At 40.3% G+C, this 144,179-nt stretch overlaps 7 protein-coding genes across 8 annotated transcripts in view; 4 read left to right on the top strand and 3 right to left on the bottom strand.

Annotated features, from left to right (window-relative positions):
* Positions 1-7,537, top strand: part of REXO5 (RNA exonuclease 5) — a gene marked incomplete at both ends in the record, with an annotated part of 15,688 nt that extends 8,151 nt beyond the window's left edge. The window contains 10 exons of the mRNA XM_082006655.1: positions 650-752; positions 1,338-1,474; positions 1,795-1,903; positions 2,248-2,358; positions 2,483-2,620; positions 3,119-3,211; positions 3,719-3,938; positions 4,449-4,642; positions 5,275-5,384; positions 7,468-7,537. Coding sequence (XP_081862781.1) covers positions 650-752; positions 1,338-1,474; positions 1,795-1,903; positions 2,248-2,358; positions 2,483-2,620; positions 3,119-3,211; positions 3,719-3,938; positions 4,449-4,642; positions 5,275-5,384; positions 7,468-7,537 — 1,285 coding nt within the window. The remainder of the gene's footprint in view (positions 1-649; positions 753-1,337; positions 1,475-1,794; positions 1,904-2,247; positions 2,359-2,482; positions 2,621-3,118; positions 3,212-3,718; positions 3,939-4,448; positions 4,643-5,274; positions 5,385-7,467) is intronic.
* Positions 7,538-16,128: 8,591 nt separating this feature from the next.
* DCUN1D3 (defective in cullin neddylation 1 domain containing 3) lies at positions 16,129-19,861 on the bottom strand (the record flags this gene model as incomplete). Its single annotated transcript, XM_082006479.1, has 2 exons — positions 16,129-17,439; positions 19,431-19,861. 2 exons carry the CDS (start codon positions 19,859-19,861, stop codon positions 16,956-16,958), a joined length of 915 nt encoding a protein of 304 aa, XP_081862605.1. The 3' UTR covers positions 16,129-16,955.
* Positions 19,862-42,843: 22,982 nt separating this feature from the next.
* Positions 42,844-45,871, top strand: LYRM1 (LYR motif containing 1; the record flags this gene model as incomplete). Of its 2 annotated transcripts, none has more annotated exons than XM_082006654.1 (3): positions 42,844-43,002; positions 44,030-44,122; positions 45,755-45,871. In XM_082006654.1, 3 exons carry the CDS (start codon positions 42,844-42,846, stop codon positions 45,869-45,871), a joined length of 369 nt encoding a protein of 122 aa, XP_081862780.1. The 2 variants fall into 2 exon arrangements, with proteins under 2 accessions (XP_081862780.1, XP_081862779.1); XM_082006653.1 differs by having other exon boundaries at positions 42,844-43,017.
* A 6,062-nt stretch (positions 45,872-51,933) lies between these two features.
* Positions 51,934-114,722, bottom strand: DNAH3 (dynein axonemal heavy chain 3; the record flags this gene model as incomplete). The annotated part of the gene is made up of 61 exons (XM_082006846.1): positions 51,934-53,169; positions 53,346-53,483; positions 54,154-54,358; positions 54,928-55,070; positions 56,512-56,679; positions 57,454-57,608; positions 58,670-58,786; positions 60,245-60,489; positions 60,820-61,045; positions 61,965-64,106; positions 65,018-65,216; positions 66,115-66,297; positions 67,254-67,470; positions 67,779-67,944; positions 68,075-68,741; positions 69,348-69,491; positions 70,454-70,610; positions 70,704-70,827; positions 71,840-72,019; positions 72,462-72,756; positions 73,837-73,940; positions 74,317-74,553; positions 75,049-75,178; positions 76,502-76,607; positions 76,686-76,786; positions 77,366-77,607; positions 78,160-78,271; positions 79,501-79,635; positions 80,444-80,663; positions 81,087-81,178; positions 81,902-82,078; positions 83,159-83,272; positions 83,542-83,650; positions 85,000-85,198; positions 85,602-85,716; positions 87,489-87,599; positions 87,900-87,992; positions 88,885-89,086; positions 89,791-89,927; positions 91,106-91,285; positions 92,558-92,674; positions 93,289-93,403; positions 93,837-93,928; positions 94,255-94,466; positions 94,748-94,892; positions 96,541-96,694; positions 97,274-97,397; positions 98,694-98,878; positions 100,206-100,384; positions 100,838-100,943; positions 101,096-101,232; positions 101,626-101,805; positions 103,089-103,284; positions 103,692-103,817; positions 104,871-105,066; positions 106,747-106,936; positions 107,481-107,670; positions 108,757-108,826; positions 110,328-110,553; positions 113,014-113,115; positions 114,690-114,722. 61 exons carry the CDS (start codon positions 114,720-114,722, stop codon positions 52,816-52,818), a joined length of 12,216 nt encoding a protein of 4,071 aa, XP_081862972.1. The 3' UTR covers positions 51,934-52,815.
* Positions 114,723-120,405: 5,683 nt separating this feature from the next.
* On the top strand, positions 120,406-123,358 carry LDAF1 (lipid droplet assembly factor 1; the record flags this gene model as incomplete). Its single annotated transcript, XM_082006478.1, has 4 exons — positions 120,406-120,477; positions 121,350-121,518; positions 121,905-122,043; positions 123,265-123,358. The coding sequence occupies 4 exons, from the start codon at positions 120,406-120,408 to the stop codon at positions 123,356-123,358; spliced, it is 474 nt and encodes a 157-aa protein (XP_081862604.1).
* Positions 123,359-126,353: 2,995 nt separating this feature from the next.
* LOC309410385 (melanin-concentrating hormone receptor 1-like) lies at positions 126,354-130,646 on the top strand (the record flags this gene model as incomplete). Its single annotated transcript, XM_082006767.1, is given in 4 exon segments — positions 126,354-126,370; positions 126,372-126,436; positions 126,995-127,968; positions 130,239-130,646. Coding segments are annotated over 4 exon segments (1,464 nt in total).
* A 7,206-nt stretch (positions 130,647-137,852) lies between these two features.
* On the bottom strand, positions 137,853-143,700 carry ZP2 (zona pellucida glycoprotein 2; the record flags this gene model as incomplete). The annotated part of the gene is made up of 18 exons (XM_082006652.1): positions 137,853-137,998; positions 138,087-138,173; positions 138,260-138,356; positions 138,441-138,576; positions 138,822-139,011; positions 139,289-139,413; positions 139,499-139,590; positions 139,665-139,846; positions 140,043-140,172; positions 140,572-140,753; positions 140,833-140,929; positions 141,301-141,465; positions 141,732-141,776; positions 142,126-142,281; positions 143,053-143,147; positions 143,240-143,323; positions 143,506-143,579; positions 143,654-143,700. 18 exons carry the CDS (start codon positions 143,698-143,700, stop codon positions 137,853-137,855), a joined length of 2,130 nt encoding a protein of 709 aa, XP_081862778.1.
* Positions 143,701-144,179: the final 479 nt, after the last annotated feature.

Raw genomic sequence — 144,179 nt, 5'->3', positions numbered from 1 at the left:
GCGTAATAAATTGGCTTGTCTTTGAGCAAGCAAGGACACTGTGACCCAACCAGATTTGAGTCCTCGCAAAATAGCTTTTCTTCAGGTCTGTAGCAGTAGCAGTGTATTGAATTGTAGAGCAACAAAGACACTCTGGCTCACACAAATGAGATCTGTTGCAGTTAGCAAGAAAGAAAGGCTAATACATAAAAGTGTGATTTACTGACTTAAATCATACTCCTCAGTGTACTAGCTATCACTGGATAGTATGTTTTAGTGATACAGTTCTGACCATTCCATAGCGAATATTAATACCCTGCAGCACCAAACTTCACTGAGTTGGAGGTTGCTTCCCTGTCTGTGTGCAAACTGTGAGTTGGGTCATTGGTCAAGGAAGAAGTAAAATTAAAAATAGTCATGCATCAGAGTACCAAGTATTAGCACTGCTTCTGTCAAACCTGGTAAACAGTGTTTTGTTCAACATTGCAAAAACATTTCTTGCAGTAACTTTTGGGAATATTTCACAAGAATGCTGCTGCACAGAACTGAAATCCTTTTTGGAGAGGGGAAAGCTGTTTGGCCTGAAAAGGACCCAGTTTAGAAAAGACAGGATGTTGGTCAGTGTGGAAAAACAGATAACCTGCCTCTACACCTAATTTTGATGCCCTAGGAAGGAGATTCAGTGTGAACAGAAGCTTGGGCATGATCCTACAGAAGATGCTAGAGCTGCACTGGAATTGGCTCAATTCTTTATTGAGCAAGGACCAGCAAAGGTAGCTATATCTAATTAAGATTTCTGTCCTTAATCACAGAATATACAAGTTGTGCTTATGAAGGAGAAAACCCACATTCCTGCCCATCCTCTTGTTGATGTAGAAGAGAAAATGGACCTGTGATAGAGGCCACAATTTTGACAACTTCTTACTTTCAGCATATATCCAGGTATTTTAATAACCTGGAGTATTACCAGTGTTTCAGTACTCAAACACTGATGTGAATCAGCATTGCTGCTGATCTTGAAGAAGGGGCATTGGTTAAAGAAGGATTCGGACACTTTCAGCCTACAGGACTGCCTGTCTTTTTTCCAGTTGTATGTTGTGGCAGTGATTCAGCTGGTCTTATGAGTCTTTTGCTTGTGTTGTTGATTTCTGAGAGAACTTTTTTGGAGATGATTGCTGGTTGATGCTGTGAGTGCTGCATGCTTGAAAATGACAACAGAAAATAGTAAGGCAAGAAATTAATGCTTGTGTTTCTTCACTACTGTGGAGTGTGTCTAGGGGACTCGGAGAAAGCATATGCTTTTTGGTTAGCTACAGTTAGCTGAGATGAAAATCAGCGATTCTTCTTCCTTCCCCAAGGTAGCAGAACTAAACTTGGAGATGCTTCTGACAACTGAAAAACTGGCTGAGGTCCCACAGAACAAAGCTGCGTTACGGCAACAAGGATTTAGGGTCCAGAAACAATTGAATGAGCCTCTACATTTTTCCAAACCATGGTAATAAGATTCTCAAATATGCATGTTTTTCCTTCAGTTGAATCCTCAGTAAAATCAAAGAAGTGAGTTACGTTTTTTGGAAGCCATCAGGATCTTCAGAGAGACACAAATAATTGCAGCATAGCACTGGAAAACTTTCAGAAGTTGCATCTTACATTTCACAAAGCATGTTCTAGGCTTCTTTTGATGTTGAAGACAAGAATATTCTTTCAAATGTCTTTAATGAACTGTATCATTTTTCTCTGACAAGCACTTCTTGAAAGCTTTTAATTCACCATATTGACAAGTACTGTAATTCATAGCTTGCTTCTCTCTGCTAGTTTTTTAGACTGCTTGCAGGTGACTGGCCAAAAACCACTCCTTTTGGGCAGACAGGAACTAGACTCTCCTGGCCTGTGTCAGAGTAACCTGAGCGCTTCAAACAAACAGGTGAGTGGACTTAGAGTGGGTTGGTCAAAGCAAGCATCAAAGTAGTTCAAAGTTCTTCTTGTTCTGGGGGTGGGTAGAGGAGTGCTATTTTAAAAAGCTGACTGACAGTACTCTTAGCAATAGTGTTAATACCAGGTTAGCTAAATCCATTTTAATATTTTGGAAATAAGCTTTGATCCTCAACATCCTCTCATGACTCACTAAAGAAGAATTTCTGCCTGAGGGCTTCCTTGGACAATAATGAAAATTAAAGTTAGGAATTAAGTTTGATAGCTTTGTTTCTGATCCTTTGCAGTACAATTGTCATGTACCTCTTTGAGCCTTTATGCTCTTTTTCCCTCCAGATTCTTCAGAGAGCCTTAGAAGATGTTCCCCTGTCCACATTCAGTATCGTTCAGTTCAGCTTAGGTCCAGAGTACATTGTGTCTCAACTTCTTGCTGGACTTTGTGAAAAGGTACTATTTTTTTTGAGAATAGTCTTCATTGCTGAGCTTGGAAAGAGACATTATTTATCTGGAGGCACCAAGTAGTTAGTTCCTTTGCTTTGTGAAGTTCCTTCTCTAATCTGTGTTCCTCCAGGTGAGAAGCAAGCTGACTGACATGCTGACAATTTACGCAGGTCCATTTGAAGAAAGCTTTTGCTTGAAGTCTGTGAAAAAAGAATTTGGGAGGTGTGGACCCATCCAATCTCTCACAGTGGTAACTGAAACATACCAGGTGAGGAGCACTCAAAGCATTAGGCTTGCTGACAGGCATGGAAGGCCCAAGTAATCTCGTGGAAAGACATGGCTTAGAACCACTGAAATACCAGTTACTCTGTTTGGGTTTTGTTCTGGTGGTTTAGTCATCAGCTACAACAATTCAGGGTCTCTGAAAGCTGCTCCACACAATGACAAGAAGAAACACGGCTCCTGTGGCATAACTGTGCTGTTCAAGCTAGAGGACTGTGAGCATTGGAGAAGCTGAGATGCTTTTTGTCCTTCTTGAGAACTGATATGCTAAGGCCTTTAATGGCAAAAAAAAAGTTGATATTAATTGATGAGCTAATTGAAGGTTGTTTTTAACAGCTATGGAGTGTTACATATATTACCCCCAAACCTATTTACATTCTGTTTTTGAAAGAAAACACAACTATTATTGAGACCTGACTATTAAAAAGGGAGGACTTATGTGTCGTATTGATGAGCGTGATGTATCTTATCATTCTTTTTTAAGCCCTATGTCTGTATCCAATACGAAGTGCTGGAAGCTGCCCAGCTTGCTGTGGAAAGCCTAAACGGAGCTGAGGTAGCAGGGTCCTGCATTAAGGTAAACAACGCAAATAGCTTAAGTTATGTTGAGCACAGGAACAGCATCCAATATGTGTCTTTTAGTGTCTGCTCACAGCATAGCGTCTGGGCAAATATTGGCCAGTTGCGCTATTACCATCTCCGTGTCCCTGGACAATTTAGGGCCGCTGGCAGAAAGGAAATGGTTATAGCCCTCCTTTTTCCTTTCTGCTTGTCAGCAGATGGGAATTAGAAAGCATTCTGACCTCCAACTGCAGCTTTAAAAGGAAGAGCCAAGTAAGAGGGTATTAAAATGCCATATACAAAGTATGGGGCTCTTAATTTTACAGTGTTTCTGCATTACAAACATGGTATCTTCCTTTTTCATGACTAATTAAGTTAGCCCTCATTAGTCATATTTTTTTCAAGGGAGGGAAAATAGCTTGTCAACTTTTGGTAACGGGAGGAAATAATTTACAATAGAGGCTGAGAACACAGAGCTGCTCAGGGTCACAGGCTGTGTTTGTTCCTGCTGAATCCACCCCAGGTCCAGAGACCTGTCACCGCAGCAATGCTGGACTGTGATGTTTTGATAAAGGAACTAGAACTGGATGTAGAAAACGAAGGTGTGATTTATGTGGCGGGTCTAAAGAAGTCATTAACAGAGATGGACTTGCAAGAAGAATTCAGCCAGTTGAAAGACCTCGAAACACTGTTCCTGCCAAAGGCACTCCAGCATGGAAAGCACAGGAGCTGCTGTTTCCTCAGTAAGTAGCTTCACATACAGCAGGCTTATTTCCTTCCAGTCAGCTCATTCAGCAGCCCTTGGGACTTTGCACAGATACAGCAAGAGCTACTGAAACTCATGTATACTCAAAGTGATGGTATTTAAAATACTCAGTGAAAGCATGTAGCGTTTGGAGGAGCAGTTTACAGCTAAGTATTTAAAAGGAAAAAAAACCTGCTTAAAAAAAAAATCATCTTTACTTAGAGTAGTTTCAAGATAGTTCATTGGCTCCAGTACTTCAACATGAGGGTTGGCTACTGTGCAGCTTCACACAGACAAGTAAGCTCCTCTAAATAGGTGAGGAGAACAACTGGATGAGTGCTGTTGCAGTTAACTGGCATTTCTGTAGTGTGATGTTTACCTGTAGCAAGATGAGGGTCTGTTTCTCATCTCCTTCCTGCTCCAGGCCTTTAGCCCTGCCCCACAGGTGCCAAGGAGCAGGGCAGCAACATCACTGCCAAGGCATGTTCCCCTTCTCTTTGTGTTTCAGAATTCCAGAAATCACAGAGTGCTGTGGATGCCCTTGAAGTTATAAATGGTTGGACCATGAGGGGCAGCAAACTAAGAAGTAGGAATGCTCTTGCTTCCGGTCACCTCTGGAGATGGATTTGGCAAATGAATCACAGCAATGGGAAGCAAGGAGGAAACATCTTGTATGAGAAAATGGAGCAGCTAACTGACTCTGTGAGTTTAAGTCTATGCTGATGTTCGTTGCAGTTAAGTTAGTTAGTGAGGAGGTACTGCCCTTGGAATCAGGAGAGGTAACTGAGCAGATGCAGGTGCAGGGCCGTGTGTAACAGAAGGGTTTCCTTGTGCTGGAGCAGAAAGGCTGCCAAGGATCAGTTCCCACAAGGCAGTCTGGAGAGGTAATACCACGAGATAGATAGTGATGTGTGCAGCGTACTGTATAACCTTAAAACCAGCATAGCTGCTCAGTGCAGTGAGTGATGCTACGCAGGAATGGAAGTCTCCCGGTGTAGGTGTACACGTGTAGCAAGTAAGTGGCATGGGAGTCAGCGGGAGAGGTGACTGACTGTGCAGCCATACAGGAAAACACAGCTCTCATTGCAGCGCTCATTTTTACCGGAGGAAGCTGCAGTGCCATTTGAGTAGGGCATGTGGTTGTCCCTGCCGCTGAGCCACTGCACTGTCAAATGCCAGCCAGTAACAGAATCACTGCTGTCTGCATCCTGACACTACTGCACAAGGGTCAGTCTTACTCCATGCACTTTTTTTAAGTGTGATTGCCACAGATCTGTGAATTGCTATAGCTGCAGGTAAATTGGGGATTTTAATGCTTATATTCTGTTTTGCAGGAGCAGGAGCTAAGGAAAAAGGTGAAGAAGTTAGACCACCATGTCAAAAAGCTTTATAGAAGTCTGCAGAATAACACCCTGTGTGTTGTTCTCTTTCCTGGAGTGAACAGGTAACTTGCCACCTGTTTTGCCAAGAGCCAAGGAAAATACATAGCCAAATATCTTTATCTTAATCTATTAAAAATTAAAACCCTGCACAAGGAAGTGAAAGCCTGAGAGAAGGCCTGAAGAAGGTGGTGTACTCGGTCTGACTTACTGTTCAGGTTTTATTGGCCTAACATGAAAGTTCTGCCCATAAGCCATGCCTGATCCAGAGCAAGCACAAGTGCTGAAACAACTTCTGTAGCTGATGGCCCAGATCAGCAAGGCTGAAGTAGACAGTGTTGATTAGTTACACAGGTCAGCTCAGTTCACCTAGCTTCCCTGGTGGATGTTTCATCCCTGTTGACAGCAAGTTTTCTGTCCCTGTGAGAGAATCGAGCAGCGTTCCCACAGCAGCAATTTTTTTTTTTTGGATGGTTTTGGTGGGGTTTTGTTTGTTTTTAAAACCACCTAATTGCTGCAGCCAAGGTACCATCAACCAGTTGTTGTCTTGTGGTACCCTGATGTACATGCTTCAGCCATAGCTGATGAAGGAGGTGGTTCATGCCCTCATTCCTACCTGAGGGACACAATGGGAAAACAAGAACACTTTCACCGAGTCCTTAAGCTTTCATAGGAAGGGGCAAGTCCTAGAGTCGAGGTGGGCTTCAGCGCCACTATGAGGGATGCTTCCCGGTGGGGTGGGCTTCCTGCATGTCAGACCCTGAGGCCTGAACTGCCACAGTCATCACTGCTTAATAATTAACCAGAAAGGTTAATTCTTTCCCAGGCAAGGCCCTAGTTACTGAGTACATAGTTCAGAAGTCATCTTTCTGTTCGTCTCACTGTGTCACTGTTCAGACACTCAAATAAAGGTCACATCTACCCTTGCTTTTCTTCAGTTTCCCTTCAACAGAAGGGGTACCATTCCTTGGGGAGACAGAAGACATGCCTTGAAATAGAAGCAGGGAGACAGAACTGCTTGGCAGCATGTCTTCTGCCGGGCTAGGCAGCCAGGCCAGGTTCTCCTCTCTTACTTGCAAAGCTTCCTGAGAAGAATCATGATGCTGTATTACCCTCTGCACCAAACAGCGTCCCTAGAAGGGAGATGCATCCTAAGCCAAGAGTATATTTAGGCTTAATGCCAGTGACAAACTGTTTTAGCAAGGTTGCATGCCAAGCGCTGCTCTTGGCATTATCTGCTCTAATTGTTCAGTTTCTAATTTTTTTAAAAAAGAATTATTTTTTAGATTTTTTTTTTTAATAACTTGTTGTCTTAAATAAAGATCATTAAGCTGCTTTCCCCCCACACCAAAGAAAAGACGAACAGCATACAAAATGAGACAGCAGCAATTCCTACCTTCTTAACAGAAGTGCTGATTGATTGCATGTAGCCATGTATAAATGGTTTCTTGCACAAGCTCAGTATCAAATACTGCCTAGGTTTAAGTCAGCCCTGGGGAAGGCCTGAACTGAGGCAATTTAGTAGTCATGTGGCCCTTTGACCATCTGTTGCCTTCTTCTGGGCTCTGAGTTTTTACCTTTCTGAGCAATCATTTGCCTCTTCACTACACCACTGTGTCACCTCAGTTATGCTGTGTACTAACCTGTCAGCCCCACTGGCAAGTTTGAGGGGAGGAGGGCTGTGCAGTTACAGTCCACACCATGTGTCTGCTGCAGCAGATGCCCTGGTCTCAGCAGGTCCAGATTTACTTTTCAAGGGCCATCTCAAACAAGCCTCACTTAGCACAAGCTTGCCTGTTATCTTGCACCACTGATGGGTATGAATCCCACTAGCAGAACGGGTGAATTCAGGAGTTTGCATCCACAAGGAGCGTACAGAAGCCCACGACGGGTTGGAAGGGAGCTCCATCCCAGGCTGGAACAGGTTTCTTGCCAAATGAGGTTCCTGTGCTAGTTTCCCAGAGGACTGACAGTCCAAGTTCTTGGTTAAAAAGAATGCCAAATAATTGTTGGGTGGAAAAAAAAGAAAATACAGTTTTTCAATCTACTGACCCTGAGGGTTGCAGGCTTCTCACTGCTAGACCAGCAAGCTTGTGTGTATCAAGGCTACCCTGAGCAGAAATAACATACCTCTTGTTTATGTTGCAGCATGTATGGATCACAATCTGGCCTTGGTCTGATGGGAATAAAAGATGACGGAGGGAGGAGTGCTTGTTAAACTGCCAAGTTTTTAAGCAAAGTCTTTTGTTAAGATATTTTTAATTGCTTTAAATATTGATGTCTTTGTAAAGATCTCTTACCATAGGAACAATAGGCTTTCACTCTGTATCTTTTACAAAGTCTAAAAATAAAAGCTATTCAAAACATCTTAAAGCACAAAACCTCTTCCATTAACCCTCCCTGCTGTGGCAGTTTTCCTTGGCCATGGGTGAGCCAGGGAAGAGCTGGGAGCAAACCGGGGGAGCGTTGCATAAAAGCCAGCCAGTATTGGCCTGTAAGGTGTCACTCAGCAAGTCGTTCATTGCCGGAGGCCGACGTACCAGCTGTGTTGTCTCCACCAAAACATTGCAGGCCGTAAACCAGCGAGCCAAGTTAATGCAGTACCTGCAGCAGCTGCGCAGCAGTTAAAAGCTGTTCTCGGGAATTGTGTGGATTTCTGGAAGTGCACTGTGCCAGCTCTGAAGCAGAGTCACTGCCTCCTTTCCGGAAAAGTACTGTACTTAGTACAGGGAAAGGAGGAATTGGTGATTCATACTTCTTGGACAACCTCCACTTTCTCCTCCCTCCCTGACCACCCCACACACAAAAAAGAAGAAAAAAAAGCCAAGAAAAAAACCGAGAAGTTACAGTGTGGCTGTGTGAGGTGCAAGGGCCATTTTAAGGAAAGCGCAGGTCTGTGTGAACTTCACACATCATCGCTTTCAGCAGGGAGCTGGAAGTGCCAGGCTGCAGTAAGACTCTGCACTACTAGCAGGAGGATAAGGCGACTTGCAACCCAACAGCTTCAGCCCTGTGCTCTGCAGCCATTGCCACCTAAAATAAAGGCTGCTTGAGCATCTCTTCTTAACACTGAATTCCCAAGCACAAGCATGCCTAGGAGGGCTTTCAGCATCAAAAAAAAAAAGGAAAAATTAAAAGGAACTATTTGTTACGAGGTTTGAACATGAGACGAAGGATATCTTGATACGAATTATAATAAGCTGAGATAAAGTTGAAATATATATATTATTCCAGAAATTGTGAAATACAGCTGATAGAATATTTACACCCTCCTACTTTCCAACCCCAAGTCCATTTCACTGTGCTCTTGAGCAAAGAGCAGCTCATGGCATTGGGAGTTACTGCGTGGAGGAACAGGCAAAAATAAAGGCAAGGGAGAGAAAGGCAAATGCAGCACTATCCATCTACTACTGAGTGGGTAGTAGATGCTCACACCAGTGTCATTCATATCTAAATTTAAAGCCTCCAAAATGCCTGAAATGAAATCTACTATTAAGCAGGATGGATGCAGACAATTTTTTCTTCTGAAACGGTATTTTAGCGACTCCAAGGGAGTCTGGCATCCTTTGGCCGTAGCTGTTGCAAACCAACGCCTGTGCTAGCACAAAATGTGAAAGGGAGTCGGTCCCTTTGCCCAGCACTGCCAGTCCCCACTGCTGACCCCAGCCCAGCGGGGACCACAGGGCCAGGCAGCTCAGTGGAAGGTCTGAGCTGGCCCTGGGGGTGAATGGCAGACTGACCTCAGCACTCGTCCCTCTAAGAATTCACTCCAGTTAAGACTGTTCACATCCAGCGTCTCCTTGTCGTAGACACTTGCACTGCAAAGCTGAAAAAAAACAGCTAGTTCTCATTCCACACACTTAAAAACAATGTGGTCACCTCCCTGCAAGGACCAGGCAGGATTTAGTAAGCATCCGGGATTCCTGCTTGAGAAGCTCTGGAGATGACAAATAAAACTAGCAAGAGTCCTATTTATAGGCATAAAAAAATAATTAATTTGTCCCCTTTTAATTGAAAATGTAAAAAGGACTTCAGCTTTAAATAAGACATTTTGTACAAAGCTTGAGCACAAAAAAGTGAACATCACCGTGTCATTATGTAAACACCACAAATGTTACTCATTTGTTCAGTAATGCACAGAACAGCGGGCAAGTTCCCCTTCCAGTGGATTAGATTTCTGTAGCTGTTCCCCTCCCGCCCCTCAGACCTTACTGGAATACAGGAAACCCAGCAGCTTTGGAACATTTACAAAGCTACAGAAGTCAGGATACATTGTGACTAAAGGGGTTTTTTTGTTTGTTTTTTGTTTGTTTTTTTAAAGGGATCAGTCATTTAAATATACAGAAGTACAATAATCTCACAGGTAAATGAATGGCAGCTTGGATTAGAAAAAGCACCAAAATATTTAATATACATCTGGCACAAATTCCACAAGAAGTCAGTAATGGACAAACCAATACTTTGCTTATAAGAGAAGAAAAATCGCAGACTGCACTTAATGCTGTTCTTCCAAAAAGGACACGACAAAAACATTGCACTCAGGATTGCTATCAAGTAAAGACAACCTTCTTACTACAACCCATTTGCATTGTGCCTTAGATTGCACATTCTGTAAGATGCTGTTTCCATTCTGTTCCAGACAACAACAGTGAGCAAAATTTGATATAAGAAAAGTAATTGCAAAACTACAAACCAAATGGGACTCAGAAGATGCATCATCTTGAACTTCTCCCACTTTTCCTCTCAATTGTCGTTTCAAATTTGGCCACATCCTTTTTAAAAAAGATCCTACATGAAACAGAATTTACTCCAGCCATTTTCAAGCATTACATTTACACAGCGCTTCTGATACTGCCGTCTGAAAGAGGAAGCACGGGTCTGCTCCACGACACGCAATACATTCATTGTTTCCCAGAGCGAGAAAATTGGATCATACGTGGTTATCTCTTGGGTGAGTCAGAAAAGGCAAAAACCACTCCCGATTCGAAGAACGGCAGATTTGATCCGACCCACCTTTGCTGGTTTACTGAGGAGTGAGACTGACCAGCTAGTTGTATTCGCATGCGACTTAGTGAAAGCGGCACGAAGGTGTGCTCTCGTTATTTATTTCCTTAAGTTCGAATTAGTTACTTCTCTGGGAGCAAACACACTATCAAAACGCATTCCTTCCATAAAGGGTGACTTGAGGCTAAATTTGGGCCGAGATCCACAAACAAGTCCAGCTGCACCAACTACCTCTCCCAGGCTGAGCCCGCTCCTCCATGCAGCCTGTAAGGACTTGTGGTTGCTTCACGCCCTCAAGACCAGCCAGTACAAAGCCCGGTAGCGCTGGGCCAGGACCTAATCCTGCCAAGTGCATCCATGTCTCTTGGATCTCGAGTTACTCGACAACTAACAGCACAAGGCCCTCCAACCACGCCTGCCAGCCCACCTCCTTTTTTAAAAGACTGTTTCACAGGTAAGAAAGCAAGCGTATTTTAAAGATAACTATATTTAGCATGACTTAAAAAGTCACAACTTCAAAATATTAAGTAGTATTCTGTGAAGTCCCCTAATATGTAATATGTATGGGAATACAAAACCAGCAGCCAGCCTTCAGCTCCGCTGATCCTTGGTGCAGGTTTGCCACCTCTGGTCACACCATCTCCCCTCTCCTGGGCCCAGAGAGAAGAGCACGAGTCAGCAGCTGTAACTGCATAAAATGGCAGCATTCAAGTAAACACACTGATTCAACAGCAGGCAACCTTTAGTCCAAATATAAGTTACAGGGGAAAAAAAACCCAACAACTTCACAGCAGAACATTGGAGACTGATGTTTTTTTTCTGTCTGTGTGTGAAATGACACGTTATCCAAAAAGGGTTTATCTAAAGAGTGCAATTATGCAAAGATAGAAGCTTTTTAAAAATAAAAAAAAAGTTGTATAACCTCCAGAACCTGTTGGATTTCAAAACCTAACTAACTACAGAAAGACTGAGGTTTGCAATAGCAGCGAGGAACCGCTGTAACATCAGTGATTTAAGGCAAGCTGTTAGCAGGACTAGTACGTTCACGTTCCTTTTACCTGTCGTCTCACACGCCCCCCCTTCTCTTGAAATATGTGCCCTTACAGATAGTGCAAGAGGTCACACCCCAAAAGCAGCCCTCAAACTGGAAGAAGACTCTTGTAGCAACAGTTGCTACAGCATAGCATCTATTTGGTATTTGCAATGACAGTAATTCCGTTGTAGTTTTCTTTGGGGTGGAAAGCAAGGGACACAGACGTGTTGCATGAAAAAGAGACACCACCTAAATGCATTAATGACCACAACAGAGCACTGAAGCCACTGTGGCATCTCCAGTGCACCTGAGAATGCTCCAGCTTTGCTCAAGCATAAGGGTTTTATCCTGAGCAAGATTCTGACCTCAGGGAGGAAAAGGATGGGTGTAGTCTTTACACTTTTGCAGCCCCCATCTTTGCTGGGTGTTACAGGTCCAGTCCAACATGGAACAAAACACAGTATTTTTCATCAAGAAAAAAAATACACTCATGGCACTGCACCAGGTGGGTTCCTAAATTTTTTCAAGGGCAAATGAAAAAGCTGATGGCTCCCCCTCAGGGAGCAGCTGCTCCATTTTCAATTTATTGTCAGTACAGGTAGCCCAACCAGGGAGGAGGATGTGCGATGACAAAAGCCCCTGAGCCACATGCAGCGTCGCTCCAGTCAGTCACTCTATTGCACTCCAAAACTAGCACCTGGGAGGACTGACACTTTCCTTTGCAGCCTGACTTGGTCCCCTTCAAAGGGTCGACTGCATGCAAATTAAAACCAGCACACCAAAAAGTATGGCAACTAGATAATACTTAACTTGGGTCAATTAAAAAAAAAAAAAATATATATATATATCGGTTACTCATCCAGGCATAAAATCCTGGGAGAAAAGGATGGTGACCTTAAACTATTCAAGTCTAAGAACAAGAGGTAGAGATACCTATGTACTTCATGGTGAAGGAGTTACAGCCTTCTGCCTTACAATCTCATGTATTTCACTTCAATTGACAACATAAACCCAAAGATTCAATCTTCAATAGCCCAGAGAGAAGATTTTAACACTGGTGGTTTTGTTTGCACACAACAAAGTGTTTAAGCAGACACTTAGCTTTCAATACTTGTTTGAAAAAATATTTATGCTTTGCTGTATATTGAAACATTACCCTGAAGAATTTTGAGTTTCAGGTTGAGCATCTTCCTTCTTAATACGAAAGGCTAAATTCACATTTACACATTTTGAGCAGAGTGAGCTCAGGGGAAGAACCGGGTGCCCAATTTACTGAGGAACTTCTAAAAAAGGATCGCACTGCAGAACACAAGGTTGCAAGACTCAGAAACTCAAAATGACTATTATTTTCCGATGAATGGGAATGACGTAACCTCAGCCAACAAATTACATCATGACTAGGTGGCTATTAACTATGTGGTGTTTCTTTAACTTTGCTGGGGTGTTTTTTGGAAACAAACTTAAAACTGTAAGGAAGATATTTATGTTGACAGCGTCATGAAAATACCAAGGTCACTAGTCAGTGCATAGCCACATCTGGGAACCACAGGTGACAGGTTAGTACCTGTCCTGGGTCCATGGGTTCTTCAGGCTCTGACAGACAGGCAAGGAGTGAAACAAAAGTCACAGAGGCAAAGCTGCTGCTGCCCGCAGCACTCTGAACCTCGCACCCGACAGCCACGCTGCCCTCAGGAAGAGGGGCCGCATCTATTTGTGACCAACTCCGAGTCACTCACTCATCAGCAGAGCAGGGTGGACTCGTTTCATGCTCTTAAATGTGCTCAGCTGAAAAGCTACAGTGGTTCAGAGGCTGATTCATGAGCAGATCTGCCGTGCCGGCCTGGGGAAGCCGGCGCTCATCCCGGGACAGACTGAGCTGCCACAGGCTTCAGCTGTCTGATTTCATGCCACCTGCCACACCTTCATTTATTTTTCCTGTGGTTCTTTCATTATGATTGCACAGTATTAAAAAGCTATAATTCTCCATATAGAATAGCACCAGCAGCAAATAAACTCACAATTCAGCATTCAATTGCTATTAATTTCCTCAGCCATGTTTTATGGCCAGCTATGGGCGGAATCTTTCAAATCCTTACCTGAATCAATAAATAGTCTTTGACCTCAAAAACGCACCCACACAAGTAAGAATAAGCACAGCTGATGAGCCTCCAGTTGATCTGGGAGCCAAATTTTAAAGGTATTGCAAACTATAATATGGTGCAGGTAATCAGTGTTTTATCACTCAGGAGTAAACTTTACAGGAGTTGTACTTCTTTGTGTATAAGGGAAGGCAATAAAATGCCACAGAGTGTGGATGTCAGACCAGTTTCCAGTATATTACTAAAACTATCTATATAGCTTCCTATAGTTATTCATCCCAAGTTGCAGCAGATTCACTACATGCATCAAGTTTTCTAATGCATATGCTAATTAAAAAAAAAATAATAAATAGTTGCAATGGTTTCAAGGATTTCATCAGCATCACTGCCTACTACAGTCCTGTGCCCTACACAGTAAAGATTAAAATTATGTAAAAATGAAGAGTGAACGTATTTGGCCTGTTCCACAGGTATTCACAGTTTAACCATTAAACAAGCATATTTTTCAGAGGCTCCAATATTGTTAAGACTTCTCAGAAGCATGTACAAAACCCCACTCCCACACGGGTACACCAGCAGTACAGAGTACGGTCTAGTCTCGTTTAGGATCATAAAATCACCGGGCAATCCAGGGGAAGGTCTGACGCGCTCTCTCACTTTCAGCACCGCCAAAGAGTTGCACCTTCAGCTCCTGGTTCAGGAGTTTAAAACTGATACAGGTCTGGGCTTGCATTCTGTAAATGGTAATTAAAAACTGAAGTTAGGCTAAAAATAAATGATACTTTGCTAGATAGATCATTTGGCTATTTTTGCAAGTATTCTACCCAACGGGTGGAGTTGCTCCTGCTAGGCTGAAAGCAGCAGAACAAGAGCAAGGCTGTCCTCTCATACTGAAGGCACGGGACTTCAGCCACTGAGAATTGTATGTCCTTTCCCTAACAGGAAATAAGATTTTCCCTTCCTGTATATTCACCACCACCATCTTTAAAAAGAAGCTGCATTACATTTGATACACTAAAACGGCGAAGCCTCGATGTGCTACAGATTGATTTCCTCACTGTAATCCGCGTTCAGACCACAAGATAACCACCTTCCTTAAAGAGCTCTCTCCCTCATCCTTCAGAGCTGCTGCAGTTCAGCATATAAATCAGGAGCAGCCACTGCCATGACTTTGTGTGCACATGCATGCACTGGCTATCCATTTCAATAGTTTTCACACTCTGGACATTTTAAATTTCCTTTAGGGAAAAAAAATTAAGTGAAGAACAAAGCATTTAATAGCTGAATGAATGAGTAGTCTCAAACTTATAAATACAGTCTTCATTTACTCTCAAATCAGTCTCCATTTGGAACTTTTGCTAACAAAGCAGTCTCTGTTGGGGAATTTTTTTTTTTTTTTTTCTTTTTAAATACTAGCACCAGCAAAAGTCTCGCCATAAGTTCAATTACACAAGCACAAGTGCTTTGGCCTGCTTTGCTCACCAAATCAGAATACGGTTTTGCTGCCAAACAGTGCTTGTACCATGGTATCTTAGAAGGTTGTAGTAGCAAGGACAAAGCTTTGGGCATATTTATCTATAATACAGCAAGTTCGGGGCTCCTCTCCTGCAAAGGGACAGACTCCGCTGCATCTAGAACAACTGCGTTTGTTTTCCACAGTTTAACACGTCTCACAGCAAGAGCTCGCAAAAGCAGCACAGACCAAACTCTCCTTTTATTAGATGAAAAGAGATGCTATCTGTGGCTTATGGGTTTGTTTCTAAACAGTTTTCAATACCCACATTTTGTTAGTGATTTGTGATCTCAGACCCAAGCTATTGCATAGGCTGCACACCAGCAAAGCCAGTGACAGAATTCAGGCGGATCCTCCTCCTCCCTCTGCTAACCCCTCTGGGGCACAGCAGATGTGCAAAGCATGCCATCCTGGATCCAGTGACAGGCTCGCCACCGAAAATCTGTTTCCCTTTACCTTTAAACCCTTGTATCACAAAAGGCATTAGATGCTATGGATGACTGTCCGGGTTTCTTTTTGTTTGGGTTTGTTTAATTGAAGCTGGTTTATGATCTCAAAATGCAGCTCTGAAAAGAAAAGGTATGTAATGGAAGTGTATCAAATTCATTAAGCCAGTACTTAGCTCTATAGAAAGCCTTGGCAATCATCCCTTTTACCAAAAGGTGTAAAAAAGTTGACATACTAAAATTAAAAAAGGTAGCATCAATAACCAAAAAAGTTTCAATCAGTGTTAATAAAACTCCCTTTAAGTCACAACAGTTTCAACAGGCAAATAGTCCCAATACAGGCATTGTAAAATAATAAATTGACTCCTATCCAAATATTATCAAATCAGTCTAAAAATGACTCATCTACACTGTTGTCATTAAGAACACATTAAGAATTCACTTTGTCATCAGATGCCAATATTGTTGCTCCAGGAAGTGTGGAGTATTAACTGCGATTTAACAATTAAACACAGGATTTTAAAAAATTGTTCCGTCAATATTAATGCAAAAGAAGTCCTCACATAGAAGTACTGTGCTTGCCAGACAAGTAAGATAATACTTCAGGTATAAATCAAACAAATTAAAGCAGAATTATACCACAGTTTTCCTTGAAGACTTAGGGTTTGTGTGTTGCTTCTGTCAATGTTTTAGCAAACTTAAGAAGCAGAAGCTTTGGTTCTTTTAGTCAAGTAAAAATATTCTCATGTAACCACAAAAATACAACTTCCAGAGAAAATGGAAGTCCATCGAGAAGTCCACTTTCAATAAAACTGAGGTAGTACTGCTCTTTTATTACATGATGTGTAAGAGATTTAGATACAAATCATCATCTACCACTCAGTTGACTGACAGGTACAGTAATTTTATAAAACAATCCCAACATTCAGTTTGAAACTCAAAAAAAAAGGAATGATCCGGACTCATTCACTAAGAGTTAGCTTAAAATGGGAATTAGCCATATCACAAAAAGCTGTTGCTTATGTTGGTTTCTTAGAGCCTTATTACCAGGGGATTAATGCATTTATAGTTAACACTGCAGTTCATCTTGGTATAAAACCTTAAAATTATTACAGCCTAAAATTTCAACAATGTAAACAGCACTACACACAGTACAGATCTGCCCTGACAGATGTAGTATGAAAAACTTAATCTGGCACTGTATAATTTAGCAATGTTAATTTAACCTAACTAAAAAGATCTACATTGTGCAAGAAATATCAGACTTACTTATACTAATCTGAAGTCTTAAAAAAAAAAACCAAAAAACCAAATGCTTAACTTGTAGCCAGGGTCAAATATTTCAGGGCAAGAGTAAAAGGAATAACCAAAATTAAGAAAGTGCCTAAAACAGGATACAGCATTTTAGAGCCCTTTCAAAGACAAGGCAGAAAAAGGTGTAAAGTAGAAAAATCTGGATCCTCGGTAATTTCCAGAAACATCCAGAGTTTACATTTCATGAAGGGCAACAGGTTGCTTTCGTCACTGCTGCGTCAACGCCGCTAAGTCTGTTCCTCCGCACACAGGCCCTCTGTGTCCGAAGACGTAATACATTTGGTTCCCTCTTCCTTTTTCCTTCGCTCCATTTCCCACTCCACAAAGGTATCGAAGAGACTCGGCCAGGCCTCGTCCTCGCTGTAGTTGCTAAGGTCCGGTCCAATCACCTGAGTAAAATTTAGAAACATGTTCCACGTGTCCCGGGAGATTCCCTTGATTCCTGAGGGGTTCTCAGTTAGGAAGTGTAACCACTGGTCCAAAATGGGGGGCTTGTTTTGGGTGAAGACTAATTTCCAAAGGGCAATGGCTATTTCCCGATGTAGCGACCTCTGGCCTTCTTCAGAGTCCAGGCCGAACTGGAAGGTGAAACGATAGAGATCCTTGAATTTATCTTCCTGCTTGGCTTCATTTAAGAGGCTGGGGAACCTTGCACAAATGCCGTCAATGCTGTCTGCATTTATTGCTTTGCAGCCTTCAAAAAACTCCTTCCTATTAAGCAAGAGAAGAGAAATTAGTGCGAGCTCTTCCTACCGACCTCGGGTGCTGAACGCTTCCCATCTCCATTCAGCTAAGCCAAATCGGAAGAGGGTTATCTGGACAAGACAAGGTGTGCTCTCAGCCCAGGTGGCACAAAAACCGTGGCAAGGGGAGCTATTGGAAGAGGAGATGTTTCCAAGAAATTTCTCATTGCTTGGGGAACCACAGACACCACTTGAATCTGCTGGCATTTGAAAAAGATTTTGCTGTTTGGCTTTCTGACTACTCGATAATACCACATCCAGTGCCTTTCACAATAAAAAGTGAATAAAATTTACTACAGAAGAAATGCCAAATGTTTTCAAACACCACATTTATGCACTGAAGCACCATACATAAACCAGCTTGATTCAATAATGCTCATGCTCTGGGCGAGCTGTTCTCAAGGGACAGAGCAGTTCACTGGTGGCTTTCCTGTGGTTTTCAGTTGCTCTTCCAGCCGGCAAAATAAAAAGGGTGCCAACGGCAACGGTCAGCAAGGCACCTGCTGAGAGAGTGGAAGAGAGCATGGCATCACACAACACAGGCTACAACGCAACATATAAACACTGCTCAAAGCACCAGCCCTATACTAATTAGCCTACTAATAATCTGGCCAGGTGGGTAGATGGTTAGCTCTGATTTCTCTAATGCTCACGAGCAAGTGTTATAACCAGCCAACATGAACCAAACCCAGGGGAGACTGACACGGGATGGGCTGGAGGGAAGACGGAAGACGGGGCAGCGCTCAGGAAAACAGAAGACCACGCTGCTTTCCTTGATGGAAGAAGTTGATCAGCACCCATATCATGGAGCGTGCCGTTAAACAAAGGTAACCTCTCACCACTAGATTTGCCCTCTCTCCAAGAAAATCAAAACAATATTAGTAAAACCCACGGTGGTTGTGCAGAATCACAGACACTACTTGCAATTCCTTTACCATGTTAGCAAATAACTGCGCCATCAGCCTCTAGTAAATCCGCATTAGCATTCCTGAGTAACTCATCCATTTGACACACACCCACATCCACAAAGACTCTGAAGGTGCTGGAAAAGCTGTGTTCAGGGCACAGCAGAGGCTTGGTTCAAGGCTTGGAACACCAAAGTAAATTTGAAAGTTACAAGCTTTGAGTAAAAACAGGTAGCATCACTTAAACCAGTCTAGATAGACCAAAAAATAAAAAATTCATTCCCTCTCAGCAGGCCCCTGTAGGCAGCCTTTACTTGCTCTTACCTGCACACTGATAATCAAGTTGGTGGGTGGGGGGTGTTATAGTTTTGGGTTTGGTTTGGGGGTTTTTTTTCTGGTTTTAGCCATTCTGTCATTTCCTGTAGTATCACACATGCTATAAGCCTGCTGACTGACGCCCTTGTCCAGAAGGACAGACAGCACTTTAAACACCAATCACGGGTCAGACAGTATGAAACAGCTACTGGTGTCAAAAACCTTGCGTTTCCTTCCCTCTCTACGCTTTAATAGGATTACTCTTGGAAAAAGACATTAAGTGTAACACTGGTTGGGCAGAAACAATTCTTCAGGAGCAGTCTGTCATTCTTTCACAGAATGGTAACAGAGTTGGTAACAACTACTAAGGAATCTCACATTACTTTAACGCAAAAATTAGTTTCAGTGTCCAATCTCATCACCAAGATAATGCTGGATACAGTAGAACTGCTTTTGGTAAATCGAGAATAAATGAATGTCTACAGAATCTCACTACACTGTTCATCATTAGCAGCATAATGTCCAAAACCACATTTTTGGTTCTGAAACCCACTGTGAGGGGAAGGGGAAAAGAGGACAATACAAAGCTTACCTTCTGCAGTGGTAGGAATTAATTTGATCAAAACGCAAGTGTTAGAAGAAATAAGTAAGTGAAGCTAATGAGGCTGTCTCTCCAACATACAGATGACAGGATATACTTTAACATATGAAAATAATTACAAGTTCTACAAGAACTAACCTTGTAAATTTGCACATGGTAGCAGCCTGGAATTTCCAAGCCAAAACTAGCACTTTAAATTCAGTGGGATCAACACAGAGGTCATTGCAAAATCGTTCCATTCCTTCTTCTAGTATGGCATCTTCCCGTTCATCCTTATACCTCCTAAATAACTCCCCGATCCTTTGGAGCGAAGATTCTTCTGTGCTGGAAACAGAGTCTTTCTTTGTATCTCCAGAAAACATTGGAGGCTGACTAGACTCTACAGCAGCATCCGTTTTCTTGGTCCCATTCACAAGTATATCTCCTGAAGACTTCCCGCAAGCTGAACCATGGTCATCTTTGTGGACTGCACTTCTCTTACTATGCGACTTGCTGCTGGACTCCCTTTCCCCATTTTTGCTGCCAAGGGTAGAAGAAGGATTCTTGCACTTCGTGACACACTGGCCCATGATGTTGCAAGCCCAGCTTCTAGAGCCTTGCCGTCGGACACCCTCGCAGCTGCTCTTCAACGCATCTCACCATGCCATTAGAGGCAGTCAACTAACCTGAAAAACAGTTTCAGAGTCAAATTGCTGTTTCTCCACAGAATATTAGAATATTGTAAGTATTAAATGCAGGATAACATTTGCCAGCAAGAGACCGACTTCAGCATATTTAAGTTTTGTATACTGAAAAGGAGTAGTGTACAGAAGGTTGGCATATGCCATAAATTTCAGGCAACTTCAGGCTGTTTTACCTAGAAATCAATGCAGCTTACTCAGTAGCTGCAGTATACTACCGGGTCCTAATAAAGGAAATTCCTAAAATTCTTACTGTAACATAGGTTACAAAGAGGTTGATTCATGTACAAGCTTCATCAGGACAGACTACTCTAACCCAGAAATATTTTAAAGGAAATGTTTTTTAAAAGTATACCCACGTTTTATATATAGAATATAAAACACTGAAACAAAGCCGGGTGGGGAGGCGGACACACACTGATGGGACAACCTGGCAGAGACCTCAGCATTAGATTTAGACTGTACCTTCAGCAAAAAGGCAGAAAGGGTTTTGGGGGGTTTGTTTTGGGGTTTTGGTTTTGGGGAGTTTTTTGTTTGGGGTTTGTTTTGTTTTGTCGGGGCAGTTGTGGGTTTGCTGTTGGTTGTTTTTTTTTTTTTAAACAGAGTTTGGAATCTAGATTTTTGTCCTTAAAACATACACAGAGCATGTTTGCAGAAAGGAGGCAACACTCACTTTTCAAGCAAGATAGCATTTAGGAATTATTCATTGTTTCAAGTGGGCTCCTCCCTCCAGGTAACCAGACAGACAGGGGGAGGGGGCCTTTTTAATGAAACTTTTTCAGACACACATGCAGATAAGAAGTAGTAATTCCAGTTCAGTTTTTTTAAAAATTAAAATGCCCAAATGATTTCATCATACTCTGTTTTTATAAATCACAATGTTAAAGCCTTGCATATTTGGAAAAGGTATTTTACCCACAGAAGAGGTTTCTCAAGTTTTCCCTATCAAAACCAAACTAACACTCTGACTGTATCCTATCAGCACGCAGCCATGCCGTGGACAGTCCATTTCTCAGAAATATCAACTCCAAGAAAGCAATTGCTTATCATATTCCTCCTTTACCCACTTATTTGCATTTCATCTCCGCTGTCAGTTAGGCCAAAGCCTCAAACATAAAAATTTGGTTTGTCTTGTCTTTGTTTACTGCTTCCAGGTTACAGAATTAGAATGAGAAAGAGATAAAAATTAAAAATTAATAAAATAAAATACATTGTCATGTCAGTTTTTCTGTATTCTTTCTTGGGTAAAGCTCTTCTGAGACCAAAACCCTGTTTTAAGCTGTAAACCAACTTGAAACAGCAGCACCAAGTGCAGATGAATTCTGCAGATATTAGGATTACAAACACAAATCTGGCCTCGGCCATTATACAGCAAAACAGCACGTATGCAGTTTCAGGAGCAAAAAAAAAAAAAAAAAAAAATATTTTTGCCAGTACAACTATGACAGCCAAGATGCTGGTTTCAACTACCTGGCTTCCCCTCCCCTCCTCAATCTCTTTTCTTCAGCCCATAACCCACAAACAAAACTAACAAAAATCTATTTTTAAGCAGCAGAGGGAACAAACATGTGGTACCCCCTTTCATCAAATGGCTTTAAAGATTAAACTCTGTAGCATTGTTTTTATAAGAAAGTAAAGTTCATTTTAATGTCTTCAAGAATAATTTCTTATTCATTTGTATTTTAAAGGAGTCATTAAAATAGGCATTTCCACATAAACAACCCCAAAGACAATTTCACCAGTCCTTTCGTACTTCAGGTCTCCCTGGGAGTTGCAAAGCACAGCCTGGCGCTGGATCCTGCGCTGCCGTGCGCCTGGGCAACGTCGCCTTCTCTAGTCTACACCAGTCATTTTTTCATTACACCACAACAAACAGGATATTATTAGGCAGTGTAAGTTACTGCTTAGTGATTAACTCCCAGATAGCAGCCTTCCCCCCCGCCTTAGATTCATCAGAACTCAAATGCTCAGTCTACGCTAATCTTGTTCTTCCATCAGTTTCCCAAAGGCAGCTAGCTCTACTTTGGCAAAGTTTTTTCTTTAGAGAGAAGCATACAAGTAAAGGAACAGAATAAACAAATCCCAAGTAAAAACCTAGTGTTAGAGTTTAAAGTAGAGTTTAGCTAGTTTATAAAACTTTCTGCTCAAACACATAACAGCAATTATTAGCGGTTGGGGATTCGGAACAGCTTTTCCCTATGGGCAGGTTAAAGAATAGCTGCCTATTAGTGAATGGTACTTTCCTCTGAAGTAGCTGGTAGTAGTCAAATCACACACAGCATAATGGACAGAGATGGATCCAATCTACGTCAGGAAGCCCAATTTAAATTTTTTGGGGAAAAAAAAAAGACCGCTTGCAAGACTAACTTACTCTGTCCATAAATTTTCCTAACGGAAGTGATTCATGCTGTCATGCTTCCTAAGCAATGGCTTGTATTAATGACGATAACAATCTAATATTCAAGTCTACAAAGTGACATCACCAGTATGATGAAACAGACGGGGTTTACTGTCACTTGCTTCAAGAAAAGACAGCATTACAGTACATAGAGGGAAGGTCAGCCAGCATTAGTAAACACCTGAATGTGAGGAAGTGCCCCGAAAACCACTGGAGAGCGCAGTAACATTAACCCATGGAGTGCACGTTAACACGTTAGAGGAGTCCCCTCCTCTAACACACACATTTTCTGTACTCCAGCCTACCTGCCTTACAAGGAGCTGGCTGCTCTCCCCAACAGCCACTGCCTGGGCTCTGCTAGCACTGCTCTTCCCTGCAGTAACGGAGCCCTTCCTTCCCCCTCCCCGCCGAGGGGGGGGGTCAGAGCACAATCCTACCCGTTCACGAACAAAAACTAGAAGATATTGGAGTACAGTTGCTGCAATTCTTCACTTTTCTACTGCATGAAACTTGATGCCACGTGCCAGATACTTTGAAGCATTCTACCCCAAAAATAGCAAAACCAGCCGGGGCCGGGGGGGGAAGTCAGACTGCATCCGCTGGCAGTTTGTGCACGTATCTGGTTTTGTAAGAGAAAAGTCTTCTGGCGCTCCATCACTTACCCTTTTATAAAATGCCTTCACTGAGCTGGATCCACTTCACTTACTAGTCACCTCCGCTTCCTACATGACTCAGGTTTCAAGTCATGAAAGGAACAGGAGCCTCGGAAGGAGATAGAAACAAGTGGGAGAGCTCGGCCCATTTGTTAAGGAAGGTTGGAGAGAGGATCCGATTGCAGCACCAGGAGCTGCACTGAGCTCGGTGTTCAACAGGTATGAGAAAGCCCTCCCAGGAAAGCGAAGAGAGCTATTCATTTAACCGCAGAGCAAAGCAAGTGCCACGTCTAGGTCATGCCGACTACAGTAAAGCGAGCACAAGGTCATGCAGCGATGTTTCTCCCAGCTGGATTGGGAACTACAAGTATACAGTTCTCATGTACCCAAAGCTTACACTGGACTGGTGGCAAAGCACCAATTCCCAAAACGTTCAGTTCCCAAGAGCACAATTACTGTAACCAGCTTGTACAACCTAACAGTGAGACACAAAAGGCAGCACTGACCACTAGTTTTGCCATTCTACTAAAAAAGATCAAAATTCAGGGCTAAGGTTGGAACATATTCAGTGCTACAGGATGCAGTACTCCCAAAGAAGTTTGATTACTCAGATAAGTATTGAGCAATAAACTACAGTAAATATGAATCACCAAGATGCCCACGAGGCCATCTTCCACATGAACTGCAAAGTAGAGATCGACAATGACGTTCTCTGCTCCTTTCTAGAAGGGAGTAAGCAACTGGAAACACAGGAAGACTAGCGCTGATGGATACAGCTGGTTAAAAGAAGGCCGGCCACCCTCTAAGAACAAAGGATGTGTAGAACCACATTGCCCAATACATTACACAGAAAATCTAGGGAAGATTGGAAAGACCTTGCTAATGCTTGGTGGGGCTTTTTGGTTTGGGTTTTTTTAGGGGGGTTTTGTGGGTTTGGTTTTTTGGGGTTTTGTTTTTTTCTTTTCAAGAGCTGTAAGGAAATTAGTTTTTCTCCATTTTCAAGTGACGAGATCGCACATAACCCAACATCTGAAGGGAGCAAAACAACAAAGTGACTCAGTTATAATTCTCTGTCATACAAGCACACCATGGCACAATTGAAAATGGCAGCACTGAAGTGGGGGAGAGCTGGCAGGAGCAGAGAAGATGCAAAAGAGATATTTAAGTAACTCTGCATTTTACTTTAATGACCGACATTATTGTAGCAATAGAAATTACTGGATACATCCAGATAATAACAAAACACAGCCACGCATTATGCCATTTAATAAAGTGTTGCGTCAGAAGGTATTTACGACGAGTTTCAAAATGCAGAAAGTATCAAAAGAGAAGAGGAAAAAACCCTCCATACATTCAAGAACACCTCAAAGACAAATTCAGGAAATCTCATAACAAAAGGGGACACAGCTCAGCCAACCATTAAATCCCTTCCCAAGTAGCACTTCACTAGCTAAGGCAAAGACAACATTGCTAGAGCTTAACTAAGCCTCAACCCAGCCTCAACTTTTCACAAACACTTGAGCATAGTCTGTAAAAACTTTACAGAATTTCACTATGCATTATCTACCTTTTTGTGGACAGGGATACATGACTTCTAAAATAGCTGAGAGTAGGGAACTGTATCACGGGTGCCCTGTCTTTTTCCAGCTCTGTACAGATACACAGGGCCTTCCATTGGGGAAGCACAAGAGGATCATTGCAGCTGCTGAACCAAGAGCAGCAATCACTGCTCTAACAGTCAATGCTGGGCAAGTGATCTTGTAAGCAAACATCTAATACTTACATAGTTTCAGCTACTCAGGGAATCATTCCACTAGCTTCACAGCCTCCTTCAGGCTCCCTGGATTCCACATGGGACACTGTAAAGACAAAAGATAACACAAATCTTGACATTTCGAAGAGGCTATGAAAACCATAAAATGCACCAAATCTCTCAGAAGCAACTATGCATTTAATAAAACCCTTCATAGCCAAAATCCATTCGTTGAAAGAGTAATTTTATAAAACTACTTCACTTTTTGACTTATAAAGCAGTACTAACGCCATTAACTCTGCATTGTCATATAAAGCACAGATCAGCTACTGACAAGTTCAAATGTTTGTTAGGAGTAAATACACACTTCCGGATACTTTTATGGCTTTTAGCATGGGAGAGTTAATTCCCCATTTCATGCACTCAAAGCAAAACAGAGAACATGTTATCATTGTCAATGCATGTTAGCTAAGCGTCTGTTTAATCTGTGAATGCCAGACAGCTGCTACTTAGCAAAGCGTAATTTGGGTCTAGAAAGTAATTCTCTTTTTTCATTCTCTAGCACATTCTTTTCCATGTTTGTTTTCCCATGTTCTATTGAGCTGGTTCAACTTCACTTCTCTTAAATTCCCAGCTCTGCTATATAACTACGAAGCTCTGAAGATAAGATGACAGACAAAGGTATGTCTGGTTTGAGCAGCAAGAGCTACAACTGCAGCACCCAGTCAACACCTCTGTATCTGATCTAGAAGAAAAAAAAATAAACCAAGAAAGCTCTGGCAAAGCTCCTCTGCTCTACCATACCAAAAGAAACACTAAAAAGTTTTGGTTTTACAGCTCTTAGTACATCTACGAAGCAGACGGGTGATCAAAAGCTGCCTTTCTGCATACCTATTTTTTACAAGAGACCTACTTCTTAGGAAACAAGTGGGAACATTAGCTTGTTCAGTGCTTTCTTCAGTAGAAAGTAGGGAATGGATGTAGAAAGACAACCACGAAACTGAGTTCTTATCGCACATGCCAATCTCCACGTAAGTTGATTTTTCCCCAAACTTGAGTCCTTATATGTGGATTAAGACAAATTTGACTGGCAAATAAAACCTAGTTCAGATCAAAGCTTTTTAAAAAAGCTTTTAAAAGCCCAGAGAAACGGGCATCCAAAACGTTTCAAAAACCCCTACAAACTGTGAAGTGGTACTTTCGCCAATAATACACACACACACAGAGCAAAACCGTAGCTCTGCTGAACCATTTTTAGGCATTTATTTTTGAGAAGGATAGTCCAAAAAGCCTACTTCACTCTGGATTTACGTCCTTCGCTTCCAAACCTCATCTTCCATACAACCAAGCACCCTTCTGCCCTTCCCCGACAGCCTCACAGCTCTTTTAGCATGCAGTCCTGCTGAAAGGGCTGCCCTGTGCGGGCGCACAGCCACCAGCCAGCTTAAACGTGTACGGGACCAGAGGAGTTTCTGTCCCTCTCACGGTGGAAGTGCTAGCTTGGATTTCTTTCTATTTGACCATAGCATCCCGTGAATTTCAAGAATTTAAGAAAATGTAACATCTGGCACTTCTATGTTAATTTCTTTTGAGCTCATGCAACTAAATAATTCATTTTATAAAGTCATCGGGGAGGACACAGGGCGCTGTGCAGCCTCATTTCCCCAGGAGCCTGCTTAAATGGAGGAGAGGCAACATCTCACACTTCAAGTTTTAAAAAACATCATCATGGCAACTTTATGCAACAAACTAACTACTGCTCAAACAGATTTGTGTTTCTTTGGAAGAAATCTATGATAGACCAAATCCACATTATCAGTTGACTAGAGCACATACTGGAAGCAAACACTTATTTCAAGTTCAAAAGAAGCTGAATCTGACGGAGTTCAGCCCCACGCAAAGCCAAACTTTTTCAGATTGTCTGAAGTAGTTTCCATGTTGGCTGACACGTACACACACGCTGTCTCGAGCCAGAAATTTTAACATGTTAGAACTGCCAGCGACAATTCTTTCCCCATTCTTGCTATTTTTATTCGACCAAGTTGCCTATTTTACCTTCTTTTAATTTTTAATGCAGTAGCAAGTGTAAGCTTCCATGACAACACAATTATGGAATGTGGAATAAAAAGTTAGTATGAGCTAGCAGTTAAAAAAACAAGCTCTTCGAGTCTGTCTTTAAAGGCTATCATAGCACAGCAATGCGCTGTGGCTGACTTCATCCTAAATCACACAAGGTGACTGCGGCGGGGCTGGAAAGAAGCATCAACACTTTTGTGGCACAGGTTTTAACTCAGTCCTTGGGTCAGGGCTGCAAAGGTGTAGCCCTGTGCCACGACTGCCAAGCATTCCCCCTTGCTGGCACGGGAGGAGCATCACACTACAGGAACTCAGACAACAGCCCGCATCGTTCGTTAGCAATCCCACTCCGTGGTCCACTGGGAAAACAAGTAAATGGTGTGCACCCTCAGGATTAGAGACCTTAGTTTTGCTCACCTGCCTTCTTGCACCTGTGTCTGACTCCCCCATGACTTCGGCTCTTGCGAGCACTGGTGCACGGAGGATCACGCTGCAGAGCGCGGCAGCACCAGCGCTGCTATCGCCCTCAACACTTGTCCTCAGCAGCTTTTGGAGGGGTAAGAGCTGATAGCGTTCTCACAAAAGGCAACTTTTTTTGCTTCTCTGTGAGGAATCAGTGAAGAATTAGTGATACCACTTCCCTCTAAGGAAGGCAGAAACTGAGAAGATCAACTCTGCATGTGGAAGATTTTACCATGCAGTTAAGAGTTTTATACAACAGCACCAAAGCACTTGGCACGTAAGTGTTAAAGCATAAATGAAGATTCGGTCAGCAAAGCCATCATGTTTATGGAAATTGCTTATTTCAAGTCATAACCTGCAATGAAACTTTTTCAGCCAAAGCACTCTGACACCAGCACAATGGGCACATTATAGGCTTTCCTTAGCCCAGGAGACGCCTCACGACACCCCTAACCAAGCACTGTGCTAGCACCAGCCTGTCACACAGACCTGCTCCGTGCCTCTGCTGCAGAAATACATTTATGCGAAGTTACTTAAGAGGAAGTCTAAAACAGGGAAGTCCTACTGCAATTAGTCAAAATTAATTATTAGTTTGTCAGGCTTCCTGCAGTTCAAGCACCTTTCAATGAACGACAGCCAAGTTATGATTTATGGGAACTTTGTCAATCTGTTCCAAATCTGGATAACAAACTACTTCTGTTTAACCTCACTTTGAGCTTTGGAAACAAGCCGGATTTAGAAATCTGATCAAACTGGGTTAAGTTTGCCTCTACAGAACACACCTGTATCAGAGTAGAAGCTAGTTATACAGATGCATGAAAAGGGACCATGCAGTTTGGCCTGCCACTTGGCAGAAGGCTAAATGGCAGTCAATGGGAAAACCAAGCCAGACACCACGTATGTTGGAAGCCTGAATACTTTCTCAAATGAGTTGTGGACTTCTTTGAGAAAGACCATACTGGAGAGGCTTAACTAGTTTGGAAGGGAAGAGAGGGGCAGGTACAAAAATATCTAAAAAACAATTCAAGTAACACTAGATTCAGAAACTGCTTCACCAAGTCTACAGTCCATAATGCTGGGCCAGCTCTCCTAAGAAGCAGAGCTATCACTCAACCTCTTTCTAGAAGAAGCCCCACAGTTGCCAGGAAGCAGGCAAAAAATCTCTTAACAAACAACTGCACCTCGACATCGTGTGCTGTCACTTCAAGTCCAGGGCTGGGATGTCAAGGGAGATTTTTCCATTCAAGACTCTGGGCAGAACAAACCTGCTTTCTGCCCTCTTGAAGAGCACCCTACTAAGACACTGGGCATGACACCACATTTCATGTTAGAACTCCAACAAGCAGTCTTAAGAAAAAGTGCAATAGAGGTTTTGGGTCTGTAGTTCACTGTGTGCAGCTAATTATACAAGGTTAGCTTAAGAACAAAATGAATAATAATGTGAAAAATTATAGCAAAAGAGAGAGTAAAGGCACCTTACTACTTTTTCTCATGGAAGACACATTCCTTAAGCAGCTTTTTCAGCAGACACAGATGCATCATCCTCGAATCCCTTCCTTTCTTTTATACTCTCTAATCACACAATACCTTACTTAGCGATTACTTCTCATTGGTTTTCCACTTGGCCCCATTAAAAGTTTTAAATCCTTTCCTGTTATGGGCTTCATCCGACTTTATTAGGTGGGTGGAATGATTTGTTAGGATTATTGTATTTTCACAAAGCAAACCCAAGTCCAGTTAGCTAAATAGCATATAATCTTAGAAGGGTGCCTTCAGGTGCTTCTGTAATGTAAATAAATTAATGAACTAATTCACACAGCAGCACTACTTGTTTTAAGAAGTCTATTTAGGCTATGAGCAAGCCAACAGGCAGAGATGAAATCAAGACAGCCAAACGACATGATTGTTCAAGATCGTGCCATTCAGTAAAGCTGAAACCAGAACTCCAACCAGATTCCATCCAATTCCCTACTTTGAACATACTTAGACATGAACAAACTCATTTATGTCACTGCACATAACTCAAACCCTGGATGAGTTTGAATCTACCACCTTCACAAAACAAAGATTTGGTCACTGAGCAATTCATCTCCATCTATTTAAAAACTATCAATCTTCCTCCTCTCCCCTGAGATCCTTGTCAAAGGCCATACAACTCTCAAAGTCCAGCACTTAGAAAAAAAGCAAATCATCATCTAATGAGGGTTTGGGGGGGCTTTTCCCTTTAACGTGCAAAGGGTTGTAAAAGAATAACCCTTCAGTATTTTTCCAGGGTACACTGTAACTTTTGCACAGCATGATAGACCTTTAGCATCTTGGTGTGTACTATGAATAATTAAAGCAGCCCACGTCAGGGAAAGAGCTACTCTGTGCTCAGGCACAAACAGTTCACATCTCTATGGCAAAACTGCAGATTATGGGACCAAAAGAAACCATTACCCTCAGATATTTGACACAGATGCATCCTGCTGTAAGCATCTGAAAGTAGCTGTGCTACAAATATTTACCTTATTCTGTGTCAGTCAATTCCATAAATTAATCTAAGGAAAACTGCAACTATCCCGTAGCCAAACTAGAATAACTTTGAAAAACCACCTCGGTCTACAATCTGCTCTGCAATGGAAGAAAAAAAAACCAACCACATTTACTTTTAAACTGAGTAAGTGTGCACAGATTTTCTTTGGCACTGAGTTCAGCTAGCCCACTTCACCTTGAAGGGACAGAGGCATCTTCATCCATTACATTCAGCTGAATATAATTCAGGTAGATATCAAGTGATTCCTGTAATAGTAAGATATGCTTTAAACTAATTGTAATAAGTGAATAACTTTGTATTTCTTACTGCTCTCAACAATGAAGAAATCACACAAAAAAAGGAAGTCCTTCCAGCAGTTCTGGTTAACAGTGTCCCACCTCCAGCAGAAAGCCACTGTGAGAACTATGACCCATACAGCCACCTAACAGGGCAGCGAAGGGACAAGTCTAAAGACAAGAGCCAGACCACCTCATAAGATCACTTCTGGCAGCAGATGCTCCTAAGGAGTTTACAGAAGGCCCGCTAGCCATCTCAGTAAGTGTGAAATAATTTACAGGCTGCCAGCCAAGAGAATCACTCCTTTCATGCAGTTGTATAGGAACTTCATTATCAGCTGACCATGTAAATACTGGAATCACATTTAAGTTATGTACAAAGAATTGTTCTAAGTGAAAGGACTGACATCTGAAAGTGCTTTAAGAGCATATTCTGAGATTTTTAAACTGACTGCAGTTTCTAAAGCAGAAAATACACAAAGCCACCTGCAGAGACCCCAGTTCTCTCTCCTGATTTGAGTCCTGACTTCCCTATTACAGTGAACGACACTAACACTTCACACTGTAGAAAGGATGCTGCAGCATTTAGATGTAAACTGTACTACCAGTTTCAAAGGAGATCCTTTGAGTACTTGAACTTAAGTCATCAGTTGTAACAAAGGCTCTCAGCTCTCCTTGAAAAACCTGGTGGCAGCTTCAACCAACACACACATTTTGATCATAAGTTTTCACATATCCTTGATTTCACTTGATGTCCTGTGTCTCGCAAGAGATGTAAGGTGTGTAGGCATCTACCCTGTGCTTCACGAGACATAACCACTAACTCCAGTTAACAGTTTGGAGCTGTCACACATCAAACCTTTGGCGCTTTCAGACCACCCGTTTATGTGTGGATCCAGAGTACTCGAGGCTTTCTGTACAGACTTCAATATTTGAAAATATTGAACAGTCAGCATATGACCAAAACCAAGTTCTAGGACATTTGTGTCCTAGACATCTTAACATCATAGGTGTTAAGATTATTTTTCTCACTTCCTTTCAATTTTAAAACAAAAGGATAAGACTGGCTGCATTAGATGTTACAACTTTTCCTTCTGCAACTTTGAATTACACTAAAAAATTTCAGAGTAACAACTAAAAACTGTCACTGTCTGCTACTACATGGATGTAAAAATAAGACTGTATTTTTGGTCTTCTTATTCTTAAAAATAAGGCTGGTATTATTCAGGAGCACATAATCCTTTTGGTTTAAAAAAATACTTATGTTCACTAAATAGGAAAAGTGAGACAAGTAACTATGACTGTCATACTGTCTATGGCAGTCTGACTTTCTGGGAATAACAAACTGTCACAAGAGGTCGGTAACAGCATTCTCACATTTTTGTCTTTCACAAAACAGATGTCACAGACGGAACAGCATTTAAACTATTCTTTCTGAGACACCAGACGATTATACTAGCTCACTCTCTTTACTGGAATCTGGTCTCACCACCTATGCTTTTGTTGGTTTCTCTACAGCATTCCTACTTCTGTGAAAGAGTTCTTTAATACTTACAGCTAAGTACTCCCCTAACTGTCACTCTTCTAGCAGCAAAACATTGCAATTAAATAACCTTTACCTAAAAATCCAGATCTTCTTCTTCCTTCAAGATGCAGATCATTGAAGTGGAGAGCCGCCCCCAAGACACATGGATAAAATGAAGACATAACAAGTTTAAATTGGTTAGTCCTCAGAGCATCTTTTAGGTAAGATGCTTCGATCCACTTTCTCTTCCCCTATTTGCTCTGTGCTGGTTAGCACTGAGATCAGAATATAAAAACATCACCAAACTGTCACACCAAAGCCACATGTAACAAGGAGAACCTCCTTATGTCACCATAAAGAATACTGGCATTTGTGCAAGGGAAAGCAGAGCTCCCCTTCGGTTTGCCAACCACCATCGCCCCTGGGGCTCTCAGACTTGCTGACAGACAGCCAGTCACCAACACCTGAGCAGTTCCACAAAACCTCCTCATGAAAGGGTGAAGTCAAGGTACAAGTGAACGATGGGAGCATGTCTGCAACCCTTGGCTTTCTGATCACTCCCTGGGAAGGCTTTGACCCAGATCTGCAACTACCTGACTCAAACTAGAGTCAAAAGAAGGGGAGGGGAGGAGAAGAGAGATAGCTGATGGTTTCAAAAGACACACTTGAGACAACTCACTGTATAGAAGGCAACGAAAACACTAGCACAGTTTACTGGTGTCATATGTTTACAGGGGGTAAATTGCAGGTGGCTCTTTACCAGAAGGCAACATTTGCCTTGAACATTTGCCATGAAATTACCATTGTTTCAAGTCAAGTTACTATGTCATTACTGCTGAATAACATAGAGCCAAGTATACAATTAATCCATGTCACCAATGCAGATAAATCTGCAAAACATTACAGGCATTTAATCTAGTATTTTTAAAAGGAGGAAGGGGGCAGAGACAAAAGCAATTATTAGACTTCCAGTAACCAGAAGACAAAGCCTATTAGTCAGAAGCAAATAAAGGAAAGGAAGCCAGCGAGATAAGATGCAGACCCCTCGGGAGACATAGCCAGAGAGAAGGAGCCCAGTCAGGGAATTCTGATGAAGGCTGTTAAGGGGCTTCCCTCTTATCTTCTTGTGACCACCTAGTCCCCCAAGTGTTTACAGATTGTTCTTCCAGTCTCCAAGAATTCTGGCTCCCAATCTCCAGCTACTTTATTTTTAAGAATGAGGATGAAAGAAAAGACTGTTTTTCTAACATCCCATGCCTTTATTTTTACAGTCTCTTCTTACTCGGAGCAGAGTTTTCCGGTTACATTCACTACTACACAACCATGTGCCTAATGGAAAAATAACACTGTTCCTACACTTCACAAGTTCTTACAAACTGACAAAATCCCACTACGACGGATTTTATAGTGTTCCAAGGCTCTAAATTAAATTAACATCTAAATTAAATTTACATCTTTTTCTGCCATGAGGAAACACAAGTTTAGAAGAGTCATGTCTATCCCCCATTCTTCCGCCGCCTTTCCATCTACTTTATATTGCCCTGCCCCAATACACATACACACAACATACAGGACTTTCTTCCTGTTCCTTGAGCTGAACCTTAAGCAGAATTTCGAAGATCAACAAATTATAAGAACTACTGACACAAATTAGTTAGAATTTGCTATGAACACAACAATATTCAATTCCAAAATAAAGTAAGAAACTGTGCAGAGAAGGCACCTAACCCAGCCTTAAAGATCCAGGAGCTGATTACAGATCATATTGCAGGCTATCACTCCCAAGATGAAAGCAATTTCAAAAGCATCACACTGAGCAGACAAGTAGTATCAAAGCTGTAAGCTTCCCTATTAATAGTTTTGTGAAATTTTTTAAGGATTATAGTCATTCATGCCTACATATAATTTACTATTAGGAAATAATCAGAATTTTAGAAATCATTACAAGAGCTGATATTTGCAGTAAGTTTGTACAGCCAGTTGTACTTTGCAAATCTGAACTAATTCAACACAGATTACAAGCTCTCCTTTTTCTGCTGATGTGCAGAAAAATCTTTGCTTTAGACTGCCTTTCATGTAAAGGGCTATGAAGGTTTTCCACAAACCACTAACACACACCTGCATGGGGAAGATTTTAAAGACAAACTACAGTACTGACAAGAACATGAAGTCAGATCTCTTTACTTTAACATGCAATCCTAACCAAGGAACTGTTTCCTTTTCTGCGGATTATCTTTTACCAGGGAAACACGCAGCAGCGTTCAGATGCACTCGAGAAGCACCAGTACTCTGACATTCTCTCTTCCCATTGCTTGCCCAAATAAAACACTAATACCATAGTTACACACTAACCGTTTAACAGAGAGGCACTTAAACAGATAATAAGAGTGTGCTTAGAAGAGATGTCTTTTGATCAACTGCTCTCCCAAAAAAAGACAGACCGTGCAGCCCAACAGCAACTGCCAGTGAGGCCTGTCTGTAATTTTCAGGAAGGTACGGCAGTTCTGCACTTTTTGTTTGCACGGCTATACACCTTTATTCGGAGCACTTAACCTATTACCCCTTTAAATTATGCGGCAGACATTACCATTTAAAAAAAAGTTACCAGCTGTGGATCAATGCTGTATTCCGATACTTGGCATCAGACTGTTCAGTTATCAATGTAACATTTTGAAGGACAGCACATCAGCAGTGTTAACTATTTAAAAGATAATCAATGATTCTTTCCAGCAACCACAGCACTAATAGGAAAGGCATATTCTTTCAACCAATATTTGCTTGAAACACTGATTATGCAAGTTACAATTTAGGTTGTTACAAGTGGTTTATTAGTACCACCAGAGAGTTAGAGTGATTAACACGGACTGCAGCTTTCACAGGAAGGGTAAACATACTCAGGAGAGGGAGTGAAAGTTAAAATAAGAAAAGTGCCTGTGCGAGGGTGGAATGTTCAGATTACAAGAACTATCCTGGAAGTAAATCGCTCTGCATTTTACCTCTGTCCTTCTCCTGAAAGCACTATGAATGTACACCTTCCAGCGCTGCACGTGTACAGGCTGGGCACGAAGTGTTTGAACAAAGCAGCTGATCCCCTCAGCCCTGGGGGGATGCGGTGCTGCACGCAGAGAGGTGGTTTGTCACGAAACGTTTTAGGACCCTGCAGATGGCACACACCGAAATATCAAAATAAGGGGGAAAAAAAAAAAAACAAACCACGAAATAAGCCGCCAACACTTCGGGCACACGAGTTAGCGACGGGCAGGCTCGGCTCGGCCTCTTTCGAGCCGCTGCACCGGCCTGCACGGAGCGAAACCGAATAAACACCAACCGGAGAAGCACCCGGCCGGGACCGCCCCGCGGCACCGGGGGAGGCTCTGGCTCCCGGCCGAGCACGCCGGTACCGGCGGGCCGTCCCGGCGGCTGCCAGCCCCAGGGGCCGGGCGGGCTACGGCTCCTGGGGCCCGGCCGTGAGGGGGCGGCGGCGGCGCGGGGCCCCCAGCGCCCAACCGGGGCTGAGGAACTGAGCGGCGGCCCCCGCCACCACTGAAGCTGCCGGCCGAGCCCCGCAGCCCACGCCGCCGGCCAAGCCGAGCCGAGCCCCGTGCCACTCCCGCTGCCGCCGTCCCCCTCCCCGCGCCTGCGGCGCCCGCAGCCCGGCGCAGCAGCCCGACGCGGACGGGAAGAGACATGGTCCAATTCACTCACCTCCGCGGCTCCCTGCGAGACTGCCTCCCCCTCCCTGCATCACTTCCGGGGGTGAGCAGTCAGCTGGCGGCCGCGCAGCGCCGCGCCGCGCCGTGACGTAAGGCGGCGTACCCGACGCCGCACGCATACCGAGGGCACAGAGGGTAACGGGCCGCCACCTCCCTCGCCCACCGAAGTGAGGGGACGGGGCTCAGTGGGGCGGAACCGCCGCACGAAGGCGGGGAGTGGGGCCCCGACGCGCTTCTTCCCGAAGGTAAAGCGAGTGATAGAGGGTGAACAAGCCGACACGCGGGGAAGACGGAGGGGAGGGGAGGGGAGAGGCTGGAGGTTTAGGGGGTTGGCCAACCCCCTCCTCTTCACGCGTTGGTTCCGCCGGGCTGCAGGGGCAGTGCCGTACCAGCCGCCAGGGGGCAGAAGGGCACCCGCGCCTGCAGCGCCCCCCGGCGGCCGGGCAGTTCCGGGCAATGGCGGAGGGGAGGCAGGCGCCATCTTAGCACAGGCACCAGCCCTGCGTGGCGCGCAGGATGCGGAGGAGTGCAGAGCCCCACAACCACCCAGCTCTCACCCACAGTACCACTGCATGCCCAGTGCTGTGTGGCCATGGCCTTCGCTAGGTCAGGCTCGACCCTCAGAGCGAGGAACGTGATGGCCTTGCTGCCCAGTCCCCATGCCTGCCTGATTGCTGTGGGATGGCCCAGCTCCCAGGTGGTGTGGAGAAGGCCTGGTGTGTGATCAGTCCTGAGCCTTTCACCTGGGCCTGCAGTTGCTGCTGACCTGGAGCTCATGTCAGGGGGGTGTCCTCCCATCCCATCACCACCAGGCCTGAGGGTCCTCTCCCCACAGAAACTGAGAGAAGACTCTGGGACAGACAGAGTGGCACTTCCCCCGGCCCTGTGTTCCTCTGCCCTTGTGCTGTCTGTGAGGCAGGAGACCCCAAAACCCGATCCTTACGCCATTCAGGAGAGTCTAGTGCAAATACTATGATGCTTTGTTCCAAAACTCCCAAATTTGAACAGGTTTCACGCATTTGATTTCCAAAAAAACTAGTATTTTTTTAATATATGTCCTGCTATAGTTCTCAAATAGGATATTGATAGATAAAATTTTTATGCACTGGGATGGAAGCATTTGGAAACTGAAGCAGAGGGTTCATGAAAGGAGTTCTATTAAATGACCCACAGAACGAACTAAGAAAGGGGTAAGGAGGATTTTTTCTCTTTTAGCATTAATATTTATATCTGGTTTTGAGTTTGGGAGTGTTTCCAATGCTGGGAAATATTCCTATTCATGCATTCAGTTGCATTTGGCTCAGAGCCAAGGTATGAATAAGGTGCATAAATCCATACTGGGTTTTGTGTCCATGTTGTTATATTTCTGTATGCTTCTATATTATATAAGTAAGGCCATCTAAGGATAGCTGAGACTTGCTTTTCTCTGCTATATTTCTTGCACTGCATAAAAACCTCTTTCTCTGCTTGTAACTATTGGATAACTAAACACAAAGGAGGAGAAAATGATTCTGAATGTACAAAAGCATAAGCAACAGGCTTGTAAAAGAGTAGAGACAAGTTCATATTGCTTTATAGTTTACCTGGACACTGCATGCTTTTCATGAGAAACCTAAGAAATATACAAAGCAATTTTTTTTGTTTCCTCTCCACAGTCTAAGTCAGCATTTCTGTTCTTGCTGAGGCTACTATGGCACAGGAGGCACTCTCAGAGCAAGAGTCTGTATGTCCTACTAAAACAAAATAATGCCTCGACCACCTCACGCTAAGAAAATTAAAACTGTGATCTCAAGGGACTAGCTAAGGGTTTCCACTTTCATTTATTCAAATGAAGAGAATGTTGTAGAATCCTAATTTTCTGCACTTACTTGAAATTACACAGGAAAACCAGTGATAAAATCCAAGTCCTTGCTTTTACTATTTAATTATATTCTCTTTGCATGCAGTTTCCTTTTTCTGATCAAAAGACCACTCCGTATGTAAGAGAAAGCTTAAAAGAGATCCAAGTTCAGTCAGAAATCCAAGGCACGAATAGAATAGCAGAGTTCTTATTGCAGCTGATGAACAGTGTAAGTACAAAGACTTAGGCTGGTTTAGAGGTGTCAATGGGTGTTTCAGATAAGGGTTTCAGATCGCTTCAATTTGCCAGCAGAGAGATACTGGCAGGACAAAATCTAAAACCATGTGACAGTCACTTTGCTTTCAGATATTGTTACTGAATAACTTAGTTCAGTAACTTGGTTCTTCTTCACCAAATCTGCATAGATGTAGGATTGCAGCTTGTAGATGGAAACAGTGAGAATACCTGGAGTCAAATTAATCCTTGATGGAAATGTCCTTAAATGTACAGGCTTGCGTCACTGGTAGAAATGAGGATGCAACACCATCATGGAAGAATATGATCTTTCATTTTAGTTCGTTTTTCACCATGTGGAGATGGAATATTTTAGCTGTGATTGAAGTTTTGCTATGATTTCATTTTGGCTGAATCTTTAAAAAAAAAAAAGGTATGAATGTTCAATCAAGAATGAAAATCAAATGCAGTTTTCATGTTGCTAGGTACATACTGCAGCCACATGTGGTCAATGTTTGCAGGGTACTAGCTGTCACAGGCCACTAAGTCATTGATTTGAGTAAAAGAAGATAAAATGACTTTTGTGGAAACTGGATTTTGAAATTTAAATCACTGAAAGGTATGTGACCTGCCCAGCTATCACAGGAATCTGTGACGCCTTCTCCCTGTGCCACAGTAACTCAATGCTCAATGTTTCAGTTGTTGTCCCTCAAGGAAATGATAGGCCGAATTCATGGCTGCCTTTAAGAACCACAGACTCATTTTGGCAGACTTGCACTAAAGATGAATATGGATTACTGACCTCTAGTTGCTGTGGATAGCTGTGAAAGGAATGATTGATTATCTGTTGCATTAGCAGCAGGAGAGAGACTGCAGGTCACTATCTAAATGGTATAATTTACCTCTTAAAAAAAAAAAAAAGCCAGATACATGCAGATTTTTGCATCTCTTTAAATAAGCGTTAGCAAAAGAGTGCATTTGAAAATATGAGAGATAGATTGTCATACAGGCTGAAGCTGATGATGTTCCATACTATAATGCTGATATGCTATGCTTTTGAATTATGTTATTTATTTCCATAACAGAAATGTGATCTTAGCTTGATTTCGAAGGCAATCAGCCCAGCAGTTTGCTATTGTGTCTTTAGGGCTCCTTGCCAGTAGCACACTAGCTGTCAAATAGTTGTGTTGCTCCTAAGTAAAACATTTTAGATCTGAGAAGTTCAAAGCCGCTTTTTCAAATTATTTCACACAGGGTTCTGTTCCCCACCATCTCCTCCCCTGAGCAAATATGGTTTCAGCATCAGCACTAAGTGTGTGTTCCTAATGCGTGCCCTAGTTAGCCGGGATGTAAAAGAAGAGATCTATTGTTTTAAAATACCCTTTTTTCCCCATGGGCTATTATTTTAACCCTTGTTTCCTAAAGTCTTCTATGTACCTGCTACTGGCAGATTTTATGTTTAAAGCAAGTAGCTAAGGCTTGCCTTGAAAAGAAAGGATGAAATAAAATAGAACATCAGCACAGGAGCTGTGCAGATAGCAGTGCTGGACACGCATTCTTAGACAAGCACCCCTGCTTCCCTGCTGGGAAGCAGCTGTAATTCAGTTTCCATGTAGCTTGCCCTCTGTCCTAACTTTGCTTTGACAGTGCACTACTGGGGTTACTTTACAGTGCACTTGACAGATTCCTTTCCTTATTTTTTATATAAACTTTAAATTCTAAACAAACCTGCAAATAGCAAAAGACGACTGGTGGTTCATTGATTATTCATGTTATTGAACTTTTGTGTCAACCATCTAAAAGTCCAAAGGAATGTGTATTTGTTTCCCAAAAGAAAAACTTATTATTACATTTTATAGTCTAAAGGATTATTTGTTTTAATTAACAATGATAAAAGTTTGCATCTTCATCATGCAGTCACTCATTAACTGCTCAAGCGAGCCTCCTTTGCAAGTTTGGATACAATGGGTATTTCATGTGCTTGATCTGCATGTTGATAACAGGGGTTTGCATGTAGATCAAAAGAATGATACAACCCTGCATTGTCGGAACTCTGCCACAGCATCCAGCAAATGCTTATTTGGAAGGCAACGCTTGGCTTCCCTCCAAAGGCTTAATTCTAACAATCGACTCTAAACCGAGCCTGCAACCTACCACTTTTCCCATTGATACGTTAGTGCACACAGACCTACCTTTGACCTCTCCCAGTTTGTTCTGTTGCAGTAAACACATGAAATTTGCTCAGCTAATACAATAGCCCTGTACTTTTTGACAAACACGCCTGTGGTTAACCTCTGTGGGCTGCATTCTGCAATGAAATGAAGGGTGGTAGAAGTTAAACAATGGGTGTGACTACCACAAGATGAGTGTTAGTGGGAAAGTGGTGTAACATCCACTTAGCATTCCAGAGATGTGAAATATAATTATGATTTAAATGCCAAAGATGTAAATTGCAAGATGAGTAACTACAAGGACATGAAAGCCTCCCTTATCTTCCTTTCTGTCCCACTCAGAAACATTTTGCACACCCACAAAACTAATAGAAGTAGTGTCACTTGACAAAATTACACCTGATACATGACTTGTACTGTCACTTAAATTTCTGTCATTGTGGGCTCTGTTTATACCAAAGAAAAAAACCTCCAATTTCATTTACAACATCTTAAGTTGGAAGTAATTTTGCTCTTGGTGGAATTATTCCCTATTTATACTCCCACTCAGATCAGAATCTGACCCAGGCTTTGAATTTTGCCTATTTGTTGTCATCCTTTCCTGTGATGGGGAGAGGCCTCTGTCTGTGAAGGGCTTCTCTCACCTTCATTTATGTATCTTTGCAGAAATGGTTTATGAGCAGGTCTGTAATGTTAGAAACTGTTGACTAAAATGAGCCACGGGAGCAGCTGGTTGCTGAATATACATGAAAAGATGCTTAATGCCTTTTTACATCATCTAGCGTATGTGGGCAGGAGAGAAATAATGCACAAGTGCAGCCCATAGATGAGGGGCCACACAGTTCTATATTGGTTCAAACACTGAGAAATTAAAGAAAGAAAAAGTAAGTTCTGGGGAGGGGAGGTAGAGCAACTAGTGGGGAAAAAACCCTGTTGGTTCTAAACTTTTAAACAAAATCTTTATAAACATATTCTTGGTATGTTTAAAATTCAAAAGCAACAGGTGTGATTACAGCTGTGAGCAAAGGGCATGCACTGTCCCAGGTTGTGGCCTTGGAAATTGTCCAATGCATAGATCATGATTTAAACACGTATTTTTTCCCCCAACATTATTCCTTTTATTTTCTTTACAGATTACATGAAAACATAAGCTGAAATTTCTAGTCCAGTCAGCAGGGAACAAAGAGTATTACCAAGCTCCACCAGAGGTGACACCTTCAAATAATAAGAGAGGGGTGAGGCCAGGAGAGGCTCTAGGTGAGGACATGATTTGGGACTCAGCTACTGCTAGGTCAGCCCTTGTAATTGAACTGTTTATTTTCTGTACAAAATATGCACTTGGCAGAGGGAAGCAACGGTACATGCGTAGCTTTGTGTATAAGTAATTTTATTCCCTGAAATGGAGCTGTAGAGTGGATAAAGCAAAGCATTTATTCCAAACTGTTTGACAAGCTGGGACTACCTAGCTGTCTTATTGTGGATACTTTTTTCCTAGAAATACCATAAACATTTACTAGAAATACTTGCTGCTGGGTAGGAAGAATAATTTTTATATCTGTGGGAAAAATATATGATTAGTTAAACATTTTGAAATACAAATAGCAAAATAAAAATGTTCTCTCTTAAGAATCAGAGGAAAACAGTTTTATGTCTGTACTTCTCAAGATCCCTAACTGAGTTTGTGAAACAGGAAAAAGTCTTTTGATCGTAGCAACGGCTAAGACAAAAAAGGTTTTGGATTTTTTAGCAAAAAGAACTACGGGCCAAATCCTGTCTGCAAGTTAGTGTCCGTACTCTGACTTTGGTGAGGAAAACGCAGTGTGATTGTCTGAAGCCACAGGAGGACCGTACTGAAATATTAGTGGAGGTCAGCTGCTGTGCTGGAGGCAGCCGCTTGAGAACTGTATGGCCTGAGCAGACTTTGGTCCAAAATCCTCTCTGCTCTCCAGAATAACAAGAATTGCCACAGACTGCAAGGAGACGAGTGATAGCCACATCGCCAGACATTCTGCAGTCGTTTGGGTGCATGCACTAGGAAGCAGCTTTTCCTGCATCACCGAGGGAGAGAGTGCTCCCTCCAGAGGGCAGTTCAGGCTGTCTGAATTATCCTGCTCCAAACCGTCCTCTGGAGGAGCTATTTACAGGTCTGATTTCAAGGTAGATTTAGCCACAGTAACTAGAGCTCCAGGCTGGCAAATGGATCCTGAGACAGTCGGATAACGTACTGTCCCTGTCACTTGTTCCTCACTGCATCCATGTACTTACTTTGCAGTGCTGCTGCATCTTCCTTTTGAACAGTAACGTACCTTTGACAGTTGAGGCATCCCTAAAGCAGAAGTCATTGTCTCTGCAAACCTAATCCGTGCCTGAAGTGTTTATTATTCCAGCAGTGGATTAATTGTCTGAGGGATATTTGTGGTGTGGGATGAAATAGTGTCAGCAGTTACATGATAAAATACTCATTTACATAGAGTAAGAATAGGATTTCATTCTTGATTTCTGACAAAGATTCTTATCACACCTGGAGGCTGAGTCAGTGGGCTCAGCAGGTACACAGCGCTCTGAAAATCAAGACATTCAGGACTTTCCTAAATCTACAGTTAGTCTGCCTCTCCTGCAGTGCTTAGATAAAATAGCTTTCATCACCTTTTCATCACATCAAACTCCAGCTGAATCCTTACTACATACTGTAGTGGTATCACAAATAAGCTTCTCAGCCTTTGAAACCTATACCGGTTTTCAGCAAGATCATGGTGGTTTTGTCATGTATTTTATACACAGATTTCAAGATGCTTTGCAAAGATAGGGTCAGAATTGGTACAGCTCTTTCACAGGAAGGGGGATGCTCTGAGTTTCGGGGACTTGCCCAATGTCTGTTGCAAAATAGCAGTGAAACACAACACAGTCATTCTTGTACCAGGCCTGTGATTCAGCAGAGCACTAAAGCAAGTGCTTAACTTCAAGCAAGAGCTCAACTTCAAGCAAGAGCTCAAGCTGTTTGAATGGAGACATATTTAAGTACCATTTTAAATACTTTGCTGGACTGGGTGTTCAGCTTTCAACAGCTAATTACTGTTTCCAGCTATTTCAGTTTTTTTCATATAGCTCAGCATATCTTTAGATCGTGTAAATATTTTTAAAGTAATTAAATTGTGTGAAAAAGTGTACTGCATGCTGGCCTTTTAGCAACTCAAATGTTCACGCATATGCTTGGGGTTTTGTGTTGGTTTTTTAGATGACACCAGTTACTCGACAAGAAGTTCTTGGCCTTTACCGTAAGATATTCCGAATAGCCAAAAAATGGCAATCAGCATCAGGACAGATAGAAGAAACTATTAAAGAGAAAGAGTACATTAAAAATGAAGCCAAAACATTATTCCGAAAAAACAAATGCGTGAGTGTTCTTACAGTTTTGAATTTCTGCATGATTCTCATCTTGCTTTTTGCACTGTGTCAGTGATTGGATTCTAATATATGAATATAACACTTGATTTCCCAAAATTTCATTCACCTTAAATGCTGTTGTATTTGGGTAATAGTTTAAATTTCACCCCTGAAATAGTAATAAGAAAACTCAAACCATTTCAGCTCTTCATTAACTACCGCAGAAGTCTGAAAGGTCTAGAGCTTTCACCAAGAACATGCCAAGAAAAAATTAAATTCCAAAGATACCACCTAGGTAACTGAAGCAGCTTTTGATCTTTTAGAACGCTAGCTAAGTGTATCATTACCCATGCAATGGCAAACAGAGCTCAGTAGCTTCTCATACTTCTTTTTTTCTTTTCAAAGCAACAATTATTGGCACTTCTTTTAAAAGCAGCACTTCAGGTTTTTTTCTTAAGGAAGAAATTTCAAACCCTTTTTCAAAGGGGCAATACAGACTCCATGGTAATCAAAGGTCCTTCTTGTAATTCAAGATCACAATACTTACTTATATTCCATTTTTGTCTGGGACTAAATTGAGGTAATGCAAAATCAAAAAATGAATTTAAGTCACAATTTACACCGCACTTCTGACTTGAAAGGGAGTTTCTGGATAGGGTGATAACAGAATGTAGACCAAGGAGTCTCTTCCCTTTCTCCTGTAGCTACCTTGCAGAGTGATGAATGGATGAGGGTGCTTTTTTTCATGGATGTATTAGTTTACATGTATATTGTCTTTTTATAGAGAAAATACCATGTTTGGGTAAAAACCTCCTTCTATAGCCTCAGTTGTGACAGCCTCTGGGCCTTAATATCCAGTGCCATCAAGCCCAGAACTGTTGAGTCAAGGCAATACTAACGTTACCTTTTATGGGTGTGAAAAATACAATCACTGTGTCCTTGGGATTGCCAAATCATGTGGCTGTGCATCATTTACGCTTGAGCTTCCAATTGCTAATTGCTGTACTTGTTCAAAACATTTGTTTGTATGGTCTTAGGTAACAGATCCAAAGTTGATTAAGCAGTGTATAGAAGAATGTGAGGCAAGAATAGAAATTGGACTTCACTATAACATCCCCTACCCGAGACCTGTGAGTATAAGTCCAGTCACAAAATCTTCGGCTATGCCACTTAGCTCTCACTGGACAATAAAACCCTAAGTTCACATCACTGTTATCGCACTGTATTTTTAGATAAACCAGTACTTAAATGCTATGCTAAACCAGAGCCAAGTAAGCCAAATGTATATTGAAATGTTCTCCATCTACCTTATTCCACTGTAAATTGGCTAACATCATCTCAAAATAAGGAGTCAAAGCCTGAGTAGAGTTGCATGAGCTAAACTCCCAAGGCCTGTGAATATTTAGACAGTCTTGACCGACCAATGAGTCATACTATGTAGAGAAAGATGGTAATGGAATCAAATCTGTTAATCTTTCCACATTATAAAAGAGAATGAGAGAGTAAAAATACTTAGTTACAACTGCCACAGAGACAACAATTTTCATAGCCTACATTACTGGTAACTGTTCCCCCAATCATAAATTAGGTCTTATAAAACATCTGCCTATATTGCTGCTTCTTTTCCCCTGTTCCTAGAGAAAAACATGTCCAAGATTACTGTAAGCTGGAAGTTGCAGCAATGTCTTCTATTGCATCATTCAATACAGTTTCCTCACTGCCCAGTCACTTCTGTCTGTGGTACTTTATGCTGCTTCCCATAGAGGCTTCCTCTCTACTCCTGTTCATTAGTTTACATTTTCACATCTATAGTTTCCTTATCAAGGCAGTCATGGTCAAATCTTCATCAGATGCTTGCCTAGAATATGGTCACTGCTAGCATCTGTTTCACAAATAACTTTTTCTCCAGCATACAGAATAACAATGCACATGTGGCAAACAATGTTCCTAGAAATGGGCTTAAAATGTATGCTCTGCAGTGGCTTCGAATCCCAAGGGTAAGGCCTAGATCAGTGCTGTCAGACAAACTGGATGATCGTTATTTTTCAGATTCTAGAAATCTCTATTGCTGCTTTTACTACTATTTGCACCTAAACAGCTATCTTACAGGATGACAGCCTCAGCAACAATAACATCTGACTGCTAACACCTACATTTTTCAGTCAATTAGGGGGGATATAGCTGCGTGACTCCCACTAACAGTCTTATGAAATATAAAGACTTTGTCAATCAAAGGAAGAGCCTGTCACCTATTGCTCCTTCTGCTTGTGGAGTCAATGACATTGATTGTGCATTTTAATATGGTATATATAATCACGACAAGAAGTTGTCAGTCTTTCAATACATACAGTTTGGGGTTATTTTGTGACTTGTTTGGTAGGTATGAATAAACACACAGTGCTTTAAGACATCTATCCAGGATTTTTAGGGGTTTCTAGGTCTTTCTGTTCTGGAAGAAGTCCTATTTCAACACGTATTTTATCATTACAGTCTGATACCAAGCTACAAAACAAGGTTACTAAAGCCTAAAACATACAGGATTTTCATAAACACAACATTTAGGGCCTGAAAATTACACCACTAATTACTCCTCAGAGAGCACTCCTTCTAGAAAGCTAATAACCTCGTTTGAGATGGTACAGTTGCCCACTCCAAAATGTGAAGAAATTATTTAAAACTTAGTGAAACCTAGTCTGTATATATGCCTTCTTTTTCTTGTAGCTTCTCCATTTGCACCTAACTGGTGGGATTTTCTTTTGCAGATCCATCTGCCTCCTATGGGTCTTGCCCATAAACAAGGCCGTACGTTGCGACACCAGGAAAAGCTAAGGAAGATTTCTAAGCCAATATACCTGAAATCCCATGATGAACTTTCATAACCCATCATTTAAGCTGTGATGTGTAATCACGTCATTTAAGCTGTGGACTGTAATCCAGGTGACTTGTGTGCAGAACTGTGAATGAAGCTGTTTTGGTCACTTGCTCACACATCTCCTGAGGCCAAAAAGCTAATTGATACATTGCATATGACGGATCAGGTTGGTCTAGTATTTATTACATTTCAACCACTGACTCATCAATAAAAGTAACACTTTTCAAGGAGTGAGATGTGATACGAAGATTAATTTGATATCAGGACAAATTACAGCAGGTTTTCAAACTGTTAATCTATAGCAGGGTTCTTTGGTGGTTTGAAGATTATATATACTTACTGGTGATTCAAGGCAGTGCCTTGTGTAAGGGTCAGCAAAAATCAAGAAAGTCTGGGAGAATCAAGCAGACACAGTGCCTCCAGAGCTTTCGCGCGCAAGTGGGAATACAGTGATTGCATCATGCAGATGCACTCCCTCCTCTCCTGTCCCTGGTCTGCCTGTTGTCCCTGGAGAAACATTCCGGTTTCATAGTATCCTTACGGTGAAGTATTGTTTGTAAACGGACAGTAGCAAAGAGACAGCAGAAATACCACCAATCCTCCTTTTTCCTTTTTGCAAACTGCAGAGAGTGGCCTACAGCCTCTCTGTCAGCTTTTTTCCCTCCTTCCTTTGTAGAGGGTGTGAATGTGAAATGCTGAGTTTGGAATGCCATTACACAACTCGGAGTAAAACTTTCCAGTGTTGGGTTCCTCAGGTTCCCATGTATGGACTGACTGAAAACTTTCCCTTCAGAGTAGCACTATGGGAGCAAGCCTAAAATGCTTTGGGTGTCTTCACTGAGCTTTTTTATACGGTTGGCTTTTCAACATAATCAGCGGACTGGCTTTCTCAACAATTATTTTAGTGTTAGGTTTTAACTCTTACATTATGGACCAAACCCCAACTTTATTAAAAGAAAGTATCTACAACAGTGTCTTAAGTTCAAGGGGTATTTGTGTTTCACAGGCACCTCACAAATGGAAGTGAGCTGAAATGAATTAATTTCTCCCTCACTGGCCACCTATTGTTTTGCCTCCTTTTGAGTCCTCTGTCTTTACCAGGCTGTTCACAAATTCTCTTCAGGAAAGTTAGTGGAGCCTTTTGTCCTTCAGGCTAGAAGTACCAATGAGACCACGGTGTGGAAGAGAGCCACACTCTACTGGGAGACTACATAAGCACAGCCCACAGCTGCCTTAAGGACAGGGTATAAGCAGCGACCTATTCCAGCCAGAAGTTAATGGTGGCAAAAAAGCCTATTTGAAAAATGCAGTCTATATTATACCTATTAAAGAGGGCAAAACCAATGAAATCTCATTTTCTGAGCTCTCCAAGCCCTAATAGACAATGGCAAAGAAATACTGTTGTCTACCTTAAAAATAAGTTAAAACTGGTCATGTGCAGAACAGAATGACAGTTCCTCCCCCAAGAATGTACTTGTAAGAGTGAAAAAATACAAGCGGATGAGAAAGTACAAGGAAACAATGAGAAAAGCGAGTCAGCCTGACAGGTACTGGCTAGCCCAATTTCTCACTACCCTTTATGGCTCCAATCCACAAAGGTATCTATTCCCATATAATTATTTCCTGGGAATGCCTCATGTGGGAAGTAACATGTAAAATGCCATTGTTCTGCCTGTCAGTGGGAGCTTTGCAAATTTACTGCTGCCAGGAAGACACAAAAAACCTTCTTTTAGCCTAGGAAAAGGAGGATGGAATAAAGAGAGTAAAAAATAACATGATTATACACACTGCTTAATCCTTCATTGAAAGAAGTCCAAATACAGTCTTTTTCTTTCCTCATTCTAATACACCAGTGTAGAGATGTGTCAACTGAACCGAACCAAAATGTGCAGAGACAAGGGTTTTGAATGGAAGCTTAGGCTCATTCTTTGTCATTAAACTATCATTTGAATCTTTTTAATTGTTAAAATTCATGTGGCTAATGACGGTACTGATGCTATGAGTCATGAGGTGAATAAACAGCTATGTAAATGAGCAGTCCAAATTTACTGTCTGTATTATAGTCACAGCTCTTTCCTGAGCCCACATCGTAAGATGTGGATTATTTCAAAATAACATCCCTGAAATTCCAGAAGATTCACACTAAATTGAAATAACAATATGAGTTTGAGTTTATTTCTGAAGGGAAATATAAATATGCAATATTAAAAAGGCTCAAAAGTAGCCTTAAGTAATTCAAATGAGTATCCACTTGCTTAACTGAAAAGCCAGTAAGTTGAACTGCAGTAACAGCATCACATTATTTGAGATACCTTCAATGCCTGTTATTTTTTTCAAAATAAGTGTTTGAGGAATTATTGACTAGATCCTTATTACCTTCCAGCACCAGAAGGCAAAGACTGAAATTTGTTAAAGCCTCAGGCTGTTCAGCTAAAGGAAGAATTAGATCAGCTCTTTTGTCAAGTCTGAAGAGCAAAACCCTTCTTTCACAGTTTAAGTTAAACTCTGTATGGAAAAGAGAATCTGCCTTAGAGTCCTGTGTTTTTGGAGGTCAAACTGGCAAACCACCATTTTGAGGGAGTTTCATAAAAAAAATTTCAGCTGCAACTCAGTCCAGTGGGTAGGCAGACATCTCAACTGGTACTCACTGTATGAAATTCCAAGGACTGCATAACTTCTGTCAAGAAGTGTCCCAACGATGGTGCACTATGTCATTCCTACACATTAATTGTACTTGCAAAAAGATGTTGTCCAAAAATGCCTCTCAGTTCTCGAGAGTTTGTAATGCACTGGATTCAATCAGTGTACACTCCGTCCTGTACCTCCTTGCCTTCCCCTTACTCCCCCTTCCAGTAAATACTGTCTTTTGCCAGTTTACCACACTAGTCAGGAGATGCTTTAGAATAATTTATTATAAAAAGATGACATGGCATTTTATATTCTTTAGAAACAAAAATCCTGAGTCAGTTGCATGAACTCTCCTGCAAGCTAACCAGTAGGCAATGCAGTAGTAATTTGTTGACATGATAGCTAGCTTTGAATATCTAAATAACACCTCTTCTCTCTAGAAATTCTGTCCCTAACTCCATCATTAGTAAGGTTGTAATTTCTGAAGCCATGTGCTTATGAAACCAAATTTAGCACTAACTTTAGCAAGCACACAATCATTTAAGAAGATGGACTTGGCACCCGCTTACTGAATGTACCCCCTCAGTGTTGTCTAGGGATGTGGAAACACTCATTAAGTTGCAGCAGTTGACCCAATCTATTCCAGGGGAAGTATCGCAGAACTGAAATAGGTTAAGACAGGTTAGGTTAATCTTCCTACTAATGCTAGTTTGTTCTTGTAATACCTTTTAGATCTGGAGAATGTAAGGCAACCTGGACCTCACTTTCTTGGGGCCCTACTATGTATCCATCAGAAAAGATATCAGTAGCATCCATCTTTTATCCACAGACAGAAAGGGCACTTATTTGATCATACCTATAAATGCATTTTCAAGAATGCTAATTACAGGAGACACCTGCACCTTTCACTAATTTTTCTAATCCTGTTAGGTAAAACATTCTAGCTTATAGGAACTCATAAGTAGAAGAATTCAGGGCCTTTGTATTATCTTTTGCTTTTTCGTTGTGTAATTTTCCCTTTAACAGCCCAACAGCATTAAAATCAGAGAGAGTACTTTCTGTTTCTGAAATTGATTTTTGTACAGATGAGATAAGAGAAAGGTTTCCATCTCCTAAGAAAATGTACTAAGGCTATCTGTCTTACAGCATCCCAGCTGAAAATTTCTCTGCTATTTCTAAGCAAAAAATATCTCTTGCTCCATAATGTCTGTATAACTGCATTTTTTTTCCTGATCTGCTTTCAGTTACTAGCAAGATGAATCTACGATCTGCAGTAATTACAGGTGGTTTTTGTGGTTTGTTTAATGAGAGCTTCTAATTAAGAAATGGAAATACTAAACCTGTAAAGTCAAGAATTCTAATACTACTATTACAAGGTACTTCATTTGGCCAAAACTTTTTCACATTTTTTATCATGTCCAACTAACAGCTGAGTTGCCTTTTTTCTTTTTTTTAATGCATCTCAGCCAAGAAACGTTGTGAATTCTAATGTTTAGCCAGCTTATCATTCTTCAGGAAGGTCTAGACAATGCTCAGGAAATAAGGTCAGGAAGCTTATTTCAAAGAATCACTGAAAAGTATCTCTAAGACAGATATCCCTCAACAGTATATTCCATTACTTTTTCTCTAAAAGCCCAGGAAATCATGTACTTCAGTAATCACCAACTAAAGCAACTCAGCCATACCTGATCCCTGGCACAGGGGGACATAGCAACTGGCAGATGCGAGACTTCTCTTTTATAACAACTATATATATTTTTGGTCACATCTATGAAAGCTTGAAATACATTATAATTACATTCTAAGAGATGCCTTCATCTCAAATCTAAGCTAACACAGAAGAAACATCTAGAAAATCAATACAGTAACAAGGACATTGCACACAACGTAGTAGCAAAGGCACTATATATTCACGAGAACCACAACTGTGTCATTTAATAAACTATCCGTAAGTGTGTGTCCACAAAAAGGCACAAGTAACTCACATGGCAAGCTAGCCCACAGTATTTTCCAACATTTTAAAAGTAATATATCTCCATAAAATGTACTTTAGCATATACTAGTGCATCTGGCCTTCAATTTAAAATGGCTTAGAGGACTGTGTTTGCAAGACTAGCATTATGTGAAGAAGGATGGAGAAACTCTCCTCAAATTTCAACTTCTCTTCATTTTAATGTTTTAAAAATGATTACTGCATTGTTGCCCCAGCTTCCCTTTCAGGAGTGACAGGTAAGGTGTCACCAGTCACTTACACACATAAGCTCTAAAGAGAGTCTAAATAGAAAGATCCCTTTGAGAGCAGCGACTGAACTGATCAATCCATAGGGAAGGCTCGAACAGCCAGCTCCAGCCTCTGTGGCCTGCATGCAGAGCATCTGTAAGAGGAGGCTCGTGACTGGTTGGTTATCTCTGATGCCACAGTGACCTAATTAGTGATCTGAATTGTTGATGTGATAGCCACAACAATTAGATGCAGCCATTCAAAAATATGGTAATTACCACAGTGGTTTTTTTAATATGTACTAAATTTCAGTTAATTTTAATGATATGAAAAGTAGAAAGTATCTGTCTTGCTCTTATGAAGCCCAAGAAAATATTATGTTTTTAAAGGACCAATTTTAATTATCTTAATTTATTTCTAGATCTTCTGAAACATGATTCTCTTATCAAAAATTGTTGTCAATTTGGGCAAGTGTGCTGTAACATTCATAGACATATTTTATTTTTGCTATAGGTGCCAAATATCATTTAGTCTAAATTGTTACGAGTAGTTTCTTCCTATCAGTAAGTTGAAACACCTGTACACCTCTATCCCCTTTATTAAAAGAAATATCCATTAAGTGTCCTGGTCTGACTTCTTTGCCCTAGTCACACACCAAATGCCTGCATATTGTACTGTTTATGAGGCATCAAATATTGTACATGAAGATACTGTACTAATTACCTATGTACATCTTTGAGCAAAGCAGCACTGTACAACATATACAGGTAAACAAGAAGTGTTACAGGTGTTACCATTCTCAAAAATTACTATTTTATGAATATCTATATAAAATGAACTAGTGGTTAATAAAACAATAATGAACACTTTTCACCTATAACAGCTAAGCACAACACAACAGATAAACGCCTATGACAAGAACCATATGTTCTAATGAGTTGTAGCAGCATCGCTTAAAGATTGTAGCACAATACTGGGAATTGCAAAATTATAGCTGCATCTCTGACTTTGTGAGGCCTCAAGCAAGTCATTTAAATGCTGCAATTTGGACAATGAAAAAACATACAAGACCCCAAATTAGTAGATGTTTATGCAGTGGGGTTTTTAAAAATGTTTGCCTTGATCTTTTGTGCTTCTCTTGTACTGTGTACACAACAAGTCTAATGATCCATCGTTAGTACCTTCTTGGCATGCTATGGGGATTAGTTAATGACTGCACAGCTCTTTGAAGATTTCAGGCTATTTTATTTTTAATTAATGTTTGCAAGCTACTTTGAGCTTCTCTGATGAAAGGGCTTAAACAAGTACAAAATTTTGGGTGGTTATTAATCCAACATGGAGCAAAGCAAGATGAGGAAGTAAAATGAGACTAAGGGAGAAAGGAAACAGCTCTGTTTATCAGGCACCTGGAATATGTAATACTGAAATAAAAGAAGTTTAAAAATTATGAGACAAGAATACTTGCTTTGAGAAATGGCAGGCTCCCAATGCATGTGCTGTCTAGACGTTTTCCACGGAAATTCTGAGGCACATCTTCAAGGAGTGTCAGTTACTATAATTTTATAATACACCTCTGGTAGTTCATTCTAGCTGAGGATTGGTTTTACATGTTGACAACAGACTATTCTTACATCCTCCCTCCTCATACTCCTGGGACACAGAAGTGGTAAGCAAACCCACAGAGTCCTATTTGCAAGAGTTGTGGATTAGACTCCCATTAAGATCAGCAGCAAAACTCTTTGGGCCCAATTTCATTTAAAAAAGAATAAAAAAAAAAAAAGACCTATGATAGCAGCTAGGTGGTAATACTAGGATTTCACAAGATTTCTAATGATGTGGGTGGCACACAGTTTGACAGGAGTTCTATTCATTCCGATCTATTGCAAGACAAAGCCCAGGCTTTTGAAGTAGGTTTCTGTTCGTAGCGTTCTATTTTCACTCACTCTTGCTCAGTGGCTGATAATGGCTAAAAACCATAGGAAACTGGGAGCTGCTTTGAAGTCAGCAGGAAAACCCAATATAAAAAAAAATAAAATTGCAGCCATTGGGGAATAAAATACATCTTTTAATAACAAAACGCGAGTGTTTTGACTTGCATACTCTTAGTCATCTAACTGGCATAGTGCAGCCACGCCTCGATTTATCCAGTGTTTCTGGGGCTTGTCTGAAGGGAGTTCAATTGAGAGAATGTAGTTGGTTGAGTGGCCAGTAGTGGATAAGACACCTCTTCTTGCACTTGTCTTGTATACGGGGCATGAATAGATGTTCATATGAAGAAATCTGGAACTTTCTCCAGGTTTCAGCCAAATTATGGGCAAAGAATCATAAAGGATTTTTGGAAGTGATTCTCCAATTACCAAGGATTCTCTATCCCATCGTGCACCTTCCAAAAAAAGGCCTCTCACATAAGCCCCATCTTCTGGCGTTTTCTCCATCATGTGCTCCTGTTTCATTACCTAGAATGATTAAACCATTGCTTGATTTTATCTGGACTATATTAAATCCCATAAGTGATAGTCTGAAATTACTCCTTTAAATAAAATTTCTTTTCACTTGAAAACTCTATTCCTTGCTGCTCCAGAATGTGTTTCAAGCTGTTCAAGAAAAACAAAATTCCTCTGCATTTTCTTACCTCAAATTCAAATCCAATATGGTCAATTGGGATGGTGTATTTTCTGGCATAGTTTTGTAAAACACCGGTCAAAAAAGACTGAGTGAAGAAGAATCCTGAGAGCCAAAAGACTGTGGGTGGCCCATTGACGACCCAATCCTGAATATGGAGAGAAAAAACAAATGTAAGAAAAGAAAAAAAATACATTCTGTGGCTTCACTGTGCCAATTCACCACAAAACGGATGTCTTTCAGATACACAATGAGATCTAAACCTTGATAGGACCCTTGGATACTACCATTAGTTCTATATTTCTCAGAGCCAAGTGACAGAAGTCAGTTATTGATAAAAACAAAAATAATCACTCATTCTGAAACAACCAGAACTTAGTGCTACTAAGAAAGAAACTTCAGAAAGTAGCATAAGCATATTTAGGTAAAGTCTAGATACTAGCCAGGGGAAAAAAAAAAAAAAAAAAAGAAAAAAAGAATTTGGACATTTTGAGCAGGGAAGTCATTAAGGTATCAATGCAAAGTAAAATGCATCTTCTAGAAATAGAAAAATGGAAACTACCAAATGCAGCACTGGATTAGCACCAAAGGATTATACTCCCACCAAAGGATTATACTCCCAACTCACCCTGCTGAGCAATTGCCCAGCTGATTCCAATGCTGTTAATACATTATATATTTGGTCATGAGTATGTGCAAGTAGTTCACAATCTGGAGCTATAAGGGTACTGCTGAGTGTGGAGGGTGCTGATACACATTTTGCCCACTCGGCTTTCAACTATCGAGTCCTTAGACCTATCAGTCTCAGTTTAGCATACCTGGAAGAAGGCCAAACGACAGAGGAGATCGGACACGTAACTTCCAAGTGGCTTCAGTGATGGATAGGATTTGGCAGCCCACATTGATGGTACTTTTCCCATTAGCATGCTGTTGAAAACATCTTCAAGTTCAGATGACATCAACACTTGGCCTTTAATGGCTTTACCTAAATTAACAAGGCTGCTCCGAACAACTTCAGTGAGCCTTAAAATAAAAAAAGAAATTGCCATCTCAGTATTTACTTCTTACTATCTCGCTAAAGACCTCTGAGTCCAACTTGAATGAAGTTCAAGTTGGTAAATGTCCTGTCAGAAATTCCTTATCTCACCTGTAGTTATCAAAACTCTTATTAAACTTCAGAAAAGCAAACAAAGAAAAAACACACAGAGAAATGAAAGATAGTGAAAATTCCCATTCTAGACAAAGGAAATCAAGTGACAAGAGCTTTAAAGATTGTAACACTAATTAACATATTGTGCTGTGAATATTTGGGCCTGAGTATGACTTAGAATAAAGTAGGCTGCCCTACCTCAGCACAACAAACTCAAATCTGATTTAAGTTCATACTCCAAGAATACAGGTACTATTTCTATATTCAGGTAGTCAGCTGCAGCTTTCAAGTCTTTTTAAAAGGTTCATCCAAAGCAGAATCTATCATGTTAAGAACAATGTATTGCAAAAGACTTATAACTGTTTAAGGCTTGTGAGTGGCCGGCACGGATGAACACAAGCGTATTTCAGTATTGGTCGTGTGACACAACGCTGAGCCATACCTGTTAAATCGAATTAGTTCTTGCCTAAGAACTGTATTCATGGACTCTTCATAAAGTACTGGGTATATCTTCATAACCTCTTCAACATCAAAACCACTTGGTAATTTGGATAGGATGTCCTGTGCCAAATCTTCAACAGTTTCCTGAAATCACATGTTTGCAGTGAATGAGGAATTTACCTTTTTTTCACCTATTCTTTTTTCAGGAATTTCCACAAAACACTATAGATTTTATATTTTTTCTGTATAACCACATAGGTATTTTAGTCCATTTTCCTAAAGAAATAAAGCTTGCATGTTCTCACTCTTTGTGCATCATCATGTCTGTCTCTGCATATGCCTGCTTGCTCCTTTTCCTTTCTCAATAATTTTAAATTTGTTAGTAATTTCGGTTTAATTTGCAAAAAAGTTTTAGGGAACTTCTAAGGAAACAGCAGAGCAAACAAGCATAATCCTGCTATTGCCATAATGAAGGAAAAGACAAAGTATGCAGCATGGGGAAAATGATGGGAAGACTATATGAATATGCCAGTCACAAGAGAAGCTTTACGTACAGCATATTAGACATCAGAGAATACGATCACTAGACAACCCCCCAGGAAATGAGGCTCCATTGATTCCACTTTTCAAGAATCCACTTGTGTATAAAATATAGGATGTCAAATCTGAGGGGCTTGAAAGGTCATTTATCTATGTCTCAAAGGGGCGTGGATTTGGTCCGAGTAACCTGAGCTGCCAGGACAGAATGAAGGAAAGAAATTCCCAGCATCTTCACAACCAGGTCCCATGGAGGGGTACATGGCAATGAGGTCTGTATCCAAGTGATTCCATTCTGCCAAACTGCCCCCTTTCTCTGTGCCACACAAGTCACAAACACAGTTACGTGTTTGGGACTGTAGAAACTGAAGCAGCCAAGGGGAAGCAAAAAAACGTATCTCAAAAAACAAGGTTTCAATGAGTAATAACATAGACTGGAAGTGCCATTATAGCACAGACTTCACCAGGAAGATGACTTTTGCTTCTAATGGACTTCTATTGCTTGCTTGATGGTTGAATGACTTGGTATCATTTCCTGGCACTCTGGAGTCTGTCCGCTAGTGAGAATGGCAGGGATGGTCATACAACTACTGCTGGATGAAGTTAGGCCAGTGCATGAACCTCCATTATTGGAATTTGTAAACTGGAATTAAATGTCATGCTTTAAAATTGCCTACACATGGATGTGATTTGAGGTGATTTACCAGCTATGATTGTTAACTGTGCTCTTAACTCATGACCAAAGTGAAGCACTTCACTGTTATTTTAAAGTATGAAATATGAAAGAAACGCTCCTATTCAAACTGCATGTTCTACTCAACCAGGTGGGGTTGTGTGGTATTAACCTATTTGAATTCAAAGTCATTAGAGTATCTTACATCTTTAAAGGTTCTTCTATGCCAAATCTGTCTGCTTCTCTACAGGGACATTCACATCTACTTCCAGTGCCACAGTCATGTGATGAGAGGTGTTGGATTGCTCTGAGACCTAGGGCATGACAGGAAAGGGCACCTTTCTAGAATGCAAGTTGATCTTTCTTCCCAGTTACCTGAGGGGACTTGCCACCTCCCCCTGCTTCTCTAGGCAAAGTCAGGAGCACTCCACTGAAAAGCTGGTTAGTCTCCTGGTTATCCTTGGTGATGTCTGCATTTTCATGAAGTCCAAACACTTCAGGGTGTGTTGTAATTGGTAAACTTCGTAGGTATTCGATGTAGGACTGTAGAAGAAACATTTACATACCGGAAATCATGCAATGATACATTCATAAATCATCAGTAAACCCAGCTTGGACAGAATCTTCCCATCTACAAACACATAAGTTCCCAATTAAATGCATCCTGGAATTGACTTACTCAGTCCACAGAGATAAATATAAAAGTTTTGAAGATTCAAAGACTCACTTGAGGAGTTGTTCTTACCACCCTCATGTAAGTAGCAAGAGAAAGCAAGAGAAAGGAATGTACATTCCTACAATGTAGAAATATAAAAGGAGTCACAGAAGAGGGTAGGATGCCATATGTATCACCCCTATAACTGCAGGCTACACGAATAGTTGGGATTTGAGCACATTCATCATCTCTATGCAGCTAGTAGAAGGGAAAAAGGGGATGAAAACTAAGTATATACCTGCCATTCCACCTTCTCATCCTGATCACTGCTTTCAAGGAAAAAGTGGTTGCAAGAGGGTTCAGAAGTACCCTGTAAATTCCTAAAGCCTGACCCCTGTTGGCTTTTTAGAACTGTACTGGAAACCTGCACAGGATGGTTTGCATCAACAAACATCAGAATACTGAATGATTACTACACCTCTGTTGGGGTGTGTTACACATTAAGTACCAGATTGATATTTCATACATAAGATATACGGTGGCATAGCTTTGTGATCTTATGTTTTTTATTTTCTATTTGTTACATTCAGCATACCAAAGTACAATGTAGATAAGGTTTTTCCCAGTAACTCAGACAGAAATTACATCTGTTATCTTCTCACCTCATAGGGACCATGTGGTGGTATGTAGTAGTCATCTCCAGGTGCAAGCATATACTTGTCCTGCTCTATATCCTTGCTATAGACTATGGAAATAAGGGACAGGAGGAGACGCCTGTCTTTATCATCTGTTACTCTACCTCCATAGTTACATTCCCCTGGGAAAGGACAAAGAAAACCAGACTGAAAAATTAGAAGTTAATGAACAAATAAAAATTGTTTTGCAGTAATGTATAGCTCTAGTAAGTTGAAGTTCCGAAGCTCCAGATCTCCAAAAGCTTTTTGGCCCTATACTTCAATTAATTCCATGGAAATTAGGAACTTCAACACCTTTGGAACTATGAGCCAAATTTGTGTGTCTTGATGATGAAAGGTTTAAGGAACACTATGAGTTGGTCTGAGAGACTGCTACTCATGCCACAGTAAATAATCTCATGTTTTAAATGACAGCCCTTTGGCTTGAAATTCTCATTAGTAAGAATTTTTAGAACTGCCAAAATCTGAACAGTGCTATATAGCCGACTGTTGTCTTGTTCCTTTCATGCGAACTTAACCTGATTACATATGTATACAGTAGAAAACAAGTATTTGCAATATGCAATACCCCTGTTGCAGAAGGGGTTGGAGAGATTTAAGTAATGGGCAAGCTATGAGGGGAGGTTTACACTGATATAAAATACAGAAAACAGCTAAAAGCTCACAGTTGTTACTTTAGTCCTGACTCCTGAAATTCTTTGTCATAATGCTAATCATAATGTTAGCAAAAATCAGGAATTATCTTTAGAAGGTTGACAAAGGAGGTGCCAAAAAGCAGCTATCTGAGAAGAAGTGAATAGCCACAGCAACTAGGTTATTTACACAGGTCAACACCTCCTGCTTTAAACTGGAGTATTATCACATCTTGGTACAACTGCCAATGCTTACTGTGGCAGGATCATATTGATCAGCTAAGGTGGAACAGAAGCCATTGACATTTTTATTTGACATATATTAAACAAAGACCGGGAGGTTTGCTGGACCATTCAGTTCTTCTAGCTATATATGAGCCAAGACAGAAATGACATCTGAGGGTTTGGGATCCAACTTGTCTCTATGTGGAAGTCCAAGAAAGTAAACCTGAATGGAATCCACTCAATTTGTCAAGAACTCATCAGTTTATCATTGTACCAGCTGAAAGTGCCTACCAAAGTCAACACATTAGAGAGTGCAATGCCTGTACCTGTTAGGTATGTCAGAGCTTCAAATGGGATTTCTTCATATTCATTCAGAAACATCTGGATCTGTCGCATACTGATTCTGAGGTCAGATTCATTGAACTCATACGGAATATTCCAACCTGTTCAATTCAGAAAAAAATATAGAGCATAATGGTGCACCATACTGATAGCCATGCTCAGGATATGATGGTACTGGTACTATACTGCTACTACAGAGCTGAAGATAACAGCTGCCAGGCAGTATCTAGAAGCAGCCCTGGCATTTACCAGGCCGTTTATTGCATGGGGAGAATATGACTCCATAAAAATATTATATCCTAAGGTATTATTAGCATCATTCTGTAGAACAAAAACATAAGCACAGGCATTTTGGCATCACACACTCCTGAAAAATTATATTTTACCTGAAGTAGAACACAGACCTGCTCGGTGCTTTCAGCTAATCTGTTGCTATCTGGAGACTATGAGAACAGGGGTTTTAATTCATAGATTGATTTTAATTTTTAATCAGTTTGCCCATCTATTAATGCTGTTTGTATATGACATTCAGAGTGAGAGTACAATTAAAAAAAAAAACCACATAGGAGCATAGTCCAGATAAGAGAATCCTTCAGAAAACCTATATCCCTAGCACAAACCATAAAAAAAGGGCTATTGCTGCAACTATCCTTCTCCTAGACAGCTGGTCACATTAAGCAGTAGATGTTGCTTTTAAAAATGATCTCTTTGTCACTTACAAAAATTGTATCTTTACCTTAAAGCAATAAATAAGTATCTTCATACTGGCAGTCTAGTGTTTATTTAAACAGCTGCCTATTAAAATAAGGACAGTGGCTTTCAGTCAAAATACAGTATTTCATAACAGTAACCTGTTATGATGAAGACAGACTCAGTTGGAATGGAAGGCTGAGAACTTTATGTACACCAGTGGAGAGTGTAAGCATTATATAGTTATAAAAATATAATCTGTAATTCCATACATTTTAATTCCAATTTTCTACATTTTATGTAGAAATTCTATACAGTTTTCTAAATATTTCAGGATTATAGAAAAAGCTGATGCACAAATCTTACTAATACATATGTCTTTTCATTGCTGTGTTATGAACAACACACTGCAGCTACATAAATGTGTTTTACACCAAGTAAACATATGCACTAGCTTTGATAAAACAAAGTATATATATAAATAACAAAAGCAGAATTGAAGAAGATACATTTTCAATTATGAAAATTTAAAACGGAACTGGATTTGATGGTTAGTTAGTAAGAACTACAGTAATAAATTAATAATTTAGTAAGCTATAATTTAACTACTGTATAATATGTTTACTTGAAAAACTGGTACTTTCTAGTCCTCCCCCACAGTAATACTTTTAGTAGCTTCAAGAGTAGCTTTACCTGAATACGAATCCCTGCAAACAACAGCTTTTAAACTTCATTATGTTCTGTGCAATACAGGTTGCACTCTTGTAATATTTCTTACAAAAATACTGCCTTTTTACAGAGAGGCTCCAATAATGCATTTCAAAACTACTAACCTTTTTGAAACAACCCGCAAGATATCTAAAACTTACCCAGTGGGCCGAAGTTTCTCCTCTCCTGCACAACAGCATGAAAAAAGCAAAGGCCAAACAGCAGTTTTTGCCACATTTCTGGCTTTTGGCAACTGCTAAAGAACACAGGGTCAGAGATGGGGTCATTAAGGTATGATCGAAGAAGGTTCGCTCTAACTCCTTTTGGAGGCTCATTCGTCATTTTGATGCTATTCTGGAGGATACTAACAGGAAACTTTTCTGATGGATAACTAGTTAACCACAACCTGAAAAGAATTTTAAAAAGCACATTATCAGAAAAATCATCAATATTGACAAATCTTCAATACTGATCTGCAGAAGACTAAGTTTTATTACTTGTTTAACTATCATGATAACACCTAAATTTGTTCTAAAATGTAGACATAAAGTAAATTATATTGGACAGGTGGAAAAGATGACATCCTAATTAAGTATCTTTATTTTATCACTGCACATAAACGGTATGAATGTTACGCTTAGCTGTTCACACAAAAGAGGTTTCATTTCTTTTTACTAGTCTCTTCAGCAAACAAGAAATACTCCCATTAAAAAGAGCAAAATATTAAAACTCCTACCTGAACTTATCATTGGTATTCTCAGGCACCATAACTTCCTCGCAGATTTTTTCCAAAGCAGGCATCCAGCTAGTTGCAAGATGGCAGTTTTGTAACACTACCCACGTTCCATCAGTAATAGCCTGATAAATCATTTTTGCTGCTATTGGGCCCTGTCCCTGTCCAAGCGAAATAGTTTGAATGCTTGTGCCTCCCATGCCAACATCATCAGCAAATTTTAGCAAACCTACGATGGCAAGTTTCACACATGCAAACAAAGACAAAGTCTCTTAGAAAGTAGATCTATATTATAGTCATCATTATAATAATGTAAACAGTAATTAAAGGGGCAAAAGTCAACAAATATTTTACTCAATTGAAAAAACCACATCTCAACAACCCAGAAGTAGTATCGAGTGCTGTATCAGTCACTCTGTTTGAAGCATGTGCTAAAATTTAGGTATATAAAGTTAATACTAAAAAACCTAAAATACTAGCCAGGTTAAATGCCTGTCCTTTAGCCCTGAGTGCTCAGTTCCAGCCTGCACTACAGCTCTCTACTCTCTCTGTTGCATGGGTACAATTGTTTATGGGGTTTGAGCTGTAAATTGGATCTTTAGATCTGGTTAAAAATAACTCTCCAGCTTTGCCATCAAAACCAGTACCTCCTGGAAATACATCCTTACGGTATGGCTCCATATTACAATTCTTTTGTCAGAAAAGCAGGTTTAAAAATACTCTGGGTAGTTATTTTTTAAAGGACATTTAACAGATGTGTTTTTAAGTGTGGTCACACACACGATTTAATTAGTAACTGAGAGGGAGGAAACTTTCTGGAGGAGGGGTTGTAACAAAGACTCGGGTAAGTCCCAAACATACACTGAAAGAATTATAACACAAGTACGAATTATAAACTGGTCTGGATGTTACAAGCTGTTAGAGTCCTAAATTGCTGCTCAGAGACCTCGACATTTCATCACTACTACATTCATTCCACCCTCTAGTAATTTTACTATCATTGTATAAATATGGGCAGATGCAAATGTTTGATATTCCATCACTGCATTCTTTAAAAGATCAAATGAATGGGCCTACACTATTAACAGTTTAGTCACCCTCAGTGCCATTTAACCAGATAAAAAAAAGATTTTTAATACCAATCTCACCTGTCATAGGATCAGCACCTGGTGATAATACAAAAATCAAAGGAGCACAACAATTTGAATCATTGTAACTTCTTCCAAGATCAAAAGTAGGTGATTCAATAAATGTTTTTCCCATATTTTCCACAATGAACTCCTGTACTGCCGGAATAATTTTGTCAGGTCTCAAACATCTGAGAATAACCATGCGATCTAACCCCATCAGTGAGCTCCATGCATCTGGGAAGGCTTCTTCATGGGGTCTTACAGAGTCATATATTAGTTTCCACTTTGAAAAATTCTCTCTTACATGTTCCATTAGTCCGTGGAGGTTTTTCAGACTAGATGCACGTACGAGCTCAGCCCATGACTTGTCAGATAGCCAATCTGGAGCTGGATTGGGGTAAGGATTATCAAGAGCAACACCTCCTGTCAGTAGGAAACGCCAAACCTCATCATCTATTTGGTCTTTTCCCTTCATAATGCCTACTGTCAGAAGGAAGGAGAATAACAGCTTATCCTTTTCAAACAGTGAACAACAGACATTATTATAGATGCTTACTGTGAAATGCTCAGTTATATTTTTAATCCTCTTTTCTAGATCTTCACTCTTTTTGCTTCTAGCAATAGATTGAATGTACAAGTTAATAAACCAATTCAATGAATACTGGTACATAGGTTCAATGTTTGCCAGATCAGAGATGCAGAAGAAGACAACAGATGAATGAATAGCAACTGGCTTATACCCCATTCGAGTAGAATCTATTTGCATTTCTGTTACAGAGGCAATTTTTTGCTTTTCAGAGATTTCTTCAGATAACTCTTTGGATGAAGACAAAATATTAATTGCTGTTTCATCTTCTAAGATGTTTCCTTCTGAATTGGAAAGGATCTCCAGGATTTTATCTTCTATTTCCTTTAGTTGTTTCTTGTTGGCTGCGCTTTCTATAATCAGTTTATTTTTGTTTTCTTCTAGCTCAGGCTTTTCCTCTGCAGCTACAATTCCAAGAAGTTGGTCCTGAAGACCCAAAGGTGTAATCATGAAGTTGAGTAGACAAACTTTCACAGCCACTTCAGGAAGATAATGAGGATTTCTTAAGCGGGTTGTTATGTAAAACCTGAAATCTCTTGAATATTCAATTATATTTTCCCCTAATTTCATGTATTCTACTCCTTGTTGTTTGAATGTTAGCTTTAATAAAATGGGCTCTATGAAAGCATCGAGTTCTTCACCAATATTTTCTAGCAAGACTGGTGTTCCGAGCTGAATAGCATTTTCTAATATCCTCACATAATGTGTGTCAGATAATTTGATAACTGACAGCCTGTTAGCTTTCTCCATATTTTTTACCCACTTGTTAGCTTGCCTTTGAGGATCTATCATTAAAGCCCATCTTCTTGAGTTAGAAACAATTATGCCATTGTCAATGGAAAAAGAATCAACTGGCAATCCAGCAATGTGCCATGCACGGATTTTGACTGGATCCCCTAATGTATTGCTTAAGCTAAAATCACTGGAGCACGGTATGTTCTTTTCATTGCACAGGACCTGCCATTGCTTTTGACATTTTAGACGGTAATCTACAGTAAAGGCTCCCAAATAAGCCACAGTTCCTGATGATAACAGTACATCTCCTATAAGGTCTATATACCGTATTCCTAATAAACGTGCAGCTTCTGTCCACCTATCTTTCTCTCCACCAAGACCACTAATTAGCTGTTCAGCTCTCACAAGCTTTTGTGAACAGAGTTCAATATTGTTTTCCAGTTCTCTCTTCCGGTCATTCATATTGTCAAACTCATCGTTCAAAGCTTGGAGGCGATCAACTACCTCCTTAAGTTCTGCTTGTTTTACTTTTAGCTTCTGCATTTGAATGTCCAGTAATCCTTCTGCAGCTCTCAAACGTTCACGCTTTGGGGCAACCACCTTTGCAACACGGTCATACACTTCCATGGCTCGCACCCACTTGCATAGTCCTTCACAGGCAGATGAGACATTTTTTATGACAGCTGGCTGAAAATCTGGATGATCAATAAACTTCTCTCTAATTCTCTTCATTATAGCAGGAGGAATGTTATCCTTGTCATACGTCTTTAAGCTCTCAAGGAATTTCAGATCTCCAAGAATTTTTCTAGATGGCCCCCAGTAGTCTTCTAGCATTTTACCTATATTGCAAATACCAAAAGCAGGCTTAAAACATGCATGTTCAAACTGAAAAAATACTTGAAACATAATATGAAGAATTAATCTCTTGATTTTGCAACAGAATTTTACTATGCAACCACTGTTAACTAGTTTGGAAAAGTCATTACCTAAAGAAATTCAGACAGGAACTTCAGCATCACTAACCTATGTCATATTTAGAAATTACATGTTAGTTCTAAATCAACCAAGCAAAACAAGGGAAACAAATTACTATACAGTCTTTCTTAGTATAGTTTATTAGATAAATGAGTAACTATGTGAAAGTATTTCTTCCTAATCTAGGTAAAACAGTTTCGGATGAAAGACATTTATAGGATTCTTATTTTCAGTTACAAAGGGTTGAACGGTGGGGGCATAAGGTAGAAAAGTGGAAGAAAAAGGTCTCTTTCCTTTCCTGCCTCTCAAATCCTGTGCAATCCCACAATAACAACATACTCACACCAAAAGAGCTTGCTAGAGTAAGCAGCTATGGCAGGGGTATAGCTAGAATTCTGTCTCCCAGTATACCTGATAGAGTTGGTAGCAGGGATTAAAAGGGGAAATACAGGTGAACGGTGCACAAGCACATCTCTAGCTCCCAGAGTTCCTCAAGCCAATGCAAATCTCAAGATTGGGTCAAATCAAGTTGAAGAAATGACTTTGTGCTAGTAACTGGGATAATATTTACACAGCTTGTACAACAGTGTCCAGCAAGTGCAGTATGTTACAATGGCAAAAGCAGCTCTTAGCTATTCAGTGTAGTTCTAAGTCATTGCTAGCAAAATTACTTTTAGTGCACACGGCTGCATTCACGCCAGAAGCACTTCACTAGTACAACACAGCAGTACCCCAAGCATTCCTAGGGCGGGGATAACAAATACCGCATCATTACCACTGCCACTTGGATCAGGCTTTCTCTCTGGTTTAGTTCCCTTCATGACACAGATACTCTCCATGACAAGCTTAACAGGACCAGGTGGATTCTGCATGGATTTCACAAGAGAGATGTCCGAAGGATTCAGGGTATCAAGAGCTGCAAGTGATGCCTCCAAAGCTGGCACGGCCTCAGCAAGGTCTCCTTCACATTCATCCTGTTAAGACATTGGGCAGAAGCCTGTAAACCTTCATACAACACCAGGTCTGCAACCTGATTACCCTACTTCAGCACAGCCTCAGAGAAACTTCACTGCTTGTAAATACCTAATAAAAAGACTCTTCACAACATTGTGTTTCTTGGAGAGAAAACTACTTTCACAATTTGGCTGTGTAGTTTAAGGAGGAAAGTTTTATAGAGAAATTAGTAACTTCCATAAGCTGAACTACTAGCTGAAAAAGCCAGACAAGCTTTCAAGATCAAAGTCTTTCTGGTCTGACAAGGAGAGTTAAAATACAGGTTAGATATGGTTGTTCTTAAGTTAAATCTTACAGTGCTGATCAGGTAAAAATACATCCTGTGTAGCTTAAATTCTTTATCATGTACTCAGATCTCAGTAATTATCTATCTTATCTATCACTGACATTTCTAACTAGTTACAAAAACAATATTGAGGAATCCTGCAGCTTCCCACGGGAAATTATGTGCTGCAGATGTCTGGCTATGGCAATCTCTCTTAGGTTATGCCTAATAGGGCTCCATGCAGCGCTATGCCAAATTGCCTCAGCTAACTCTAAACAGTCTTTGGGCCTGGAAACAGTATAACCTCATTACTCAATCTGTTGAGAAAGATAATATATTAGTACAGAAAAAAAAAGCTATACAGCTTCTGGGATGTGAACTAGAAAGGGAAGCTATGCAGTACTGTGAGGTACAGTCATACTCCAAACAGCCAAAATTTACCTTGTTTATATTAGGAATATCTCATTCATCATTCCTTGCAGCTTTGTTACTTCAAGAGCTTGGATCATACCATTAACACATCATCACAACTCCCATTTACTTGGAAAGACTTGGAGCCCATCATGCTACAGGCTCAAGCCCTTGTACGCTACCTTAATAGCTTTAGCAACAGCTGCTGCTTCATTAGCCTCTTTTTCATCTGCTGACACTAGTTCCTTCTTTGCATCTACTTCAGTTGTTTCCTTTTCAATCTGGATCATCATTTTGTCTGTTTCTGCAGAAGTTTGGATCAGTTCAGGCTGAAGGGCAGTAAGTTCTTTCTGCATCTCTGCAACCTGATGAACATAACAGGAAATAAAAGAAAAATTTGCGTAAACATTGCATGCATTTCACATCTTGATGTCTTCGGAAGAAAGATCAGAAGACACTATATTAATACAATCTAAAAAGGGACACTTGATTCAAGTTAATTATTAAAACAGTTCTCTAGCCTATTTTTACTAAGAGCTGTTGTATTTCATTAAACAGATTTTTTAAAAGGATTTTTTTTAATCATCCATGCAGTATGTTTCCTTGTTTATGATCTACTTAATTTCAATAATGAGAAATAAATTGATTAATTGTATTTTTTCCTCACAGTCAGTTTCAGTTTTTGGAACCTCCAATAATGCTCTATTGCACAGGTAGAAAACAAAATCCAAAAGAAACTTGGAAGGAAATGCAGAATTAGTGACAACAACAGCTGCAAACTGGATGTTTTTCATCCAGCAAGTACCTGCAAGACCCTTCACTTTGCATCTTGGAAAGATCAATCCCTGGATCACATGGCTTGAAAAAGTGGGTTATTTACCTAGAACCTCATCAATTTCCTACAGGGAATCTACTCAGGAATTAATGTTTATTATTGTCTTACAACATTCTTCAACTTCTCCCCTATTTTGGAAAGGGTAATAGGTATTAGGATGCTGAGGCGTGGATTCTCCATATAAGGTTTTGACAATGTAATGAAATCTGTAAGGTTTATTTCTTCAACATTTAATGAGAACCATCAATTTCATTTAGCCTTCTATTAAATGCTATAATCCGAATTAACATACCAGAATTTTTTAAAATGACTATGCAGTAATCTAACTTTTCCTGATGGCTTTCTGTAGAAAATTATCAATAGCATCATGAATATAGTGAAGAGAGAATTTAATAAGTTTTATTTTGTAAGTTTTAATCAGCTTATACAGACCCCATACTAAAGTATGCATATGGCACATATTCAGTGTTTTCATCTGAAACTTACTTGTGAAGATGCAAAGTCAAGTTTTTTAAGTCCCATAAGATAACGAGTTCTCATAATGTCAACTTCTTGCCTTTTGCTATTCAGCAGAGTCTTAAAGGTAAGAATCAATTCTAGGTATGAAGTTGGTGTCACATAGTTGTGTCTTCGCAGTGTAGTGTAATAGCTGATGGAGAGCTCTCTCACGCTTTCTTGGAAATATCTGCACATTGACACTACCCTAAAGAAAATTTTCCACATTACTATGAAAATACAATCTGTCTTTATGTTAATTATGAGGAAATTACCCTAAGCTTATGAAATTATATTAGTGTTAGTGAATTTTTTTTTCCTCATTATAAGAAATATTTTAGACTCCTTTCAAAGAGTGGCCTGATTTTCAGAAACATCAGATACACCTATCTAGGTATCTTTGACTTGCACTGAAATCCCAGAGTTGACTTAGCTTTGTCCATTTATAAGAACAGTTTCCTGATCAAGTATGTTGAGGGCATGAGAGGGAGGGGAACAAACATTTGCAAGTCATACTCTTTTCTAATGTCATCTTCAAGTTCAACATCCTCTAAAAACTTGTTAGCAACCATTTCCAAAGCGTCTGTAGGCCATGTTTGGAACCAATCAATGGTGCAGCAGTTTATCAGTGAAGGGAACATCCGTAATCGATTCCGAAATGCATCTCCAATCGGACTCATGGCTAGAAAAAAAATGAAATAAATTAAAAAAAAAAAAATCACGATTGTTACCTAAGTTTGTTTGGCGTCAGGAAGCAGAAAAAACTAAGCCTAAGAAAAAACATTCTAAGAAATAAGACATTGTATACAGACCTAAGACAATATGCAAATTTTTCTTCACCCTTTCAATAAAGAAATTGTACATAGCAAGTGATGAAGCTTCAATTTTCCGGTTCTCCATCCTTGCTGCAGCTTGCATTTTCTCAACAATTTCAGCTTTCCCATCTGTTGCAAAGATATTAGGCACATCACCGGTATTTAAAAGCATGTTGATATCTTCTACAAATGCTTCATCTTTTATTTGATTATCAGAGAACAAAAAGGACACATTCTTGTTACCAACACCTGCTTTCAGCATGACTCGTTTAACATCTTCTTTCCATTCATTGATTCCATAGGACTTTGTAATTTCAACTTGAAAGAGTTCGAAGGTATTCATGTAGGTGGCTAGCTTGGTAGCACTTTGTCGGCCACTCCCGCCAACTCCCACCAACAACAGATGTCCATTATCTTGTTTCAATACTCTGCATATCCTTGAGATATGCTCAATAGCAAACTTGAACATGACTAAAGACATTGGTGCTTTGCTGGTATTGTTGTATTCCTCAAGGTAGTATTCCATCACAGTTGTCAGTTGCTTTAAGTCTGTGATTTCATCGTACACTTTTACATTACTGTCCGGATTCAAATAGTCTCCAAAGAACAGGCTACGAATACTATCATCAGAGATTTTTCCAGTAGGTGAAAGATGACTCAGTACCTAGAGAAAAGACAAAAATCAACAGATAATTCAAACTATTAGAGAATTATTTTCCCTAAAGTCATAATCATTCTTATCTACATAGTAATAATACTGTGGGAAGCACTATTTTCCAGCTATTCTAGTTATTACCTTAGTCTGGAGAAAAAAAAAAAAAACACACAAAAATCCCCACCTAAATGGGGAATATACTGTAGGTTGACATGCAAGTTTCCACATATGCATACTTCACAGAGAGATTCTGCTGTCAAATACAGCACAAGTTCCCAAAAGGCTTCTCAGAAAAGTACCCACTACTCCCATTGGCTCATCCAAATACTAACTTAAGCAAAAGCACAGATGAATATTGTGTAAGACATTTATTCCAGATAGTGCTCTGTACCAACACAGAGTCCTTTTGAAGTTATGAATCATTATGATATGAAATAATTTGTACGAAAGTGACTAAGAATATGTATAATACTCAATACTGAATAGAAGACCATCCATACTTTTCAAATGCACTGATCAAAATAATTCAAAATTTGTCCAATACTAATGCAATCTCAATGCCCAAGTATTTATGAAAAGTCTCATTCTTGGTCCCAGGTCATTACCCAAAAATACCTTATTAAAGCTCTGCTTGAAGCTATTTGATGTTGTCTCCTGTACCATCTGAAAGAATACCTTCCTGTCCTCCTCATCAACTAAGCGATCATAGAAAACTCGGTAAACCTCATGAATCCAAAGTCTGATCAGTTTATCTCCATCCTGAAAACATAAATACAAGAAAATGGGTAAACATAGCTCAGGCAGGATTTGTTTAAAAACAAAAGGATGGACATGTCCATCTGGACTCTGCTATATCTTGTACTGAACTCAGTAGGAATCTTTCAATTCCAAGCCATTCAGCACATGGCTCAGCATCTGCTAATTTAACTGGCTTCCTCACCTAGTTACCCATAGAATCATAGAATAGTTTGGGTTGGAAGGGACCTTTATAGGTCATCTAGTCCAACTCCCCTGCCAATACAAACTGGGACTCTTATATCAAAGCATTTTTCTCTACTGTGTCAAATCTCCCCACCCTTCCAACATAAAGTAAAGAATAAATCTTTCAAAGATACGACTCAAAGGCTCTAACCCAAGCCCTGCCCAAAACTGTTGCTGGCTAAGATTTCCCCTGAATAGCTTCTAGCTGTTTTGTTCTGTTTCTGCACCAGAAACATTACCCCAACAGAAATAAAAGTTTTAATACTCCTTTAACCTGTCATTTTACTGAAAATGGATGGAAAAAAGTAGAAGGATGAAAATCATACACATCTATCAGTATTCATTTGTAGTTTGTGACACCAGGCAAACTCGGGGCTAAATTATTCAGTCTTGTTCACTGAGGAGCTTGCCATTTGTAAAAGAGAGATACTGGGGCTTTTCCCACATTTGTTTCTTTTGCATATTTAGTTTGCAAGTTCAAGAGAGGAATTGTTTGACTTGATGTACAGCCTTAACAGACAGGCCTTGGACTGCAATATATGTAAAGAACATTAACAAAAATGACTGTTGTCTCCTTCAGAAACAGACAGAAAATATATAGCAAGGTATTCGGGAACTATCCTGATTTTAAACCTTGCAAATATATTGAAATCACAGTTCATGTATTTACTAATATTATAAAAATAATATTCTTTTTGCATTGCTCTTTCTTACAGCAACATAATAAAACCACAACTTACTTGCAAATGAGTGTGTGGACAGAGCAGTACTCCTTTTATAACCCTGGAAAAATCCCGTAGATTAAAGACATAGTGGGATTTTGAAGGAGTTGGGAGAAAATTATCAACCGCCATTTTATAAATCACCATTGTCGCTTGGACCATCATCTTACCCAGCCTTAAGATGGAAAAGAGACACAACTTTAGCTTCTGCAGATAAATTGCAGGAGAAAAAATGACAAAGGTGTTACAAGAAGTATATTCACATTACCTTAGAAACACAGGCTCAAAGCCTTTGTTGAAATGCCAATCAGAAATGGCAGTAAAAATCTTGGTTAATATGTCATCATCAAAAGAACAGATAGATACAATATTCAAGTGCCGTGTGAACCGTCCTGTAATACACACAAAAAGATGCAGGAAGATTTAGGAATGTCCAAACATTTTTCTGCCTTTCAGCTAACATCATCTAGGATTGACTGTCACTCAACCAACCACATTTGAATCTAGCTCCAGCTCCATGATTTTGTTTCTGGTAAATTTCTGCCCCAGCAGTGATACAAGAGAAATATACTGGTTTATATTTTATATCAGTCTTTCACTTAGAATAACTGTTTTTAATATGAAAAACATGAATCTCCATTACAACAAGGCCACTATTACCCAAATTTACATTTCAGCTCACATTAGCCCTGTTGATTGTGATACGACACAGTTAAAACTTTACAAAGTCAAGTATCTTGTTTTCATGTAAAAAAATTCAGTCTATACGCTAGTAAATTTTACAAATTTAGCTGTATCAGAATAGTTATTTTAATAAAGCCTCCTCAGAGAACATACAGTTATACCTGTATTAGAAGGTCTATATGAAGCAAAGTAGCATAAAGTGCCTTATAATGGTGTAGCTGTATATACATTAGGGCTTCTACTGACATAACTTTTTCATTAGAAAATACAACCTCCCTTATGGTGAAATGAGAGGAATCATGGACTTGCAGGCAACATGCTTGTATGTAAATGCAGGCAGCTCTTAGCAGCAGGAGATACAATTTCACAAAAGAACTGCCAGAAAAACTTGGCAAGAAGATGTATTTCCTCCCTTTTCCAAAGAATAGGAAATGGAAAAAGTGTCCAATTCTCTAATTTTAGAATTATTTTCATAATTCATAGTTTAATCAACATTAAAAACATTGTTTTTTGTTGATAAGGTTGATTAGACTCCCCCTGGAAAAGGTACAGATTTGACCTTGAGCATACAGACTTCTATTTGGAAAGAGCCTGCCAGTGAATGTACTTGTAGGTTTACAAGCAATAGGTAAACGTAGAACTTGGCATCAGCAAAACCAAACCCGCCTCTTAACTTCAGTCAGTTAGATAACCTACTTGCCACAGTAACATATTTCCTACCTGTAATATCATTCCTGCCTCCCCCAGGTGGACCCATAGCTGAAACAAGCAGCACATCTATGATACCAATCTTGGATGTATCTTTCTTGTCATACCAGTAACCATGATCAATCCATTGTCTGAGAAGCTCAATAGGTGGCTGTGCTCCATACACTTCCTTTGCAGGCATGTTTAGGTCATCTATGGAGAACACAGACATTGAATAAAAAAGCCTCAGTGTTTAGGAATTATGCTTTTCTTTCAAAGCTAAGAAGAAAAAATAACTGAAGTAGAGGCTGAAAAAGGTTGTCTTGTTATTCTTGCTTCCTTAGTTTAACTAACCAGAATCCAATGACACTATACTTCACAGGCATAATTAGAGGTGATGGTTTAACTTAGTGTGGTTGGTGATTTTGTTTTATTTTACTTCGTGTCACACTGCAACACTATGAACTATTCTGAAGACAACCACCACTTAAACAGTTAGAAATCTTTCAGCAGGGGGCAGTGCTAATCCTTCTGTGGGTGGCTGAAAAAGATGAAGCACGCTGAAGCAACTCAAAATTACTAGTCTCAGTGGATCACTTCCTTTGCCTAAAGCCAGAATTAAAATTATATAAAAACCCTGAAAAAACTGTCTTACCCACAAATATTATAGCTTTTTTCCCTGAAGGAGGTCCAAATAATCCTTTTCTTCTTCTGTCCAGCTTGGACATAATAATATCCTGGGTTTGGTTAGCAGAGGTTCTTGCAGAGAAGTTGATGAAGCTTGGGATGTATCTTTGCTTTGGAAGTTGTAGTAGAAAATTATTTGTTATAGCTGATTTTCCAGTGCCAGTGGGACCCACAAAAAGCAAAGGGACATTATGCTCCACATATGTTTTAAGAAAAAACATTTGTCTGGCAGTTTCCATTGTTGGAATGATCAGCTCAGATACCTATTACACAAGAAAGTAAAATAGCACATAAAAATCAAATATCTAATACCCTAATCAACACGAAAATTTGCAGGCAACTACAGGAAGCCTGTAGCACAAATGTATTTTTAAAAAATTATTTTCTCTGAAAACCTAGGCTATAACAAGGTTCTGATAGATAGTATGGCCCCACTTCTTGTTCAGTGTTCATACAGTAAATAGCACAACTAGTATTATCTAGATTATCTATCAATCTATATTATGGTTCATAGACACTATATAAAGCCTGGAAGAAGAACTGAAGGGTTAACTATGGCTTAATTCTGTTCCCCTACTGTGCAAAGGGAAAGGAACTTTCCCTTTGGAAATGTTTTCCTCTTCTTCATTTTCCACTCATCATTAGCAGCTGTGCACTAGACATCAAGAAAAGATTTTAGACAGCAGAATGAAATGTAACCTTACATCTCTTATATACTTAATAGACATGACAGTTGCAACTACAATGGAATGAAAAGCTGAACAAACATCACTTAAGCTGTCTTGAAATTTCTTCTTCAGAATAGGTACTTTTTGCTGATCTCTGCTGTGCTACACTTCTCTTGAGTTCACAGCTGCCATTCAAAAATGTGAGTGCCCCTATCTGGAGATGGAGGGGATCCAGGACACTCAGTACTGCTCTCCATACCCCAAAGAAGTAGTGAGTCTCTTTGCTTGCTTTCTCTCATTAATTCATACTATAATATCATGATATCAACCACAGAAAACAAAAGTGAAGGAACAGAAATTCAGGCTTTGGCTTTTTCTTACCATGATTTCCCCAACATCAGATGCTATTACAGAGACAAAAGCAGAATCAAAAATTTTAACCACCAGCCAACCTCAGGGCTCCATGTTCACCTGCAATGCAGTACTTTCAATATTGATCGTACCACAATTAAGACATAAGCATGAAAAGGAGCCTACAGAGATCAATGAAACGTTGCAGATCAAACATTAAACAGCCTAATATAGTAGAATCAAGGCTAGCTAAGGTAGTTGATTTATACCTCGAAATCATTAGTCAAATAATTATTTTCTGTAAGAAAAGATGTCAGTGCAAACCTTAGCCCCTGGGGAGATAACTTGCTCTCCTTTTGTGATGTACTCTGTCCACAAGTTCCACTGCCCACTGCCACGCTTGCAAAAATAGAAGTCATAAACACTCCCTGTTAATTGAAAAACACAATATAGGAAAACCCACTGATTAAACAATAAAACCAATAATCATTTTAGTGTGACATGTCCAAAACTGTGACATAATGAAGGCTTTCTTAGCACATGAGATACCCTCCCCCACCCCAGTCACCATCACCACCAATTTTAAGGTCAGATTCAGCTACATCGTTTGAGTACAACATGAGGCATATGCTACTCCTGGTTAAAAGAGCCAGGAAAGAGCTCCCAACTGTGCAGCCCAAGGCTTGGCAGATGGTGGCTCTGCTGCAGACTTAACATCTGCCAGGCACTCTAATTCTCCCTTAAAGTGCCAAGTTTTCTTATTGCTTTATAAAAAGCCAGGCAAGTACAGTTATGAAGAAGCACCTTTTTCTGGGAAGATATTGTTTCTGGTAAGCTTCACACTTTTAGGGCGTGGGTTTTCATCATTCATTCCCATTAGCAAGTTACGGTAAAACAAATCAAATTTCTTTCTGCTGTCTGCATCGATGATCCCACCAACTGTCCAAACCAAAGCAAAAAGGAAAAGCCCCTGCAGCCACAAGATGATCTGCTGACTAGGCATGCTTTCCTTCTCCTCTTCCTCAGATTGCTTTATTTCATCTAAAACACATATTTTGAATTTTAGTTAAATGCCAGTAATAACCATAAATCCCGATTCAAAATGCATTTTTGCAGAAGTATTCTGAGACAAACTTGGAGCATTGTCTTCAGTAGAACAAAGGCAATCTACAGAGTCAAGATCTTTGTGTAAAATACTGTCTACAAACAAAAATAAATTAAAAGAAAAAATATTCACAAAGGGTCCTAATTCTTTTCTTCAGATGATAGCAAACAGCAAGCAAAATACACGGAACACACACACAAGTTCATGTTCAGTTTTGTAATGACACCAGCATCCAAATGTGAAAGCTCTGTATGCTAGTCAAAGAACTATTATTAATACTGATCAGTGAGAAAGGACTTTTGTTTTATGATCTCAACAGTAAGGAATTCCTTTGGTATTTCCTTGCATCTGATAACCTGCATCTTGTCATGGGACACAGCAGGAAAAAAAAGAAAAATTGAAATAAAAAGAATAAGGCTTAGGGTACTTACCAAGCAGACAAGTATAGAGTTTCATCAAGCTGTAACTCAGATGAATAGAGGATGTTTGTACAATAGCTTTGCAATGAAGGTGAATAAACTCTAAACAGGGCTGGACTAGCCACATAAACATGTCATTGACCTACCAGGAGAAAAGGAAATGGCTTTAAAACAATGCAGGAGTTGCCACATTTCCCACTGTCCCACAATTCTCTCTCAATAAAACATAAGGCATTAGAAATTCTCCAGGTTGGCAGACGGAAGATCAGGAAGGGACCTGTGTGAGGCAGTACTTAAGCAGTCACAAAATCACACCATCATTATCTGACAGTGAAAACAAGTTCCTTCTGCCACAGAGAAGTTTTCAGCAGGAATTTTGTTACCCAGTTACTAATCCAGACAGCAGATCAGTAGCTCAGCTGATGGAGACTGCTGCTTTCCTTAGGCAACAACAAAATTATTCCAACAGAAACTAAGATAAGGGATCCCTTAAAAAGGATGGGCCCTTACTGAGGGCCCAGAATAGATACTGTGCCACAGAAGACATTCCAGAAAGCTGGAACTGACTGGTACCTGCAGGATTATCACAGCATGCAGGTAGATAATGACCATGACTGGTGGTATCTCCTGCATGAACTCAAGCAGGAAAACAGGAAAGGAATCATGACGTGACCTTTTCACAGGGACTAGCACTCAAGCAGATGCGCTAAAGGGTCGAGTTATCTGCTGGTTAAGAAATAATTATTTTGCTTTGATGAACTAAGAAAACTGACAATAAAGAGCTCTTCTAGTCGTGGTACTTCTCTTGAATTTGGTCCCAAATTCCTGCAAAAACTCAAAGGGGATTTTGTCAGATCAAGGAAATAAAAGTTTTCTCCAGCTCCAATCCTATTATGGACAGATCTTATTCTGATTCTTTCACTAGATTTTAATGCTCAATAAAAGGGAATTTTGATAAAACTAAAAGCTGATTTCCACCAACACCTACTTTTATTTGCATGCACACTGAAGATCTATGACAATACACAACACAAAGAGCTCTCATTCATGAAAGCAATCCAGTACACAAAAGACTATTTAGAAAGGATTCATGAGGTGACTAAGGCTTTGAAGATCAAGCTGTTAATGATAATAATATTACTGTAAGCATTTCTCAAGCTAAACTGCAGATGTCTTAGACAGAAGAAGGACAAGTTCAAGACATTTTGAGTCTTTCAGTTTTTCCCACACTGCATTTCTAATACTCATGGGATTTCCAGTTCTCAGGCTCTTTTCTTGCAATGACATTTGACATTCGTTGCTACAAAATAATTTACAATCTCTAGGAGATCTGGGACCCTCTAAACCATTAAAGCACTTCAAAAAGTTTTGATTCTGCATGCCTGCCTTCAAGTGGGCAAACTGTGAATATCACCTTAAAGTTAATCTTATAAATTAGACCTATGTAAAACATTAAGTCTCGCACCAGCTCTAGGTGTTCTTCCTGCAGGTTTGGAGGCAGTGTTTTCATGTAGGAATCCTTCAGTGGCTTCCAACCTAACTGTTGCGGGTCCATATAGATCATACCACACCTGGGAAGAACAAAAAGCTACGGTACAGGAATAGATGTGCAAGGTGGGGCAGTTCAAGTTTGAATGCTTTCTCATTACCTGCTGACAGTTGCTGGAGATGCCTCCTCTAAGTCTGCTGGCTCAAAGATTAAACTCATTTTTGAATTCATCTGAATTATTTCACCACTCATTAAGCATAGCTAGAAGAAGAGCATCACATAAACATGATCAAGTCATGTCAGTGCTGATCGTCCAGTCAAAGAAATGCCTGTCATAAAATCACTGAACATTCCCTCATTCATATTCTCACAACACATGATATTTTGTGACCTTGTCTCAACTTTTCCACATGTTACTGTAATGGCTTGCAAAACCACAGAGAACAATGCTCTATCTTTAAATAACTCTGCAAGGAAAAGCAGTTACGATCTGCAGCTTTTTTTTAGTTAATTTATTCACTAAGTAATTTAAGCTAGTTCAGTTTTCAGTTACAGAACCGAGTTTATATATTTTGGCTTCCTAAAAGGGTCAATAAGAAAGCCTCAGTGAGCAATCTCATTTCACTAAAGTAGGAGCAAGACAAGGCTTCTAGGGAGAAGTAACAGCTTAATATTATCTACTAAACCCACTCACATAATTGGGGAAAAAAGCAATGCTTTTAAGCACATTAGCCTTTCCTGGGTCTCAGACCTCCCTTGACTAACATGGTAACAACATTGCTACTACTAAAACAAAGTATATATATTCAAGAATGAGGTTACTGGAAAAAATTAGGCTACCTTTTTATTATCATCCAGGACAGTATTCATGTTCTCTATCCAAACTGCATCCACTGGGCCATCAAAAATAATCCACTTCCGATCATCTGTAGTAGAAGATGCTTGCTCCCTGAAGGCATTTGCAAGAACTCCATCTGTCCACTCATGGCTTGAAGGATCAAAACTGCCATACAACTGTCCCATAGTAATTGCTTTGGGATTAATAACTTTGTATTCAACAGCAAATTCATCCATGGATTTTGCTGTGTAAAAAGACAAATAGATAACCTTGAGAATTTCATAGGTTAGTTTCATTCAACAACTTAAGTACAGAACAAGAAGATTCCTGAGGATCCTACTTTAGCTGCCCAAGGCAAAAAACCCCAGACATTTGGCAGCTAGGTGGTATTAAATAAGAAATTCCCTTACTTATACCAGGAAAGTACAAAGTCCTATGTGCAAAAGCACATGAGAACAAGAAAAAGCAGAGCAGAATACTTTCTATATGTTTATGGGAGTTACTTACAATGTCCCTATCAGAGCTAGTTTTTTCAAGAGTATTATGCACAAATACCATGCTTAACAAAATTCATAAAAGCATAAACATATTAATATTTTTTACTATTCCAGTAAATGCAGACAAAAATGCTTCCAGACAAATACATCAGACAAAAATAGCTCAATGAATAGACACTTCCCAGTCAAGAAAGCAGAATATAGGACAATTAACAACCTGGGCATATCTCTGCAAAGGAAAAACATTAGTCATAGAATTAACTTCCTTTAATGAGAAGTTTGTGGCTGAACAACGTTACCTGCGCACAAATCGCCAAGGGCTCCAGCTAGCACTTTGTATGCACAGGTCTTCCCACTCAAAGGGTCTCCAACAATCATGAAACCATGGCGCACCAGCATCATTTCATATATCTGCATCAGTGACAAGATACCGATTCTTCAACATAGCACAAAAACAAGCATCATGTGTATGAAACTAGAGGTATCTCTCCTACACTCAAATGTGACAGGACAAAATATCAGCCAAATATCTGCAGTCTATATTAAGGCTGACCAAAGTGTTAACCCGAATCAGAAGGCAGTCATATTATTATGGCAATTCTCACTGGTATCATTTAAGTCATTGCCCCCAGACATCCTCCCTTTCTCCTTGCTAAATGTCATCCCTCATGACAGCATCATTGTATAGGGTGTGAGTGCACTAACCAGACACTGCAGATCACGGCCCAGTGTAAAAGCCTAAACTGAAATCAATGGTTACCAATGACGTCAACACAAACAGATCGAAATTACAGTTCTGAGGATCTGTCACATGACTTGTCCCACAGAAGCTGACTTTGGGCTGCAGGAGTGGTAACTTCTTCAGTCATCCCACAAGATCTTGCCAGAACTCAAGTCAAAGCCTTTAAACAGAACACCTTCAAATACACCTGTAAGAAGAAGCCCTAAGAAGATTTTTTTTTTTTAATCTCAGGTTAAGGCTGATCTTTTCTGGTTTAGCTTAAACCCCTATTTAAATGAAAGATAATGCATGGTTTGCAAAGCAGCATAAGCCAAGTCTGAGAATAAGCCATGAAGTCTGAACTGCTGTTTGGAGGGGCCTTCATGATCCTGCCCCTCACCATTACTCTGCCACTAGGCTGCACTACTCACAAGAAAAAAAAAAGTTTAGCATTCTTTAAAAGGTCACCAATACTGGTAAATGGGAGACAATGGGAACACAGAGCTGGAGGTGAAGCATAAGCAAGAGCGAGAAAGTCACCTATTTCAAGACTTTTCAAGAAGACTGTGAGCAAAAATGGGAACAAGGCCTGACTCCCAGTCCACCGTTCTGTTCACTAAGCTACAGCTAGCAACAGATTCAGTTTAATTTTCTGTCCTGAACCATAAAACCTACAATGTGGCTGCACATGTTAGCATCTTCACAGGTTGGCTGAATTAAAAAAAAAAAAAAAAAAAAAAAAAAAATCACTATGAGCGAAGCGTGCTTTTACTCCATGATTTTTACTCCATGAAAATACACTGTAATATTCTGCTAATTGGTCATGGAAACTATTAGCTATTCTTTCATGACACAGACAGTGAATGAAGATTGTTTCTGCTCTCACACTTTTCTCCCCCAGAAGTATGTGAAAATAAACCTGAATAATTTTTCCAATGAACCATGTTACTGGTTGAAGATTCATTTTTTTAATATTTTCAGTTAGTGCCTTGACGAACAGGTCATAGTCTGGTGTAGGAAGAACCACTCCAGGAAATAGGTCAGATATGATGCCCTGTTAAGGAAACACAGAATAGAACACTATTCAAACACAGATTACAAAAAGGGAAAATTCCCAAAGCATAAAAATCTACAGTTAAAACAATATTTATACAGGTAACAGGAGCTTAAGAGGAAGTGTCCTCAGCTGGCCAAAACTAACTTCTAGGCAAACCGTAGCCATGAAAGTATTCTGTATGCATGAGACAGAAACAAGTGTCCGGAATTTTCATACACACAGTGGTATTGTAAAAGGAACCTTAACCTTCTGCAAATTTGCCCCAAAGAGTATTACAGGAAAGGATGTTGAAAGAGGCTGAAAGAATTTCAGTGATTAAATAGAAGGGTATGTGTTCTGAAATTTCAGAGCAATGACTCTGTGTGTCTATTGATTCCTTTATAGCTTAACATAGTCTTTATTTTCTATTAAAAAGCAGCATGCAAACAGAAATGTAATCATTTTCATTCTGACTTCAAATTTCTAATTGACAGTAATTTAGTTGTCCACATCTCTTTCACAGCACAAAGCCAGAAAGCAAACTTCAAAGAACGGTTTCCATGAATGAAACAGCACAAAGTTACTTTTAGCAAGATATCTTTTATAAAACACTTTATGGAATAACTTAAAAGACATTACTGGAAGTTTGTTTTTCAAAATAGTACAAACAGAATCAAAGAGTACATCCAGACCAGTGGACTGAAATAACTCTACACTATTATGGCAGCACCTAGATCAAACTGTTCTAAATTAAGATAATGACCTGTTTCTGTAGGTTCTCACAATGGACCTCATTATCACAAAACTCACTGGCCTGATAGCTTACCTGAAACAATGGCACATCCTGTGCCAAGAATTTGGCCAAGTTAACATCCAGCAAAGCCCGAAGTAACAATACGCTTTCATTTTCAGTTGGATACTTCAGTTTTAAGTTTCCTGCTGCTGCCAGGACAGACTTAACAGCACGCATTCCATAATCATAGTGATGCTGAGAGGACAGCTGCTCAGAGCACAAACGGTAAGTGGCAACGATTTTCTGGGCAAGACTGTGGATATTAAAATATCACATGTAGAATGAAAATATCTCACCATGCAAGGAAAATAATTTAAATACCTACATACACAAAGTAACTGCAGTGATTATCAAACACATCAGCTGACAAGATGGCCCAAGACACCTCAGAAACAGAGCTGTGGATTATACCATGCCAGAGCACGTGTGTGTCATTTAGGAATTCTGTTTGATATTATGATACATTTTCCAAATGATCCTGTGTAGAGGTGCATATCCATCAACACGAGGAGGTAAATGAGAATTGATGATAAAGCAAGAGATTAAAAAGTACTTTCTGGAGAAATAGAGCATAGGCAGCCTTCCAGAATTATATGCCTCAAACACATGTAATACACCTTATAGAGGAATGAGGTATATTAGACTCAATTGACGTGGAAAATTAAGCATGTCTTACCTCCGAGAGTCCAGAAATCCCATTGCATAAAGTGAAATTTCTCCAATCAAAGCATAATCTGGAACCATCATGGCAACTGTTCGGAACAGTGCCTGTAAGAAAAAAAGTAAGCTATAAGCTTAGACTACGGAATGTGGTAATAACTTGTGCCTGTTTTGTAAGAATAGTATCTCTCCAGAAATTAATTAACTTCTATACTCTGTATCCCATTTTCATGGCTTTAGGAATCATCTGAAATCTATGAGATTGCATTAGAATTCTATTCCATTCTGATCTTATCAAGAGGTTCAAGAGGTCTGGCCTAAACACTGTAGGAACGAATATTTAGAAAGAGTCACTATCCTAAAAAACTATTAATAGAGGAAAAGGGAGGTGTTATTCATCTCACTTTCATAACACACAAACTAGCACATGGTATGGTTAATGTCATGTAAAAAGTCATGCAAAAAATTGTGGCAAAGCTAGGAAAAGAACTAGGACCATATCAGTCTCTCTGCAGTGTCTCAGCAACTTGCAAAGTTATAATAAATTTAAATTGGGATTTGGATCACCAAGACATTGCAAACCAGGAAAATTTCCACTTAGAGCACCATTAAAGCTGTGAACTGGTGTCAGTATGATTAGACTGAGATCCTTCATCTGTGCATTTTGTACAATCCTAAACGCTTATTAAAGCTTATCAAAAAGCACAGCAGAATATACTTGAATGGGTTATCAGTGTATTATTTGATTGCTGCCTTCCTTTTCTTATTACAATAGATCAGAAGTTATAAATTCTGTTTAATTTCTACAAGAAATCAGGATTCCAGATTTACCTTCAGATTATCAGGCAACTCTGCCCGTCCAGCATACCCAGGGTTCATCGTGATAAACACAGCACACGTAGGATTAAGAGAGATCTCTGTCCCTTCAAAGATGAATGTTTTGAGTTTGCGAATAATAGCTTGCTGGATGCTAAGTATTTGTTGGGCAACTACAGATAATACTTCAACCTAATAAAGACAAAACAGTTTGGAAAACATAAAACACTTTGAGAGAACATAAAATTTTTTTGTTTGTATATTTTGATGGCTTTATTTGCATTCCTCCAGGTGAAAGTCACCCCATGTCTGTTAACTGAGCCTAAATGTTAGATGTCTATTGAAGCTATCTTCTGAAAGTTAGTGCCACCATTCCATACTCAACCAATGTAGACAGTTCAACAGAGGCTTCTAAAAGTCTCCAAAAAGAAGGATCATCTGCCTGAATGTAGACATCTAAGTTAAGTGGACAGGAACTCCCTCTGGAGGCCTCCAAAAGCACTCTCCTTTCACCTCAGATAAAGATTTTAGGCTCTTCAGAAAGACTGATTCACTCAATACCCCAAATTGAGGGTGAAGGTAAAGAATGAGTAAGGCAGCCTAGGGCCAATCCTCAGTGCTTTGAAGTATCAAGGTAACAAAATACTGGTAAATGAGAATGCTAACACTTGAATTCATTAAAAAATAAGTTACAAATGGAGAAATTAATGTGTTAAGGATACTAAAACATACAAAACAGATCTTCATGGAATTTCCACATTTACTAGTATTTACTTAAATCTAACTCCACCAAAATTACAATAAAACTTACCCAAAGTCAGTGACCAAATTAAAAAACAAAACAATAAAATCAGAGCAAGACCAAGTTGGGGATTAGATGTGTCTGGTTACACAGCTAGTTAACCAGGTCACTCAGCTAGTCATTACAGGAATCCTCCATGGGGATTTGTCTACCTTATGCTGAACAAAGATAAACACAGCCGCACAGCTGTAGCTTGATTTCTCAAGGAGAAGAGAAGGACAGTTCTCTCCCTACGAATGAATGTCACATACAAAAGAGGAAATTGCACAGGCATAATTTTTCCAGCTAAAATAGCCCAGAACACAAGAATTCTGCAACACAGCACACATGGGCATGTGCTCCTGCAGCAGGCAGCCTATACCACAAATAAAAGTAGGAAATCTGCAATAATGCTGTCATATCTAAATCTAAAAGCTCTTGTGTCTTAAATTAAAGCTTTATCATTTTATTTGGCTGAGTTAAAACATTACCTCAATCCTGTTGAACTCATCAAAGCAGGACCATGCACCAGATTGTGCCAGCCCCTTAAAGAACTTGCCCATTGCCTTGTAATCGAGACCATCAGAGCAATTAAAAACCACACACTACAACAAAAACACACAGAGAACATCTCTCAATATTAACACAAAGTCCACTATAAAATTCTTAGCATCTAAAATGGGAGGGGATTATTATTGCTGTATTGTATTACAATTCTAGGATGCCATATAAATGCAGTCCTAAATGAGTGCTTCTTATCAATTATTTCCATGAATAAAGAAGAGGTACAGAACAAGCAGTATTTGCTTAAGAATGGCGTTTCAAGGAATATCTACCAAAACAAACAATAGAAATAAAAAAGTTTTTTTGGTACCTGCTTAGCTAGTGCTTTTGCTAGATCTTTTGTTGTTTCTGTTTTGCCAGTCCCAGCGGGTCCTTCTGGAGCACCACCAAGATTTAATTTCAAGGCACCCATTAATGTCCTACATAAACAAGAACAGAGGCATTAGAAATAGTAATCTTTAATGGCAGATTGTTTCTGAAGGGATGGATTTATTTGTTCCCTGCTGACTTTGCAGCTTGCCCTAAAAGAACCAGTATTGTCTCATAACTGATTCCCAATTGTGGAAGCTCACATTCACCCACTTGGCCTACAAGGAATGTTAAGGCTTTTTATTACATGCATCCAACCCTGTATATCCCCAATTACACAAGCAAATGCACAGTGCCATAAGCAAAATGGCAGAGTTTGCAAAAACACACATTTTCATCAAGTGGCACTCCTCATGACAGGAACTTGAAGCTGGCTTTATAAATGAAGTCAGTCTTCAGAAATGGCTGAGAAAGCATAAAGGGTGTTTCATAAACCTGGGAATCGCATTGCTCTCCAAGTGATTTTCATACTAAAAATTAAACCTCTGTTAACACTAGGATGATCTGATTATTTTACAAAAGCCTCATTCAAAGGCTTTGCCACCAAAAGCAGTTAACTTGTGCTGAATAGAGTCTGCTTGCTCACTGCTTGCACTGAAACTACATCTGGCACAGCTGACTGCATAGTCTTAGTTTAGATTGAGCTAATCTCAATGACGGCAACCCCAGTTTACAGCTAACGCACCAGCCACGTGGCTCTTTTAACACCACTGTGAACATCAAAAGATTAAGCATTTGCCAAACATAGGCACTTTACTACAAGTGCCTTCTACGCGATGGTGAGTTCACAGCTCAGGGCTGAGTAAAATTTTTATATCCTCACCATATATTTGCCTGGAGATTCTTAAAGAAAGTTCTTTAAACTTTTGACCTAAAATTACCTGCTGAGATGACCTGTGTCTCCAAGCACTTACCAGAAGTGAAATACCAAATGCCCCTGAATACTTTAGCCTTGGGGGATGAAGTATTTCCATTTCAACCTTTTGCAAGCAAGTGGAGAAGCAGGAAGCTAACTGCATTCAAACATCTGTGAAGGGCTCTGTAATTACCTCATTTATTTTACAGGCAGGCATACCCTACCTATATGTCTTATTTCAAAGAAATTAATTGACCAGTGCTACTCTAGAGTTCTTTACAGTTCCAGTACAATGAGCTGCCAGCTCTTTTCAGAAGCACATTCTTGGATACAACAGAGACTATTACTCTACTGGTGTAGAAACCTATACACTGTAAATATTTTACCATATTTGTGCAAAGAACATATGTAAGATTTGCTTCCAAATCATACAGGAAAATCTTAGCTGCTGAGGTTCCTGCTAATTATTAACTGTAACAAATGAAAGTATATACAGATCTATCAAAAAAATTAAAACATTATTCACAGACAACATGGCCTTACCTATAACATCGATCTGTTAGTGGGGTTATAACCAGACGTAGAGAATTGCCCAGATACTCATAACCATATTTGGCTTCTGTTGTAATCATTCGCACTATAACATCCTTCTCTTCCCAGTAGTATCTCAGCTGAGAAATCCACTGGAAGTCATTCAGATCTGTGATTCTGTCTTCAACCAATTTAGCAACCACATCACGAGCTGCAGAGCAAGAGTCAGGTTATTTGAAAAAATCTAAACACTTCTACTATGCTAGTTTACTTAAAACAACATATAAGTAAACTAACATTTACTTATAGCTAAGTAAGAGTAAATCAACATTTAGAGTAGTAGGCTGGCTTTCATGTTAGAAAGGAATCTGCATCTGTTTTGCATAGGGAATCAGCTTAATTTGATCTAGATTCCAGTGCCTGTTCTAAGTAGACGGGAGATAGTTGTGCAGGACTGAGCAATCTCCATCTGCCCAAAGACATTGCACAATAACTCTGTAAAGGTTGTTTGAAGTTAAAGAAAGCATTTTAGCTGCCTCTTGCAAATAATTCACCCAACTAACGATAGCAGCACTGCCCCAGATGTAACATGAGTACCAGGAACTGCACATTACCATGCACGTCAATGACAGTAAGAGCTCCAAGTGTCAGCCGGGCTCCACTGGACAGCTTTCCTCTCACTAACTCAACAATGTCCCCAATTTGTAGATTGCTCTTCTCCAAGAAATCCTGTCACAGAAACAGAACACAGGCATTAATGTAATGCTGTAGATAGCAGTTCCTAAGCTCCCATGGGTGCCGTCATTGGAGACAGTCCTTCCAACAAAACATAGTCATGGAAGTCCTGGCACTATAGAAACATTTAAAATTCTTTTGATATACTGGCATTTCATTTTACTATGACCACTTCAAAAAGTTTTATGGCCTGAAAATAGTGTAAGCAGAAGTTTTATCTTTCTTCCTAACAGAAATGCCAAAATTCTATGATAGGAGGTAAGCAGATTCTCTCTGTTGGGTAAATTTGGATTAGATTTCTTCTGTAAATTAGTAGTAATTTGTAAATAAAATTAATAGAAATCTAAGATTCTCCTAACTTTACTACAAACATTTTAAACTGTTTTATCATTACTGAATAGAAAGTTTAATGAAATGAAAGATTAATGAAGTTTTCATTATTGACCTAGACAATGGGACAGAGTGCACCCTCAGCAAGTCTGCAGATGACACAAAACTGGGAGGAGCATTTGATAAACCAGCTGGGTATCTGCCATTGAGAGGAACCTCAACAGACTGAAGACACAGGCAGACAGGAACCTCGTGAAGTTCAACAAAGGGGAACATCCTGTATCTGGGAAGGAAAAACCCCGTATGACAGTACATGCTGGTGGCCAACCAGCTGGAAAGCACCTCTGCAAAACAGGACCTGCGTGCTGGCGGACATAAAGCTGAACATAAGCCATCAAAGTACCCTTGAGGCAAAGAAGAGCAACAGCATCCTTGGCTGCATCAGGAAGAACATTACTAGCAGGTCAAGGGATGTGATCCTTCCCCTCTAGTCAGCACTGCTACCACCACATCTGGAGTGCTGTGTCGGTTTTCGGCTCCCTCACAGAAGACAGGCAAGGGCATACTGGAGCAAGTCCATTAGCAATCTGGTTCAGTTGGCCCTGCTTTAAGCAGGGATTGGACTACATGATGTGCAGAGGTCCCTTATATTCTGTGATTCACTGTTCTGTTATTCCATCTTATTTTTCCTAACCTATGGATCGTTCAGGATATTTTCTTTGAAAGCAGTAAGTATTTTCAGTTCTGATTGTTCTGACTGGATATGTAGAATAAGATCTTCAACTGGTATTAAAGAACACAGGCAAGTTAAACCTAAGATATTCCGTAATAATACAGAAACAAAGAGCTAACACTAAAATTTAGTACTTGGTGTGAAGTTCATTATAACTTTACAATTTCCATATTTAAAAAGCAGCTCAAACACTCTGTTGACAGAATTAATCCCCAAATAAATCCTCATCCACCTACAAAACAAAAGGAAGCTACAAACACGTAAAGAAAGCATCTTGTATGAAACAAAAAAATTGGCTGCTGCACCTTTATCATGAGGAGAATCTAGCAATGACCAGACAAGTAACTGCACCATTCTGTAACGAGAGATTTCTGACTGCACTTTCCCTGGGGCTTCACACGTAAAGACAGGAGTTAGAAATAAAACAGTGTTTAACAACATTCTATCACTTTTTGTTTGGTATTTTTATTTACACCAGTATCACTTGTAAAAAACAAGTAATAATATTCTCCTGATACAGAAAGCAAATGAGAACAAGCCCCTGCTAAGACACAAGAAAAAAGGAAATGGACAGAAAATAAATCACGTTGCGTGAGTAAACCATGGTATGTTGTTGACTGAGGATCTTCTTTGCTAGAAGGAGCTTTTTATTACTAAGCACTAAACTCTGATTAATTAATAGAAAGGTAGAAGAAAATCTTACTTGTAAAGTTCCTTTCCTTATAGCCTCACACACTTCTTCTGTCCAGTAAATGGATGAAACACAAATAACCACCTGTCCAGGCCACTGAAGTACCCATGTTTTTCGAGGAACCTTAAACAAAAAGATCCATTCCAGACACAGAAAGTCATACAAACACATTAGATTATGGCACTGATAAAAATTACTTTTCCCCAAATCTCTTTCGTCTCATGCTGCAAATAAATGAGAATCAGCATGGAATGCTTTGATACTTTTTCTTCAAGAAATTCAGAGTTAAAATTTCACTACTGAACAAGAAGAGCTGGATTCCACTTTGCTTCAAACACATTTCCCTGGTTAAGAATCTGAGCAACCTGTTCATGTACAATTGCTTGTGAAATCTATTTTATACTATAATTCAGGAACAATTACCTTGATATATGCTCTGATGCCATCTTGAAGAACTTGTCTTACACTGGCCAGCATCATTTCCTCTACTTGCAAAAGCCATTTTTCTACCATGCCCTTCAAAAAAGAAAAACAGTTAAAGAGTCAATACACATTTCCTGATTATATATTCCTCTTAAAGGACAAATTCTTTAAAATGTGTTAGGCTTAAATATGCTTTCTTTTGATCTGGGTGTGGTATATAGGGGGAAGAAAGATTGAAATTTCCCAAATTCTGACATGCAATACTGCAGTTTAGCACTGTCTGAAGGCAGGTAAATCAAGCTAATTCTAAAGACAATCTAGCTGAAGAAACAGCTGGATATGTTTCATGTCAGATAAATAAAAAACGCAGATCACAGCTTGCATGGTCAATTAAGCTTGGTCATTTTAACCCAGGGCATGTTTTGTTCCTGGATGCTTAAGGGAAAAAGGGTATGTAACTCACAATACACCCCACCTTTCATCTCTTTTTGGTTACTATACAGCAATTCGGCTCCATACCTTCATGTTGAAAATAGCAGAAAAAGCCAGAACTGCGATACTTTTCAAAACCTGTAATGCTACTATTTCTACGCAGATCCATTTTGAACTAATGCTCTGATTCTCCATTGCCAGCCATTCATCATTTCCCTCATTCCTCTCTGTTTCAGCCATGCTGTGCAATGTTACATACATATGTATATAGAGAGATTGGTTGATATATATCTTATCTATCAAACTATCTACATCTTAAAAGTAGTAGGTGTGCAAAGCCGCAGAAAAGTGCCTAGAGGAATTCACCCCAAAATTTGGGACAATATTACTCCTTTTTGTAGGAAATCCGTTTTGTTCTAGAATACCAGTCTGCACTTTCACTTCCTCAACACCTTTCATGATCTGATCTTAGGTGTTTTAAACCTTATTCCCCCAAAAACATAATCTTCAGGCAATGTATTAATTTAATATCATATAGGGAAAGAAAATTTACTTTTGCATTCGCTGGATAGATTTTATCTATGAAAGGAACAATTTCTTTCTCGGAACTGATCATGCCCAAGATCTCCTGATCTTCTGTGAACTCCAGTTTAGCAATTCCTTCAAAACACTTCTTTAAATGTGGTTGTACTCGAAGGGGATCCTTTGTTTCAGACAGTATTTCAAGCAGCTCATCATTAGACAGGAAAAAGAATCTGTTAGAAAAATACAATTAATGAACATGCACTTTCCAATCACAAAAATTGTCATTAATAATCTATTAATGCAAGATAGAAGGAATTGGTTTTACTGTTGCTTAGGACACTAGTATAACAGAGAGGAAATTATTAACTCAAATTCCTTTTCTCAAGCAATTTTTAACATTAAGAAACTCATCACACCTGCTGTTTCAGAATTTCAATATTAGCATCCTTTTATGCAGAGAAAGAAAGAAGCATTCTCGAACCCACGCATCACAGACCAGATATATCTATGCAGCCAATAAATACATTGTAAAAACATAGAATCTCATTCCTCATAATCATATATTACTCCTATGTATCACACACCTCTGCGCAACTGAAAGAGGGTAGGGCAGACATCATTGTAAATCAGCCATGGGAAGGTAGCAAGCTCCTTCAAAAATGCCCTGTAAGTGATAATATCTTTCTAATCAGAAGTTTACGCTGTACTAGACAGAATTTGCCTCCCAAACTCTGCCTGTCCCTGGCATTGCAAAATTAACTGGAGCTAAGGAAAATTAACGCTGCCTGGGGAAAAGAACAGGTTTTCATTTTTTGTTGCATGGGACTGTTCCCTCACATATATTTATAAAATGAGACTTTTCAGTTCAGTAGAAACGGGTTTGAAAGACCTTATGGCTTTTTGTCTCTAACTTACACCTGTTTAATTAATTTACCTTGGGAAAAATAATCTTTTCTTCTCCAAGTAAGTATTCAACCCCTTTTGAATGTCTTCTAAGAGAGTATTTGCTTCCTGAAGTCTGTCTAACATCATGGGTTGTTCAGTTGCTACAAGTACCTTTGTGTCTTTCACCTTCGTAAAAACAAATACACAGCAGAAACTGCTAAAAGTTCCAATAGGTTTGTACATTAAAATTGTTATAATCAATCACATATGTTGCAGGAGATTAAAAAAGCTATATATTCTTCCCTGTAGTGTGCCTTCATGGTATCAAATATGTATGCATTATTTGATAGTTTTGCTTTCCAGACTGTCAGTTTTACCAATGTGAACTTTACAGACAATAATGCAACAAGGAAATACCCACAGGAATTAACATCTTTGGCACCTGCTCCTGTGTCTTGCACATGCTACATTTTTTTCCATTCACAAATAACTTCCATCAAATGGAGCCACAGTACCTGACAATTATTCTCTGTTCTTGCCACCTAGGGCGCATTTTTTCTGTCTATTAACAGTCCTCTCAACTTGAAAAGACACAACTATTTCAGAATAGGCTTCATCATTCACGGAGTCTGAGCTGTTAGACAGGTCTCAACTCCTACTTAGTTACAGTGATTATTTCAACATCTTTATCACACAATCACACACTCCCAACATTTTTGACAACCATCTCAGCTCACACTACCATTAAGTATCTGGTCTCTTACCCAACTTCTTAGTTACAGGGAACTGAACAGGATACCCAGTTGCACTTACTATCCCCATTATCTTAGCCTGACACAAACTGTCTCAGTAGGTATTCACAAAAGTTTTGAATAACCATGCCATCACTAATATTAAAGAACAATCATACACAAAAAAATCCATTTAGTTGCTCTAATAAAGCGTATTCCCTAAAAGCCTAATGCAACATATAATTGTATCCAGAGAAGACTTCGTATAGACTGTCAGTGAACTCTGAAGCAGATCCTGAAAGCACAAATCATTCATCTTTCTACCTAATTCTGATCATTGAACCATTCAAAAGCCAGAAAATTTAGAATTAAAATGTTACTTGAGCTCTAATTCATCCTGCAATGTCCAGCCTTTACAAAAACCTCAAAACAATAATGATATAATCTATCACTTTTACTGCAAGACTAGATTTTGGTGGGCTTTAGTAAAGCATTTTCCACTCCATATTATACCTTCTTGAGACTTAAATACAAATATCTAACTCCAGAAAAGCTAGTATATCTTCATGATAGTAGTAATCATGTTACCAGATGTGCATAAAAATACACAATTTATTAAATGCAAACACTTACCACTTGTGCCATAATGTCCTTCCAGTATGAATCAACAACCCCAAACTTTCTGCCCTCTTCAGGCATTTGAGCTATAATGTCTTCTGAACTAAAAATTGGCTCCAAATACAACCATGTTGCCTGACATTTTAACCAGCTATCTAGAATATCTTGCATTAAACACAGCTTATTTTCCCAAGCCTGTAATGAAAACATTTAATATTTAAGCAAAATTATATCAAGAATTAATCTACACTGAGGAATCAAAGAGCATGAGTTGCTTTGCTTCAAAGAAAAAAAAAAGAAAAAAACACAAATTTTAAGAGGGACAAACTTCATCTAAAAAAAAACCCCTAATAAAACATATGAATATTTCTTATAAGCAATAGACATATTCTTTCACTAGCAGTTTCTACAGCAAGTTGTGAGAGAACTGCCTAAGAAGTGCAGAGATGACTAGCATAGCAATCCAGCATCTCTTCTTTATTTCTACTTGTGTACTTTCTATCTTATCACCCATGAAAGGATAAAAGCTAACAAGGTATTCAGCAGACTGAGTAAATGTCAGTTCATGGGCCCTACATACAGTGGGTTCAATCTTTGGCCCCCAAAAAAAGGTATTTCATGCAACTCTAGCAATGCAAATCAGTTTTTAAAACAGAGAGAGACTCTTTTTGAATAAAGAATTTCAGATAGCATTGCTTTTGTGACTTTGACAGTCTACAGTGTAAGAGAGATGCAAGGAAATGTATTGCAGGGAGAAAACACAGCAAGGCTGTATTACTCATTATTCTGCAAGAGGTAAAAGGAGATTGTTAAGATAGCTCTATATTAATGGTTCCCTTTCATTTTACCAGCTCTACTAAAAAGCAGAACTCAGCTTTACCTACAATTTGGCTAAAGTCCACAGGAAAGGACAGAATTTAGGTCTTAGCATTGCTTACAAATCATCACTCATTAGGCCATAAAAAGTGATATTAAATACTGTTGGGAAAGGAGTCTCTGCATCCTGCATGATCTTCCTATTAGAAATTCATCATCTTTAACAAAGATCACATCTTTACAAAATGGTAGGACAGCTAACAAAAAAGACTTTGAAACCCTTATGGATCATGACAATACCAGAGGATTACAAATAAATTCTCTCTCACAACTGACAGACCTATGTCTTTTCACACAATGCAGCAGGATTTGTGTAGATCAACTGACCCATTCCCAAAGCATTCAACTAAAAACCTATGCTTATAATGACTAGATTAGCAATGCAATTACAATGTCTTTAGCTGTAAAGCAAGCTTTGCATACCTCTGACTGGAAACCATTAATTCAAAGCTCCTGAAGTAAAATATGAATGTGTGTTCTCAAGAAACAGTTAAAAACTATACAACTTCTTATCATGCCGAAATACCTTAAAGCACTTAGCAAAAGCATATTATGAGACATGCAAGCTCAATCAAACCAGCTTTTCCTTACCCGGCATTCAGCTTCTATTGGTTTGATGAAGGGAGAGCCACACATTGTTTGAGTCTTAACAATGTGATCATCCAGCAAAAGCTGGATGTCATCAATTGCTGACAGGATGCTGGTGTTCTGTAAATACATCATATTTTGATAAGGCAAACAGCAGTTGCTTTATTTCACCACTCTTCAATATCACACTCATACAGCTTCCTGTCTCCCGTTTCTCTATGATGGCTGAAGGTTAGACAGTAGCAAGGCATTGAAAAAGCCTGCAATATGTTTGAAGATGTGAAATGGTATCTCCACTGTTCATCTCTGTTTCCAAAGTCAAGAGATAGATTGGTTTGTGAAACGGAAACTAGCCAGGGATGCTAATGACTTCTGACTCAATCTTTTGGACTGCATGTGATTTCTTGTTCCTGCTGGGCAAGTTAAAATTGCACTACGGACCAGCTTTCCATACAATACTGCAGAAGCTCTCAGGCTTACAGATTCGTTAGGATGAATATGTTGAGATCACAAATTATCCAGATACTAAGGTCCAAATAGAAGGATATATAGTAATGGAGACATTTGACCAGGCTCTGTGGTATGATATTACTTTCCATCATGCCACAATGAATCAGCAGTGACTTCCCCCTAATATTTCTCAACTGGTATTCAGAATCAAAGTAATTCTTTTCAACAAAAAAAAAAAAAAAAAAAAAAAAAACACCACATAGATAGATTTGGTGTTTACTCACAGTATCCCTGTATTTCACCAGACTGAACTGCATGTTGACCCACTCTGATTTCATTTTTTCTATTGATTTCTCTAAGGAATGTTCCTTACTTGCAGCTGCACCAACACGTTCCAGCCTAAATTGAAATGCAACATATCTCTGAAATGTTTTTGTGACATAGCTGAAGAGTAAAAAAGAGCAGTTGCAGGTAGAGTTGCATATCAAACTATCTTTCATATGGATTTGCTAATAATATCATAGACTCTTACTTCAGGGAATATTTTTGCAATTTCAGGCTCACCAAGTTAGAGATATCAGTATTAATTTGGAGATAAATACAGACAGAAAATTCTGAGTGTGCCAATTAAGTATTTTAGGAATATGACTCTCTTTTGGTGCCTTTGTGCTACAAGAACAACTGACAGTTCCAGCCATAGCTTGACAAAATACAGCTGATTTTACAGCAGGGTCTAACAGCACACAAAAAACCCCAAACAAACTAATATTTGGTATCTGACATATGAAACACAGTGATTGTCTAAAAAAAGAGAATAGAGTAAGCTTCTTACTGATCAATGTATTTTGAGAGTCCAAATTCCAATATGTTTTTAAGAGTAGTAGTTTCATTGGGTCTGATCTCACATCCTACAATTTCACTAATCTGAAAATAAAGTAGGAAATAAAATCTATTATCAAGATGTACATTTGTAACAGACTTCTCAAGCAGCAAGAAATAAGTGCTAAAGAAGTATTAATGCCAGAGCCCAATTTGCTTTTTCCACCATAAATTATTAATTCAAAGAAGCTCCTGCCTGTACCATTACAAATTTCAAAACTGGATGTATCGTGTGACAGGACAAAAGATGTTTTTATTGTGAAATACAGAACTATTACTTTATTTCACAGTATAGAATACATGGAGTAGTATATGGAACTGTGAGTTTCTGTGGTAGAACACTCCCACAGTTAAAGCAGAGTTTAAAGTACCTGCTCCCAATGTCTCTCCTTCATTCCACGATTGCAGGCAACTGACAGGACAGGAAGATGCTGCTTAAATTTATCAAGCTTATATTTCATAGTTTCTGCTAAGCGTCTAGGCCCAGCCAAATCTGGAAAACTCTTACTGAGCTTGTAAATAGTCCTCCACATATTTCCAATTTCTTCAGTAATTTCATCAGCATTCAGCTTCTGAAGAGATCCTGAATACAACAGTATAAAAAAAGCACAGCAGGCACATCAGCACAAGGAGATTGCCAGGGTGATTTATCTACAGGTATTTATAATTGTTTTCCTCTAATTGGAAATCAATTCTGTTACCAAAAATTATCTTAAGGCAAAATCCAAGTCAACAACTGTATTTCACACTCCTTAACAGCATTTATTTCTTCAAAATTATTTTCTCACAACTAATCAACCCTTTCAGCTTCTACTTAACTAACTCAAAATGACATGTTTCACCAAAAGAGCACCAAAGCCTCACCATTCATCCACTCCTCAGATTTGGTATGAAAATTATATGCGGTTATCCAAAGCTGCTCAAAGGATTGTTTGTTTGCAATTACAGTTTGCAGTAGAGGAAATTGACTCTTCTCCCGCTCAAGTAACTCCTCTTCTTTATTAATAGCCTGGGGGGGGAAATAAAAAAATATCTTATTTCCATCAAAAATTCCTACTGTTGTTTAAACTTTTAAATAAGTAATATCAAATACAATTTTTTTACATGTCATAAGGCCAGCCAGATTCATAGATTTAGGCCTGTGGATTTTGGGTAAATAAGGTAACTCTGTTCTTGAAAATTGTCCTAGTTATTTGTTGGTATCTTTTACTACTCAAATAATTTTACAAATCTATATCTATTTTAGAAATAGATAACGCATCGTGGCATTCAGTGAAACCAAGACTCACAAGTTACCAACCAACTCTGAAACCTGGATTAAGCTCCTCAATCACATAGGTTTATAGGAATTTGTTTTACTTATGATTATATTTTCTTTTACAGAAACATCTGGAAGCTCCAACCAAACCAGATATTAATTGCTGTGCTTATTGATGGTAAGATACTGTCTTTGTCCAAAGACCTTACAGTATAAATCAATGTGCAAAGATTTAGGGTTTTTAAAAGTATTGCCTTCTTCGTTTTACAGGTAGGGAGATGAAGCACAGAGAAATGCTGTCTGAAACACAGACACTGAATTCAGATTGAGTCCCCACAGACCAATGCCGATAGATCTTCCATAAAACTTTTAATCATTCAGTGTGAGATGCAGGCAGAGAAACCTAAAGATCCACATTCCAAGATAATTTTTAACTTCATGTATTCACTAAGCTGATTGTCATGTCATTTAAATTGTGTGAATACACCCCTCATTGTGATAATGTATTAAGAAACTTAATTACTTATTCTGATCTACCTGTAACAACATATCAGTGCTATTAACTCACACTAATTAAATATACTTGATGCCTTTAAATCAGATTAAGAGTGTTTATCTAAATCCTAAACTCATTTAATTGGTTCCATTTTCTCTTTTGAGTGGGACTTAATTAAAATCTTGATCCTAAGGCTCCATATATGCAGAAGTCTGTCTCACTGTGATTTAGAAGATTAATTAAGCCTCACAAAGCCTGTGAGATCTCTCAAAGGTAACCATTCTCACTTCCCAGCAGAGGGACAGCTAGGACAAATCATTCAACCTAGAGACACGCAGTACACTGGATGGAGAGCCCTGAATGGAATCTAGGAATCTTGGTCTGCAGTTTCCTTGTAACATCTGAAACTTCCCTCTGTGATAACACACATATTTAATGCCTAGAGTATCATCTGGGAATGATACAAACAGTTGAAAAACATTTTGTTTTAATAAAAGGACAAGCAGAGGGACTGAAAACATAGCTCCAGCAGCACAAACTACGGTTCAGGGAAAATGCCACCTTCCTAACATTCTGCTCTTGCCAACTCCGCTACAATTCTGTTTTCTGTGGATAGCATCCTGCTACCACGGACTGCTTGGAAACACTGAAATTCGGTATTTCAAATTTTAAAAACCCTCTAAACCTTTTTCCAAAAAAAAAATATGGTCTTCAACTCAGCAGTAGGGACAACTCAGCATACAGGGACAAGAAGATATTTGCCACACGTTTGGGAATTTGGAAATTTTAAAGCCATCTTAACAATATATAGCCAGAACCCTGAAAAAAAACAAGGACAGGAACCAAACTTTTGCTCATCCAGCATATTGCAACCCACTCCATACTTGACTAATAAATACTAACCTCAAATTCTGTTAGTGCATTATCTAGATTCTTATTTAACTCTTTAAATTTCTCAGCGTTGTTCTTCATTTCTTCTATAGTCATGACATCCCGCTTTTTGTAGCTTTCTACTTCTCTATTATAACCTTCAAGAGTTTCCTCAAACTGAGAACACCTGAGGTGAAGATAGCTAAGGTAATATGATATTCTGTTTCATTCCTTTTCAGGTCTTAATTATTTTATTAATTATAACAAGCGCTGTCAAATGAAATCTGATCTCAATACAAGTGTGAAGTAAATACAGATGCCAGTGAGAACCCATTAATCAGTTACATCATTACTATGCAGTTCAGAGGATTAGAATTCAAGGTTCAAGGTTTCAAACGTCCCAATTGATTTAGTTCACTTATATTTGCTACCTTTACTACGTGGAGGAAATAGAGGAAGAGTGAAAACAATGTAACAAAATTATGTGTAATGCTGTACTAAGCAATATAACAAAATAAAATTATTAATATTTTAGCAACATCCTTCATTCCTCCTTTCAGACCTATTTAAGTATAGGAATATTGTAATCCACCCTCATCAATGGTATTTTTCTGAAATATCCGTAATATTGTAAAGCAAGTATCTTCCTTATTTTCTCAGCTCCATTACAAGTTTTACTTCTTTGACATTATCTCCCTTTTACTGATAATGAGATTTTTCTTTTCTTAAAAAATACCGACCGACAGAAAATGTCTTAACACCATACCTTTCAAGCAAAGCCATCTCTGCGTGATTCCTCCTGTTACACAACATCTCTCTACTGCTTTCAAAGATTGTCTCAATCTCATCAGGCCAATGGAAAACTGTGCTATTCAGATTTATGTCATCATCTAAAATAAAAAAATACATAGACATCTTTAAGAAAATATCTTTTAACCAACGACCTAATAGAATGGCTGTTGTAAAGAGTCAGCAAAATAGCTAAAACTACATTTAGGAATAAGCTGTCAAAGAAACTACATATTTCAAGCTGCTGGCTGAATTATCTTCACTGCAAAGAGAACTGTTAGATTGATAGCAAAACTCTAAAATCAAGTTAAGAATGTGAAATTCTCTGAATAAGACCTTAGCTAGGCAGAGAAAATTAGTAAGAACAGTTATTCCAGAATATCAATTCCATTCAACTACACACAGAGACAGACCACTCCTAACTAAATATATAATATACCTACATAAGGTAGATAAAAGTAAAGTTTAAATCATTTTTAGTCCACAGTGTGTAAATGCTGAATTATTCACAAAAGCTAGAGCATAATAACTATAATGATCAGACATCTCCATCTTCACATTTGTCTGTTTGTTCAGTGCACTTAGCTCATTATAACTAACTGCAGGACGCATGCTTATAAACCCAGCTACAAATCGTATGTATTTATGAAATACTGCACATGCAAACACTCCAGTCGAAAATGTAACAGAAAAATGTCCCAGCTTCCACAGGCATCCTAATTTTTATCAGAAATAAATTCTAATAAGCATGGCATATCCTAGTTATTTCTACCACTGTCTGATGTGAGTGTATTCTGCTTAAGGAGAAAGGATTGTCCTGCCACTAACATGGGTATGCGTTAATATAACTGCTCTTTGTTTTTATGTATGGCAAATATCATATAGCATCTGTGAATGGCACATTTCAGCTTTGAATAGAAATGCAAACTAAAAGAAAGTTCTACAGACATATCTTCCACCTTAGAGAACAGTCTTTATATTAATCAAGAACAGCAAACCACCACAGCAAAACAACAATCTCTCCACTAATCTCAACTCAGAGATGCAAGTTCTCATACTTTCCAAAAGCTGTCACAGAGCCTTCAAGACAAAATTTTTATTGAACAACATAGAGGAGTAACACCATTTGGCCAGATTACATGACATTAACCTGATAACGCCCAAGACATTCTCTAAAACACAGAAAAAAGCACTGTCTGTGCTGTGTGCCACTTCTCTAACCATTCCTTCCTGCAGTGGTACATTTTGGCCTCTACTAAATTCTTTTTATTTTCTTTCTCTCTCTTCTAGAGCTTTGCATTAGTATTCTAGAAGATGCAACGTTTATGCATGCAGAGCCCAAAATCTATGAATAAGTATTTTCATACAGACAGTTATATTCTGTAATTGAGACATACAAGAAAGATCCGCATAGTCCATGAGGAATTCCAGTCTGTGCATAGCTTCAGCCACCTCCTGTCTCAGTTTAAAAACAGTAACTTCACTGGATTTCTTTAAGTATGCATCGAATTCCACTAGCTCTTCAGTGTTCAGAGGTACCTCACTCATTCTCATTGCAATTAAGTTATATTCATTACAAATTCTACAACAAAAACAAAACAAGCAAATCACTAGGATCATAAGCAGAGACATGCAAAATCTTGTTAATGAAGTTTGTCTTTTAAAAAAGAATATTAAATTTCTTCATAAATTAAGTATTCAGATTGAATACACACAGCAGATAGGCATTTATAAAGGATGCCATTTTACTCTGTACAATCAATTATATTGTCCTACTATGTTTACAAGAATTGATATACAGTAAAATGATTGTGAAGTTGGTTTCAAATTACAATTAACAGCATATTAAAGTTTCCTTCCTATAGGTTTAGAATTTCCTTTTTAAAACCCAATCTGCTGCATAAAGAATGTTTGAATTCAGTAAGCAAGAGATCACTTAATCACCCCACAACAATAGAATCAAGTGCATGGTATGAAACAAAGTTATAAAGAGAAAAAACAATCAAGTTTATTTTATAATGTATGTGGGAACAGACAATACAGAAAAGAAAAAATCCTGTTATTTTCCTTCTTCCCAGTGACACATTTTCTTGCTCCAGAATCCAGTTCAATACTGCAAATATCTAGATAGACAGCAGGCACATAAACAGCAACCATATACAAATAAGCATAAGCTCATTGTCTAGATCCTCTCCACAGTAATTGGAGGCAGAGAGGCCCCTCTAGAGTGTGGTTCATCTCCACCTGGAGATGCTTTTTAGATAAGTGGGTTGAATCATTTCTATACGGCGATCGTCTCTCTTCATTCGCTGTGGAAGTATTCTTTAATTGCCAGGGTGGGGGGGGGTTTGTTGGGGACTTTTGGTGGTTGGGGGGAGGGGGGGTTAGGGTGTTTTTAATTCACAGAATTAAAAAGAATCAGGATTATCCCATTACGTTGGAGTCAAATCATATTTTCAAGGGGGTTCTTTTGGTCGTCTTTTTTTTTTTCTTTAAACTTGCCAAGATATGAAATCATGACCATTACTTCCTTAGGGAAAAAAAAAGAAAAGAAAGAAAAAAGTCAGGGACAAGACAAATGCAGAGCTGCATAGTACATTCTTCTCATTGCTTTAGGTGGACTCAGCAGGGGAAGCAAGGACGTCAACCCAAATCCTAGAAGGTCAGTAAAGGAGAAAGAACAATGGCGCATTTCCAGTCTAATCTCTATGTACACCTTATACAGACTACATTATATATTTATTTACAAGTATTTCTGTTCCTATTGATTTTAAATACCTGCTTTGGTATCCTTGCACATACCTGGTCAGCACTAGAAAACCCAGCAGACGAATAAAGGTATCTCATCCACAGATACACAGTATCAGTCCACACAGACAGCAAGAATCATGCGTGCTAACAACATGTACCTTTTATTTAATGCTCTGTTTTCCATCACTTCAAATTCGATCAATCTATCTTTAAGATTTTGTGTCCGACTGCAGAGTTCCTCATTCAGTTGTACAGCATCCAGACAGAACATGGCCATAGGGACAGTGACATGCATGGAAGCAATCTCTCTTTTCAGTTTTGTTAAGCTGTCAATCTTCTACAAATGGAAAGTAATAAATCTGTTATTTTTCCTTAAAGTCCATAGATGAAAATGCTACACAACAAATACTTCATTCCCATCCAGCAAATGGATAATATATTCCAAATAGAAAAAGGAACAACTTTTCTTTTTTTTACTCTTTCCAGAGCTCAGCTCCTATCCAGAGATTCCAAGGCTGAAAGCTTTGCACAGTAATATGCCATATTAAGGAACACCACAAGTTGCCTAAAAAAAGTACGCAGCCAGAGGCTAACTCAGGAATGCAGAGAGACAAGTATATTTGCACAGCAGCCCTACAGTAAGGGGCTACGTAAATTGAGATGCCTTCCCTAGTATTCCCAAGGGTAAAACAAGCCATTTGAATGAAGTTCTTTAGGCAATACATTAGGAAGTCAAGTGTGATGTATTAGCTGCTGTATGAACATGTAGCAGTTGTCAGTTACATATTACCTCTATTAAAGCTTCTAAAGAATGACCTTCTTTCAAGAAATCTGTGACATCTTGCTGTGCATTGTTGTTCAAAAGATTGCTGTATTTCCTGTACACATTTAAATACCTTAAACACAGACATCACAAAAACAAACATAAGATTCCAATGTGAAGACTCTCGATAATAAAAAACAGACCAAACTGTTTGCTCGAGTCAAATGGGTAGTGTTATGAATCCGAGGGTTTAGATGGGCAGTGGGGTTAATAGCCAAAACTTACTTCTGTGGACCAAGTACGTTGCTCTCAAAGATCTTTTCAAGTTTGTTCACACACTCTGAAAACAGTGATTCATCTGCTTTGACTGTACTGAGAGTGAGATCATCTCTTTTTAATTCTGGAAATAGAAGTCTCTCTACCTAAAGGGAACCATTGAAAAGACTGTAATAACACATACAATAGAGGAAATAAGATATTCTATTACCCGTTCACTCACCACTTAGAAAAAATGTATTATTTGGTAAAAACACTGAAGTGTGTAAAGGCTCTGATTCATAGTTAACACTTGGTTAGACACATAGTTTGCTTGTGAAAACTATATGAAAATCAAGCCAGGGCTTTAATATAACTCGAACCTGAAAAAGAACAATTCCTATGCTATCTTCTATAATCACAGAAGTTCACACAGTTCGTGGTACATGACCCTCATCTTTATCGCCTATTTATCAGTCTTTTGCCTCACTCATAACTTTTTATATAACTGAATTTTTATTCACATTGTATTTTGTATGCAGCTATAACTTATCCAGTACCTTTGGAAGTTCCTCAGCACTGTGCAGGATCTCCCTGAAGCAATGACTGATTAAAAGCCAACATTCTTTCAAAGATGGCTCAAAGACAATCTTGGGTTCTTCCACACTGAGTTTGACTGTTAGTATCTGAGGTACAAAGAACTGCATTTCTTGATACGGTTCTGTAAAATCACTTCCATCCTTAGGGGAAAGAATGAAAATTGTATGTGCCAAAGAATTCAGCTATAACTACAGTATTTTTTAAAAGACTCAAACTCCCCCAGATCTCCTAACTACACAGCACCAATGCAATCTTCATCCCTGATTTTTATTCAAAACACTGATGCCCCAATACACAAGATCTTAAGGACCCAACTCCTAAATGAATCTATAAAAGTTGGAATTAGGAAACTGGATTTAAGCGTAATTGCCTTGATCTTCCCTTAAGTAACAGAAGTACTGATTACCGTACAGAACAAAAACTAAAAAAAAAAAAAAAATCCATAATGCCGATCAGAAATAAAATCTAGACTCAAATACAAGATCCTGGCTTTTTAATTGCCTTGTATGGTTAGTAAGAACTGCCCTACCCCCAAATTGCCTTTACAGTAATGGAGTCCTAATCCATGACTAGTAACATGTTTGATTCATGTGATTCATTCACACTGATTCTGTGAACATAGATGCTATAATGTTTTTTTTTTAAAAAAAAAGCCACACAAAATCAACAACAAACCCTCCCCCCCCCCAAAAAAAAAACCAGCACAAACCGGCCAACAAGACAAAACAAACCTAAAAAAAACCCTCAACCATCATCACCTAGATGCAAGGCTTAGCATAAGTTTGACAATTTGTTATATTAAGTGTGATCCTCTGACTGCAATGCAGTATTTAATCTGCCACATTTATTCTGTTTAAATATGTTTCATTTTGTCTTATCATGGCAGATCCTGGGTGACTTGATATTTAAAGAACTCATTTCCACTAAGAGGCAACATTATCATACCCAAAACAGCGGTAAAATTCTCATGGTGTAACATTTGTTATAATTATATGAATTACTTGAAATAAAACAGGGCACTCATTTGGTATAGACAGGGACACTGCATGACTATGCACACTTTTGACTTCAAAGGGGATTATTCATGTGCTTTCAGAAAAACACCTTTAAGTGTTTTACGTGGTTAAGGCCAAGAAAAATTAAACTTAAAAAAAAAAAGAAAAAAAGGCACACTCATTCAAGACGGAGTTGCTAGTTGTTACCCCTAGGCCTGCAAAATGACTACTCAAGTGAACAGCTTTTGACCATGCAAATAACATTCCACTGAGTATGTTGGAACTCTTGGAAGGATCCAGCCATTTTTTATGGAGGCAAGAGCTATCTGGGATATTTTAGCCTTCAAAGAACATTACATTTTAAGGCTATATGAATTATTATCTCTATGTAAACACTGAAAACTATAGACACACTTCACAGCATATACCTTGTGGATCATAAAAAATGCAAGAAGATCTTCTAAGGAGTTAACAACCATCTCACGTAATTGTAACGACATTAGAGTTGACACGGAATGAAAATAGCTTTCAACTTGCTGCGAGGAATCACAGTCATTTTCAGGAGCAAAATGAAGCCATTTCCTTTTCTGATCAAGGAAAATGGATGCACAAGTTGGGATCCACCTATAATTAAATAATACGGAGACGAAGTTTTTAAAAGCTTACTAGTCTCACATTGCTCCTTGCAATGAAAACTAAGCTCAGAAATTACCCAAAGAATGAGCAAAAAAATCAAAGGCCTAGGAGAGAACTGTTAACTAGGTGTCAGACAAAACCTATGAGGACTTGGCGAAAACCCGAGCTAAGGATAGTCAGTTTATTCCCATTTGCTAGTGTGCAAGCACTCTTGCAGTTTCAATAGCTCTTTCAGCATCCAGATGTTTATCCCTCTCCACTATTTTCCCCTTTGTTTTGGCAGCCCTGTGGCTTGGACTAGTGTCATCTAAGTCTAAGATCTGTTTTAAAAAGGGAACTTTATGTAAATCAGACCCTAAGATACTCTATCTACTGTTACTACATTTGGCACTGACTTGGTCTTAAGAATATTGTGAGCTTCCACACAGTGTCTTCGAATGACCTCCTCAAATTCAGTAGGCAACAGTGGCAGGTCTCTACAAAGCATGTCTTCAGTGCGAACAAACCTTAGATGACTATACCTATGGAAGTAAAACAAATAGATATTTTATGGAATTTGGTTTAAAAAAAAAAAAAACAGCCAGGAAGGTCTTACATGTGTTTATGAACATTAATAATGTAATTTCATTTATGCATATCACTTCATTGCTAAACTGTCCAACAACTGCACTTCTAATGTTTTTTTTTTTTTTGCTCTTGGCAAACATAAAAAGCTTCATAAATTTCATTTTCTACTTGTTATATATAAAATTGTGTCAGTATTTTGCAAAAATGGTCAGAATAATTTCTTGTCCTTTTCATAGATTCATTAGTGTATCCAGGCATTAAAGAACATGCAGAATGACACCTACTGCTTCTATTACGTATTAATAGTAACAAGTACCTATCCAGGCTACCCTGTGGGGAAAAAAATAAGATTTCATCAGCATGGCACATATCACAGTCTGTTCACACGTAAGAGTTTAAATTCCTGCAAATGTTAAAATAAGGTTTCATCAGCATGGCACATATCACAGTCTGTTCACACGTAAGAGTTTAAATTCCTGCAAACGTTATGTAAATGCAAAAGCAGTTCTCAGGATTACTACCTACCATATTTAACTTCCTAAGAAAACGTATCTCAATTTTCAAAAGACCCCAGAGCAACTTCCAACTACAGACATTTGAAAGAGACTCAATTTTAAGTCTTAATTTTATTAATTTCAGGAATCAAGACAAGAATTCCAAATCACTATTTACTTGAGCATTGAATCTTAATTTAGGGGAACATCTTTTAACAGAGGGGATGATCTTTTCATATCACAAAGTTATCTATTCTTCATTGTGGACATGTAAACCATGTTCATGCTTGTATTCAGAGCGTGCAGGAAACAACCATTTTATGTTGATATTCTAACAGGATCAGAAAAAAAAATTTTTTAAAAAACAGAACAGGTTTTGCCACCTTCTCTCTACTGGCTCCCCCAGGATCTCCATAGCACACGTAGAGAAATCGGCAGAGGCACTCTCTAACCAAGCCAAAAAAATAAAAATATTATGAATTTAATTAAGATCCTATGAACAAGACATCTTACTCAGAAAGCCAGAGCTGTTGCAAAGTGGGCATCAGTGGATTCACTATGAATAGATTCCTTTCATTCCAGCTTTTCACTTCTTCATATGAGCTGTGCCATGGGACTGGTGCACGGACAACTCTCTGGAGAAAAGGGTGTGGGGTACTTCCAATAAACAGCCTCTCTCTCTCAGCTGGATCCATCAAGATGTAATCAACTAGTACAAATCATATACATCATGGTGAGACTGCATGTGTGGTCAAAACCTACATATGAAAACTCTGTAATTCAGGAAGTCATAGAATTCTGCACATTTCAAAAATTTATACACTGTCATATAGTTACTTGCATGTTTTTATGATGAAATACAGCACAATAATCAAATTACCAATTTGACTATGAAATTATTTCAGAAAAATAAAACAAGAATTGGTCCTGGTTCTAAAAATGAGAAGCAGGAGAAACAGCTTTTTGTTGTGTCTTTCCAGTTGAAGCACATTTATTTTGTGCTTCAATTCCTCATCTATAAACTGGGGGTGGAAATATCTCTCTTTCAAGAATCATTTTTAGAAGGCTTCTTAAATGTTTGTGAAACACTGATATGTTATGAATCATCTGTTGCAACTAGGAAGGAGATGATATTCAAAGGGCTGATCTTCGAGTTGCATGATGCCAAAACTCATGTGCTACCAGTTCCAACCAATGGCCCATTACCTATGAGATTAACAAAAGCTGGGAAGCAGACTCATTACCCCATATTGACATTAGCATTACCACAAAAAGGGACCACAAACACTAAAATTGTGACATTGATATAAGGCAAATTAAAGGGTGCTTAGAAAGATATCAGAGACTATAGCAGGCAGAGCAAAAACTGTTCAATCTCTCCTTTTTATGCTGTCCGTGAATGAGAGGCCACATCTACTTACTAGTCAACATATTTAAGAAAATTGAAAGGAATTATGTCACATGTGGAAAACCCAAGAAAACTGTAAGACTACTGGAAAGCAAATAAAAAATCTCATGTTCTACAGAACTGTCTCCTTCACATTCACTTTCAAATGGACATTACTGAATTTCAAGGATTATGACATTCTTTTGTATTTATTTATACATGATGATCTTCTATTTGTTGAACATGAGCAGTGTAATCATGCACATTAATGTATCATCTAATTTTCCTTAATCTTGTAATGTCTTAAAACTAAATTCTTTGAACTTGTGACACTATCTCAGCGTAACATCTGACTACACTGGAGTTATGAGACAAATGAATTTGGCTGTTCACTGCAGAGTAACAAAAATGTTATTCTGGGAGGTATCTGTTAAAATAGCCTTGTTTACCCTCTCCCCACATCAGGATCAAATATACTTAGACTGCTGTTGATAGATCCTTGTCTATCATGCACTTCAAAGCCTCCATCAATGAATAATTTGCTGCAGTGCTTCACAATCTTTACAGTAAGAAATTAGAAAGACATTGTTATCTAATGTTTTTTGCTACAAATTAAGATGATTACTCCTTGTCCACCATCATTTGATCAATCCCCTCTTTATACATCTGACAAGATGATGCAGAATTACACATTTTGAATGTGATTTGAATTAGGAATGGGAAACTGCGTAAGTCTGGACAAAACAATTATATGCACCCAGAACTACTGAACTTGGCAATTACTGTATTTAAGTGATGGGATGTACGGTTTAGTAAACAGATACTTGTTGAAACCGGAATGTTATGTAGAATGATCAGAGATTGTATTTTCTCAGATATATATTGCAGTTCTACTGACCCCAAAGGAATTCTCTATGGGTGCTAAGAATAGAATGCAGATTTGCTTTCAAAGTGCAATAAATGTCTACATACTCTGAATTGCTAAGAGATTTTGAGTCTTACCAATGGCTTTCATGAGGCTGATACGATAGTCTGCCTTAACCTCTTCTTTTAAACTTGCAAGTAAATTCTCCAGGTCTGGGTTAGCAAGAATGTGAGTTTGAATATGCTTTAAAATTACACTCATCACTTCCTTATCCTGAGGTGCCAGCATGTCTTCCTGCACTCCATTATATATGTAGTAACAGTACCGCTAAAAAATAATGTTAAAAATATTATGCTTATTGCATGAATTTTCCGACAGATGACGAATTACTACAAAGTATTTTTAGCTTTTCTATCACTTGAACCTCTTCTACAATTGAAAGGTGTTTGAATATAATGGATTTTAGCTATCTACCTCTTCGTTCTTTTTAAATCACTGCCAGTGCCTGACATTTTTACAATACTTCCATCTGTTTTGATGTAAGCACATACACCAATAGAACTGAGTACAGCATATTAAATTACTGATCTCTTGAAGTACTAGCCAACAATGTGAGAGGTTAAGAATTTGGGAAGATACTTCTACTTGCAAACCCCTTAGAACAAAAATCAGACTGAGTAGCTAGAAAGAGAAACAAATGGGAAAGGAGTTCACAATATTTAACAGTAGTTTGCTATACTGAATATTTACATCTTCTAAACCTCGTGTACTGCCTCCTTTTCTCAACTACTTTTAAGTAAAAAAATGAAGTAAATATATTGCAGATGATTACTGCTGCTACTTTCATCTTAAAAATAAATTATATAAATACCTCTATATCATTTCTTGAAGGTGGCTTTTCTCGCTTACTTATCTCCTGCTCATGTAAGTGCATGACAACAAATTGTTCTTCTGGGGTCAATGGTTGGTTGTCTGTATACTGTATGACACGTAATTCTGGCATATGAGAAAGTGCACACAGTGAAACTGGATCCAAACTGTTTAACAAAGCTGGCGTATTTCTGGAAAAAAAAAAATAATACATGTTTAGTAAATAAAGCAGTAGTAATGGATTTTTAAATCAATATGGACAAATGACAAGCATTATATAAACCACTTACACTGCACTGAGGACAAGTATGACCTATAAAGTATTTCAATTACTCATAAAAAAAACCTCAGTAAAAATAGTATGCTATGTTACACAATTTAACAGAAAGAATAGAATCATGTAAACCTTACAACTGCACAGTATCACTCAGGCAGTATCTTATGAGCAATTCTATCAGAGTCAGACCTACTAGCACTTAGGTCTATTATTTAGGTCGCACAAGATCTCCACCTATTTTCAGGTGATTATCTTACCAAAATCTTAACAATCTGAGCCCCAAGTTCAAATTGGTTAATTTGCATAAATGTTACACTACAGACTTCTGTTTCATTATTATATGCTGTTTTCTATAGGGCCTTTGTCCACACTGCTCAGGATGAACCGTACTCAGACAACATGCCGTCACTCCATACTTGATTTACTTCACATGACGAAGTACTTAGTTGAAGATAATTTAAATATCCCTTTTGTCTTTTTTATGGTACTCCTCCCTATGTTATCTTAACAAGGAGTAAGAAAATTATTGTCATAGCACTTCCAGAAAGGACTATTTCCTTGTTTTACAAATGAAGAACACAAGCACAAAGATAAGAAGAAACATTCACTACAGCAGAGCTCTCAATTTGACACAACTCTAGGAGCGTTACAGAGCATTTAAACACTCACAGCAAAACTGAGCGACTTAATTTCTACAGTCTGCATCATTATTAACTACACTCTGGGTTCCCAAGTCAGTAATCACAAAGGGAAGACCCTTCCTTTAGCATGCCTAAGATTGAAATTTGTCCTGCCACAAAGAAACAGTTAAAGGTGCTCACTTAGCACACCATGGAATTTCAGTCTTGATGCACACACATTTTTGTAGAGACTTAACATTTCATGCTTGGATATTTAACATAGCATCCAAGTAAAAAGAAATATTAATTTAGAAATATTAAGTGCAGACATCTAGATTGATCTTTATAATCTGTATCTTTATAACATTACAGTACATTACCTATCAGAATTCCATTGACTTGTTTGTGTAAGTTTGAGCTTTTTCCTAGAAGGATCAAATTCTTTTGAAGCTTTAAGCATCAGTTAAGAAAAATCACATACCAGCATATTTTTCAAATAATATCTATTTCAGATTAGTGAAAAACAGAGCTAGGTCAATTAATCAGATAATGAAATAACAGAAAATCACAATGTCACAAAGAAGCCTTTAGTTTTGACTTAGAATTTAGCAAGACATTAAAATCATGTGTTAAATAATATTCCCGATTCTGGGATTATAAACTAGCTTCAGGAAAGCATTCAGCTCTTACTCTCCTCCCTGGCACAATGTTTTCTGCACTACAACTTTCTATTTTGAATATAAAAGCACTTCTATAAGATGTAAAGTTCCACCAAATATACTGCACATTAAAAATCTGAGAAGTACAAACTATTACCATGTACTTTTCAGAGTACAAATAAACAGGTCTTTTAACAAAATTAATACATCATGCCTTTTCACCAAGAGAAGTACCATGACCTGCTTCCCACATCCCATCCATGTAATGGAGAAGTACATGAAGTAGAAGAATCAGGTGTATGATAAAGAAAGTGTTAAAACAGACCCAAGGAACAAAACCAAACCCTTCTTAAATAGCATATAAGGGAACTAAGCAGATATTGAAGCTATGTCTCCTTTATCACAGGGAAACAAAACAATTTCTAACACTTCAGGGAAGAAGAGCAACAATGCAGGATGAGTATATTCACAGACAGACTGACAGTATGTAGAAAACTATGGTTTATGAATGTCTTATCGTTGATACAGAGGACATTTAACTAGGTAATTAGGAAATAAAGCTCATTAATTTTAGACTAAGTAATGGAGTTAATTTGACACCTGCAACTGGTAAGATACTTAAAGCCTAAACAACTTGGTTTTGTAAAATGTTTGATATACACATATTGGTAAACTTAAATAGCAAGAGTATTACACTCTTAACCCTATTTGCTTTATATCACAATGTCATGTAGAATCAACAGCATATAATATCTCATATTGTAGGATTTACATATGTATGCACAGTTTGGTAACAAATACATCAGTTACATGGTTTAGATGTAAACAGTGTATTGAGCAACATTTCTTGGATTTGACCCTCATATAAACATTTTAATGCCTGTCCCCCATCTTGTTTTGCTACGCAAGACTCATGAATATGAGCGTTACAGGGACATAGATCGAATTCGTTTCTGTTTTTCTGTTGGTACTAACTTCTACTTCTAGCAATAATAAGAGCTAACTTGTATTTTGTTCATTTTCTGATCTGCAAACAATTCCCTCCAAATAACTGCATGCGATTATTTGCAGGGATGAATCTAGCTATTCAATCAGAAACTGGCTTTACCTTTACTAAAGTTATGCATGCTTTTGGGAATTTGTCTGTGCTGACCCCGAGTTGATAAGCTTGTAAGCATTTATTAGAGATAAGTGATTTTTCTGGGGATGATGCTTTAACAGATGAGCAATTAGAGATAAAAATGTATACAACAAGCAAGGCTAAACTTATAAACATATTAAAATATGGATACATGGTGAGGTTGTTCTCTGCTCTGCCGAACCCAGTGAGGTCCTTGTCATTGAAGAGTACTTTAATTTGTGCACATTTTTCAATTTTAAGTCCCGTGCAGTAAGAGTGTAGTTATTAGCTATGGAGTCACTTGGGCTTCGGTAGTAACTCTGTTCTTTGAATGGAGCTGCCAAAGTCCACGATGCTTGCTGCATCAAAGGAGGATAAGAGCTGCTCTTAAGGACAAGCTGAAATTGGAAAAAAAAAACCCAATAGTTTTACATAACACAGTAATTTAAAGAGTCTTAGAGCTAGAACAGAGTTAAAAATCAATTAGTATAAAAAGCAAATACATAAGTCTGACAGAGTCATTTGACCACCAATCTATTTTTAGATCCTAATGTTCCACACATGTATAAGAATAATTTTACACAATGCTTCAGTAGCAGTACTCATGCATTTTTTTGCATAATCAAGGTCTTTTTTATAAATAAGAGAAAGCATCAGTACATTATCTAGTACTCTCTACTCTTCCAGATCTCCATCTTGCTTCTGCTGTTCTTCTCCTTGCTTAAATTTAGAAAATTCTTATTCCTCAAGCCTTTGTTAATGACCTGTCTACTTTTAACACTCAATATTCTTAATAGTTGAACAGTAATACAAGTTAACAAATTCAGCTCTCATCTTCCTCTCTCTCCCACATCAATACAGGATTTCTAATGGATTTCTTCTGTCTGTTCATTCCACGTTTTCTCAGGTGACTTGGTATCTATTGATTGGCTTGTCATCAGTCCTGATATCTAAACTTTAATGAGATGGCTCACGGGCATAAGAGACATGGGATCGAGAAACATATTTCTTACCAATATACCCTCAGAGAGAAAACATACATAAGACAGAATCATGAATGTACTGAGTACATGGTATGATTCCTAAAGCTCTTAGTTTAAATTCATATTTATGTTGTTTCTGTATTACATCTTGTTTAATGATTTTTTACTTCAGTAACACAACCATACCCCTACTACCCATTTCTTCCCCTCTACAATGCAGCATTACCATCATTAGTTTTAGATAATTCTTAAAAAAACTTCTAAATAACATTGATGACACCCCACCTTTGGTTCCCCCATTTCTCTTGCCTCTCCCTTAGGAGCTGCAGTTAAGCTTGTCTTCTTAGCATTTTATGACCTCTGAGAGGACAGCATACTAAGGCATAAAACAGCTTATTTTCATTTAACCTATAGATGCAGCTACGGATTTTTTTTTTTAGTCTAGCATAAGCTTTAGGGAGACAACAATACAGTTTGTCAGTCTGAATACAGGCTAAGGCAAGATTATTGCAGCTGCCTTACATTTTTCTTCTGACTGACAGGGCTAATCTTACCAGCAAAGAAAAAGGCATTCACCCTACTGCTGCAATCACACTCCTTAAATTAGCTTCTGAAAGTTCACAGAATCTTTTCAGTTCAATTTCTTCCACTCCACACACTAGACAGGTGGGTAGGTCCCTGAATTAGTTTTGGGGAATGAATTGGTACAAGAATTAAAAATAATTCAGAGAGTTGGAGATTTTCCCCAGAAAGTCACTGTGTATCTTTAAGAACTGCTCAAGTCAGCATAAACTCTGAATTCTCATCTCCTCTCAATTAGGCCCGCTTTGTAAACTATATTCTTTCTTCCCCACTACGTATAATAACTTTCTGGGTGCAGAGCAGGTGCCTTGCTAATCGTGATACCCATGGGAACCCCTGGGGCAAAAAGTTGGTCAGAGAAGAACAGCTGTTTCTGGAGAAGAAAGTCACCTGCCAAAAACCTACTGCTTATGCAACACAAAAATTTCAGGACTAGCTAAATCAGCTCCCATGTTTTATACAAATCCTTAACACATCCCCAGAAGTCTAACTGATTTTTGGATTAAAATAAAAATTTTTAATGTAAAACTTCATTGAATAATTTGCATTTTTAACCATTATTTCAGAGTATATGTTTCACTTAAAATTTCCTATTTTCAAACAAAGTCCAAAATAACCCATTTTCCATCAGAAACTACTTCAATTTCTTCACAAATAATATCTTTCTAAAGAAAGACATCTTAGATGAACTGAAATGCTGACACGAACGAGACAAATGAGCAACTGTGAGGCACTTATGGTGGGGAAAGGCAGCTCGCTCTTCTTCCTCCTCGTAAGTGTTGCAATAATTTTTCATTTGTGTCACACAGCAGAGCTGCAGTTGTGCAGCTGCACAAGCTATCCATTCTGATCAATGCTGCACCTGGCAAGATCTCAACCTGTTTTGGAACACCAGTATAACTCAGGGGGTTTTGTGCTCTGCCATAAAGTATTGGGCAGGAAGAGGGGGAAGTCACACTTTGTTTGGAAGAAAAATATTTTTACTATTTGCTTCCTTCCCCAGAAACCTAAACTCAAATTATTTAATCCAAAATTTAACAGCAAATAATTAACTATGATTTTAAAGAACAGACTTAACTGCCAAGGTTTCATATCCAAGTCATAACAGAAGTTGCAACACTTTTCTAAGTAAGAGCAGCTCTAATGAAGTACCTGACAATCTGCTTAGTACTTTAACTCAGAAATTTAAATCTTTACTTCATCTGCCTAGGGCCTGGTAATATAGGATGCCTAAAATCATGCTAACACATATAATTTAATGTATAACCTGACACAAGGGGACAGAGCACGTACCTGATACAATTCTGAAGGTGCAGCTGAAGCAGAAGCAGGCAGGGGCGGTAACTCCGGTAACCGTTTTGCGTGACTCATGTTATACACAGAATCGTTTTGTGACTAGAGAGAAATGAAAAACAGCTTCAAAGACATTGATGAAATATATTGTTTTGAAAAAGATTCAGAAAAAACAGAGACTTTCAATTTTCATTGAAAATTATGTATTGCAACTTTTCTAATTTTAAGGAAACGGACATTCTGTGGAGTGGGATCCTCAGCAAAACAGGTTTTCAGATTGTACTGTTCTGTGTTGTCATCTGATAAAGCTTCTAGTCATCAATAAATATCAGTTTAAAAAAAAAAGAAAAGCAACACTTTTAATGTCACTGAAAATGATTCAGATTGTTTTAAATATTTTTAATTATACTAAAAACTCCATATGTTGTGTGGAGTTTGTAACGGTATAAACACTGGATATTGAAATATTAAAGCCTACCAGACTGCCAAATTGACAGTGAAACAGTCAAGTTGTGTGAACTGCAGAACAGAAGTGCAGGGCATTACTAGGGAAAAAAAAGAGTAGATTTTTTCATGTCTATAATGACCCTGTTCCAGAAGAAGATATATTGCCAGGATATGCCACTGGAAGAACAGGTTGCTCACAAGGACTCTACAAATACTTTATTACAAATGTCAGAATATCTAATACGTCTTAGGACTGTGGTGTTCCACCTCCTCAAGGTAACAATACTTTGAGGTAGCCTTCCAGGACTCCATACAAAGTTCTCTAAGGATATTTTCTCAGAATTACTTAGCCCCACAGTGTTTCAAGATGTTTTTGAATGGCAACGTTCCTTAGTGTAGGCCAAAACCTCACCCCTAGTCTGCTCCGAGTTTCCTAAATCGAATTGATTTAGGAGATTCATGAAGAACAAATTCCCAAACACAGTGACACTATCAGAAAAAAGAGGTAGAAGTATGTGATATCTGAACACCAGTGAATTAAAACACCATGGAAGAGGAAGCCATTATACATACAATTAAGTTTGAATAGTGTATAATCATTTTTTACATAATTTTAATACATTTTTAGCAAGTGGTTATTACTTTCTGATATATGACTGGAAAACTAGGCTGCCCAAACCTAGTTTTCCAGCTGACAAAACTGTGCCCTCCTCAGTATCAAAGTAGAGCCCATTTAGAAATAAAATTTTAGAAAGGACTGATCTGAATTACCTCCTTGGTGTTCCCCAGAGTGCCTGCACACAGACATACAGATATAAAGACATTATTACTGCCAGGGATATTTCACTAAAGACAGCATAAATTGTTCTCTATTAATGACTAAAGGATTGGGCCTTAGGGTACTTTAAAAATTATTAAACCGTGCAGTTTATTAGGAGATTTGTGCATGCTTAAAGGTACAAGAGTTATTAAGAAAGCCATTGTTCGTTCTAAACCAACTCTTGATTTACATGCCACCTAATCTTTGAAAAAGTTAAATACATGAGCAAAGGAATTCTTAATAAGAAGTATATTAAAATGGCTTAGGTCCAAAGAATGTTCAACAAGAGCATGTGTCTTCAAATAAGAGTTCTTCCAATGTCAAACCACTAGCCACTAGTAACAGCCAATTTCATCTGAAGTTTTCAAAAAGCTATCGATCTTTCACAGTCACTGCAGAAAGAACTTACCCTGAGGAGCCTCGGGCTCTGTGTTGGCTTCATTTTGCTTTGGTTTTTGTTTGCTTAGAAGTTTTTGGTCCTCTTGCTCAATATAAGCATCCTTGTTGCTACATACACTGCAAAAGAATTAGAGACACATTTCAGGTAGCACACAAGGTGTCAAAACAATCAGCTTCCTATCCCAACTGCCAGGAAGAAGAAAAATCTCTCCCCCCAGCTCTCTTCTTGTTTACAACACTAAACCTTCTTCCCATCCAAACCACATGCTCTCTTTTTCTCCATTCCTCTTCAAACTTACTTTTCACCTTAATCTTTCTAACTCTCCTGACATCTTTCAAGCAAGACTTTATCCACCCAGCTCTTTCCACTTTCTCCAAAACCAGTTTCCTCCCCACCACGTGTTCTCTTCTTATGACCCAGGGACTCTGGGCCCTTAATTGTTGTTTACAGCAGACAGAGCCACACATTAATTGCCATGAGAAATAAGCACACGTCAAAAGGAGTGGGAAAAGAGAAAGAGAGAGATGCCCAGCATGCCTTACACATCCACAGAGCGCATGAGCGAGCAGGGTAAGAGCAGGTACTACCTGCAGACGTCCTTGTTACCAGTCCCTCTGCCTGTTCCAGCTTGGTGGACTTCTCTGACACTCTGCCTTCCAGTCCTCAGCTTCGTTTCCCCAGCTACAGCATAGCTGGTGCCTGGAGACAGGAATTTCCTCCTCCCTCCCTTCCCGCACGGACAGAAAACAGCCCCTTTCAGTGTAGTGTTGCCAAACTGTTGTCAGGGAGATCCAGTTCCAGAACAAATGAGCAACTGTACAGGTTCATTTTACCTCTGAAAGACACTAAAAACATAGTCCTAAGACATCTGAGATATCCTGACGCTTGTATGAAAACACTGCACACAGCAGGGGAGCTCCTAGGACAATAAAATCTATATAAACCCAAATTCTCTTAGGAAGAGCTGGAAAAAATACATTAAAGATTCAAAACCTTGAACCCAAACATATCCACTTTTCCACCATTCAGGATCAAACTCCCTGAAGATGTAAAGACAGCAGATGGGATGCTTGTGCTCCCAATTCCTCTAAGTCTGCTTGTAGGCAATTGCCTCCCACTCACAGTTGTCACTATGTCCTGAAAAAGTCCTCCTTCAAATTTCCTCACAAATGAGAGTTGTTACTATCTGACATGAAATCTAGTGCAGTCTCCTTATACCAAGCCTGAAGAGAGGCCTTGTATATGTTCTGCTAACACAGCAAGCCTTCAATTTTAACTTAAACCTCTTTCTCAACATCTTTGGATGCTATTTTTCATCCTATTTTCTCTGAACTGTGAGAATGGCTGATATCCCCGATTTAACAGCACTGTTTCCCTTATATTTTCACCTAATACCAAATACAAATGGAACATTGTTCCTGCCTGGCCACACGTGAAATCTCCTGCCATAAACTAAGCTGCTCTTTAAACACAAGCCAGCAGCGCGGGGTACAGAACCAGTGCTGCTAATGCTGGAACTGGCAATTGCTTGGCTAGTGTGTGTGGTAACTCTCCAAACACTTCAGTGCTGGTTTACAACATGAGTATTTTCCTGCTAATTCAAGCTGATGGAGGCATGCAAACAAGCTCAATTAAGCAACAGTTATAGTAACTACTGTTCCTCTGTGGAAAACTTAGATGCATATATATGCATGACCTTTGAAGTTAACTAAATTACTTGTGCTGCTTGGGAAATATTACTTATTGGGTTTGCATGGCAATGTTTTGGTAGCAGGGGGCCTTCTGTGAGAAGCTGCCAGAAGCCTCCCCCATGTCCAACAGAGCCAGTGCCAGCCGGCTCCCAGACGGACCCGCCGCTGGCCAAGGCCGAGCCCATCGGCGATGGTGGCAGCGCCGCTGGGGTAACTGAGTTAAGGGGAAAAAAACCTGCGCAAGAGAAACTGCAGCCGGAGAGAGGAGTGAGAATATGCAAGAGGAGCAGCTCTGCAGACACCCAGGTCGGTGAAGAAGGAGGGGGAGGAGGTGCTCCAGGTGCCAGAGCAGAGATTCCTCGGCAGCCCATGATGAAGACCATGGTGAGGCCGGCTGTGCCCCTGCAGCCATGGAGCTCCACAGGGGAGCAGGTGGATGCCCAAAGGAGACTGTGACTCTGTTCCAAGCCCACACTGGAGCAGGCTCCTGGCAGGACCCATGGAGAGAGGAGCCCACGCTGGAGGGGTAGGGGGAACGTGTTTTAAGATTCATTTTTTATTTCTTATTATCCTACTCTGATTTGATTGGTAATAAATTAATTTTCCCCAAGTCAAGTGTGTTTTGCCCATAATGGTAATTGCTGAGTGATCTCTCCCTGTCCTTATCTCGACCCACACGTCTTTTGTTGTATTTTCTCTCCCCTCTTCAGCTGAGGAGGGGAGTGATAGAATGGCTTTGGTGGGACACTGGCATCCAGCCTGGGTCAACCCACCACACATTAAAAACTGTTATTTTATATAGAAAGAGATTATATGTGAATTTTTAGCAGAATAAATAATTATGCATAGCAAAAAAATAATTTACTAAGATGTACAAGACTATCTCCAAAACCACAGCTACAGCATGTTTCGAAAACAGGCAGAGATTTAAAACCTCCTAAAAACTTCTAAACTTGGTAGAGGCATTAAACTTTATAGTGCCATTATCACTGGATTATGTCACACTGTAATTCTACCAGCTAGGTTTTCCCTGTACTCACTTTTAAAAAAATTAAAGCAACAAATTGAAATTTAATTTTATAGTCTACTAGGAGTATAAATACACTATGCACTTTAATGAGACATAAACACTTAACAGTTCAAGCAAAATAAACTTGCCCTTACCATCCTCTTCTTGCAGGTACCTTGTGTTGGGCTTTTAGAGCCCATGGCCCAAATTTGCATTAATATGCAATCTCTCTTACATCCTCCATCTGCACAGATCCTTGGATCTGCAGAGCTCATCGAAATCAGCACCTCAAAGACACAGAGCTCTGACAGTCTGATATGTTAAAACTCCCACATTTTATAAAACCTCTCTTTGCATTATAAGACCAGCACACTCCAAATTAAACATGCTGTATGTATTTGGTTGCCTTTAAAAAAAAAATCATGAAACCATTAATGTTAAGTTTTGCAATACTCTCATGGGTGGCACTAATCAAAGAGTGATTAAAGCAGTCATGAGAAACATAAATATTTTACAGATTTCTGACTGTAATTTACAGCATGAAAAATTCTATGGAGCAGAAGCTGGAAATTCACTGAAGCTTCACGCTTGCATGCACCACCACCATGATGCCTTTGGAAAGAGGCCAGGCTAAACCATCGTGCAACACACCTCACCGAGCATCATTTCTGAGATGAACAGTCCCAGCTGCCTGCCGCCCCACTGTCACTTGCTCTTGCTCGGCATAGGCCTTCCTATGGGCACCGTAGAATACACTGATCTTGCTAAAAATCCAGCTGAATTTTTGAAGTAGTTATTCCTCACATGGAGCACCTTCCCAAACAGGTTTGCCACATGGCCACCCAAACACCTGTGGAAGCAGCGGGACTGGGAAGAAACGTGTGGGAACAAGTAATCGGAGACAAGGGGAAGGCGGTTATGCCAGATGAAGTGTTTTGCTGCTGCCATTCCACTACGCCGCACGGTGTGACTGCCTGAACACTCACCATTCACTGCAAGCTGCCCTCGTAGCCTCTCACTCCAACGGCAGCAACCCCTGTAGCCGGGCCTGGTGGGGCTACAGACACGTTTCTGAGCAATTCCTGGCACACGGAATGGTGAGGCGCACCACAGCCCTGTGGTACCAGCTACCCCACAGGCGCGGCTCTGGCTCTGGCCCCGGCCTGCAGCATCCCCGGACCCTCGGGGCCGAGCGTGCCTCTGCACACCTACGCTTCCCGCGGGGAGGAACGGCACGGCTTTCGCCCTCATTTTCTAGCCTTAATTCGAAATAGCTCAAGGCTGCGTGTCCTACAGACACACAATACCCTGGGACGCTCCCTGAGGGTGCCCAGACTCCAGCGGCTGAGGCAGGGCCCGGGGGGTGAATGGCAGGACAGGAGGGGGGACGTGAAAGGGCTCAAAGGGGAAATAAACAGAAGTCCCTAAAAACCCGGGCGATCTGCGGAAACCTTCGAGCGCCTTCCCCGCTAAACGCCGCACTGCAGAGCCCCTTCCACGCCACGCATAGCCCAGCCTCGGCCCTCTCCCCTCCTCAGCCTCGCCGGGCGCCCAGCCCCGCCCGCCGCGCCGCCGGCCCCCGCGGGGAGGAGACAGAGGCGGGAGGGCGGCGGCGGTTCCCTCACCCCCGGCAGGCCCAGCCCGGGCCGCGCCGGGCGTTGCATCCGGAGGGCGGGAAGGCGAGCGGCCGAGAGGGGCTGCGGCCCGGAGGGCAGCCGCCGCAGGTGAGAGGAACGGCCCCGGCTCGGCGGAGGGCGGGCGGGAAGCGGCGCCACCCCGTTCCGCCTGGCCGGGGTCTGCGGGCCGGCCTGTCAGCCCCGGTCGCCGCTCAGTCGCGGCGGGAGGGCAGATGCCAGCAGCGCGGCGCAGCCCCGCGAGAGCCGGAGCCGTGCCCCCTTACCTCCCTCCGCTCGGACGGGCAGCGTGCCCCAGCCCACCGCCACGGGGTCTCCCAGCCCCCAGCGCTGAGCCCCGCGGCCTCCGCCCGCCCCGCGTTGGCTTTGCTCCGCGGCTTGGTGCGGAGACCAGCGGGTAAGACCCGCGCTATGTCCCGGCACTACAGGTCGGAGGAGGCCGAGGTGGCGGCCCGGTCGCTGCCTTTGAACCACTTGCTGCTCGGGGACCCGCTTTAAGGGCAGCGGCCGTATGGCAGCAGCGGCATGGCGGGGCGTCATTAATCGGCTCCTGACCTCGGTTGTAAGTGTCCTGTGGAGGCCGCGGGCGGTGGTGACGGTAACGCTCGGGGCACTAGCGTTGCCGGTGGGGTGGCTGCCTCGAGCGGCGCACCCTCGGCGGTGCTGCGTGAAAACGCGGTGTAAACAAAGGGAGGGAGCGCGTCCGGAGGCTGGGTGTGCGAGAGCGGTGTTGGCACCGTGACTGTTTGGGTTTACAAGCGGGAAACTGCATCTTTTCATTTTCCCCCGGTAAGGGTCTCCCTAGCAACATCAGGTCAAATTTTCGAGAGAGCAGGGAGATTTTTGAGCTCGTGTTGCCTTTAAACTGTCACAATTAAATATGTTCAGAGCGTTTGAAAGCATTTTGCCTTTGTATGCAGAGTTTTGAAGCTGTACAGGGTATGGTTTCAATTCTGAGCATGAGACCACTCACAAAAAATGGCTCATTAACATGTTACGAGTTTCCAGCACTAGTAGCGATAAATTGTCCATGCTGATAGTTAGAATTGACCTTTTTACTGATAACACCGTCACCATTAAATACGAGATTAATGTTATAAAGGCAAGAGGTGAGAGTCACCTTGTATCCTGATACTTGGCTTTGGGAGTTTCAGAAGAGCTTTCGGGGATGATGTACTAGATGTACTTCTGTAAAAGTAATGTTTTGGACTCCGTGGATCACATTAACATCTGAACTCTACATTCTCTGTTTTTGCAAAAGAAATACTATTTTTCACAAAACATTTGCATGAGCCTGTTACTAACTGTTACCTTTCATTTTAAGGAAAATTGAATGGCTGAGTGAGAACTGGTTGTTCAGAAGTTTCATGATTGTGCCTGGGGATTACAACATGTCTAAAGAAATGCAAGAGCTGCAGAAGCAATGGCACTCCATGGTGCAGTCCATCCACAGCAACTCGAATGTGGGTCTGGATTATAATTTTATATAATGTATTCATAATGATACTCCTTTCATAACTCTTGGAATGTCACACCCCAATTTAAACGCAATTTCAAAACTTCTTTTTTTCAAAATTGGCACTCCCTTTTTAAGTGAACACTGAGCAGCCTATGGGAAGGACTGTCCTCCCACACCTTCCGCAATCAAGAAAAAGGGAAGACTGTTCTGTATTTACTGGTATAACCGTTTGAGATAGCAGAGTGGCATTTTACTGAAATGTTTGTGCTGCTATAAAAAGAACTAAAACTACAATACGTACTTAGGGGAAGGGAAATGTCTCTGCTACAGTAAAATTCCAGTGTATAGGTATGACTGCCTCTGTAAAAAGGATTTTTTTTTTTCTACCAGTAACAGTATAATTAAATTCCTAACAAATTTGTGATACAGGTACAGCCTGTGCTGTACTTATGCTCAATAAATGAACAGGTTGCAAATATTACTGTGGCATGGAAAAAAGAAAAATCAAATAAATGTTACAGTATTTTTTTCATAACAAATACAGTTCTTTAGGTCAAAATCATAGCTGTTGGAGACCCCACTAAAATCTGTGCAGCTAAACTGTGGTTTGGTTTTTTTACTTGTTTTCAGGGGGTGGGGGGTATGATAGTGGGTTTTCAGTTTGTGCAAGAATGGAACTGGGAAGTCCAATAGAAACATGCCTGTTGTTGGTACAATTATATTTGCTATGCAGTTACCTAAATTTGCAATAATTCCTCATGCTTTGGAAACACAGAGGCAACAGCTGCCCTCTGGTCAAGCTGCAGACTTGACCTTTAAAAGTTATCTGTGACAAGAGATAAAACAGAATCTGAAATGTTTTTGTTTAATCCACAGGTTGTTGCATTTATGAATTCTCGTGTTGGACAATATTTAGATGACCATCCTTTTGTTGCCTTATCACTCCTGATGTTTATTGCAGTGTCTGCTATTCCCGTTGCATTTTTCCTGATTTTTGTTGTTACAACAGCCATAATGGCCTGTATCGGTGTGATAGTTATGGAAGGTATTGTATGCATACATGCATGTACTTAATCCCTTTTAAAGCATGATGTCTTTTTCTTCTTACTTCTGGAGTTTCCAGTCCAAGCAATTGAGCATTTCTGTATGTAGTCCTCAGGTCTCAGCAGTAGTAAAACTCTTAATACAAGAATAGTAATCTGATTAACTGTAGTCTATACAGGAGAAGACCTGTTTCCCTTTCTAATCTCAGCCACCAGGATATGGCTAAACCAGTTATCTTGACCATGCGTAGCTTTTATAGCGGCTAGCTAGTTGACTGCAGACTGTTTTCCCAAATGGTTTGAATTTGGGGTTGTGGTAGAATGTCAGCTCTTCTAATTTACTTGTATATAAACTTGTTTAAATAACAAACTGATTTTCTTTTATTAGGTGTTGTAATAGCCATAGGTGGCATAGCTCTCCTTTGTGTGCTGTGTGGCCTGGGTGCACTTTCATTGGGAGTTTCTGGAGTACTGAGTGTTTGTTATGTTGTTCTTTCAACTCTGGTCAACTACTGGTATGCCTCAAGGTGAGTATTGATGTCTTGATCCATGCTTGCATTTCAGGCTCTGCAACTGTACCATTGCATTACCTCATTTATTCTAAGTGAGCCGCTGTTGCTTAGTTTAACAAATGTTTTTTTGAATGCTAGAGCATCTTTGGCTACCCTGGTGGCTTAATGTGCCACATATAAAAATCAATATATAGTTTAATGAGAGTTAATACATGCCCTCTTTCCTATTTAGGAAAGAGGAAATGTAAATAGTCTTTAAATGTGCATGTGCTAACACAACATGACATCAAGCAATAAAATACAGCTTTGTCTCAGAGTATTTGTTTCTTCAAATGTCATTAAGACACCCTTCCAAATTGGACTTTGCCTAGAGGGTGAACCTTTTGCAGTTCTTTCTGCATGATGACCCAGCTATCCCTGCTTACCTGCATTGTAAGGAACCAAAAATTAGCTGTAGATTTGGCATAGGCAGAGGGGCACTTAAAAAGGACACTGTGGCCAAAATAGAAATTACAGGTTTTGCCGGATGCTGCACATGTGCTGCTTGCCAGTCATGTCTCCCAGTACTTTAGGCTTGGAGGCATATTTCGGTCAGCATTGCCTTAGCGGCGCTTTTACCAAGCGTCTGCCTAGGAGTACGAGGCACTGGCAGGTTGTGCTGGAGTGCCACCTGTTGCCCACGTAAGTATCTGCCAGGGAATGAATAACGATAATCACTTCTTAAGCACAGGGAAGAGCGAGAATAAAAATTACAGCTGCTCCCCCCTAGACTTTCTCAGTTTACTCCTTCCTCACAGCTGTGCTTCTTGCACAGCTCTCAAGGACACACAAAACTGCCTGCAGAGCCTGTGATACTGTCAGGATGACAAGACTGTGGTGCAAGGCCCAGTGTGCTTGCATTTGTTTCAGGGCTCCATACCACTCCTCCAGGGCATGCTACCAGATCCATGACATCGCCCACCAATTCCATAAAAACCTTCTTTTTTCACATAGCATATCTCAATACACAACCCAACCTACAGACCAGACATACTGACTTACAGCTTTGATGTTAAAACAGATAATAATACCTGTTCTTTGTACGTTCCTGAGTCTTTTGAGAGAAGCCCTGGTAGACAGGCAGTGGATGTTCCACGAGTCTCAAACAAGTTTACATCTCACATCGCTCAGCTTTTTTGAGCAAAAAGTTAAAAGAGGGTAATGTTATGGAAGAACATAACTTTCTCCTCTATACAGGAATCGGGTAAGGAAGCAAGAAGTTAATGGAAGTTTGCCACAGAAGAGTCCTTCTGTCTTGGATCTTTCTGCCAATAATGAAAAGAGCGAATAAGTGGGTTTCTCCCCCCTTCCTTCATAGGCACTTAACTGTACTACTATGACCTTTGTAATGTAATTGTTTACTCATTGAGCATCCAACCTTTGTGCACTCCTTATGGGAACTGAAAAAAACTATGCATTTTACATTGTTGCTGTAAAACTCATACTAAAAATAACCATTAAGCAGCAGTGCATCGCGATACTAAGTCTATGTGCATGATGGAATGTTCTACAGAATTTGGTAAAAGGATGTAATAATAATTGCTACTGTTAAGTCAGTGACAGTTAGGTGAAAGAAAGGGTAGGTAGGTATTTGACTTCCCATTTGGTACTGGAGTTCTGGATGTACTATCTTTTGAAGTTTGTATGGAGCAGTTGGTCATTTTGATACGAGTGGAAAAGCTCAGAATACCAGAAATTATTTGAATGTTAAAAAATATTTTTAAGCCTTAACAGCCTTTGTTAAAATAGTACGAGCATACCATGTTAATGCTTTATTATATGAGGAATACTGGGTTTTATATGTTAAGTCATGGTATAAGCTTTTATATACCTTTAGGTGTTGCATTATTCTGAAGGGATATTTTCCTTGTTCTCATTGCTTCATCACATCAATGGTATGCAGTTAGGTCTTGCATCTTGTCATATTTGTTTTGGTATTTAAATTGCCCCTTTTGCATCTGAGTTGTAAGTTCTTGTATGTTATTTAAACTTTTTTCATTTTTGCAAATGCTATAATATTTTTGAGCATTAAGAAAGTATCTTAACTATATTAGTTTAATAAAGTGCTGTTTGTTTAACCAGGTTGTTCTGTTACTCTGTTTATTCTACAGTAAAAACAACTTCTCCAGATCTGCTTTTAGGAAGGCTACATTTGGAGCTGAATTTTTCTGCTCTGTTAAAGTATTCTGGCTGGCCAATATTGCTGAGCCACAAAATGCAGATTACTCCCTTTCTCATGTCTGTAAAGGAAATACAGAATCCTAAGGACTGAATTGGTGTAATGCTCCAGTTTTGCATGAACCAACATGCTGTTTCACTGCAACATGGAGTCAAAGTCTATCTGTCTGAGCCATAATGTGTTCCACGTAGTATTGCTGGTGACATTTTCAGCTGTAGTGATAAGCTGGCCCCACATTTCAGCAGTAGAGAGAAACCACCCTTAGCCCTACTCTGTGTTACTGTCTGCAGGAGACTTGATGCTGGTTCATAAAAGGCTCTAGTATTTACTAAATCCCAGTTAAATGTAAAGAACTGGGATTCTTTGGAGACCATAACAGGAGATTTCTTTCATAGTTTACTAAGTAGATAAAATGTTTGTTTTTTTTCAGGTGCTTCAAAGCTTTATCCCAACCAGAATTACTTTTTTTTTAAACTTCCAGTTGATAGTAGTACACAAGTGGTAGGAAGGGGAAAAAAAAAAAAAAGGAAACATAAAAAGTACTTTCTCTACTTTCCTTCTAAGAAAAGCTAGTGCTGTGATACTGTTTACATGGTATACAGCCTGGAGAAATCCAACTAAAATACGGAACAAAGATTAACATGACCATACGTACGCAGTTTTTTACATTGCTGGTACCCCCCTTTAGGATCAAATCTGCAGCTGCAGTCAATTACAGTAGATCTCTGCCAGCTTACAGCAGGTGAGGATCAGTGCAGGGGGGAAATCGAATGCTGTTCTTAACAACGCTGCGGTGCTGCGCATCACAGCTGTAGGTAATACAACATAAGAGCAGATTCCCCGGTGCATACACTGGACTGCAACAAGATACTGGTGTTTGCAAATGAAGAGACTCCAGCTAGGCAGTATGTTGGGGCATTGAGGGGGAGGAGGCATTTTGCACTGGCTGGTAAATGGAGTACGTTATCCCTCGTGCAAATGGACTGGTGCCTGCTTTAAAGAGCAGCAAAGCACTGAAATAAGAACTATTTCTAAGTGCTAAAAGCCCTTAGTGCTAGCAAAAAGTGAGCCTTGCAATAGCATTCTAGCCATTACAGAATCCTTCCTGCCTTTCACCAGACTACTGGCCCCCATCATCAGGATACAGGTTGAGTCTAATCTTAATTTTTCTAGTCAGTAATGCCTTCAGTTTAGGAGTTTACTGGCTGTTAAGAGCAGATGAATGGTGATGAGGGAAATAAGGCAGAGATGAGCGTGACTTGATGATAACACAGTCACCACCTCATTTATTTAACATTTCCAGTGTTATGTTGTAATTTCAAATACACCTTGCAAATAAATCCCTTATCTCCTATTCTCTTCTATCAGTCTGCCTAAAATGAAACGTGCATAACTCCATTACTGTGCTCGAGACCTCAAAATGAACTGAAATGGAGAAGGCACTTCACAGGAGGGAAATAATGATCCTGTTTATCATCTGTGCTGCAACTTACCAGGCACAGCCAGAAAATACCAGCTTTCTGCATACTAACTCACACAGCTTGTACCTTTTCACTGGTAGGATTGTCTTGCTTCAGAATCTAATGAGATTAATCCCAATCTACGCTTGCAAATCTTGCTGCAAACTTGACTTCGGGTTAACGTGTTTCTTTGCAAACTTATATTGAGATATTTATACTCAGTTAGACCCTAAAAGCAAGGTGTGGGCTCAGTGCTGCTACTCATTATTTTATTTAGAGGATTTTAATTACTTCCAGGCCGCGTTTGCCTCTCCAGAGCACAAGTTCATCGTTTAGTCTGTCAGTAGATCCCGATCACCGCCTTTAGCACCGAAATGACATTCCGCTCGCCCCGCAAGCTTATTTCCAGCACCTGCTGCCAGCGCGGAGACAGGCGCTGCCTGGTGACACGCCGCGTCGCTCGCGCCCGGGGGGGTGCAGGGAGCGGGGGAGCTGCTTTTTCCCCCCAGTAACAGCCCCTGCTGAAGCCTGGGGCGGTGGCTTTCCGAGCAGCCCCACGGACCGCCAAGGAATCGGCAACCTCTATTCTTCCAACGTGAAAGACGAACATCCTCAGGCCGCTGATGGGGAACCATTTTTCCTGAAGGATGGATTTTAAAACAAATCACAGAGAGCATGAAGAGCTGCATCCCCAACAGCTCCAAGGCTGTTCAAAACTTTTCTCTGCCTGGTAAGTACAATAAACGGGTAAGTGAAAATATACACTAGCATATAAACTAGAATAGGTATAGGCAGGGGGGAAGGAAAAAAATTACTTATGTGCAATAATTTTGAAGAAATCCTGAATACAGATATTATTATCCATACAGTTGAGCAACATACGCATCAAAGATAGGAACACGCTTACTGAAACACATTCATGATACGTGTATGCATTTGAAAGGGTCTGCACGCACATACGTGCATGATATACACACTGGTGTGCTTTCATTCCATTGTTAATGTGTGTGTTCGTCGGTAGGAAGGGAAGAGTGGGCGTTTGCACATTTGATTAGAGACACGCGTTTTAATGCATACTTTTGTGAAAGCTGCTGAGGAAGTGCCTGTGTGTGGTTAGACACAACCACATGCACGAGGCACTTCCTCATCTTTCACGTGCCTGAGAAATCCGTTATTGCTTGCGTTCGGAGCACTCACGGTCTGTTAGAAGCCAGAACGCTTCCGAGGCATGTCCTCACCAGGGGTCCTGGCGTAGCTGACTTTTTCCTACCTACACTTGTCTCTATAGGTGACCCCAGCAGGATGAGCTATGGCAGCTTCATCATGCCCACCCTATTTGGCATTATCTGCCTGTTGGGCATCATTGGTAACAGCCTGGTGATCTGTACAGTCTTAAAGAAATCTGGCCCTAGTAGTAGTGTCCCAGATACCTTCATCATCAGTCTCTCCATGGTGGACCTGCTCTTCCTCCCGGGCATGCCCTTCCTCATCCACCAGCTGTTGGGGAACAGAGCCTGGCGCTTTGGGGAGACAATGTGCACAATCATCACTGCCCTGGATGCCAACAGCCAGTTCACCAGCACCTACATCCTCACCGCTACGTTCATCGACCGCTACCTGGCCACCGCCTACCCCTTCGCTTCCACTCGCTTCAGGAAGGCCCCTGTGGCAATCCCTGTCGTCTGTGTGCTCTGGGCCCTTTCCTTCCTCAGCATTACACCTGTGTGGATGTATGCTCAGCTCATCCCTTTGCCTGGAGGTCTACCAGGCTGTGGGATTCGTCTGCCAGACCCCCAGAGGGACATTTATTGGTACACTCTCTGCCAGTTCTTCCTGGGCTTTGCCATCCCTTTTGCCCTTATCACGGTGGCTTACAGGAGGATCCTGCTCAAGAAGGCCAGGTCCTCAGAAGCGCTGGTGGGCCAAAGATACGCCAGAGCTCGAACCAAGAGGCTGACCCATACGACGACTGCTATTTGTGTGGCCGCCTTCATTCGCTGGGCACCTTTCCACATCCTGCAACTGACCCAGCTCGCCATGACCCACCCCACCCTGCCTTTCTACTGTGCCTACAACGTGGCCATCAGACTGGGTTATGGCAACAGTGGTCTGAACCCCTTCATCTATATCTTGCTGGGCCAAAATTTCCAGAGGCGGCTTGGGGTCCCTGTAAGGCCAGCAGCTGCAGGGCAGGCTTCTCCAAACAGGAGCGAAAGCATTCGGGAGGCTGCAGTTGAGCCAGGGCAGCCCCTGCTGCATCAGGTATCTCTCTGGCAGGTAGCAAGACCCACGGTAATTCGGGTGTGCCCCCATAAGCCAGCCGCTCGTCTCTCCTGATGAAACGTGCGGGCAGAGGCCAGCAGGTGAGCACCACGCACCACATCTCCTATGGGATGGACCTCTGCTAGGCGCAGAGATGAAGTCATGGCAGCGTTGGGGCAGAAGCTTCGTTTGGCATTGTGTTCCTATTTGCGTCTTCCCTGACAGCTATGAATTATATTCTCCCCAGGAGATGAAAAGTTTTCAAGCCTTTTATTAGATTACCCCACTAAAAATATTTTGGTGTAAAACCCCAGACAAGCAGCGACCCTCTGCCCAGGGCTAAGACGCTGCCACCATCTGAAATTTGGGGACTTTCAAGTTCATTTCTTGCTTTAAGGTCACTAAGGAGGTAAGAAGAAATTGGGACAATTCTGGGTAATTTTTTTCCTGAAACATGGCTCAGGAGCATAACACACTTTACAAAGGTTTTAAACAACAGAACAATCGTGTTTTCATCTCTTTTCTAACACACCAGCTCCGTGACATGTTTAACAGTGGGTGAGACGACAACACTTTTCTGTCATTTTAAAGCCAAAAAAATTGCCCATTTTCCAGAATCAGCCATTGTCGACAAGCCCAGTCAATATTCCCAAGTATACTTAAATTAAAAGTAACTAGATTAATTTCTTTCCAATCACTCTGAGAGGCAGTTCTGTACCATCTTGCTAGAGGACAACAGAAACCCGAGTTAAACAGTAGCTGTCATTAAGTCACCGAGTCGCTTTGCAGTGGAAAGTAACGATTAGATCCTACCTATGCTTAAAAAAAAGAAAACAGAATAGTTTCTTACCATTGGCAGTGTATCACGTGCGCACGCATATCACTGGGGCGCTTCCCCAGCTGGCAGCAAGCCTTCGGAAAATGCACATCTTGAAGCGTATTACGCAGGTTTTCGACCTGATTGCAGGTGTCTCGGTTTTCATGTGCCCATCTTGAGCAATTTTGAAAGGACTTGACGGTAGAAACCACTGAGCTTCCATTCTCTGCCAATCAAACCTCTCTGCTGCACATGGCAGCCAGAATCACTGGGCTTTGGTTTTAAAACACTATTTTCTACTAATAACAGGCACCTACATCCAGAAAAACGGGCAAAAGCAAAGGTTTTACACATTTATGTTTTAAAGGAACATCTGTCTCTTTATGGTAGACCAAATTAAAGCTGCTTAAAAAGTGCTTTTGTATTTCAAGAGATCATAAAGGCCAGACCAACTTCTTTGTCAAGAATACTGGGTTGCTAGAACACACAACCTACTTTAATTTCAATAAATTAAAAGTTACAAACTTCATCACTAGCTTGATTTATTCCTGCTCCTATAAAGTAACCAAGCAACAATACTGCAAATGAAGAAACGCACCTCTGATTATTTACATGCATTCTGTAATGTGGGGGAACTTTATCTCCATCTCTTTAGATTTCCAGGAGCCATTTATTTTAGTGGCATGTTAATTCAGCCAACAACTATTACAAAACCACATAGCCAGCAATCCCTGAGGCAAGGCCATCTCCAACAGCTTTTCAGGAGGCACTTCCAAAGGCAGAGCGATAAATCCCTTATGCCCGTCTCAAGTGACAACACGCAGAAGCTTCAGACCACAGCTCATACGTGGCTACACAGCTGAAGGGATCTAATCCTTTCCCCTGAATTTCCTTTATACCCTCATGTTTTGCTGAAGGGAGCAGGCATTGCTTAATAAACGCAGCAGACACTGAAGCAAGTCAATTTATTCCAGCTCGGAGTCTGGCCCCAAAAGAACCCTTTCCTTCTGCACCGTAAATTCATTTTTCATTATGTAATTCATTCTGTCATCAGCGCTTCTCAGGAGCTGAAGCTGTGAATTGTCGGTCACCAGCAGGTAAACACGGAGCAGTTCCACTCCTGCTGCCCTGACCTCTGCGCGTTCATCGGTCACCATCATTTCAAAGCTGCTCACCCTGTTCCAAGAGCTGCTCTCGGGGCTGTGCCCTCACCCCGTTAGCGTGGTTTCTGCTAGGGATATGCTGGAGAAATAGAACTAGGTCAGCACAGACCAGATGTTTTTCCTGGAGACAGTAAGGCCATCCCTCAAATGAGGGCATAGGTTGTTTGGGGATTTGTTTGTTTGTGGGGGTTTTTAATTATTAAACACCGCAGTAGAGCCAAGAAGTCCTTAGCGAGGGAGGCTGGGGAAGTGGTGCCGAGTTTTCTCCGTGCTCTCTTGGCTTCCCGCAGAACGGCACCAGCCTGGCAGGGAAAGGGCAGGAGCTTTTCCCACGGCCCTGGCACCACCCGCACCTGGGTCCTCAGCCCAGCCAGCCCCAAGGACCTACTGCAGAACCCTTACTTCAGACACAAACGCGCCCGCGGCCCCAACCCCTCCATCGCAGGGGACCCCAAACATCCCAGGTCTTTCTAAGGAGATTTGGAGCAACCGTCTTCGCTGCGGTCCCTGGAGCAGCTGCTCGAGCTCAGGCGGCAGAGCCCCCCGTGCCGACTCCACACGCAACAGGGGCGTTGACTGCCCTTTCCCACGCCTCCTCTCGCCGCACCGTCATCCACGCTTTGCCCTCCGACGCATGGCAGAAGAGAGGAACGGCAGGCCTGAGTACAGTAGAGTCGGCTTCTGTATTTGTAAAGTGAGATTAAAAATTCCGCAGATAACACACTTAAACAGGGGACTGGGAAACATCAGCACTCGTACAGCAAGAGGGAAGCAATTCATGTGGCTGGGCTCCAAGGTAAATTATGTACAAAGTAAGGGAAAAAACCTCCACCATGTTTTCCTTGATTTAAATATGTAAGTTACATGAGCCTTCATTCAAACTTCGCCTGTGGTGTCCACAAATAGTTTCCGGGGGGATTCACTTGTGCTCTATAGAGTTAATCCTCGCAGCGACCAGAGACAGATCTTTTCTCATGTGCCACGTCTGACAGCCTTCCCCTAAGCAGACAATATTAGCCCTATGCCTTTACTAAGGATGAGTATTTTAAACACCCTCACTAGTGCAAATCTCCAGATTCATACAGGCAAGCTATGTGAGAAGTATTTTAGTTTATGGGAATGTTGGCTAGTATTTCTCTTTTACAGAGTATTCACATGACAGCCAATGTAACATTATTTAGTAAATCCCAACCATCCTGGAATAGAGGTTCAAATTCCATCCAGCAATAGGAAACAAGGAAACACGTCTCTGCCTGAACACACACCAATCTTTTCCCACACTTAGAAATAAGGAGAAAGATGGAGAGAGGGAAAAATTAAACATATCAGACTTATTTAGCTCCAAAGAGCTAAAAGCCAGTACAGCTAAGTACAATGTCCTGTCAAGTACATAAACCCTCTGCATCAAGCACCACTTTTCTAGCTTTTGCAGAAATACTTCATATTCCATCTGAGTAGCTAAGTCAACAGGACTTAAGTATAATAGGTGGTTTGCTAGACAATAACCTAAGTATTTTTTCAACTGTAACCTGTATCAGGCTGATAATAGATAGCAAACACGACTTGGCTCCAGTTGGAAATTCATAGTTTCGTTGTACTTCTACTGACACTGCAACAGCATAAAGCCTTCATAATGGTTATGTTCTCAGTACTCCATGCTCTCCTTGCATGGAATATATATTATTTTTAAAATGTACTCCGAGACCTGTTATATTAAAAATAGCTAATTAATAATGCTTATTAAGTGCAGTAGGGGCTGTGGCAGCTGAGGCCCCAGCCTGTGCTATTTATGCACAGTAGGCTGACAATTGGCATTAGCAGAGCCTGCCCACAGCCTTGATGTGAAGCCCTGCACGGCCAGAGAACGTGGAGCTGCACTATGTGATGATCACACTCTGCGCTGCTTTTGGCTAGGACAGAGTTGATTTTCTCCATAGCAGCTAGTACGGGGCTGTTTTATACTTGTACTGAAAACACTGTTGAGAACATAGAGAAGTTTTAGTTACTGCTGAGCAGTGCTTACACAGGGTCAAGGCCTCATCTGGTCTCCACCCCACCAGCAAGGAGGCTGGGGGTGCACAAGGAGTTGGGAGGGGACACAGCTGGGACAGCTGACCCCAATTGACCAAAGGGATGGTGCCAAAGCTGGGGGAAGGAGAAGGAAGGGGGCACATTCAGAGCTACAACATTTGTCTTCCCCAGTCACTGTTAGGTGTGATGGAGCCCTGCTGCCCTGGAGATGACTGAACACACCCATGGGAAGTAGTGAATGAATTCCTTGCTTTGCTCACATGGGCAGCTTTTGCTTTACCTGTTAAACCATCTTTCATCTCAACCCCTGAGTTTTCTGACTTTCACTCTTCCAATTCTCTCCCCCATCCCACCAGCAGAGAGTGAGCAAGGGGCTGTATGGGGCTTAGTTGCCAACTGGGGTTAAATCACAACACTGTCCCCATCTACACAAATGTTTAACTTAAGCTGCACCGTGAGCGTAACACCACAGCACTTTCATCCCTTCTCATTCTGTCACATGCAATTGTCTTTCCGTGACTCATTTCCTTGACTGTGTAAGACAACATGTACAGAACACAAAATAAAAAGCATGACTGCGTGACAAACTGCCTCACTTCGACTGGACTCTTACATCTACAGGCAGTGCTGTCCTTGTCTACCGCTAAAGCTGCAAGGAACAACTACAGTGACATCTTAAGTACACTGACCTTTTAAGAAAACACTCGTTACTATATTTGTTGCCCTGCTGAAGTTCTGAATACAACCACCTTTCACACCAGGTTACATAAAGTCTTAGGCTTTTAGTAGAACTAAAAGTCCAAGATGTTTGTGTGCCTCAAGTGTGCAGCACATCTTTAGTGACTCAGCGCTGCTGCTCTGCTACCAGCTCTAGGATGGAGGCTTTCTAATGTGTTTGCTTTGGATGCAGTTCTAAACATTTGTGTTTAGAAGAGAAGTAGAGCTGAACCTCACAAATCCCAGCACTTTAGGACTCTGTCACAACTTTGTTTAGCTCATACAAGTCACATTCTTCAGGTGTGGCTGCAGAAGTGGTTTCCCCTGAAAATGAGTAGTCTGGTAAAAAACAAAAGCAGAAGGAAACTATTGTACCAGTGAAGGCGCTAAGCACAGAAACCGATACGGGTGATGACAGCAGGGGCAGGAGGTAGTGGAACAAGCCAACATTCAGTTTAACAGAGCTGTCCTGGTCACCACGCCCTAGAGGAGGGGAGATCAGTTCTTGGAAGCTAGCAGAACGCGAGGAAAGCACAAGTCAAATACAACCTAACCACGTCCGTGTGCCAGAGCCAGGCCTCAGAGGAGGGGGCATTAACGCAGAGGCAAGGCACAACTCTCCGTTCTCCCCGCCCGCAGGCTGCCCACAGTGGTAGCCGATACCTAATGGTATTTAGCTCATATGGTTACATGTTAATTCCCTTCAAACTTAACTTGAGCTTGGAAAACATTCCTTTAGAGAGAAGGGCAACATAAGAAACCCAGAGTTTGACTTTTCAAGAGGAATATTATTAGTGCAAATACCAAAAGGTGACATAAGTTTTTATAGTCTCTTCTAACACACTAATAAAATTAGAAAAGTTTTCCAATTTTTGTTCCAGTAAGAAAGACTTGCATATAAAGAAAACTTATTAGAAAGCTAACAGAAATTTATTGCTATACACTTCCTTTTTCTTTATAATCTAAGTGCCTCTGAAAAACAGGGAGAAAGAAAAATAACAGCTATGATGGTTGGAAGAGAAGCTACTCATTAACACAATTATTTTCTATGGTATGCAAGTATTGCAGAAGAGATAGCTTTTTGTTACTCACAATCTTTTTTTCCCTTTCAAAAACACCCCTTTTTCCTCCCTCAGTTTTCAAACACCCCAAAATTACATTCTCCTGATGCTCCTATTAAATGGTCACAGAATTTCTGGCCAGCAGAACATCAATGCTGGCAGCAGGAAGAGAGTCCATTCCACTTTGTGGTTTTCCTAATATCCTTCTAGCCTGCTGTGTTCAGAAAATGCAGGCTCCAGCTTCACTGTAAATACTCTTCCAAAGACCTTCTGTAATTATCTGAATCACACAGTAAGGAGCAAAATGGGATTTCCCCCCTACAGTAATCTTTTAAAAGAAATGCTAGGTGCTGCTAACTGATTTAAATAAAGCCAGGCTTTAATCCCCAGCTGCTGCACAGAGCTCACATTTGCAACAGCTGGAAGAGCTGCACATATTGGCACAATAGATTTAAAAAAAGCATTTTAATGGAGTCATAACTGTGAACAAAAGCATTTGATAAGCATTTCAAAAAGAAGTTGTCTGCAGAGTCCAACAGGAATGCAACACAGCAGTGAGATTTCAGAACAAGGGCACTCAGGAAATTCAGTATTATAGTCATCATTAAAGCCACTCATCAATGAGGAGATATTAAGAGGACTACCAGTATTCAGTTTCATAAGTAGCTACAGGAGAGGGAATAAGTGATAGACAGGAAAAATTAAGAGAGTAAGAGTGCTGCACTGAATGCTTTCTACCCTGCAGGTAGTAGAAAGCCATGAAAAAAGTAACAGCAACAAACCTGAAAGATCCAGTAAACAAAGAAATATGTTTCTACATTTCATAATTGGCCTGAAGTATTTATTATCTAAAGTGACAGAGAGATTAGGAGTGGTAGAACCAGAAATAGTTCAACACACCTATTCATGAGTCTCTCATATTGGCCCTTGAAAAAAGTTTAAAACCAAAGCCCACCATTACCCCTGGCTGACCACTGCTGCAATACAATATAATCTGGCAGAATAAGCAGCATTAGATAAAGACTCAAGAAACCCAAGTTTTAATCTCCAAACCCTGATCTTAAAATGCATTTATTTACTTATCAACATTCATGAACAGGTTCCCTCTGTTTCCCTAAAAACACTAGTAATTGTATTTCCATTCTCTGTAGGGAAGCTTTGAGGCTTGCAGATGGAGAGCAAGGTGGTACTGGGGGCTGTTCTTGCTCCCTTCAACTGGGCCAACTGAGAAAGCTTTGTCCGTTACCCAGGCAGTTACAGTACCTCATTTATAAGCTAAGTGACAGCAGAACACAAGACCTGCGCTGGTGAGGTTGAAACTTCTCTGCTTAAGAGAAGTGTTCTTGATTTTATTATCAATTGCTAGAATTACCAAAATAAGCCCCTGGTCTACAGGGAATAGAACAATCAGATAAGACAAAAAACCTTCTAAGATACATTACTGACAGCAAGACATCTGAAAGTGAGGACCAGACCTAAAAGGTAGAGGTGGCCAAACAAGAGACCCTACTGCTAACTACACCAGAAGAGAAAGGGGTGATCCGCTGGCACATTTGCAGTGGGAGGTAGTTTCTTTCAAGAGCTTAGCACCCAGTTAGAGACACAGATGCCAAGTACCTGCTGGTTAGCGAGAGAACTAGAAATCCGGCAGCTGATGTTTAGTGATAGCCTGGTCCAGTCCCCATACTGGTTACAGGCCCATCTCCTCCAGGTACCCATGCCACAGGAGGGCTGTTGGCTACCTAAGGGGTAACGGATGTAGCCACAGCAGTCTAATGCAAGGGAAGCATGGCCAGTAGGAAGGGCAGCTGTGCTCAACAGCAACACGCTGATGCCAGAGCAAAAGGGGTTTTAATCTAGAGGTACAGAAGGGCAGCCCCAGAGCAGAGCTGACCAGCCAGGGCTTTAACATACCACTGCTGAGCTCCACTCAGCTGAAGAAGTTGGCAGTCTTTGACTCACATGCAGTTAAAAATCAGCCAGGGAACACAGAAGCCATGTTAGAGTCTTCAGCTTCTCAGGAACCAATTTGAAGGCACAAAACAAGTAGACTAAGGGACTGCTTTTACATGGTTACTTTCTAGTCCTAGAGAGACAAGTACATAAAGTTACATCATTCTAGGGCAGCTTACTCTATCACATTTGGTCCCCGCTGCCTGTAGCAGGGAGGCATTGTCTTGGTTTTGGCTGGGACAGAGTTAATTTTCTTCACAGCCCCATACTAACTACTATGTTTTGGATTTGCGCTGAAAACACTGATGATAGATATGTTTTAGTTATTGCTGAGCAGTGCTTACACAGAGTCAAGGCCTCCTCTGGTCCTCACCCCACCAGCAAGTAGGCTGGGGGTACACAAGAAGCTGGGAGGGGACACAGCCAGGACAGCTGACTAAAGGCTTATTCTGCAGCGTGTGACATCAGGCTTGGCATATAAGCTGGGGGAAGTAGAAGGAAGGGGGAGACGTTCAGAGTCACAACATTTGTCTCCAAGTCACTGTTACACATGATGGCACACTGCTGTCCTGGAGATGGCTGAACACCTGCCTGCCAAGGGGAAGCAGTGAATGAATTGCTTGCTTTGCTCGTATGAACAGCTTTTGCTTTACCAATTAAACCATTTTCATCTCAACTCATGAGTTCTCTCACTTTCACCCTTCTGATTCTCTCCCCCATCCTGCTATGGGGGAGTAAGCAGCTGTGGTGCTTAATTCCTGGCTGGGGTTAAACCACAACAGGCATAAACCCAAGTCAAAACATATCACTGCTTCAAAGGGTTTTGCTATTTCCGGCAACAGCATACCTAAAGCTACACAGCATACCATACACCTCCACCAGCCAAGTTCTCTGTAACCACCTCAAAGTTGCCCTCAAGTTTCCCTATGTGGAAGTTCATTTTATGCATTGAAACTGAGCTTGGGTGTCAGGCAACTAAAGTTCTCCAAGCTTCTGTGGGCTACAGCACTTCAGCCTGTACCAGAGGGCACTTCCTGAACACGTTTTAAGCTGAAAAGCAACAGAAGAGCAACACACATGCAGTTTTTAAATCCAGAAACCTTTACAAATTGACATCACTCAGCAATGCAGCAGCTGTCTTGGTCTTTAGAAGTCTCAGCAAGAGACTTGCTTTCTCTTATAGCCAGTTGATTATAATTTCCACTTTGGCTAGCAGTAAGCTTAAGGCTGGTTACAGGCTAACACCCACATAATGCACTCCTCACCCCTGCAATGCAGGGACTCAATTGTGACAAGCCAGAATCAAGTGAAATTATGACTGGCTCTATTTTTACCTTGAGAGCAATGTGGCATTAAGTACTGCTGCTCAGACTAAGCTTTGCTCTTCAGTTGCTGAAGATACCACCTGGAATGTGTGCCTCAGTGTACTTTTACTTATAATGCCACAAAACATTCACTGAGCACCCACCATCTGCCCTGTTAAAGCCTTACATTCATCCAAGATTGAATCTAGAATTTTTGCAGTCTAGTTGACTAGCATGAAGTGCAATTCACAGCTGGGCTTTTGAGTCTGCAGAGTAGGTGTCATGAAGTGCTGCTTGTTTTCATATAGCCCCAGCTAAACCAGTAGTAAATTTATAGTGAGTATAAATATACTGGTTATTGCTGTAAGATGTCTAGATGATGCCAAATTACCAACATTAGGCCTAAACACTGCAAGTTAATAGCACAGTTGTTAAGGAGCACTACTTTGCCTTAAGCTAGTATTTTTCTTCGGTTAAATCCTTCTATAGTCCTAGGAAGAAGCAGGCAGACTCTGTGGAATCTTAGAGTAATAAGCCAGTTCTCACAGTATTACAAGAAATTGTGACTGACAGGGCACTAATTAACATGAACTAAGGAGGTGAAGAAGCCATCCAGTGTAGGAGAAGCTGCCATTGTCCCTTAAGCCTTACCCAAAAAGGCTGATGATCTTTTAAAATCTTCAGTTCAAGCACTGATCAGAGACATTGAGAACAGTGCCACCACTCAGCAAGACAGACATCCATCTTTGTCCAGTCTAGTTCCTTAAATGCTATACAACTCCAGAGCTATACAACTCATCCAGAAGGCTTGCAATCCAAGTTTATTTGTAAAAATACACTAATATACCACATTTACCAGGGATGCTCTTCTCTTTAGGCATTTAAGAAGAGCTAAAGATAGTAGCATTATGGCCACCAGAGAGAGAACGACAACAGCAGTCAGTGTAATGCCAGCCCATGCCTCCTTGCTCAAGAGAGTGCTCCCTACAAAGCAAGCAGAAAGATACAGTTTATAGAGACAAGTCCTCACTAAATCTAAGCAACACACATTAGCACCACACTTGCTTAGTACCTTGCGTTGCAGACCATCCTTCCGGCACAAGGAGGACAGGACCCCGCAAGCTCACCACTGCAGAGCTCACGCCTGGCACCCCGCTCTCTACAACAGTAATATAGTAGAGGTGAACCCCATAGTACAGTGAGTTATCTTGGATTAGTACAACCTAGCATCCACTTGGACATTACCTCGCTTGCTTCTAGATGGTCTAGGGCATCTTGTCATACACAGAGGTGAGTCTGGTTGAAAGTGGTCACAGATCAGGACACTGCAATGGAAGTATACCTAGGACAGAGAATGAGAGGTCCATTACATTTTGGGACAATAACTGCTCCTACTTACTGCTCTAAGGTGGGAATTGTCACCTACTAGGCCAGGGAGGGCTTTGTCACTAGACACAAAGGCAAAAGTCTTCACTTCCAGCCTTTGGCGATAGTTAGAATAGCTGACTCCATGCCGCACAGGATGAAACACAGTTCTGTAGCTGTCCAGGTCATACTCACACCTGCCAATAGGTAAGAAGCAGCAAGTCAGAACAGCAGGGTTGAAATCAGTGGCTTGCTTGTGGGTTTTGGGTTTGGTTTGTTTGGGGTTTGTGGTTCTTTTTTTATAAAAAGCAGCAAGCTAGAATTTGAGGTAGAGGTGCTACCATCGTCCTACAAGTTCCAGCATATATTCCCAAGGGAGGGACAATTAGGGAATACTCCCATGCACTGCCAGAAGCACTAATTTCTCTGGCAGGACACTCACCCATCAACAACAATATTCCACTGGGGAAGCGAGCTTGGATCTTGTGAAGCTGTTGCCCAACAGTCATCCAATACCAAATGGAGGTTGGGATCATTGCGGTTCAGGACCTGAACTTCCAGGAAAACAGGCTGCCGCAGGTACCTTACTATTGGGTACTGATCATCATGATACGGCTGCCTGTATGAGTTATCTGCAAAAAACAAAAGCCTTATTTAATAAGTCTGTGTACAAAAAGAGTCCTGAAGAAACTCTGGTCCAGTGCTCTTCAACAGCAGCCAGTCCACCAGCTGGAGTTTGTCCTAGAGTCACAGATTTAAGGCATCTACCTCAAGTAGCATAGATGGGAGGGAAGAAAGCACATCAGGTTATTAAAAGCCCATGCACCAAAACAGTTCACTCATGCACCATCCTCTTCCCCTCCCAAGCTCAGTTGCTTCCCAGCCACCCAAGCACAGAGTCAGCTTTACCTGGGTAGCTTAGAAGAACTAAGGAGAGGGGACCTTGGTTCACTGAAGAAGCCAGAGGAGGAAAGTTGTCTACCTTTATAGTGAGGGAGGCATCACCATTACTGAAGGAGCACAGGACTGTTAGCCTGTAACAGGGAAGGAACAGATAAGTCTTAGTCCTAGATATCCTATATATGAACATAAGTATTACCCAGAGAGGTTTAGACACACCTGAGTTCACTATCCCTTGAGATCCTGCGCAGTGGAACATCTGCCCATAGTGCCCTCACCTCATTCTCATAAACAATCTTCTCCCCATCAAACTGCAGAAAAACAGCATTAGTGAGGGCATTCCCAATGCATGAAGCCCTCCCCAATCAATCACAGCTACACTTACCCAATACCTGGTCCCACATCCATTCAGTGCAACATGAAACCGAACCCTGTCATTCAAAGACGACTTAAAGGCTGGCCGGCACGCAGGATCTCTAAGCCGAAGCGTATCCAAGTCTAGTGGTGGTGTAGTACTGTCAGCAAGGATTTCAAAATCCATGTACCCATCCTGGGTGCATACAGCAGCTGTAACAGGTTCACAGTGAGCTGTCAGTGACCGCTCACTCTGCCAAGAGCTGCTGCATTCTGGCTAGAGATAAATTAGTCCTTCATGGCTAGAGATAAACTAGTCCTTCACAGGAAGTGTAAGAACAAGCCACGCTGAAGGATTACTATCCAAGCAGCACATGGGCAGAGTCCATTGCAGAAGTCAGTCACTTACCTATTGGTGCGTGCTGGTCACAGGGGCACTCTGGATGCAGCACCATTGCCACAGTCTCCCCATGGAAGTGAAAAACCAGCTTCAAAGATGACATGTAGGGCTGAAGTCCTGAGCAGCTCTCCCCATGCAGCTGAGAGAAAAGAGTTACTCTCCTGGAACATTAACTAAGAGCTCATTTTAACCCATGCATGTGTTAGTGTTTCACTTGCCCTGGAGCCATGGTGCTCTTCACACTCAGCTAGTTGTTAATTTGCATTGCTCCAAGCATGCAAAATACCAGCCCACTCCAAGAGGAATGTTTTCACCTCCATCTGTTTTTGCCCAGAGACTTCATGAAACTCAAGTTACCTTTGAGTGATGCTTATTATAAAGTCAGTTTGCCACCTTCTTAATCACAACTGCCCTCAGCCAGCCACAGGCCATGTGGCTGACAGGTGCTTAGTCAAGGTCAACACTACTGTGCTCTGGTTTTCAGTAAGCAAAGAGTTGTGATCATACCAACTCCTGTAACTTGAGGATCAGCACTCACCTTGGACTTCAGGATTCCCCTGCTAATATGCAGCTTGACCCCTCTCTTTGTGTCCAGAGCAATCCCATTTTCCTGAAGCTGGTCCATGGGAATGGTTTTATCCTCTACACCTACAGCCACAAGGGTCCCTGGGAAGGGTGGGATGGCAAGAGTCATGTGTGTTGCATTACAGATTGCCGGACCTGCAAAAACATCTTTGTTAAATATAACAGTTTCCACAGGGCAGAAGCAGCCCAGGTTCTGATGTTCTCCATGCATTACCTGGTGCACAAAGCATTCTTGACTCCACAGTCAATCTATTTTCAGGAGGGCCATACATGAGCTTGAGTGCCACAGTGTAGAGCACCTTATCATTGTGCTGACAATGAAGATAGAGGGCTGTTAGAGAGTTCTCAGCTCATGAAACCTCATAAGACCAACCCTCCAGGGCAATATACCATGGTTCAGGACTGCTGCTATTCATGTTTGCAATAGCAGTTTCTTCCCATCTCAACACCCCTTAAAAAGGGAGCGGTTCATGACACTGCCAGTCAGACATTCATAGGACAGGCTACAGCTAGGATCCCGCTTGCTTAGATGCCCATCAGCTGTGCTGCTGAGGTGCACACTGTGCTTCCCCATTTTATAGGGCTGGGCAGTTCACAGGTTTCCACAGGTCTACAGGAGGGAGATACATCGCCTCCGTTAAAGCAGCACTGTCTCCCCAGTGCCAATTCTTTGTTCACCTACCTTGTAGGAAACTACTCCAGTGGCAGTAAAGGCCACCTGAAAGATCAGGTTGTGGCCATCAGCTAGAAACTTATAGCCTTGCTGCATGGCTTGCCCAGGGCTCAGTTGATGTATTCTGCTTCCATCATCAACTGACAGAGTCCAGGTCGCTAGAGTTGCTGGAACCTGCAAAGCCAGACATCCTTCCTTAGGAAGGGAAGGCATAGCCATGCAGTAACAGCAAGGCATTACAGTTCTTCAGCCTGCAGGGCTGCCACCTTGCAGGTTTTACATTCAAGCTCCCTGTATTGACACAGTCTAGAATTAGGCTTCCCAACAAGATGCAATTACTCCAGAAGAGGTAACTACTCCAGCTTGGAGACAGACACAGTTTAGATCCAGAAACCCATGCATTTCCAACACCCTCCCTTTGCAAGACAGAAGGCACATACCATATGCTCATCACCGAAGCTCAGAATGAGTCTTGGTAAAGTAACCTGGAACACAGCACAAGGGTTAGACTACAGGAACAGTGGTCACAACTCTACAACTTTCCAAGAGAAGTCTCTGCTAGTTTTCCAAAGCAGACGGCTGGCACCAGCATCCCAGCATCCGCTGCAACAGGGCTAGAGCCAGACCATCTGCATCATTAGTGACCATTTGCAAACTAGCTCTTCAAAGAGCTAGTGGTCATGCCAAGACAGACATGCAGCCAACAGACCTCCCTGAAGCTGGCTGGAGCTTTCCCCATCTTTCTGCAGATCCCAGTATGCAGTGTCAGGAGGCAGCCACACCACTCTGCAAGCCTCTAAACAGGATCTATAGCACACCCATCCCTCTACTTACTGCCATGAAGTCTTTTGTGCAGTTTGTTGTACCAGCAAAGAAAGGAGTAGTGATTTCATCTGCATGAGCAGTATTGCAGTGAAGGCTGTAGGTTACATTCTTCTCCCCCACTGTGTCATTCACCATCAGCCTCAACCTTAGCTGGTGCTGACCATGCTATAGAAGAGACATTAATTAGAAAGAGGCAGCAGTACTTGCTGCAGCATGAGGACCATGAAAAGCCTTTGAGACTAAACTGCAACTTCAGAGTTGTTTCAGGTGTTTTACCAATTCAAAGACACAGTGAACTGTCATTTTAGAAGCTTATTGAAAAGCATAGGTTCTTTAGGAAAGTATAGGGTAACAAGAGTAGGTTGAAGAGCAGAAGGTATCAAGAAAACTGCAAGAGTCAAGAATAAAGCCTTCAGGAAATGGTACGCCATAGTGCCAGAGACAGCTGTTCGAGAAACAAGATAACAGACACCAAAACCAAGAGTCCCGTAGTACTTCAAATGCTTAAGAGTAACTGATACCAGCAAATCCTCTGTTTTTGAGGCTACTTTGGGTTGGTCACCCACTTACTACTCTACCTCAATAGCATGGTTTGTTATTTGCTCTATCAATATACATAAATGGAGTGATGCTACAAAACTGCTTCCCTACAAGATGTTATTTAACATAGCTCTCAATTACTTTACAGGAGAACACAACATTTATGGCAGTGTCCAAGGGAGTTTAATCCACAGAAGTATTAAGGTAACAATTTGGAGGGTTTTTTTTAAACTGCTTTTGGCATAAACTGCTCTTACAGAATAGTTTAAGTATTCCTACTCTTGAAGTTGGGGCTAGAAACCCTATTAAATCCAGTTCTGACCAGGGAAAGAACAAAAAACCAACAAAACACACACACCCACCATCACAGCACCTTCCCAGAACAGACCCCTTTACCTCCAGGCTAGTGCAGTTGACAAAGAGGACACTGAGCAACAGCCTCTCATAATCCACAGTGTGGTCACAAGACACCATCTCCTCACCACTCACATCTAGAGAGAAGGTGGAAGATCAGTCCTGCAGGCAGGCCTCTGCTTTCAAGCTGCAGCAGAAAGGACCAAGCCAGGCTAGTAGCAATACCTACCCACAACACATACATGCCAGGAGTAGTTACCAAGGTCCCTGGAAAACTCAACTTCCATCCCATCCCTGTGACAGGTCACACTTTCTGCAGAGCAAAGACCACAGTCAGCTCCATCATCACCCTCCCAGAGGCACACACCCTGCAAGCCCTCCAGCTAGCCAGCCCTGCTTCAGAGAGCCCTTCCACACCAAGGCAGAAGGGAAGCAGCTGCAAGCAAGCCTAAAGCCCACACCCACACCACCGCCAACCCAGGGAGGCCTCATTACCCAAGAGATCCTGATCCCCCAGGCCATCAGCACAAGGGGCTAAGGGCAGCAACAAGCCAAACAGGAGCAGCAACCTACAAGAACAGGACCAAATGAGAGCGCAACAAGGAAAGGACCCAGCTCCCCATCCCACCCAAACCCCACTCACCACATCCTTGAGGTGCTCAAGCACTGCTGCCCCACAAACAGCCCCATCTCCCACTGCCACCACAAGCTTGCTCTCTGGCTGCCCGGGGAGGATTATATGGGACCTGGGGCAGGTTCCACACAGGTGCAGCCCTTCTGCTGCCCGGAGCACTGAGAGCTTGCAGCTGCCTCTCACTGAGGTGCAGTCTGCTTGCTGTGAAGAGGAGGGCTCGCAGGAGACCTTGAGGTGATATCAATTCTCTGGCATGGGTTGTTGTTTTCTTCTATTTTTAAGGCATTTTTTTCTTTCTCTGATAGTTTACTCCCTTTATTCCATTGCCAGATGTTGCACAGAAAAATGCACATCTTTTGGCAGTAATTTTTTACAAAGGAGGCCTCTTTGCCACTTTGATAGTTTAAAACAATTCCACTGGTGGATATGTATGTGACTGAGAATATTTGTTCCCCTGTATAGGCAAATCTGCAATGCTGATGTAGATCTAATTAGAAGGCAAACGTGAGTGGCAGGTTAAGGAAGAGAAGTCCTA

Source organism: Phaethon aethereus (genome assembly GCF_964289735.1).
Source record: "Phaethon aethereus genome assembly, chromosome: 15".
NCBI classification, from domain to species: domain Eukaryota; kingdom Metazoa; phylum Chordata; class Aves; order Phaethontiformes; family Phaethontidae; genus Phaethon; species Phaethon aethereus.
This window is presented reverse-complemented; position numbering and strand designations above follow the sequence as displayed.